Source organism: Alnus glutinosa, chromosome 3 (assembly GCF_958979055.1).
Source record: "Alnus glutinosa chromosome 3, dhAlnGlut1.1, whole genome shotgun sequence".
Lineage (NCBI taxonomy): Eukaryota > Viridiplantae > Streptophyta > Magnoliopsida > Fagales > Betulaceae > Alnus > Alnus glutinosa.
In genome coordinates, this window is record NC_084888.1 from 1,809,255 (window position 1) to 1,915,567 (window position 106,313).

The window sequence follows — 106,313 nt, forward strand, 5'->3', positions numbered from 1 at the left end:
AGTAACAGATATTTCGCGTCCCTCGGCTGCATGGATGGGAAGGTTTTGCATTATGAAGGATATAGTGAAAATAGATACTCATAGGTGTTTCTGAAGGATGTTTTAGTAGTGGTTATTCTTTTTTATACCGTTAAGGTTTTGTTGTTTCCAAATAAAGGAGGGATTATGTTTTTCATAACTCACCTCCATTCTTTCACAGCTACAACACCGAGGAGTCCTGTCGCGTTCATGTGAGGGGCAGTACTTTTGCTTCCAGAAAGGATGTGCCCTATACTCAATTAAACCTTCTGAATTTGTTGGGATCTATATAAAAAGAACCAAAATTTAGTTAAAAAATTCAAGGTCACCCAATATTTAGTGTGATACCTACTATGAAGAATAACTTTACTTGACCCCTAAAAATTCCTCTTTTGTGGAGACTTTCTTTAAAAAAAAAAAAAAAAAAAAAAAACACCCTCAGACAATTTAACACATATCCAGAAAGTAGGTATGTTAATTTCGTATTTAAACAGACTTAACCACACTAGTAGGAACAACATCCCAATTTCTATCAGAATTTCATCCTAATAGCAATAAGGCACCATTCGGGTATTCATCTATTTAATTGTTTATGAAATGATTTTTACTTTTCGCATGAATCTGCTTGTCTTATAGATAAATGCATGTCAAGTATACACGTGTAAATATAAAAAAGATTGAGTCCCACATTGGAAAAGCGTTACAAGTGTGGGTGGTTACTATAGCATAATTGGACTTAAACCCCTAAGCTTAAGTTTTTGGATTGAGTATTATCCCAACATGCTATATTATGGTCTCATTGAAAGACTACCCAATGCGTCAATCTCCCAACATGCTATGTTTGTGATGTGACTTGATCAATCAAATCAATGGGCCCCAATATTTTTGAAAGAAAAGTCAATTGCATTTGGTTTACTTCTCCCACACGGCTTATAACTTTCAGCTAGCCTACTTTTAATTTATAAACATCACATTCGGCCTTTCAAAAAGTAAGAGAGAACATGAGAAACAACCTCTAGCTGCACTCAAAATTTTTTCCTCAATTTGCTTGAGCCGTGTGAAACAGTAGCAGTGAGAGAATTAGAGAAAGATTTCTCTTTTGTCTAGAATTCTCAAGTGATAGTGACTTGGCTGTATTGGGGCTTTGGATTTTTGAGTGGTTTTCTCTTCACTACTCTTTGTATTCCATCTTTTGATAAAAAAAAAAAAAAAAAAAAAAATTCTCCTAGTCGTCTCCGCCTATGTTCTTTTCTACTTCTTTACAATCCGAAAAATTAATGTCACAACACGACCATGTGGCTAACAATTATGCAAAGATAATTTATCAACCAAGAATCTATGATCCTTCTCAAACAATCCCTTCGAAGCTAGTTTCAGGTGTTAATTTGGTAAGATTATGAGTCTTACATTTGATTTAGAGCAGGCTCAAGTTTCTGTTTGTGAGGGAAGCATATAATGTTTGATTATTAGAGAGAGAGAGAGAGAGAGAGAACCAAAGATAGCTAACTTACAAAGTTCTTGCAAACATCACATCTTGGGTGGTGCAGCTCCTTATAGCAGGATTTGTGATAAGGACGATTGCCAGACACAGAATACTGTCATAGAGAGGACACATTCCACTCATTAATACTCACAGAAATCACCAAAATGAAAAGCAAATCAGCCTGGGATTCAAGAATTTTGTTATCCAATTCCAAAGAAAAAATTAAATTAACTCGAATTTGTTGCACCTCATGTTCATCAATAGGTAGATTGCAAGCATGACAAAGGAAACATTCTGGATGCCAAAAGCTATCCATGCAACTCAAATATCGTCCATGGCCAATCTCAGTGTTGCAGCGAGCACAGATCCTGTTCGTGATGTGATCCACCAAACAGGTCAGGTTTCATTTGACCACAGTAAAATGCAGCAAATTTACCTAGAATGGAGGGTCAATTAAGTTTCAAGAGGCATTGCTATGAGTACATTTCCCACATGAAAATTCAGGAAGGTAACAAGAATGTGTTCCAACCCCATTTTTTCAGGTGAGAGAAAAACAACCAAGTATTTTTTATATATGTCATCTCCTGTAACTTCAAAGATCTATACCAAAATGTTCCAAGATAAAATAATATCAAGGCAAGTTTCTCTCAGATAAATTTCCTTTCAAATATAACATATTTGTACATCTTAAGTTATGTGCTTATGAGTTTCTGTTAATCCGGCAGTTAGATGTTCATTCTTCTAACATCTCTTTGTCCATTTAATCTAAAACCAAAATCCTTTCAATCCACTGAGAAGTGAGATCATATAAACCCAGCTGATGAATAACCAAGTAATAAGTACCTAAGCATTACTTGTAGCATCTCTACAAACTTTCTTTTGTTATTCAAGCTTGGGCTACAATGGTTCAAACATAAGATCACCAAGTCTCAACTCTAAATAGTTCTCTTGCAGCTTAGATATTCTTGCCAGCTTTTATTTATGTAATTTGGCAGGTCAAACTCTAAATACAAATCAAGGAATTACTCCAGATTAAAATATACTTGCATTACTCCCATTAAAATTTGCCTCCTCTCCCACAACCATGAGAAAGAATAAAACACCCACAAACCAAAGAACAAATGTATCACATTGTCTCTCATTTCAGATTCCGTCATGTTCTGTTCTGCAATAAGTCACTGGAAATAAATGAAGTATCTAGAAACCTCCAAGCTGCCATTACAACCTCGAAGAGTTACAAAATCCAACATTATATATCTCTGTCTCTAATTCCTCAGAAATTATGCCAAGTATTAACAAACAACAGGTGGTTTTAAGCTTAGATTTAGCATTTTTTTTTTTTCAAGATATTTACTATCAAACTAGTTTGCAGAGCACCGAACATTCAGAAAACTAATAATCTTTTTTTTCTTTTCTTTTTTTTCTTTTTTTTGCATCAAGTAGGTTAAAGTCAGCAGGTATCTCCATCGAGTATTTCCAAAGAAAATTACTAAATACCCTGTGGGTAGGTAAGTACTAGTACTACCTGACCAAAGTGATAATTGAATAAGTTGGTTAATCCAAGAGATGAAGAAAGAAAAGTATTAAGAAAAATGTTTATATGGCTTGAATTGGTTTTTTCAGCTATGATTCAACAGATGAGCTAGCCAAGCTATAACCTGTAGGAAATGCAATCTCCAATTCTTTTTTGATAAGTTATAAAAAAGTCTATTAAAAACCAATTAATACACATGGTGATAATAATACATTGTTTCATCAAATTTCAAAGAAAATCCAAAAATTATTCATAATATAATACACACACACACACACACACACACACATATACACACTTCCCAAATCATGCAGTCAATCAAATAGAGAGCATAAAAAAGTGTTTTTAAGCAAGTTCCCAGTCAGTTCTACATCCTTTATGGTATGAAAATTTCTTTTCCAACAAATTGTCCACATAATGCAAAGAGAAGCTGCCCAACAAATCTCGCCTTTTTCATGATGACTAAGTTCTCGCTTAATGTAAACACTTCTATCACAGTCCAAGGCATCACCAAATGCACTCCAAATGAAGTTAAGGCCGATGACCCCAGTTCTCTAGCCACAACACAATGTAAAACAAGATGTTCACCATCTTAACAGAGTTCCTACACATGCAACATCTACCCACAATAATTTTTCCCCTTTTTCTCAATCTCAGTAGTCAATATTTTACCTAAAGCTGTTGTTCATCAAAAAATGCCACTTTTCTTGGTACCTTTTCATTCATTTCGCAAATATACTTTTCTTGTTGAAACTTAGGAGTAGAGCAATTAGCATATAGATAATAACATACTACAGATGTCGTAATGACCAAATATACCTGTATCCAGATGGAAAGAGGAATGGATAAGGTTGAAATATATTTCCACTATCATATCGAGGAGGAGACTCCACATTCAGACTTTCTTGAATAGCTTTGGCAAGCTGTTCATCTTCCTCCAATTGAGCTTTTGTGAGATGTTCATCTTCCTCCAATTGAGCTTTAGTGAGATGTTCCTCTTCCTCAGAATGAGCTCTAGTAAGATGTTCCTCTTCCTCGGAATGAGCTCTAGAATGAGCTCTAGTAAGATGTTCATCTTCCTCGGAATGAGCTCTAGTAAGATGTTCATCTTCATTCGATCGAGCTCTTGCAAGGTGTTCATCTTCATCTGATTGAGGTTCCTCACCTAAAAAAAGAAAAAAGAAAATGGAAGATGAGACTTCAGGCTGCCTTTGATTTCAATACAAGTAACTTCTGCATTAGAAGATAATACCTTAATTTTTTTTCTCTCATCTAAATGTACGCTCTCCACGTATGAATTATTTACTACAGTTTAAGGAGACTCTCATTGTTCATTAGGCATTCATTTATCTCAGCTTAATGACTTTGGTAGCATTTACACATTTAGAGTAATCTGACCGGTATCATATGTTAAGCAATTAAGCGTGCAACCTGATCTGAAGAGGAGAAGAAAGAGGTCCTCGCAAGAAAAAGAGCTCAACAGCTTCTTTTACTGGAAGAAAGATACTCCAAGATTTCATTCATGCAGGTTCATGACTAAACATTCTTATAACCACTTGTATCAGCAAAATAATTTATAGATATAACAAAAACTTTCCTAACATTATGGCCCTTAATCAGCAAACCGCATGATGATTTAAAAGAATGAACATAATCTTCTGATAGAAAATAAAGATCAAACATAAAAGCATATAGGAGCAGTTCATATATACAAAGCAAGTACTCAAGGTATACCTTTACGCTTCATGGTGAATATCTTTCAATGTGCTATTGTAAGGTAACTAAAATACTGAGTCATCAATCTTCTTTAATAAAATTCTTAAGAACCTTCCCAGATAACAATTGAGTGATGATGAGGTCAACACAGACAAACAGTGAAACTTACCAATCACTTTTTTCCCTTTCAGTTCTTCTTCTGAAAGGGACATTGCAATAACATAATCAAGTTCTTCTCTCTCAGTATCTGTCAATTCATCCTGCATCCAAGTTTTCCCATTAACAATGGACAATAATTGAAACAAGCTAGCATATAATTTGAGCAAAAATATCACTTCAGAATCTACTCTGAAATGAACTTGTACAATTCTATTCTACGAATCGGCTATTGCTAGTGAATAGGCTAGCTTAAACATATTATAGATGAGCAGGAGCCACATGGTGGTATCTATAAAAGGCAGAAATTACGATTACCACTGAATTACGAGGCTCGTTCCAAATTCTTTCCTCTCCATATCTCCCATGATATTGCCCTCTATGGCTAGAACCTTTAAGAATCTTGGTCAGCCAACCCATAACGTAAAATGTTATTCGCCTTTAGGCTGCAAGCTTTTCCCTGCACCCAAGTTTTTAATTTGACTTAAAGAATCATGTTTCAATTGGCAAAAGGAAATTCGATAGGTGCTCCAAAACATCTCAGGCAATTGCGGGTGGCTCTTATAATCCTATTTTTATGTATACCGCTGTTTGAGAAGTTCATACAAACATCAATACCGAGAGTGAACTAGAATTAATGTTTGTTGCTGTCTGGAAAAGTGTAATATGAGGAAAACACAGAAGAGGGTTCTAAGATTAATTCTAGGACGGTAAAGCATGTGTTTGAACAATTTATATAATATATAAGACGTAGAATGCAATGAAGTTGAAGGTAATGGCAATCTCAAAACAAGCAAAATCATTCGAAGTGAGATTGGGAAACATATACCAAAACCATGCCTCACAATTTGATTAGTGTCTTAATATGGTACAGGCGTTCCAGATTTTGAGGCAGTAGTTCTATAGAGAAATTGGGGAGGGATGTAAGAGCGAAATACCGAAATAACATACTGGTCATTCTCAGAGAGTGTTCACTAGCCTGGAAGAGAAGCCATAGCTACGCTCTTCAAAAGATTTAGATCATATCAAAGAGAAATAAACTTTCTGGATTTCAATTCTTTGCGTATACACGCAGTTACAATAAAAGAATATGGAAACCCAATCTAAACAAATCGCTTTATCCTTCATCAATTGAGCATGTAATGAAAGAACACTTTACTTACCCAAAAAAAGAGTAATAAAATCACTCGCCGAGATACAAACTTGCCCACAATGCTTCAAAATTCCTATCTGATGTGCAAACAGTGGCCTAAATAAATAGGCTGAAAAATCAGCCAAATACTATGGAACCCCTTATCTATATGGAAACACCCAGACCCATACAATTATGATTAAAAAAAACCAGAGCAACTGGAATCTCCCACCTTTACAATTTTCAGATGATAATAATATGACAGGTGATACTGACATGACGCCAAAAAGGTAACACCAACTTTCAGGAAACTCACCGGAAGCAGATTTAAGAATCTGTAGAGACAATATAATCTGATGAATCCCAGATCAGATAAAATTCCCAATACCCATGATTGCGCAGTCACCAAAGAAGAATTAGAGGACATCAAAGATGTTATCTTTCATATTCTGAATTGCCTTTTAGCCCTGCAAAGCACTGACCCTTTTCTAATAAAGCCATAATCACAAAAACATCTTAGTAGGAGGAATGAAAAAATATAAAAGAGAAGAGTACGTGACCCAAGAGTTAAGTGGGAGAGTACTTGGATCCTACGCTAAAAAACCAGGCTTAGAGGGTAAAAAACAAAAACGAAAACAATGGTTGGAATTGTTCGGAACTTGATCAACTACTCTTATCTTACCTTCCTTAAAAACCACCAAAGAGACCGGTTGAAGCTGTGGGCTTGTGTTGAAATTCTAAAGACTTTCTTCTTTTGCTTGTGGGGTCCTCTATCCTGAACCCATTTTCCTCCACACTTCCGCAAAGTGTCAAATCCCCCATTGAACCGTTCTCCTTCTGATTGACAAAGATGTCATGAGGTGAAAGTGGGTGATTTTTTTGATCTTCCGTTCAGTTTTATGGTTACCAGGAGTAACCAGTGACCGTTTACGTCTTTGTTCTTTGCACTCTGATGCCTCCAAGTCAGCCAGCCGGCCAGAGGGACCCATTTGTTTACCCCACAGTGAGATTGTGCCCACATACCCCAGATATTTACAATCATATTTATTTAGTTTAACAATTACAAAACGTCATTTTTAAAAATATAATTAAGCGTTTGGTAAAATTAAAATTTAGTCTCTAAAATTGTGCTTTTTTAAAACATGTATTTAAAAAAAAATAAATAAATAAATTATATTTAGTCATTTCCTTTCTTCCAAAATTTTATCCATTTTTTAATGGATGGTTTTCATAAGGTTGAAATAAATTTTTCTAATTCAATTTATATCAATGCTACATACAATAGCTAGGCACCGTACTATATAAGTTAGCACATACTTCATGTACAAAACAAATGTATAATATATGGTAATAGTTTATTAATTAATTGTGTATTTTATAGTTGGCTGGTGATACGATGCGGTAATAATCCTTTTTTTTTTTTTTTTTAATTCAAAGCAGTTAGGTGCTGATGTGCTCAAAACAGAGATTAAGACCTTCTTCACATGCATCACAACCACTGAGTTTCTTTCAGTGGACGTAATCTCATTTCTATGGTTATTATTATTATTGATTATAAAATATTATTCCTTTCCCTCCTTTGACATTAGCAGATGAGCAAGCACATGCTCAGTAGCTTCCATTGAGTGAGTAATGGTCCCCTAAAGCCTCAAGTGATGAATTAATGAATATTAACTTGTCCAGTGGCTTTTTCTCTTCTTCTTTTTCACATGCAATACAACCGGAAAGGGCTACAAGGGGATTTTTTGCCCTACAGATTCAGATCAAGAGGCCGGGAAGAAAAAAAAATCACTGAAAATGCTTTCGAATACATGGTGGAAAGCGACCCACTTAGTTAAATAGAAGCGGCTTGGATTTGCCATCTTTTTAGAAGGATTTAGAGGGATATTCATGGCCTAAATTAACCATCATTAAGTTTGTGAACCACTTTATTATCGGCCCGATTGAAAAGCATAATGGCAGCATCTTGCCCAATGCCACATGCACCCATATATGGGGTACCTAACTCGGTCACCTTGGAATTTGATTGGAGGAAACTACTAGAGAGGCAGATTTATAAGGAAAATGTGTGTTATAAGTTAATGATTTTGATTGGGTCGGGATATAAGTAGATACCCCACGAGCGATGGAATCACTTTCCATAAGAAAGCAAGCACTCTCAGCCGACCATTTGGTTTTTGCTTTGGCCTTTCCCCCTCGTGTCCTCATGCTAATGTGCTTTTTTTTTTTTCCCTTTCCATTAACCAAAGTCGTTATAAAGTCCAATTGAAATGCGATGGCGATTTTGATGTCTACTATTGTGGTTGGCGAGGTTGTTAGGTTCAAGTCTATAATTACTTTTAATTAATCTATCTTTCGTCCATCTCTATTGAATGAATGTGTAAATTTATCATTGAATTTGTGGGTCTCATAAATTCATTTATAAATTTACGAAAACGATGGTTAGGAAATCGAAGATCGGATGGAAAATGATGGTTAGGAGATCGATGATCAGATGGAAAATGAAGTGTAGATTGGCTCAACGGCAAAACGTCTTGATTTTCATAAATTTTTCCTCTTTTTCTTGAAATCTTATCTAAAAAGTAAAACAAAGAAAGAAATTGCGACCCACTAGTTCATGCATGACGGAGTCTTATAGCGGTGTAAATGAATAGATCTATTGATAAACAGTTCGAGTTTGACACGTATAAATTCGACTTTAGTTTGATTGGGTTATTAAAGAAATTATCTAAATTTGAACATAAATTTAGGTTTGTTTTACTAAACAAGTTGAATTCGTATAAATTTGGCTCAACTCGTATAAACTTGAATAAAAATTCGTATAATTTTATTTAGATTGTTCAAAATTCTATGTATGGTATAAGATATAATCAATTTCACGATTAAAAAAAATAGATATGATTTATTACAAATACAATGCCTATGAAGTTTAATTTTTATAAATTTTTAAATAAATATTAATTTACTTTATTAACTAGAATGATAAAACCTTAACAATAATTAAGTACCTAATAATTATTTATTTTATGCAATAAATGAATAAGTTTTTTTTTTGGATAACTTCAAAAAAAGTTATCGAACTATACCGCGTTTTGACAGAAGGATACTGAATTATCATTTCTCTCGAACCCGAGGTTTTAACTATCAAAATGAGTCCCAGAAAGGCATTCCGTCTGTTCTCGGCATTAAAACGTGACAGAAGTCGATTCACGTGACTTCCACGTGACTTTTTTAATGCGTTCTACCCGTTTTGCCCCCACTTAAACAAATAAATTACGACTCTTCCCACCTTTCCTGTTTACTCTCTCTCTCTCTCTCTCTCTCTCTCTCTCTCTCTCACAGTTACACGCACGTAAACCACAAATAACCTAGATGAAATGAACGAATGGTGAGCTCAAGGATCAAGAGCTCGCAGGCCTTGGCAAAGAGGATGGGCGCCTCGGCAGAGATCATGCGCACGTTTGTGTCCTGCATGACAAGCATACGTGACTGGCCTAGGCACTTTCGACAATTCGACTGTTACCGGCATCTTAGAATATCAGTCTTCAATATCCATTAAAAGCTTCCACTCTTCCAGCCGTTCTCCCCCCTCTCAACGACACTTCCTTCGTCACAAATTTCACAGCCTAACTCTATAGCTTAGCAAGTGCTCAATTCCCGGCAAATGTCCCCTAGAAGGTTGACCAGCGCTTTTTCTTCACAATAGGCCTTGGAACAAGCCCCTGCCACCAAAACCAAACCTGCCAGGGGCCTAACGGAACAAATTTTGTGACTTCTGTGAATAACATATCTTTTGCAATCCCGACCACTACCCTCCTCCAAGCCCATTTCTTTGGGCAATCCAAATGGAGTTTATCGGCTTGACTTCCCAACCAGTCTGATATTTCCTTTTAACTACACAGGCAACCTGCCGAGCAACACGATGGTCGGAAATGGGACAAAGCTAGTGGTTCTGCCTTTTGACGCTAGCTAGTGTGAAGCTTGTCATGCATGACACAAGCATTTTTACTTGACTTCTCGCTGTGGTTATGAAAATAGAAATATGGTGCAGTTTCATATACTCCAACCGGTGATAATCAATGATGAGAATTTGTTTATAGTAAACTACCTTTATCGGATCCAAACACAATAGACTTGTCAGTTATAGAATTCAGTAGTACTAGTACTACCGCTTTGTTGTCATATATATATATGAATTAATCTCTGCCGACTCTTAATTGCCATTTACATATAATGTTACTTTTCATATTTATTTACATCGGGCGAGAGATTAGAGGTGTCGAAGCTCATTGTTAAGCAGTGCAGTTTTCATCTTCTGGGGTGCGTTGATGATGCTTTATCATGTTACATCAATCTTTTTTTTCCTGTGGAGATGGTGCATCCAAAGACAAAACCTCAACAACCCACATGGCTCTGTTACACTCTGTTTTAGGAAGCTAAAACAGAGGAAATTCCATTACTTTTCGTGCTGGATGAATTGACGCTGGGAGGGAGGGGTGCGCCTGGCGATGGTGCGAGAGACGAAGATGATGAACTCCTTCACGCTCGACCTCTGGAAGTACTCGAAGTGGCTCACGTCCAACGCCTGTGCCAGTATCACCGGATCCAACCCCTCCGGACTGCACTTCAGCACCGCCAACGCCGTGATCTTCATCTCTCTCTCTCTCTCTCTCTCTCTCTCTCTCTTTGTTACGGGTTTGGATGTTGATTGCTGTTAAAGCATCATATCTTGACTGGCTGCCATGGTATGAGGTTAACTCAGTCGGCTACGAGGTGTCCTTGTTGCTGCTGCAGTTCTTGAACGTCATTTGTTCGGTTGAGATCAGGTTTTAATCTGGTTGGATTTGAGTTTTCGGGCCATTGAGTTTTCCAAACTCTCTTTCTTGAAAACGACGTAGTATGGTGAGTTGTTTGTTTGGACTGGATGGGCATTCTGGCTTAAATAAATCACGTGCATGCACATGACTAAACTTCCGTCATGTTTCAACGCGAAGAACATACGGAATGTCCTTCTGGAACTCATTTTGATAGTTGAAACCCCGAGTTCGAGAGAAATGATAATTTAGTATCCTTTTGTCAAAACGCGGTATAGTTCGATACTCTTTTGTGAAGTTGTCCTTTTTTTTTTGACATGTCCACACAATAAGGGAAATGAGTATTTGAATTAATGACCTTCGCTTCATAAGACATGGTCTCCAGCCAATTGAAAGTTATAATCCATTTGAAAAATAAATAAATCGAGTTAAAACATATTATATTTTAACTCGGTAATAAACTAAAATTCGGTTTATATTGGAAACAAAACTAAACCAACCAAACTTAAACATTAAACACACTATTTGACACAACTCGATTACAATCTTATATTTTAAGATAATTTATTATTATTATTTTTTTATATATATATATATATATATATATATATCTGTTGTCCATATTCTAATTAATCAACCCTGTGACTTAAAATATCTTTATGGATAGAACTGATCGACGTTGGATCTGACGCAGACATACGTTTCGAACTTGTTCTTATGCAGAAATTCAAAAGCATCAAGACAACGCTTTTGTCTTCAATCAATCAATGGCCTTGATAGTGCTGATGCTGCCTTTTTCTAATTATGAATATCTTTGAATCTTGCTATTTATAAATTATAATGACAAATTCCTTCTTTCTTTCTTTTTTTTTTTTTTTTTCTTTTTTTTTTTTTATTATTATATTCCCTGATGGAGTTGTTTTCGTTAATGAGAGGTTGCTTAATTAGAAAACAAATTATTGGTAATAACACATGAATAATGATTCATTGCCACATAAAGATACAACTTTTTACCACCTTGCCACATTGGCAAGGTGGTCCCCCACTACTTTTTGAATTTTTTTTATTTTTTAAAAATAAATTAAGGTGGGGGACCACCTTGCCATATAGGTAAGATGGTGAAAAGTTGTATATTTAGGTGGTAGTGAATCACTACCACCTAAATATACAACTTTTCACCACCTTGTCTATGTGGGAAGGTGGTCCCCCACTTTAATTTATTTTTAAAAAATAAAAAAACTCAAAAAGTAGTAGGGGACCACCTTGCCATATAGACAAGGTGGTGAAAAGTTGTATATTTAGGTGGCATTGAATCATTATTCTTACTCATAACACATATATTGCCGGGGGTAGGCCCAAGACATCAGTGCATATTCTTTAACACTTTTCCTAATGTGGATTATATTCTCTATTAACACATGATGTTCAACACGTAAAATATTTAATTAAAATAATAATAAATTATAGAATCATGACATTTGGTACTATGTTAAGTCACTAATTATATTGAAAGCTTAATCTAATATAAAATGGTAGCCTTAATCATTTAAATTATATAGGAATTTAAACATAAAGCAATGAATAGAAAAGAGAAATAAGGAGTTAATGGACATTTAAAGCTGTCCATGTGGGATTTTTTTTTTTTTTTTTTTGTCTATTTTAACGTCTGATGCTAATATAGATTTTTTCCGTATAAAATTGGTAGTTTACCGTATCTAAGTATTACACTTAGTAATTTGGAGGCGCAAATAAAAAATTGGTAGTAGTTATGGGGCTATAGTATATTTTTTGAAAAATACTATTTATATTCCTCAATTATATATATATTTTTTCAAAAACACTATTTAGATTCTTAGATTAAATATAGGGTCCCAATTCAATCCAATAATCTAGGATGGTAACTAATCATTTATTAGACGCCTATAACCTGCCCAAATTTGAGTTTGATTTGCTAGAACGAGATATCATTAGCAACTGTAGACTCTATTTGTTAATGTGTGTTGGAGAGTATTTTTTTTTTTTTTGGCTTTTTATTTGAAAAATTGTTATGATAAAGGTATATAAAAATTGTTTGTGTTTTTAATAGTGCTTTAAATTATAAGATTGCTCAAATATCATATTGCATAAGATGCATATGCTCCAGCCAACTTCAAGGGGATTTCTAGTGGAATTAACGTTTGGTCTTGATTTGGCTCGAGCCCACTTCGAGCCAACTTGTAGCAGATCATTTTGTCTTGACTTAGGTCGATCAAATTTCTTGCAGAGTGCTCTAAAGTCGACACGTCCCGTTCATCTTACATCACGCATGGGCTCAAAATTTGCCTTCAATAAAGATTCAAACTCATCAGGATAGTAGGACCAACCACTTACCTAATGCTCTGTCACCAGCTCCACTAATTTCACTAATTGTCTACCAGCTTACATCACCTTCCTTTAACTGTTCCAGTGATGCTAATCCTTAATACTAGCTTCTTGTGTAGAATTAGCCCGTCTAAGTTTGACTCCTAAAGGCTAAAACACAGCTTAAATCTACTTTCTTTCCTCTTATTTCTCAGCTTTGGTCAGATAGATCAACATTTCATTTTTGGCCCATTGGCACGCTAATTGGCTATTGGGTTTTTCGCCAACTGCCCAAAGAGGTCCAGGCTCTTGGGCCTTGATTCATTGAGAATTTCCTTTAAAATTTGAATTTCGAAAGCTCCAAGCCTCCAACGATGTTTCCAGCCCACACTACCCGCCCAAGCTTGTATGGTTTATTGGCATTTTCTCTTTATTGGATTTTTACTGCTATTTCATATACGAGCTTTTTTTTTTTTTTTTGGAAGAACAAATAGCATGTGCTATTATAAAATTTAAAAGTCTTAAGGTATACATTTTGAGAAATAGAGGGACAGGACCCCCCTACACTATAAACTAGAAGGATTTGACTTAAAAAACAGCTGCATGCGCAGAGATAACAAACCTTACCAGAATTACATTTGAGCATCTCTTACATTAACACACATTCTCAAATAAAAGATGGCCGATCTAACATCTAGCCAACTAAAATTCTAATAAAATTTGAGCAATACATAGGCATACTGTATAGGAGAAACAAGAGGAATATACAACACAAAAGCAGGAAAAAAAAAAAAAAGAGCTGCTAGCAGAAGAGACAGGGGCGGAATCCGCCGAAGACGGCGGCGTGTGGAGGACACGCGCCTTCACCGGCACCACCCAACCGTAGATCGACCACCGGTCCACCGTAGACCCCATCCCCACCGTGCACAGCCAAAAATGCGAAGTGTGGCCTTCACGCATGCCAAAGAGCAAAAGGCTCTCAGGCGCGTGTAGGCCACGCGCTAGACACTGACAACCGACATGACATGTGCTTTCGGCGGCTGGAGCAGACGACAATGGGGAACGCGGCTGAGGGGCGAGTGTCTTTAAAAAAATAACAGAGGTATGTAGATCTAACTCCAAAAGTCGAAGAAAAATGTATGAAAAACGGGCCAAAAACCACCGTTAAACGACATGATCCGCCACTCCCCCAAGCTAGACACCTAGATTTGAGCCTTCATGCATGAACAAAAGAAAGAAAAAGAAAAAACACACAAATACAAGCCACTATAGCCTAACAAGGCTAAGGAAAAGTCAGCTACCACTGGATCTATCGAGGGGAACAAAAGCTCTACAGCCCTAATGGCTGGGAGAAATCTAGCTCCCACTGAAAAAGACTCAAGGAGGAAACAAAACACCTTAGTCCAAGAAAACTAAGGGAAAGACAAGGGTCGGCAGGGAGAGAGGGAGGCTGGCCAACAAATTGCAAGCCTCCTTCATAGCCCTCATGCTTCACTCCATAGAAGCTGCTGCTAGGATGTAGGCAGCCTGTGCTCATGCTTGTTTGACATGTTCTTTGTTAGATTTATGTCTTTTTTAATATATATATATATATATATATATATATATATATATATATATATATATATATATATTTATTTATTTATTTATTTATTTATTTATTTATCGAGTATTTCAAATAATTTTGAAATATGTTTTATGTTTAAAAAATTTATGCATATTTAATTGAAAAAGTTATATTTTTCAAGTCAATCCAAAAGAAGTCGACTAGTTTATAATGAATCTCTTCACTTCATAATAAATTAAGTGATGGAGAAGAAAGTTTGCCACTCGGGTCATGTGTCACGTGTAAGAGCAACGGGCTTTGGAAAGCTATTAGACACATTTTGCACTTGCATTTGAGCGATAAGCTCTAATTTTTATTTGGGGAAATAAAAATTGACTAAGACTAGTCTTGGTTGACTTAGCTGATGCATCATGGCCTCCATAAAAAACCTGAGACGTTACATGTGTGGTGTTAAAGAAAATCTAAACATTTCCTAGCGGTAAAATGGTTTAATATGTGATTTATACTATCTATTAAAGTGGATTTGGTGGTTACAATTTGTGACTATTGGGTCAAATGATTTTAGTCCATTAGATTTGTCCAAAATCACTATAAATATAATGCTTTGGTAATATGCAAAGACACACACTCTCATAGCTTATTTATATTCTCCTACATATCTCGTGTGCTATTCTCTCCATAAAGGTGTTTCTTGTTATTTTAAAAAATGTTATTCAAGAGTAACAATATTTGGACTTCATTGTATCTTGAGAACTATTTAGTTAGATTCCTTAACACTTAGAAATGGAACACATGTACAATATGTTCTAAACATATCGTCCTTGCTGTTGGAATTTGTGTATAAATTTAAAATAAAATAATAGTAGAAGCAAGAGAGAGAAAAAAGACAAAATTTACGTGGTTCGATCTATGACCTACGTCTACAGCTAGTGTAAAGTCTTAAAGAGCTACATTATACTTAACAACTTGATTGTTTACAATACACAGTCCAAAGGGCTATTTATAGTTGAATACGCTGATCTATACAAGTAAACTTAAATCGACTTATAATAAGAAACACAAATCGACCTAGACTAAAAAACATAAATCAATAATATTATATTCTGATTATATATTCTAACAATTACAATGAGCCTTGAAGTCCCATATGTATTTTACTTTCATATTTTTTTCTATTATTTCTATAATATTTTTTCGACAGTCTTGCCCAGTCAGCGGGCTTTGCTACAGAGATATTTAGTCATGGACCGGATTTGAAATATGTTGAAAATTAAGCCCCAAGATTCAGTCAATTAATTACATTTTTCAAATGGCCAAAGCTGCCTACGTACTAGTCCAAATTAAAAGGAACCTCAAAGGAGAGAGGGACACAGGAAAAAAGGAAAAAGAAAAAGTGAAAGCTTGATGATAGAGAGTAGAGCCGTAGGCCAAACCAGACGGGCCCTTGGGCCATCACCCATCCGATTTTATTTTATTTTGAAAAAAAATTACTTAAAATAAAAATTCATCTTTCCACAACCTAAACTGCATATAAAAAAAATTGTAGTTTAAATTAATAAAATGAATGTTGTCAGTCGTCCTTAAACAACTTTGAACAATTGGTGGATGTAGAAGATTAGGGTTTTGAAGTTAAAGATTGGTAAGTTTGGTGCCTAACAAATCTTATTGATGGTTGTTTAATTATCTAATAATCTTGTATGTAAAGACAAATTAAAGCTAAGAACTATTTGATATACACTCCACACAAAGATAGAGGAAAGACCAAACCAAGAAAGAACAAAACAATTAGAGACCACAAGAACCAAAGATTCCCCTCCAACAAACAAAACATAAAACTTTAATTTATCAATCAAATTTTTGCTCAGAATATATGTCTGTCCCCATTCCAATATCTGTTTGGTTCAGTCACGTTTCTTTCTTTGGATTTCGGTTCAAATTACAACAAAAAAAACTTATTGTAAGCATTACTATAACATATCTCGCCCAAAAGTAGGGAACGACTGTCCAGAGCTACCTCTTGTCCCTACGTATTATATATATATGCTACACCCTCCACCGGTGGAAAGAAATAAAATAGATTGAGATTGGCTCTAATTTCTGTTTGGAGGTGATTGTGACAAAGGGTTTTATTTGCTTCAACAGGTTCGGAGCCCTCGGGCAAGTGAGTCTCTTCGGGGAGCGTCTTACAATTGCTTGCCCGATTACAAAGGGTATGTCGTAATTATAGAAGATCCCGGTCCAAAAATAATGACAAAGTGAAGGCAATAAAAGTGATTGAAATTGTACTGTTTTCAATTCACAACAAGACACAACTCTTGATTATATTGCCAATGTGACAAGGTGGTCATCTACCTAGCTTTACGTTTTTTTTTTTTTTTTTTCTAAAAAAATAAATAAATAAAAGTTGACACATGGACAAAGGTAATCAGGAGTTGTGTTTTAGAGTAGCAATATATCATATCTCTCCATATTATATTGATAAAGAAAATTGCATTCTCCTTCCATGCAATCACGATCCTCTTGTAACAATCATATATAAGAGTTTAGAGAGACAAGAAACTAGCTAACCTAAAATGGCCCGTGACCAAATCGCGTTAAAGATGGAAATTAAGTAAGTCTAAATGTCAAAAAAATGAACCAAGTCGAGAAAGAACTCACGCGAAAGGGATGGAATTAATTCGTTGCTAAAATTAGAAGATCGTCTAAATTATTTTGCATCAAATTAATAAATTCGCTCAAACGGCTTCTAGCAAAACATTTTGTTCGAACTTGGCTCTAGCGGACTTCTTTATTTGGTAGTACGTATCTAGTGTCACCCTAAATTGATAGAGATACTACCTAGGACCTAGCTAATGATTTCTTTTACATAGTATATATATATTTTTGGTAAAAAGTGTAGTGATTCTTTCTTTCTTTGGTACTATATATATATATATACCGACTATATACGTACGTAGTATATATTAATTAAGGGATAATCAAACTTAAATACACTTCTCTTTCTGAAAAGTTGAAAATAAAAAGTCAATTTCTTATACAAACATGACCTTGGAGTACTTCTAATCCGTGTAGAAGTTGCAAAAGATGCCCTTTGTGTTTTTACCTTTTTCTCTGCTTAAATAGATCTCCTATTCCTATATAATATAGGAAATTACGAATAATACTGTACGTCTCGGAAAAGGTTAGCCTCGTCCATTAAAGGGCGTACTACTATATATATATATATATATATATACCCTAATTAACAGGCACGCCCTACTATACGTACCATTCGTAGGTTTTCATAAAGATTAGTATTGATTGAAGATCAGAGAGAAGGTGGTGAAGAAGATAATTAAGGATGAACTCAAGCTGTATTGCAGGGTGTTTGGATGCTCAAACCCCAGGGAAAGTAAGCTTCCTGAAGCTCTGCCAATGGGCTGAAGCAGACGCAGCGTTCTTGAGAAGGGTAAGCATGAATGAGAAGAGAGAAACGGCGGGTACTCCTTCTCCTTTCAACGCTCAAAGTCGTACAGTCTGCCATGGGAGCTATGCTTCCAGCCCCAGGCAGAGGTACCTAAGAAGCTACACGTTCGTCAGGAAAGAGACGGTTGCGGAGAAAACAAAGAAGTGGTTGAAGGAGAAAACGAAGAAAAACACCAAATCTAAGAGCAGGTCTGGTAGTAGTACTGGGTCTTGTTCTTTTCTTGAAGGCGTTTTCAAGTTCCTGTTTCTCTGTGTGGCCGAAGTTGATGTTCATGAGCACTGACAAGGGTCGATCTCCTGGTTTTGCTACTAAAACCTCTGTATTTTTTTTTTTTTTTTTTTTTAATGAATGAAATTCTTACTAAAAGAAATCCAAGCAAGTAGATGAATCTTTTTTTTTCGATGAATGAATGAAGTAGATGTTCATATATGATCAGTAATTGCTTTGGTTTCTTTATTAAATTAAGACTTCTGCATGCATCATAGTTCCTTTGGCAGTTGGATTTCTCGACTTGTGGATTTGTTTCTTTATTAAATAAGGCCTATAAATCTGTAGCAATATTTTAGAAAAAAAAAAATAAAAAATAAAGAAAGTAGAAGAAGAAGAGGAGAAGATGAAGTATAAAGCGATTCATTAAACAAGCCTACATCGATGTTAATTAATCTGGATGTTATATTCAACTTTATTAAGGATATATATATCAGTTTGGTACAATATAAAAAATAGCAATTTGAAAGCATATAAGCAAACGCATGCATCACCTTAATTACCTGCCACGATTTTCTTTTATTTTTTAAAAATGCACTCTAGCTCCAACAAAATATTTTCTGGACTCTAAAAGGAGGACAAAGAAAACAATTGCAAATAATTAGCAATTTGCTAGGTGGGTAGGCCAAATTAATTAGGCAAAAACCGAAGTGAATCACCCCCGGATGTACGTGCTAGATTGCAATTACACATCACCAATATATTCATGCTGATCAATCAGTGGGATCATGTGCTAAAATATATCATCTTGATCAAATAATCTTGGTCAATACAATATATATATATATATATATATATATATATATATATATATATATATATATATATATATATATATATATATCCTAATTAAAATAGCAACAGCCTATTCTAATTGCCAGGCTTACTTAGGGTGCGTTTGGAATTGCGATTTCGTAGACAATAAGTGCGATTTTAAACCAAATCGCAGAACATAGATCGTTTGGGAAGCGTTTTTAAAAATTGCGATTTGAAAACGCAGAAAATCTGCTTTTTTAAATCGCAGATAAGATGGTTCTTTTTTGAAAACGCAGAATTTTAAAGGTAAATTCGCGATTTTAAAGGCCAAACTGCAATTTTGCCAAACGTTTAACTGCGTTTTTAAAAATCACTTTCTTCAAATCGCACATTTTAAAATCGTTATTTTAAATCGCACTTTTTAAAATCGCAAACCCAAACAGACCCTTACTCTTTGTTGAAGTTTTACCCCAATATAGCCCAATAAAATGAAGAATAAATGTTAAGGACTTGTGCAGTGTCAACGAGGGCTCTTTAACCTTTTTTTTTTTTTTTTTTTCTTCTTTTTTCTTTTTCCTTCTAATTGTGGGGGGCTCTTTAACCTAATGGCATATACATAGTCCTTAAATCCAAAAAATTTCCATTAATTAATTTGCAGATGGCGACTCATATTTTGAACGAGGAACCCAATAGAACCAAAAAAGATATATATAGAAAAATGTAAAATTGGTGAACGTGATTGCACCAATTTACAATAAACGACTTGTAAGGGTTTAAAAAGTACCTTAAAAGTTTAAACTCTTTATGGTAAGTATAAATAACAAATAACTTTCGATCTCAAATTTTTGTTTGAAATTTTAATTGAAATCGTTGTCGAACCATATTTGGGAGTTGTTTAACCACACCCTCAGACCAATTTGTGGTGGTCCAACCACCTACTTAGATTTTGCATTTATATTTTTTTCTTTTTCTTTTAATATTCTTTATTATATGTGACACATGTCGTCTTATTATTGTTGCTGATGTGACATTCTGGATCAAAATTTTAAACAAAATTTTGGGGCGGAGGCCGGAGAGTTATTTGTCATTTATGCTTATTACCTGTAATTTTAAGTCACATTTTAAACTTATTACAAATCGGTGAGGTCGCAATGAACATAGACCTTGTTCGTTTAATTCGCAGAATAAGTCATTGGAATAAAATATAATGACTATTTCATTGGAATAACTATTCCTTTATTTGGTAGGGAATTATTCCTTAGAATAGCTATTTAATGGGAATAACTATTCCCTTACGGTGAAGAATAGCTATTCCTGAGGGAATAGACAACATTTTCCAAAAAAAAAAAAAAAAATCATATTTTTCTTTAATTTTTTCCAAACTAAACTTAACAAAAAAAAAAATTTACAATTTAAAATTTTTTAATTTTTTTTAATTAAAAAAACAAAGAATTTAGATTAGATCTGTGGGTGGCCACCCACATATCTAAAGTCCAACATTTATTTATTTTATTTTAAGATTTGAGTTTTTTTTTTTTTGAAAAATTAGAAATTATGTAGGTTTTTAAGTAATTTTTGATCAATTCCAATTGTGGAATGTGTTGTCACGAAACTAAGGAATTAGAATAATTATTCCATTCCACTCTTCCTCATTCCCACCAATAACTATTCATTTTCCTAATGAAATACCTATTCCGCGAACTAAACAAGGTCATAGTGTATATTATCCTTCAATTAATGGTTATAATATAATTTAATGGTCTTTTTTTTCTTTTTTAATTAAAGATTGATTCAAGGTTGAGTTAAGCATGTCACGTTAGCTGAATATGTGTTACGTGAATATATGATTTCTCAAATACATAACGGGATAAATTGTTAGGTTTGAGAGAACCCAGACCTTTTCAAATACAATGCTTGAGATTAATTTTCTGCTTCTTTGTTCATTCAATGACATCAAAGAATACAAGACTTAGACTTAGAATAAAACTCCTTAATGACACTTACTAGCTTGGAGATAATTTACACTCGGTTAGGAGATAACTCCTACACGACTTAGAGTTTCACTCCTTACACACAAATAAATGTGCCGTAGTGCTATAACCCAACTGACTCTAACATTTAATTCTAATACACACCGACACTAATAATAAAGATAAAGTAAACTACAAGACTACAAAATGTAATCAACTGCATGACTATCATATGTAATCCGACTGCAACACTAACATTTAATAAAATTTAAGAATAAATACTAACTAATTAAGTACTCTTAATGCAACATTGACTTCACAACAAAAGTAAATACTATGACATGCAAATCTGTTACACTTTATTATCATAACAGTACGCTGAAAAAAATACTAGAAGAATGTAAAATAGCATTTCTCAAAATATTAAGAAGGTAATTATGGAAAGGAAATCTTGGATTTATAATGGTGCGTTTGGTTCGTAGTGATATTCAATATTCGAACCGGGTTTTTATTCAAAAACCCATACCCGGATCCAAGTTGAATAAAACCCATGGGTCACTTGAATAGTTTGAATAAACCCATTATATATTTTTTTTAATTATTTTTTATCATACCAATCATTATACACAACTTTTCATACAATCCAATCATTTCCAATCATTTTATACTATTATAAAACACTTTTTTAAAACCCATCATATATTTTTTATTATTATTTTTTATCATACCAATCATTATACACAACTTTTCATACAATCCAATCATTTCCAATCACTTTATACTATTATAAAACACTTTTTTCCAATCTTCCAAATTCAACACCCAAACACACATTCAAAAGAATCTAAATTATATTCAACATCCAAACACATTTTCATTGCTTTGAAATCCGTGATCAGATTCTGAATATTATTCATATTCGAAATATTCGATACCCAAACGCACCATAAATTGCTGAACTCCAAAAGGAAAATTAAGTAAATAAATAGAGTTCATTCTATTTTGAAGGAATTTCCCTTTTTCCCGATTGGGCTCAGAGCAAGAGGAAATCATATCTTATGTGCCTGTCTTCTAACATCCCAAACGGGCCTGGATTGGGTGGAAGGCAAGGCTTGCTAACACCCATGGCGGCTTGTTAGTTTGCAAGCCGCAACTCTGGGCCTGGCCTGGTCATGTAAGTACCTCGCAGGGCCATTTTTGTTCTCATGAATTATAATGGATCGGGCCCAGAAAAGCTTCATGGACATGCATTTTAGCCTTTAGGTGGGCCTATCTAAAGCCCGTCAAGTGGTGAGGATGATCTGAGCCCAAGCAATCAGGGCGTAGGAGAAAGAGAAGCATGAGAAGTAGTATTTATTTCTTCTTTATTTCCCTAAAATTAATTGATATATAAATTACCAAATCTTACTGGCTTCCGATAGAGGATTCTGTTTCGAGAGAGTAGTGTTAAGGGAGATTTATACTAGTTTTTTTAGTGAGACTATACTCAACAATTAAGAATTCAAACTTAATTTTCTAACACATGAATCACAATATATTGCATATCCGTTTAATGGGTCTGATCCGTTTAATTAAATGGGTTGAATTAGCTAGAATTGGTTTATATAGTTTAATATATATATATACATACCTCTCTCAACAAAACTTGAATATGAATTGCCTCCTACTACTGGCATCATTTCGGTCTTGTTGTTGCAACATATTCTCTTTCTCGCCCTGTCAAAACATGATTTTGTCGTCGAGTAATATCTGAACTGTAGGTTCTTGTCTAGTCAACGATGATGCTAGAGAAAGCTTCATATCAGGGTTTGAGATTGGAAATAGAAAAGCGTAATACTTTTGGCACACCACAAACTTTTTGGAGCAATTTGTGATTTTTTTTTTACTGAATATCATTATATATATATATATATATATATATATATATATATATATATATATCACATAACAAAGGGAGAGATCGAATTTTGAAGTGATTGAGAAATGCCCCAAGAATTGACTGTTGAAAAGAGCTTTGCTAGTGGAGGCTTTCAAGTTGGACAACGAAGCCAACCCCCCGAAGAGGTCCATCCAAAAGAGTTTTTGTAGTCTCTTAGGCCTCGACCCATATGAGCCCCACCTCGCAAGGCTGGAAGAAGGGGGGTGGGGGGGGCCTTTTAAACCCACCTTTACCTAATGGGTTAAAAGTGTTTTTATTATTTAAATTTAATAATTTTAAACAATATGAGAGAGATTTTATGAAATATTTAATTTGTCCAAGTTGGTTTTAGATAGTCTACTCATCTTTTTGGTTAGGTTTCGGACAGTCCACTTATAAGGTAAATGAATTCAAATTTCTAATAATTTGTTGTTCTAATTGCTAGCAAATAATTCGAATAATAAATATGAGTAGATTATTCAAGACTTACTCAAACAAATTGAAACTTTCTCCTATTTATTATCCGAATTGCTTGCTAGCAATTAGAGCAACAAATTGCTAGACATCGAAATCCCTTTGCCCTATGAAAAATCACTCTCTCACGATCAGGCCGAGTCTCATGCACCCATGCTCTTGCTCACCAGCCTGGCATGCACCTCTGTTTTCTAGACAAGTGTTGGAGTTTCCAACACCGCTCGATCAATGGGATCCCTTTGGACCACTTTCTCTCCTCGTGGCCGTGGCCACCCCTTGCCGGCAGTGCCACGTGGACCCCTTATACGAAGAGATCGAGGACCACCATATAGATATACCCTTCATATGACAGCACCCCCATTTTTGTTACAGAGAAGTGGTCTGCTTTCAATAATTTCAGGTCGTTTTCTGCATGGGGCCATGCCCAAAAGGCCGCCAAACCCGAGACTGTTGCACCCACAAGTTTTAATGCTTTGCCCTTCTTTTCTTTTGCTATTATTTGCTTCCTTCTTTTCTTTTCTTTTCTTTTCTTTTTCTTTTTTTTTCTCTTTTTATTTCCAAATTCGTTAACATAAGTAAAGGTGAAAATGCGAAAAAAGTAAAGTAAAAACATGAAAAAGAAAGTAAAATTATCTCGAAAAGGGTGGGAGCCATACCATGAGAATGTTGGTCCCTTAGTTAATTAATGTAATCATCTCAGAGGAAAGTGACCCACTTGAGAAGGACATGGCTGTTTCCTTCTCAATTCCCAAGAATAACAACCCCTTGTATTAAGATTCGGCCATGGTGGCTCTAATTGAGTAATTAATTTAGATAATCTTAGTCCCTAAGATCTTTTTGTCAACAGCCTAGAGGGGGTGCTTTTGGCGTTTTGCACTAGCTAGGGTTCTCTCAATATGTTCACATACGTACCTTTAAATCTTATGTTTTCGTTTTCTTCAATTATGATAAAGCTGCTTTTTTTTCTTTCTTCTTTTTATTCTTAATTATTTAAAAGTTGATTGAGATTCTAGAGCCATAGCGAGTAGGATCATGATTCATTTTATATATGGTTTAGATTGAATTTCACACATTAATCAACTGTGTATATTTGTTGTCATACAATGAATATGTTTATACATCATTTAAAAATAAGCAATGTTATTTAATTAGTAAATTGTTATAACACTGTCATACGACCGAAAGATAACGTGACAATAAAAATCATCTTTTAATCGTATAAGAGCTTACTAAGTAGTAAATGCCATTACTCTTTAAAATTACAAGGCAGTACCATGTATACTATTAAACACAAAAAAATAAAATTTAAACCCTAAAACGAATCCTCTCCATCCATTTCACTTGGTGACGTGAGGCATCGATCGAGCACATCGTACTTAATTAGTGACATCTATCCAAGTTAAATCATCCCCGAACTTCTTCGATTCAATTGGATTCTCCCACAATATTTGATTAAGAAAGAAATAAAGTAGGGTGATTCTCGAACGTTTCTTTCCCTTGTGACTAGGAAAGTGGAAAAGAGGCTAGGCTTCAAAAAACGTGTTGCCATCGCCATCCACAATATCTTAATCCATATTAAAGGCAATTGTTTTACTTCGTCAACAGTCACAATGATAAACTAATTATAATTATTATTATTATTATACATAATACAATAAAACATAACATAATAAATATTAAATCAAAAATCTAATATGACAGATTTTGATACATCAGAAAGCTTCTTGGACTTTAAAAGGTGACGAATATCTTTAACACTTGGCCCCACATAAGAGCATTTCTATATTGTTTTCTTCTTAATTTTCTCTAAATACTAATATATATAGCTTAGCTTGTTTTTTTCTCTAAAACAAACGCAATATGGCTCTTGTGTGACATGAATGGCACATTTGAATAGGATTTAATTTATCTCATTATATATACGTCTCAACCTCAATAGATTTCAACCTATTGGACCAATAGAAAAAGAAACCAGTTATCGAGTAAAATACTAGGGTTTGGTGGTGCGCGCGAGAGTCACAACTCACAAGGCTTGATTTTTAAGCAAAAAATAAATGCCAGCTTCTTCGTTCCTTAACATCATTCTTGAGTATCTAGAGATACCTCATTCAAGGGAAGCTGTTGGTTAGAGCTTAACATCATTAGGTATGGCTTACCTTTTTAAATATATATATATTGTTGATTTTATGTACGAACAAGCGATTTGGATATAATTGAATTATGATTTTACATTTTGTGGAAAGATTAGCTTCACCTGAATATTTAAATCTCAATTGTTTATGATGGATTGTTTAGTACGTTTATATAGTGACGAGTGGGGGCATGGAATTCCTAAGCCAATGGAGGGACGTAAGTGACACGTTAAAAACGAAAAATGTTTATAATATTTACATGTCTATATTATCTTCATATATAAGATCACTTTAGTCAAACGGCCATATATGCTTCCATATTCTATGCGCAATTTGACCTTGGTTGCATGAAACTTTCTTGCACTTGATCACTGCCTAATCGTCGTGTCAGCAATAACCTAATTTTTTGTAAGGTCAACATGCACAAAGATGTCCAGCCAAGATGAGATTTGAAAACCACCGATGATGATGATGATCAGCTGAATTTAATCACTTGAAAGCTAGACCAACAAAATTTCCTCTTTTTTCTTTTAATCCATTCTCAAAAGGTTGATTTTGGCTACATTATAGGTTACAAATAAGATGCTAGCTTGATTCGATCCATCAAACAAAAAGATGCTATGCTTGAACAAAATCATTCTCGTGACACTATATATATATATATATATATATATATATATATATATATATGAATCACAATCACTTTGAACACGAGAGCCTATGAGAGGTCCAAAAACCTCCGCAGCTACCTCTTGCTAAGCTGAAAAGGGCCTGACCAGTGTGTATCGTTGACCCAGTTCAGACACCAATTTGTCCTTTTTATCACAAGAATTTCAGGGATTAGAGAAACAGAAGCATTATAAACAAACTTGTTTAAAGTACATGTGTACGAATATGAGAGGTTAATTTCGTATTAATATATAATAATCATATGAATATAACATAATTTGTTCCGAATTAATTAACCTTGGACGTACCTCACGTACACCTTCCAAAGGAAATATATAAAATCCTCTCCATTTTCACGGTTAGATTTTGTTTTGTTGCGTTTAATTAGCAGTATATATAGTGTTCCGTCATTTTATTTTTTTTTATAATGCGACAACCTATTTACCATGAGTAATGCTATAAGGAGGCTAAGACTAAAGTCTTTGTGTCCTCTTTCAAACACCATATGACTTTTAAAATCACTATTGAATTCGAGATGATCATTAATATTAAATTTTGATCAAATAGTAATTTTAAAAGTCACGTGACATTTGACTGGTCCTAGTAAAGAAGACTCTCTTAAAGTAAAAGTTAGGAATATTTACTAAAAATCTTAAAGGGTAACTAATTAGGCATGAAGTGTTAGTGAATGTAATAAGTGTGCTGAGAAGCGATCGAGGACAAAAAGTAAATGGAGGCATCCGGAAAAGGAAAAGAATAATTAAAGGACAAAGCGGAGGTGGAGCTAGGGACCATCTATTTTCTTAAGTCTGTCGTTAGTCGTTACATATTACCGCGCAGTACTTTTGTCTGTCTTAATTAACCTTTCGCTTTGCATCATTTCCTTTTCCAACTCTCCGGCCAATTGGGCAAAAGAGACGGTACGTTACAAATTGGCATTGACGCCTCCTCGTACATCAATTTGCCTTCATATGAACTTTTTTTCTTCCTTTTTTCTTTTCTTTTCTTCTATGCTTTTCTTTTCCCATATATACACTACTAATTATTCCTTTTTTTCTTACTTCCTTTTTATAAATTTTAATTTTTTTTTTTTTTTAAATAAAAGCTTCTCAACTCTAGTCAAGTGGTCTAATCTTTAACTGTACGTACAACTATATATATATATATATATATATATATATATATATATATATATGAAATGGCATTTAGTGTGATGTGCTGCTTCATATATATATAGGTTTTATTTATTTTTGTCTCTTCTGATATATATATATATATATTGTGAACCGATAAGATTTTGAAGGTCGACTATGACTCATTCCCATATATTGAATCGGTCAAATTCGATAAAATTATAGAATCTTTCAAATCATATATAAATTATGGATAATGATTACTTTTTACCACCTTGCCTATGTGGCAAGGTGGTCCCCCACTACTTTTTGAATTTTTTTATTTTTTAAAAATAAATTAAAGTGGGGGACCACCTTGCCACATAGACAAGGTGGTGAAAAGTTGTATATTTAGGTGGTAGTGAATCACTACTCATAAATTATTAACCATAAAAGAGATAGTACGTACATAGTTGATGATAGTTAGAGTGTATTAGAATATTAGCTAGAGGATTAAATTTTATTTTATTTTTATTCAGTTAAGCTTTAATTTTGAGATAATTGGTAATTTAACATGCATGTATTAGAACAAAGGTCCTGAATTTAAATTTTTATTCTACACTTTTGCCCAATTTCAATTAAATATTTATGTGTTAAACTTCACTTATTGAGGAAGAGTATTACGATATTAATTAAATTTACTATTTCCTATCATCATTTTGAGCTTTTGGGATAAATTTAAAAAAGTTTATAAAAAAAAAAAAAAATTAACTATCTAATCAACGCTCCTACCATTTGTTTGAAGGTATAAATGAATATAATTTAAACCATCATATTTAAACTTGAATTATTAAATGGTACCTCGAATTGTTCAATCACTACTAGCCTATAAAGCGAGGGTTTTCATTATAATTTAATTTTAGAAACCTTTTTGCGAAAATGTCTTAAAAAGGAATAGCAAAAAATTTAAATAATAATAATGAAAATGGAAAAATAAAGAAAAAAAAGGTTATGGAGGAGTTCATTAAATTCCAAAAACTGTTGATTTATGTCATTTGTTGACGGTTGGATGGGTCGAATGAAACCAATATTAAACCAGAAAACAGTCACAAAATGTTACTTGTCAAAAATTTTGCTACCCTAAAACCATTTTATATATTTAATTTTGGTTATTTTTCAACCTACTTTTTATTAACCATTGTTAGTTAAATTTTTTCACAGCTATTAAAAATATATGCACCAAGGTATGAAACTGTTGGAATGATTTGGCATATTTAACAGTTTTAGCGTGGCTAAAACTGTTTAAAATGTTAAATTTTGGTTATTGATCGAGGGTGCAATATTATTTTTTTAGTTCACTATTTATCAATTTTTTCTTTAGTGTTAACACTTATTATTGTCATTGAAATATTTGGGTTTTAAAAAGTTCGTTTAGCTTCAATCTTAACCATTCATCTTCCAAGTTTTACAAAAAATATAAATAATAATGAAAATTATAAAAATATAAAGAAAATAAAGGTTATAGAGGAATTCATTAAATTCAAACAACTATTAATTTGTACTCTATGGTAACCGTTGGGTGGCTGGATTGAATTAAACTAACATTAAACAACAAAAAGTCATAGAATTCTACTTGTCACAGATTTAGCCACTTGGCATAACTTTAAATTGCCAATTGTCTCAATTCTAATGCTTTTATATGTGTGTGTGTGTGTGTGAGAGAGAGAGAGAGAGAGGGATAAATAATATATGATACATGATATACGTATGATACTAGCTATAAATAGCTATAAATATAAATGGTTGTTTAAAAATTTGAAATATGTCATAATTTTAAGCTTCCACTTGTCAAATTTTTAAACAATCTTAACTGGTTGGTGATTCTCCGATATATGATACCATAAATATTAATAATTGTTTAATAATTTGACACATGTCACAACTTTAAATTGCTATTTGTTCCAATTCTAAGCTATACTATGGAATTCTTCTACTTTTGTGTATAATATATGATTCTAGTATTCCCTCCCATATGTGAGTGAGCTCAAACAAATTGATCATTCTAATTCTATAGCTAATTCTTATATATATATATACTCACCTCATCATATTTGATGTGAATTATTGGAAAAGTATTTAGTATATATATGATCGATAGGCTTCAATCTTTTTATTGATCTTGATATCATATAGCTACTAGCTAGTAAGATTGTCTTATTACTATAGCGTGATAGTTCATTAAAGAGGAGTCAATATACAACGTAATGAATTAATTAAAAGCACATGGTCCAACTTTTGCCTTTCCTCTGCTGCCATTATCTCTGGCAGTTATATGTATATATATATGAATTTGAGATTGTACATGAAAAGTGGGTGAAAATTAATGAAATTTCAGGCTATTACGCACGATGGTCTGGAGACAAAGAAACACACACAAAGGCATAAAACATTGGATTTGCTGTATCTTTAATTACAAATGTCGTTTTTCCTGTACGTAGCGAATGAGATTCAATTGTACGTGCGCCGAGCTAAAGTACATATATTTTTTTATTGCGTATATTATAATTAGGTAGCTATATATGAAGATTGTGCAAAGCACTACGTCCTTGGAAAATTAAATGACTAAATTTTTTCTTGACAATTCCATATATAGAAAGCCTAATCTCATGTAGGAATGAATTAATGTAGAACTTAACAAACATGAGTGTCTTTATAAATGCACGTGGGATTAATTAGTAATCATTAGTGTTTTAATTTTAAGGATCATCTCCATTTCAAATGATAATAGTGTACATTATGTTAATGACGGCACGCTTTTAAAAAACTTATATAATGAACAGTACGTGCACAAGCTTTAAATTGACGCGCCAACATCGTTAAGCCTATATCATGTAATGCTCCAGTATTACACAACGTTAGTTACTAGGTTGCTCCGGTATTATTTGTAACGACCGAGATAAAACATTAGCCACATTTACGTTATCACTTTAAAAAGATTAGTCAACTTTGAGCTTAATTCCTTAATTAAAATCACTTATGAGTTCAATCTCACATAGTAATGAATCAATGTAGAACTTAGCGCTCATAAATATCCTTATAATCCACTCACTTCATATGGGTTATTCATTTTTTCAATGTGGACCAAGTGTTACACCATTACACATACACACCCCACCCAAAAAAAAAAAAAAAACACCAAACAAAGGAAACAAAAAATGGCATGATCGATCTGGAATAATATGGAGGTGCAGCCCTTAAAGTCTTCGCTAGGCGACGAATAGAGAATTTTGAAGTGTTATTATTAGTAGTCACAAATATAGACGTGAATCTTTTTTTGGTCTGCAGCTATATACTGTTGTTTAAGTATTTTATGCACCATATATCTGGGCTGCTCGATCAAGACAGAATGGTTGGCATATTTTTTATGAAGCAAATCAATATCGTGTATTTGATATTAAATGGAACTGGTCGAGGCGGCCAGAGAGTTGAGAGAAAAAAAGAAAATTACTATAAATGGTTGTTATGATCGACAGATATGATTGATCAGCAGCTCGCTCGATCTAGAAAATGCAGAAGCAATTGTAGTTGTTATTTCAGATCTGAGACGACGTATGAGACGACATACGTACAGCTCGTGGGCCGCAAAGTCGCCATCTACATCGACCTGCAAAGTCCCAATGATATAAAAATAGTGACAGACAATATTTATATCTTTTTCAAAAGTAGGACAAATGTTTTAGTTGTTGTAAATAAGCGATGAGAGGGATTTTTATTTTTTTTATTTTTTATTTACTTAAAGAATTTATTTAGTGCCAGAATTGTTGCTGTCTTTGATTGATGAGTTTTGCACTTGTGCAATTAAATGTGTACAGATATTAGCATACACAATTTCTAGCTAGCCCATATATATGGACATGATCATCAGGCCGGCACATGAATGTCGTTTGCCGATCTAGGGTTGTCCTCTAAAACTACTTTGGTGTTTGGAGGAACCACGTACAACAGGAAATAAAGATTTTTCTATATATATATATATATATATATATATATATATATATATGCTAATGAGTAATATTGTACGTACCTTAGCACGCAGCAAGCCAAAAAATAGGAGGAAAAAGTAAATTAATGAAGATAAAAACCTTTCCATGCATCAACATCGATACATAGTGAACACACGGCCACCTCTGAGCTACTAGTACTACCACCGACACCACTATATCATTGATATGAGCTTTTCCTTCATCTTTTTCTCACAACATATATATATCCTGATTAAGTTATAAGGTCACCGGCCGGCGTCCTCCACGTACAACCTATGCAGCCACCATTTTTGGGTGAGTGTACCTGAAGCTAGCTAGCTAGCTTGATCAATTCAAGATTAAATGGATTTAATTATCATTTTATGGAAGTGATACTACAATGTCTCGCTTGTATATATATATTTGTTGTTTATGGCATCAAAAAAGTATGAAATTGGAGCAAATTAAATGGGGTGGATCTGAGATATAAAAACTTGAAAAAAATCGTAACGTACCTTTATATATATATATGGGAAATGCTTGATGGGGGACACTCATCCGTCTCCCATCACCCATTTATAATAAAAAAATAATTTTTTATTAAAAAAGGCTCACAAGGGACGGATGAGTGTCCCATGTGTAGCAAGCCTCTATATATATATATATCCAAGTAAGCGATTGATTTATGACTGACTTCGACTACCACATGTTAAGCGTTGTAGTTGCAATCTGCCACCAATTATTGCTAATGAATTCAGCCCGGCCCCTTATTATAGGCAATCTTTTATCTTTTTTTCTTCTTCTTTTTTATTTATTTATTTATTTATTTATTTACTATAGGTACTTACCAACGTACGCGTACATATATATGCCACATGCAACCGATCCATGCCCTATGATAATTTTAATAAGAGTAATTATATTCTTCACATCCATTTTTATTATATAGATAGACGTGTCGTGTTTTAAATGGCTCACAGAAGAAGCTACTTAATAAACACTACGTCAATCAGTATAAAAAGTAGCATTAATCTTTTTATAAACATCATTGAACATGGAGCTAGCAGTAGTTCTAATTGTATGATATATATATATATATATATATATATATATATATATTAGTTGGTGTTAGAAAATAAGATTTTGAGTCCACACTTGAGGGAGGTGTTACAATATTAAGTAAATGGTTAAATAAATATTTTTCAACTAGTTTAAGCTTTTTATGACAAATAATGATGATTTAACATTGTATTAGAACAAAGATCTTAAGTTAAACATTGTCTTCATCATTTTCCTCTCATTTTATTTAAATATTTTACGTATTATGCCTCATTTATTAAGGATAAGTATTAAAATATTAATTAAATAATTAAATAAACAATTTTCTATTAGCTCAAACTTTTGGATAGAAATAGTGATTTAACATGTAGTTTTCATTAAAGCACGTGTGTATATATATATATATATATAAAAGGAGATCCACTGTTATAATTAATGAAAATACTGAAATTAGACTAACAAGAGCATTAAAAAATTTAGAGGGAACTTATTAGAAATAGTGACTCGTATTCATAATGTGTGTTAATGTGTTATATATGTACTATTCATAGGTCCAAAGGGAGGAATCCTATTTAAGTCTTAAATGTTGTTCTGTACGTACGTACGTTGAGAATTTTTATTTATTAGGTTAGTGCACGTTTCTACTGATCACAATATTTGTAAGTAGTAATCCTACTTGGTTTTATGAATATAATAATAAAAAAAAACCGCTCAATTAATATATATTGTTGTCTCTCTTTCTAATTTCTCTTCATTTTCATGAGATATCGTGTTTGCATATAGTTTCAACAAAATTCGAACACAGTACAGCAAGAGATAAGACAAGGTGAAACACTTCAAGCGATCATCACGGAAAATTAAAGAAAAATATTCCCTCTTTGAATTGTCACTTAACCAAACAATATAACATGTTTCATCTTCAGTTAGCCCTAATATTTTTTATTTATTCGTTAAGTACTATTAGCCCTAATATATATTTGCTAACCGCTTCTCTAAAATATCAAGATATATATTACCGAGATATATATAAATGCGGCAAAGTCAACTCCTTTGAGGTACGTAATAGCTCTCTAGTTGAGTCTTGGGATTTTTCTAATTTAATCTTTTAGTTTTGCTTCTTTGCAGGCGCTTGTTTGTGTAAGTTCAATCTGACTTTTCGGCCATAGAACAAATGCGGCGAAATCAGTCGCCACGTACGTAGAACAAAATTAGATCGATCAATGAAGAAAACCACGCTTTCTTGCGAGACAAACTAGTTAATGTGATGCATATTGTCCATCGCAATAAAGAAAATGTGTGCATATATGCATGAAAGAGTAGTGCTGTTGGTGACAATTGAGAGATGCGCATGATGCCATCAGTACCAGCCATGTGTATCACATTATAATAATATTGATGTGTGCATGATCAACTTGCATGATGATTCAGAGACAGATACGTACAGTACCCATCGGGCCATCGCTCCGAGAATAAACAAAATAATTCCCCCATGCATGAACTTGCATGTGGGATAATTCAGAGACCGACGAGGCCGGCCGCCATCAGAATGTGCTCCATCATTTGAAGCACACACATCAGTTTTTGGTCCGGCCGTTTAAGTAGATCGAAATTTTAATAAGAGAACGTGGTAGTGTCACGTCTGGTGGAGATTGTCATGTTGATGCTGCCTCTTTTACACCCAATGAACCTACTTAGGTTGTTGATGTTTGTGTCTGCGCCGAAGGAGAAAAAAATAAAAAATAAAAAATAAAAAATAAAAAATAAAAAATAAAAAATAAAAAATAAAAAAAAGGAAAAAGGAAAAGGTGGGGAGGTGATGTTTAGAGGTTGTTGCTTGAAATAAACTCGAAGCCATGGCAAAGCCAAACCACAACTACAACCACAACCACAACCACCTGTAATATAAAGGGTTGGCTCCTGTTTCTCCTAAGCTTTTTCTCGTACAGCTTGAACGTGAACTTTGAAAATACTTACAAAGGAGAGGACAAAAAGTGTAGACGCATATATGGGAAAATAAATTTGGGATGATGGGGGTAATAAATATGGAGGCAAACGTGCGTAGCCGACTTTCGCACGTGAGGGGAGGATGAGATAATTAGGTTTTCTCAATGATGAAGTGGGCCTGTCAAGCGTGTGGGAAGAGGGTGAGAATCACGTGACATCACCCGAAAGACGAAAGACGACAGATGGGAGAAAGAGAGGCGTTGGGCTGTCAATTGTCGATCCGGTTTTGCAGTTGGGACGAAAGTGTTTTAATCTCCCTCTCAATGAGTGTTGAGTAGCCACGGATATTTCACTCTTAAATTCTAGTACGTACGTAAACAAGACAATTCCCACTTTTTTTCCCCCATTTTCCCCCTTCTTGCATTTGAAGTAAACAAAAAGGTTATTGGTAAAGATTATTGCAATGCTTAAAGCTTTCTTTACTATTAAGACTTGAATAAAATAATAATGCTAACACGTACACGCACCTAGTTAATTTTACAACCTACATTTAACAATATGCGGCTATTTTGTCTACCCGAGACCTAAATTTAGGTGAAAATGTAATTGTATTTGGCTAGTTAGTTAGTTTCACCCAAAAATTGCTGAGCTGCTACACTAATGCTCACAAAATGTTATAAAAATAAAAATAAAAAATTTTAACATGCTCCTGATCTATAAGATATGCACGTGACTTTAAAATATATATAGATGCTTTGAAAAAAAATATATATATATATATTTAAATGAAATATGAAAGTGGATAGATAAAATAGAGAGTTGGCCGGGAGGTATGTGCTTTTAAAAAGCGGGTAGTTAAAATGAAAAAAAAAAAAATGTGATTTTTTTCAGCTAGCATGGATAAAAAAAATTGACAGCTATTTTATAAATTTACTAATTAACACAGGTCAACATATGATTAGACAGTATTAAATTTTTTTAGTGGTGGCGTGGTTAACTATATATAAAAAGAATACACGTACCACACGTGTATTAAAAACTATAGGTATGGTGATTAAACATGGATATAGTTAAAACCAAAAGGAAGAAACAAAAACTTGACTAATCCTATTTACAAGGATAGGCTTGCTACATATTCTTTGGGAAGTCAAACATATTTGCGTGTATTTTACGTTGATTGACTTCAATTTAATTTGCATACATCAAGGGATTACTGCATATAGCTAGATATACTATACTATTGGTTCATTAAAAATGAATCAAATTTCATCGTTGCTTTGGTTAAATTTTTTGTTAGCTTCAATATGTAGTCTAAAGTCTAGCCGATACATATAGGATATAAATTTCTTATAATTAAATTGGATTGTAGGAATTTTTCTAATCCATACTCTAAAAGTGTCTTGTATGTACGTTTCGAGCATGTGAGAAGAAACGTTTTATTTTTTATTTTCAAAATAAAATAAAATAAAATTTATTAATACCATTGAAAAAGTATTTGAGAAGCATATATATAGCATGCCATTAAACAAACATATGCTAAAAGACACATGGCATTTTGAGAAACTGAATTGAAAGAATTTTTTTGCATCCCAATTTTTATTGTCTAATTAGCGTAGACTATTTGACATTGTCACGTTAACATTACTCATACATAAAATAATGTCTCCGTCTCCCCTGTTAATTAGAATCTGAGAATTATATAGGGTTATGGTTTAAGGTTGTTTAATTGGGACTTTTAACAAGATCAGGGGTGATTAAGAACTGAAGCTCATTTAGGATTTGGTTAGAGAAAAATCGGCGCAATTACGAACGTCTTGGATGGGGAACGTCAATGAAGCATATATATATATATATCAACTCTCACGTGACAAAACAATGTGCAAATATATATATCAACATCCATTTGCAACTTATAAGGCAAATTGTTATGAAAAAATTCAGCACAAAAATAAGATTTTATGTTATCATTCAATAATTATTTATTTTATGGTTTTAAATCATCATTAATTTATTCCCAAGTTTAAACTGACCGTAAATAATAAATTTAATAATTTAATTAACATTTTAAGGACATAAATTTCATTCAAATCGAGTTAGAATATTTTAACACATTCTATAAAATTGGCACGGATTCCTTATATATTTTAATTAGCTCATGAGAAACACATTGTTTTTTAATATAATATATAACTAGTAAAAGAGCATATGCTTCTTACATGTTCAAGGAATACATGGCAATTTAATAGACTGGGTTGAATGAAATTTTTCCAACCTAAAACATAGAATATTTGACCCATGAAATCACGGTTTGAACTCAAGACTTTTGTTCGATCTAATAACATATTAAATCATTAACTTTACTCTTTCCTCTCCAAAAATTCTTAGTTAAGTGCTCGATCATGATAAAATAACTAAGAAAAAAGCTATATACTACATTCTCATCCTATTCCTATTTCGCTCGACCGATGAGTAATGCCGTGAAATTGCAATGAATATAGTATAAAGTGATAAAGTCTTATTGAGCCTTACTCTTCCACAAAAGACACCTTAATGGAAGTTGTTTACTCAAGACTTATAAAGTCCACAACTCAGGTATACCTTGGCAATGTGAGACTCTTAACACGCCCCCTCATGTGTGGCACTATAGTCCAAACACGTGTACAACAGACGGAATGGAAGGCTCAACATCGTCCAAAAACCCAGTACTCTGATACCATGTAAAATTCCATGGGCTTATTAACATGTGGACATGTTAAGAGTCCCACATTGCCAATGTATACTAATTAGGTTGTGGGCTTTATTAACCTTAAGCAAACGTCTTCCCTTAAAGTGCCTTTTATAGAAGGGTAAGACTCAATAAACTTTATCATGGTATCAGAGCTTTAGGATCTTGGACAATGTTAGCCTTCCCTTTCGTTGTACATATGTTTGGACAATAGTGCCACACATAAGAGAGGCGTGTTAAGAGTCTTACATTGTTAAGGTATACTTGAGTTGTAGATTTTATAAGTTTTAAGCAAACCTCTTCTATTAAGGTGTTTTTTTATAAAAATAAAATAAAATTCGATGAACTTTATCCTATAGCATTTACTCAATCCATCAGTAACGAAAATCACCACGAATGAGAAGAACAATAAATCAACAAAGCTAAAAGGGCAAAAAGCACAAAAAAGCACCTGTAAAAATCAAATCAAAGGTAGTAGCAAGTAGCAAGTAGCTAGCCCCAAAAGGGTGAAGGACATGCCTATCTCGACATTTCCAAACCGTAAAGCGGTTAAGTGTGGCTTTCAGGCCATGTACCATCATCATCATCATCATCCACACAAAAACCTAACTTGGTCTCAACCCAACCCTAGCCTTTCCCTTTGAGTTACTTCAGTTTCCTTCATATTTAATAAATCTCTCCCTTCGCCTCCAAATTGCCTCTCTACCTGTCCCTCTCTCCGCCCTCTATAACTATGTTAGGTTTGCGATGAAGGGCATCTTAAAATGACCAAAATCTCATAACCAACAAACACTGTCGCCATTTCGTGACAATCATTACCCCGGGGCATCCTGGTCATTCCATGGATGGTGCTAGTTTGGATCATTGAGATGACTTTGTACAGACCTTATCTTTTTTTATTTATTATTCCGTAGTTTGCGTTCGTTTCCACAGGACGTTTGGAAAATGACAATAATAGCCGACATTCCAAATGGCATCTTCGTCTTTTCATGCCAATCTAAAAGCCTTATTAAATGTATTAGAAATGTTTAAGAATTGGTTAGTGTTGATTGAGTTGAGTGTGGCTTAATTACCTACATTTTTTTTTTCTGGTACTGTTGACATGAACTGTGAAAATTATAAGATTGAGAGATAATTTTATGGAAAAAGTATATTTATTTTCCCTAACTAACAAGTAATTTGCAATATTATCCCCAATTTTTAATTTATGTAATGTTCCCCCCAAAAAAAAAATATTGTTTTGGGTTACAATGTCCAATTTATTTTTTTCAAAAACGACAAAATTACCCTTGATAAAAAATTTGAAAAAGAACAAAAAAAAAAAGGAACAAAAAAAGGTAGTAATAAAAATGAAAAAAATTCAGGAAAACATGATTTTTTTTTTTTTCTAAATCTTTTATCAGGGGTATTAATTTATTATTATTATTTTTGCATAAAATGAGGAGAACATTACAACCCCAATGGTAATTTGTGGGGGACATTACAAAAATTACAAATTCAAGAGAATATTACAAATTATTTAATTGGTAGACTTTAGAGCAGGTAACTATATATATACTTTTCCCAAACTCTATTTATTTTTTCAGTGAAAGCAATTTTTACTATTTATTTTCCCACTAGAATTATTTTTCGTCAGGCGTAGTGATAATTTTGGTGAAAGGGCCAGACGACTCACAGTACTGTGGTCTAGATAAAGGCCATTTTGGTAATTGGATCAAACGCTAAACAAAATCGAAGTCCCTTCGTTTGTGTGTTGTGTTTGTGTTTTCGTCTACATGTTATAAGATTCCATTTTCAATTTTCTTTGACAAAACGAGAAATAAATAAAATAAAATAAATATAAGCTATTGTTGGTGAGTAAAAAGGAGGTAAGAAGGAAGAAAAGCGACTGCTTCTCTCTCTCTCGCTCTCTGGCCTGAGTTTGTTTGAGAGAGATATCAGTCCCCAAAGCCTCCATTTTTATTTTATATAGTATGAGGTTCCATCTCTCTCTTTCCAGAGGGTGATTGCAAAAACACTTACTGCGAGGAGCAACCAAAGAGAAATAAAAGGAGAGAAAGAGAAAGAAAGAGACGAGAGAAGGAGCGACAACACAAAGTGAGAGAGAGAGAGAGAGACAGACAGAGAAAAGAGGAGGAATTCGAGAAGCTTTCAATACCACAGAAGGGAAAACGATGTCTGAGAGCTTTACATCCTTTCACACTCTGCAACTCTAAGAGGTACATATACTCAGTGTTCATATATATGTGTGTGTGTGTATATATATATATATATATATATATATATATATGATGAACAAACCTGAAAATGATAAAAGGGAAATAAAAAAATCACAAAGCACCAACAACAAAGACCCATCTTATTCTCTCCCTCGTTTCTCTTTTCTTTCTTTAACATACTACTCTTTTTTCTTTCTTTCTTTCTTTCTTTTTTCAATTTGTTTTGGTTGTACATGAATGACTCGAAAATAGATGATTGGTATTCTTCCATTTCTTTGTCTCTGACTGATCCGTAATTCACGAATTGAACAGCAAGGGAAGAGTGTGCTGTGCCTAAAGAAGCAAAGAAAAAGATGATGAAGAAGAAGATTCTGATATGGGACTAGCAACACCGCCGCTTCCACCAATTTTCTCCCACTCAAAAACCCACCACTCAATTTCAATCCCAGAAAAGTCCAATTCTTCCAATTCTATGTCCCAAGACTACCACCACGGCATCTTCAGCTTCTCCAATGGGTTTGATAGATCGGCCGTGTCACACCAAGACCAACAACACCACCACCATCATCACCCACAGGCCCAGCAACACCACATAGCCCAGCAGATCCGCAGGGACAAGCTGAGAGTGCAAGGCTTCGAAGCGCCACCGCCACAACTGGTGGGGATAGATGAGGAAGAATCCAGCGGCCTTCCGGTGTATGAGACTGCCGGGATGTTATCAGAGATGTTCAATTTCCCTCACGGGGGTGCCACCGCCGCAGACTTGCTAGAGCAGCCGATGGCACCGAACTATCGTTCCCCGCGGCCACAGCCGGCGGTGACCAATGAGTGGTACGGAAACAGACAAGGGATGGTGGTGGGGTTGGGGCCTTTGGGAGATGCAAAGAATCAGAATAGTGTGAATAGCCGTGACAGTCTTGCTCATCAGCCTCAGCCTCAACATCATCATCATCATCATCACGGTCAGATTTCAAGCATTAATGCTGCGGACTCAGCCGCTGCCATGCAGCTTTTTCTAATGAATCCACAGCCAAGATCTCCATCCCCTCCGCCTCCTCCAACTTCGTCTACTCTACACATGCTCCTTCCAAACCCATCCACTTCTCTTCAAGGCTTCGCACCCTCCGGAGCCGCAGGAGGGGCGTTTGGTCAATTCACTTGGGTTAATTCTGACAGCGGCCATGATCAAGGAGGAGGAGCCGCCGCTGAAATTGGAGGGGTTGTGGAGGGCCAAGGCCTTTCATTGTCTTTATCGTCTTCCTTGCAACATCTGGAAGCGGCTAAAGCCGAGGAATTGAGGATGGGGGATGGCGGGATATTGTATTACAATCAAGGAGCCGGAGGCTCGTCGTCCAGTCAGTATTACAAGCCATTGCATTTGCAAGGAGTGGGTCATCAGAACAACCAGGTTCCTGTTGGGTTTGGTTCGTCATTAGGCGTGGTGAACGTGTTGAGGAATTCAAAGTATGTAAAAGCCGCCCAAGAATTGTTGGAAGAGTTCTGCAGCGTTGGTAGAGGCCAATTCAAAAAGAACAAATTTGGAAGGCACAACGCCAACAACCCTAGCTCCAATCAAGGTAATAGTGGCGCTGGTTCTTCATCGACATCAAAGGATCTCCCTCCATTGTCAGCAGCTGACAGGATTGAGCACCAGAGAAGGAAGGTCAAACTTCTTTCCATGCTTGATGAGGCATGTAATCTTACTCTCTCTCACCTTCTCTCTCCCCTCAAGAGTCGCAGGAGTCAATCATTTGGCCTATTTATTTACTCCATTATTTTTATTTTTATTTTTTTAAAAAGAAACCACCGGGACAAGCACAAAAGGTCCGGCAAGTTTTCATAATATATGTATAAATACGTATTATTTTATAAACCTACATATCCATAGAGAAAAGCCGGCTGGCTGGTGAAATAGGGTTCAACAGGATCGATCAAGTCGGTAGTGTGTGATTATATATTTTATATTACTGATTGGGATTGGTGGGGGTGTGTTACAAGGTATATATATATACATATACACTCTTGGTTTTGGTTAGGTGAAAACGTAAGAGACTACTAAGGCGAGACGCGCGTTTTCCGTGTGATTGATTGGAGAGATGCCCCCATTTACGTAGGAAGTTGTCATGAGTGCCATTGCCTCTGAAATATTCATACCCATCATACTAATATTGCAGGGAAAGCCATTGATGATCGTATTTTATACCATAGTTGACTGTGGGAATGTGGGAAGGGGATGTTTTTTTCTTTTTCCTTTTCTTCTTTGCTACTGTGTTTCTTTAAGCACCCCAGTCTGTCAATGATCGGCAAGCTGTATTTGGGGAAGAGAGAAGACAAAGAAACACGTTACACAAGGATATTCTATCTTCCCATAAACCATCATTACACTGTACCAGCCACCAGGCTTTGATTCAAGCATTTATTTTTCTGCTTTGGTTTTCCTTTAGGAGCCACAAAGTAGCCTTCGTTTATTTTGAGGCTTAAAAAAACCCTGCAAATAGCCTCCTTTCATTTTCTACTCCCGTACAGTAGTCCTCCCATACCAACTCTTTTTCCTCAACTCAATTTCTACTATGATATGCATGTTTCTAAATGGACTTTCTTAATTCCAAGTTGCTTTCTTAAGTTAATAATATACTTCTCTTAATTAGTGGTGAAATTAATAAATTGTGTATATATATCCATAATGAGTCTTGACGGGATCAGAGGCAATCATGATTTGTTATTTAATTTTTTTGACGAGCAGGTGGATCGAAGATACAACCACTACTGTGAACAGATGCAAATGGTAGTGAACTCATTCGACCTGGTTATGGGATTTGGATCCGCGGTCCCTTACACTGCCCTCGCTCAGAAGGCAATGTCTCGGCATTTCCGGTGTTTAAAGGATGCGATATCAGCGCAATTGAAGCACAGCTGTGAGCTTCTAGGAGAAAAAGATGGCGCGGGGAGTTCAGGAATAACCAAGGGAGAGACTCCGAGGCTTAAAATGCTAGAGCAAAGCCTAAGACAGCAAAGAGCCTTTCATCAAATGGGGATGATTGAGCAAGAAGCTTGGAGACCCCAACGAGGATTGCCTGAACGTTCGGTCAACATCCTGAGAGCCTGGCTTTTCGAGCATTTTCTTCATCCGTACGTAGAGCCTTTACCCTTGTCGACATTGTTAATGAAGATGAAGAAAGTTGAAACATGATAGCAATTATAAGAAAATCATACTTTTTTGGTAGTTAAAACAATGACACTTTATTATGGTCAGTTAACTAGAAATGCATATATAGACTTTTTGATTAGTGCATGTTTAGATCGAGCAACAGTGGTGCAGTGTCCTTGGATATTGTCTCGTCAGCAAAAAGCTGTAAAAAGAGTCCCATTAATTAAACTCTATAGATCTTTCTCTTTCTTGGTCTCTCTGATCTTACAAAACTCATTGAGAGCAGTGGTCTACTTTACTTGAGCTGCTCATCTCTCTTTCTTTCTCTTAGATTCTCACGCCCATGCAGGCAAAGATGGAGCAGAAAGCTCGGTTTCTCTTTATACGGTTTAGGGGCAAGGACTGATGTCATTTTCTGGTCTCTTTCTCAGGTACCCAAGCGACGCAGATAAACACCTGTTGGCACGACAGACTGGTTTATCGAGAAATCAGGTTGGTTCTCTCTCTCCCTCTCCTTTCTCTAAATAAAACAGTAAAATCAAAGTACAAACACACACAGTGATATAGAATCTTTTCTGGGTGTTTTTTCTTTAATGCAATTTTTTTCTGGATATGTGGCTGTGCATATAGCAGTCCACACGCCCACACTAAGAATAAAGAGTCTATAAGACTATAACAAAGAAGAAAGAATGGGAAAACCATGGAAAGGAAGGGACCAGCAGTAAGTTCAGTCGGACTTGCATGGATTTGGGTTTCTTTTTCTCTGGTTTCTTCTGTTTTTGTTAGAGAGAGACAACTATTTTCTTCGTTTTATTTTTCTTTTACTTTGGATGCTTTCCATCATGACATAAATTCTGAAAATAAAAGAGCAGACTAAAGTACAGTAGAGATGAGACATGAGAGTTTGCAGCTTTGGTTCTCTCTCTCTCTCTCTCTCTGTCTCTCTCTCTCTCTCTCTCATATCCAATGACAGCATCCAACCACACGATAAAGCTATAAAGACAGTCAATAAATGCGGGTACTTGATAAATAGTAAAACCTTTTGTCCTCCAATATGATGTTATTTGTATATTTTTTTCAATTACCATTTCATTTGCATTATTGTAGTAGTCCATTATTATGTCATTTTAATTTAAAACGAACGGTACTGTAAATTAAAAAGGGTGTACAAAAAATGAATAAATTGTCTTTATATCATGAATATATAATTGTTTATTTGCATCTAAATTGTCTTTTTTATTATTATGTTGCATCTAAGTAGTTTGTCTTAGCCGTCCCTATTAATGTTTTGTTTCATCTTAAATTGGTTTAAGTGTTATAAAAAAAAACTATGACACATATATTATAGGGGATTTGATATTTTCCTGTCAATTTTTTACAAAATTATTTTATGTGGTAGAGAATTATAGGATAGTTGTATTTTTTTTTTTTTTTTTAAAAGAGCCTATGATTCCTTGTCACATAAAATAGTCGTGTTTTTAATTGTGTGAAAAATTGGCAAAAAATTATATCTTATATTATAGTTTTACCAACCTTTCATATTTAATCCTCAATTTTGCATAAAAAATGGAGGGGTAAAATTAAATATAGACCATTAAAAAAATTACAATCCTAAGCCAAAACCATTTTAAAGAGGGATTAAATATTTTATTTGTATAAAAAGCCAAAACACGACAATAATATGCCCTATTATTGACAAAGAAAGAAATACTTATCCATATATATATATATATATATAGGTCTTATGTAATACGACTCATTCATAGAAGTTGGTGATTTGGGGTCATTAATAAGCAATGTTGATTGCCATGTTTTACCAACTTAGGGTTGTCATTTCAAGGCCTATACATCTTTGAGCAACAGGTCATTTGGGTACTAATTCACTGTTCACGCAATTTAATATTGCTGGCAATTAAGATTTTGGAAACAAGTCATTTACGTAATTGATATGGGAATGCATGCATACTCATTTTAGGTATACGGAACACGCAGGCATAATTCTTCTTAATTGCAATGATTAATTACTTATCACACAAGAAAATGCTTAATTAATTAGGCTCTTTCTTGTGGGTGACACAGGCTACTTAATTTTGCATGAATAAAGTTTTCTTTTCTTAAAATGGGTCGGAGAAATATAGTCTATTAAATGGACACAAATAATTAATGTCACTTTATTAATTAAGTGTTCAATGATCTAATTAAAAAATAGTTTTAAAGGACACAAACAAGCAGGGCATGCATGTTTAAGATTGACTGGTGAGATGGTGAGGGTTTTAAATGTGTGTTTTCTTTCAGGTCTCAAACTGGTTCATTAATGCCAGGGTTCGATTGTGGAAACCCATGGTGGAAGAGATGTACCAACAAGAAACGAAAGAAGAGGATACAACAGAGGAGAGAGAAGGAGAAAGGAGTGGCCTCGCACAAACTCCAACGCCCACAGCGTCAGCTGCCACACCAGCATCAACGACAGGACCAGCAGCAACAACAATAGCAACTACTACGCCAACAGGCAAAAGATCCGATGTCAATGCGTCCGAAAGCGACCCTTCACTTATCGCAATCAATAGACAGTGCTTCCCGGAAAACCAAGCGAAGCAGGCCAACTCCACCACCACCACCTCTGAGGTGGCACCGCCTGCGTCCCAGTGCTTCCCGGCGGCCCATGACAGCTCGGACATGCACCAACACAGATCAATGGCTGCCGAAGACACGTGTCGCCGTGGCAGCGTCGTTGCAGCTGACTTTGGGACCATCTCTGGTAATGCTGACATTGGGTCCACGCTCATTAGGTTTGGGACCACGGCTGGCGATGTGTCACTCACTCTAGGGCTACGCCATGCCGGAAACATGCCCGAGAAAAGTTCTTCTTTCTCAGTTAGAGACTTCGGGGGATGTTAAAGTTCTATAGTAGCTTAAAGAGAACAAAAAAAAAAAAAAAAAACAAAACACCATTTTAGTTTCTTCATCCTTTTCTTTTCCTTTTCGGTTCCCGACCATATTAAGAAAACACATTATCAGAAACGTAGCATTTAAGCTAGTTAGCTGTATGGGGGTCTATTATAATTGTATAGTAGATTGTTTTTACGTACTTCCTTTATGTACTTAAGGTTTGTACCTTAATAGGAGTATTTACTAGAATAACATGGAACCATATTTTGAGAGAGAGCAAGAGATCGAGAGGGCTATATATAAGCACTAGATTTCAATGGGTAAGATATGATGATATATTTATGATCTGTCTATCATATTTTGAATAATATATGACACAGAACTCTACAGATGGGCTATATATTTATCTCCTACCTTGTGACCATGATTCTGTATTGAAAGCTAGCTAAGAGTTCAATATTGAGTGATAATAATGGTCACAAAATCACATGCTCTCATTAGGGACGGAGCTAGAAGTTCTTATGGGCAGGGCCAGTGGCAAAAAAAAATTATTGATAGGTGTCAATATGCTAAATTTTTAATTTTTTAGCTTATATTTTTAATTTTTTGAGATTTTATTTTTTTAACCTTAGAATTTTTTTTTTTTAAGGAAATTGGGGGAGGCCATGCCCCTGCCACCCCCCCCCCCCTCAGTCTCTGCTCTCGATTTTTTTTATTTTTTTTATTTTTTATATATATAAAAATTCTAGACAGATAGTGCATTCAAATTTAAGGCGTACGAGTCTATCTTGTCTCTTTCAGTACGTATGGACGTACATGAAGGTGTTTTCGTGGTTTCAAATGTTATAAGGCGTAGAGATTTTTGTTATCTTTCCCTTTCAAAAGGACTGTACAAAATTGTTATTCAGATATGCCTGCTTTGCTGTCTATAATGCCTTGATTGTTGGTGAAGTCATTTTCTACTTTTATCAACTACATACATGTAAAAATTATACAGAAATAACAAGAAAAATATAAGCCATTTCTTGTAAATTTATGTATTAATTGGACTATACGTACATGTTTTTTGTGCTTTTTTTTTCTCAATCAAACTCTAAAATTATGATGATAAAGAGATTTTTATCCTCCCTAAACCTTAGCCCTCTTACGTCTGCTTGATTGCATCAGTGGGCATGGTTATAAGGGAAAAATATCTTACACAAATTAAAAAACAAAACTCATCAGTTTTTTTTTTTTTTTTTTGTTAATTGCTATAATAATTAAGTATTATTGTTACCACACTTAATAGACATTATGTATATATATAGCTAGCGCTCAAAACATGCCGATAAAATGTGTTCCATTTTTTTTTAAAGATTATTTGTTACTATTATGGAATATTTGATCAATAAGAAATAATGCAAGTATGCATGGTTGTTGTTCAGGTTAAGTTGAGAATAAAAGGCTTAGCTGAGTTGAGCTGTTAATTGGCAGAATCAAATGATTGGGTGACGCAATTATTCGAGTAAGGTTTATGTTTTGATATAATTAACTAATATATATAAATTATTTTTCAAAAGGCATATATAGATATATTTAACAAAATTAATTAGTACGTAGTTAATTTTGAGTCAAGCTCAAGAGGAGAGAATGAAACTCGGCGCCTTAATTTGTTCTTTATCAACATTTTAGACACTTTGTAGAACTCTAAACTAAGCAAGAATAACACAAGAACCAAATGCTAATGCAATTGTGCCATGCATGCCTAGCAGTACTTCTTACGTCTTAGTTCTTATAATAATTTAATGGAGTGTAATTTAACTCAAATCTTCATTAGGATTAAGAGTAATGATATATACTGCATTTTTATCACACAAGGCTAACCTAACAATCTCATCCAACCTTTGTTAAAATAAAAAAGATTAATTAAATTGTCACATCAACATTAATTATGAGATATAAATGTTATTTCAAGCTAGCATTACTCTAGAATGAAAAGTACAAAATCGAATTTGTAAATTGAAGGAAAAAGTGATTAATGTTTATGTGACAATTTAATCCCAAAATACTATGCCAGAAACTAATCGCCGTTCAGCAAATTATCATCCTAGCATTTGGGGTGACCATTTTCTCACATATGCTTCTGATCATGAGTTTTTGGTAAACTTCAATATTATTGTCTCCTTGATTGTACGTGTGCGTCCGATCATGCATGCCTACATTTTTAAACTTGAGATTTATTTTGTAGTACTTTTTAGTAACTTTCATATAATAATTTTTATTCATCAATTTGCTCACACGTGCAGGAAACTGATCATGAGGAAATAAATGAACGAGTTTAGGAATTGAAGGAAAAAGTGAGGAAAATGCTAATGGCTCCAAGTGAAAAGTCATCACAAAAGCTGAACTTCATTGACGCAATTCGTCTTACCATTTTGAAAAAGAAATTCAAGAAATTTTGTAACAATTGCACAAGACTCTTCAGGACTGTAATCATGACCATGAAGATTTACTTAGACATCATGGTAATTATATTTCGTGTGGTACGTTGTTTTTTTCTTTTTTTCTTTTTAATCTATTTTAAACAATTAATTCTTCTGTCATTTCTATTTGAGAAAATTAACTAATTAATATGCACAAACAATTGGTAGTTTTGAGTCAAGCTCAAGAGGAGAGAATGAAACTCGGCGCCTTAATTTGTTCTTTAGCAACGTTTTAGACACTTTGTAGAACTCTAAATTAAGCAAGAATGACACAAGAACCAAGTGCTAGTAATTCAATTGTGCCATGCATGCCAAGCACTTCTTAGTTCTTATAATAATATATCGGTGTGTACGTAATTTAAGTCAAATTTTCATTAGGATTAAGAGTAATGATATATACTACATTTTTATCTCACAATGTTAACGTGACAATCTCATCCGACCCTTATTAAAAAAAATAATTAATTAAATTGTCACATCAACATTAATTACGAGCGAGATATAAATAAGATTTCTAGCTAGCATTACTTTAGGATGAAAACTGAAAAGTACAAAATCCAATTTGTAAATTGAAATGCCTTCTACAGTTGAAGGACAGTTTTTTCTTAAAGTTGGTGGAATTTTTTCCCAGTCCATGCCATTAATTAAGTTGACATGTATTCATAATGTGAAGTCGAATTAAATCGAGCGAGCAATGATGCTTTAGGTTGATTGTGGAGAAGAAAAGTGCATTCGCATGAATGTTATGTTACCTAACATAAATGGCCTGTTGAGGGCAGTAGTGGATATATATTAATTGTTGTAAACACCAATAGCTAGCTTGCCAATTTTGTGTCTTTATTATGTCACGACATTGGTAGCTAGACCAGTAGGTTTTTGTTGTGTGTTACGTGCTAACCAATGCCACGAAGGTTCCTTAGAATCCCAAACAACAATCTGCAAAGCAACAAGTACTCTTTACCTAATACGTTGCTTTTCCTTTGAGAAACTCCATAACTAACAGAAAACAATATATGCGTCCTTTAGGATTTACCAAGTTGGTCCCCTGCAACGATCAAGAAAACGTTATACCCTATATATATATATTTATATATGTATATATTTATATTATCAAAAGATGTAGCAGCTAGCTAGCCCTCAAATAGTTATCTGGCTGACAAAACAATGCATATATCTAGGTATCAAGCAATGTCACTTTCAGTCTCGTGTTCTATTCTTTGAAGAGGGGATCCTAAAAAGTAAATTAAAAACACTACAGATCCCCTAACTACTAGGATTAAGATAGATGTTCAAATCGACCGTTCTTCTCCTATATATAGATATAGGACCTCGTGTACGATGTTATAGTTCGTCCCAATATATAGTATGTAGACATCGACATTGACCCTCTACGGGTGCTGAAAACCACATGCAATATAAATATATGTAATCACTGACTGCAGGATCGATCTCTAGCTAGCTTTTTATTTTAAAAGGAGCATGGCTAGGGCTAGCTAGGCACATCATGCAAAAGAGGAAGGCAAGGCAAATCCCATTTCAATCCAATGAATTTGGGTTACGTACGATCTTCACCAATTTTGTGTCTCAATTGCGGCGGATAGTAAATGTGAAAAAAAAATATTAGAAGATTTATTTGTCTAAACAAGTAATGGACAATCCGAACAGTAAAATTGTTGATATCTATCATATGAATGTTAAATGTCCTTTTTTTTAACCTTTTCATTGAATGCGTGGGGGCCTTAGACTGTGATACTGTTCAATGTCATCCGGGGCTGAGTGATAGGCTCAAAGACCTACTTACTACTACTCAATCAATGGTGGTTTCCCACTCAGAATGGTTTCTTTGTCTTGTTTGGTGCCATAAATTACAAATTAAATGTGAACAAACAGACGAAAATCATATATGAGATTCTTAAATTTCTCAATTAATGAAAGGCCCCCCCACCTTCCTCTCTGCCCCCAGTTCACATTGCAGGAGAAGACCCAACTTGGCGTGCTGCCCACCTAAATTGCTATATATATAGAAAGGTACCTGTCGGATACAATCCGCCTGTCTAGCTTCTTCTTTCTTGGGTCAGGCGACCCAAGGGCTGTCCACCAACCAGATACCTTTACGTTGGCCCTAAAAATGTGGAAATATAAAGGTTGGACACGTGGTGAAATTGTTGGGCTTGGGCCCATCTTTGGCCTGTTATCAATTTTTTTCTATGTAACAAAAGCAATGGAGCTGATTGGGTGTAGAGGCAGGACAGGGTCACCTGTCGATAGCCTGTGCTACGCCAGCCCACGTGGGTTGGCATATGATATTAATGAACCGATCCAGGACAACATATATATAAGCTTGAATACAGGTAGATATAGCCACTTTATAACCCTTCCCTTTTCCTTCTATTTCTCAGGAAAAGAAGAAAAAGAAAAAGAAAGGTAGATATATATGCCACTCCACTGATTCATAGCTGTTGCTGATTGTTTTGGTAAATGAAATCTAAGAAATACTACTGATTCCTGATAAAGATAAGAGAAGGCCCATCACTGCGGTCGCTAGGTGCTGGCAAGGGAGGATGTGAATTAATGTACCAAACACATGCAGAAATTGATTAGCTAGAATATCCATTTTCCCCATATAAGAGAAGGCCCATCACTGCCATAGGTGATTGCATGACTGTCAATAATTGGTAAAATGATTAAGTAAAAAATTTTACTTGTCAACTATACACTTTTAATCATTCCATCAATTATAAATTGTTACGTCAATTTGTAAAAAAATTGTTTTACCCAAAGCATTTTTCTACTTGTGAATTAGAGGACTTGGTAAATGTTCAGAAAACAAACCATATCAAAACTGGACACAAATAGACTTGAAAGTGTTTGTACAGTTGACTGGACACCGATAATCCAAACAATAAGGACTGCAAGAACAAGCTAGAAGCAGACACCAATGACTCACCAGAGGGACCAGAGGACACTCAGATGCCTAAGATAATAGGGTGTTTGAAAGAGAAACTAGGAGGCAAGAGGGTAAGAAGAGAAAATTGTTCGTACCTCAAAAATAAGGGTTGTCACCTTTTCTTATAGTACTGATGTTGTTTATGTTAAGTGGGTTTGATATGACACCAAGAACCGGAGGTCAAGTGTATAACATACAAGGTACGCAGTATATTCTCATGACTAGCTTTCCATATGAGGTGCTCGATCTCTCAGATCCTTACTTATTGAGCCATCTACATAGGAAAACTCGTTAATAGATGATACATTTCATTCTATGATTCCTTTGCTATGTGTCCATCCGGTAGGTGATCAGCAATCAGGGTACCGTCGGCCAATGATTTCCTCAGGTGGAGCTAACTTGCCGGGCGCAGGTTCATTTTGAGGGTGGATTGACCTTCCTGAACCCACGGGAAAACGAGCTTGAGTGGGTTAATTTGAGTAGGCCCTGGTGGACCTCCATCAAACAGTATCACCATAAAGTAAGAATAAAAAGTGGACACCCAAGGCAAAAAGAAAAATATTATTTTTACATCTTTTGCACATCTTCGTACATTTTTTTTTAAAAAAAATCAATCATTAAATGTATAGAACCTATATGTGGATCATACAAATTCAATGATTGATTTGAAAAAAAAATATATAAAAAATGTACCCAAAATGTACATATAATAGGTTTCAGGCAGAAATCTTGATCAATTGTAAAAATTACCACCTTCAGCATCAATCGATCATAGTATTAATTAAGTAAGCTTTAATGCCATAAATATAGCCTGAAGCCCCTGGCCACATTTTTGTTCAAAGTATTCTTTACCATTTTCGGATCTGAACAGTTGATCAACAATACCAAGTAGTTGTACTAATTACAAGAAAAGAATAAATGTTTGTGGATTCATACTATTTAGTCCATAAATGCTTAAAACATTGATGCGTGGTTAGTGCAACTGTTTTCGAAAATTGCTGCATTAATTTGAAGAGTCAATTCTTTATGTATGAACACTACCGGCCGACACAATAAATATGCATGTACCTGATGCTATGGATAAGATCGATCGAGGGACTGCATGCGGGAAGGAGTGAGGCACAAGGAACATTCAATATTATGCAAGCAGCTGGTACCTCTTAAAGATTGCATGATTCTGATCATGTGCGCCCGTTCATGAATTACAAAGACAAGATACGATGGAACACTACTCAGAATCACGTGTTGATGTATAAATTTTTGTGCTGATTTCTTGGACATGATGGGAACTTACCATGTCTGATCAATGAACATATATATAATATGCATAAAACGTACGTAGGACTCAAGAAGATTTTACATGATTCTCAGAGCGATCAATCGGCTTGGCTGATTTCTTAGCCACAAATTAGAAAAAACTGGTGTACTTACTTACCGTGAAGTTAGAAAGGGTCAGTTGGACGGGAACAAATTTCTGCATATTAGTTTTTTAGTAAGTGAGATTGAACTTTATAAGTGATTCTCGAAAGTTTTAATTACAAGTTAACTAGTTATTTTAGGGTAATAATACAAACATAACTAGTGTTTTTTTTTTCTGCATCTCGCTACAAGGCATGCCATAAGCAAAATTGTAGTAGCTAGATGAGCATAAGAAACAAGCAATTCTGTATGTATGAAATCCTGCAGACAATAAATAAGTAGCTGAAGACGCTTTTATATACGTTTCATTTCCATCGTCTATATATTTACGTACGGCCCAGCCAGAGAAGTTGCATCTGTGTTAACGTAGGACATGATCAATGAGAGGTATGGATGTTTTCAGTTCGGTTACCACCAAAGTCGGTTAATTTACGGACTTTATTTCGACGACTTTTAATTTCGATATCTTTGCTTAAAATGGATAAGTCGATGGAATCGGTTAAAATGTGATCGGTTAGGTCGATTAGCACAAAAATACTTAAAAATAGAGTTTATCTCTCAAAAGTACTGGAAAAATATCATACTCCTTTGTATGAATTGAACAGCACAAAAATGCAATAATCAAGCATAACAATGGTGAATTAGTTTGAAGACGTTGGGAGGAAATATGCGGCAGAGCCTGTGATTTGTGAATGGTTAGGATGAAGGAAGATGAAGGCTATACGTGACAGGTTTAGGAGGAAGAAAGACGGAGGAGCAGGTTTTGGGAGTTAAGAAGATGAATGACATGCGTGATTACTGGTGTGCGTGATAATTGGCAGTAATGCAGAGTAAAAGTTGGTTAAACGGTGAGAATTGAAGATGTGAATCTAACGGCTAAAAAGTTGTATGGGAATGGGCATCAGACTTGAAAATCGGCCAAAATCCCATTGAAATCCTGCTGCCCATTATGCTAATGACACATAGCCTTATCTTATTCTCACCTTATTACCAACTATAGCACAACCAGCTATCTTCCACTCAATCCTTCCCTTTTCATCTTCAATTCTAACTCTTAGACAGCCAATTACAGCCTTATCTATATCTTCTCAAAAAAATATGTAAACCGATAGACTCGTAAACAGCCAATCACAATCTTATCTACATTTAGTTTGGTTCGGTTCGATCAACTAGGTAGCGGTTCGGTTCGGTTAACCGACAAAAAAACAAATATTCCGATTAACCGAACCAACTTTGGTATAAATTTTTTTATACCGATTAACTGACCACTAGAACTCGGTAGAGGCGACAGGCAGTTCAATGGCGAGTAGGTAGACAATAATCAAATATTTTGCCAACTCGTACATGCATATATGAATTACATTGGCACAACAAAGCAGCACATGTTGGTGTCCAACTTACCCATCTTGGACGTGCATTTTTCCTGTTTCCTAGATTGTGGCATCTCCATTATTTTATAGCAATACCTTAAGATAAACATTCTTCTTTTTCTTTTTTCTTTTTTAACGCATGACGGCATACATTGTTTAATTGGTTAAAGTCACACGATACACATTCAAAAAGATGGGCAGTCACTAGTTCACTTCACTTTTTATTCTTTTTTTTTTTTCAATATTTTTTTTATCTCATACTCGATGTACTAACCGGCTCTAATATCAAATAATACAAATTTCAAGTAGAACTTTTTCTAATATCAAACACAATATTCAAGACATTTATGTTTCTCTCCTAGCTAGAACAATCTTACATTTTTTGAGCACACCAGATACCATACACCATTACCGCCAGCACAAACTTGACCACCATACCATGAAGAAAAAAAATGGATTTCCCTTTAAACCAGGTAGCCATCCACCAAATAAAATTCTCTTGGAACGGTCACTCGGCCATTTTTTGGCATAATAGATCACAAACATGGAAAAAAAAAAAAAAAAATGTGTGAAGACCAAGATCATTCTCGGGACGGTGACTGGCTAGCTAATTTGTTGGAGACGATGAAAATATTAAAATATTAATTAAATAATTAAATTAATTATTTTTTATTAATTTAAACTTTTAAAATAAATGATAATTTAACAGAAATACCAGGCTTAGAAATTCAAAATATAATCAAACCGGGCTTCACATGTCAACTTTCAATCCTTTCCCCATACAAGGCTTTCGTAAGCCATGAGCCTTTTGCAAACGATGATGTGAAGGGGTATCGAAGCCTAGACCATCAATCCCACCTCAACCTTTTTGTCCCCATCAATCAAAACTGAGGTAAATAATTTTCTCTTATTCAGAGTCTAGACTATATTAGAACTCCTCTATGTGAAGTTAAACAATATTTTCACGTGACAAGGAATTTAACTAACGGGAATAAGAAAAATGATATTTGTACAACACAGGTGTGTAGGCCCATCCCCATGTGAGAGGGTGTTGTGAAGTTGTTGTACCTATGTAGTGTAGGAATCAATCCTCTGAGAATAATGATTATATAGGGGGCACTGACAAAGAGAGGCAGAATCAAACATAAACAGAACCACTTGAACCAAAAATATATAAATATCTGGTATAGCAAACCATATGTAAGGATGACTTCAACAGTTACCAAACAAATTAAGGAGACACATGGCTTTGTCTAAGTAAGTGTTATATGAATTATCACGTCAATTTTCAAAGAATTTGTAACAAAAATTGTAATATCTTTGATAACACTCTTTACACTAGAGTTAAAGAGTTTCCTATACCAAGGGAGGATTTGTTGGTTACAAGAGTGTTCCCACAATATATGTGGCGGTCTTGTCATCCTTGATGATTTGGATAATTTAATATCTAAACTAAAACGTAGTAAATAATCTAAATATCTACTCTGAGGGACACATGCATTTGGGGGTGGTGGTGGGGGGGGGGGGGGAGATGGGGTGGGTGGAAGGCAAAGGGCATTACACAAATCTTTTCCATTCAGATAAATAAACTCACAAGAAGCAACGCTTATCAATTACATTCCTTTTCAGGATTCCTACATCAAGCGATCAACCCACATCCACCAAACCAAAAGGAACTTCTTCCAATCCCTATAAGCATTATTAATCAAAAGATTATGCATGAAGCTCAGTACACAAGTCACTTCGCCAGTTTGACTCCTAAGGGATCTGTCACATTTGCCCTTGCTAAAGAGAGACAATCATCTTCTTTTGTTCTTAAAACCCTAAGTTCAGCAGATTGTGAAAGATTCCCTGTATAGTCGACTGCGCCTTCACTCGTGTGGATATTTCCTCAGCTCTACTACAGGTGATGTCATTGAGCTATCTGACTGCAAAAGATTACCTTGTACTTCCATGTGAGGCCTAATGAATGTCCTCCGCCACCAGACCTCAAAGGCTCTCTGAAGATTTGGGCAGTTATCACCAGCCTTCAAAAAACTGCCCAACCAAGAAAGCAAAATACTCTGTTGCTCCTCTAGAGGCAGGGTGAGGATTGTCCTACCAATTCCTTCCTCCACAACCTTTCTATCAAAGGACCTACAACCATGTTGTAACCAGCTGTAGTCATTAATCAATGGCTCCAACCAGGTTTGTAATAGCAACTGGCGGGTGTCCTTTGTCGGCAGGAGCTCGCCTCTTCCAATGCCAACAAATAACCTTGCTGTGATGCAGCTAACATGATAACGAGACACAATAGTCAGCTTTGAATGTAGGGTAGCCAACTCTTGCTGGCCAGCCCACAATAGAGCAAATTCATCTGCTGCCTGCCTGTCAGCTAAAATCTCAACCAACCAGGAGAGGTTGTCAGCCTCTAGAGCTATATGCTTCACCACAGGTTCTTTGCTGTCCATAGGTTTATCAGCAAACCCTGGTTCAGCAGCCTGTCTAAACCAAGACACAAGCGAATTCAAGCAGCTTTTGCATGAGCTGTAAAGAGTTTCATTGCAGATGTCAGCTGAACCTGCATAACTTGGGAGACTGTTATTCTCCCTAAGGAGCTTCAGCACTACTGATTTCATTTCCCGTCGGCCTCGCTCCTCATTGCTTTTGAGAACAAGGTCAATTATTTGTGAAAGTGTGTCTTTGGGGGGTCTAGAGATGTCAGAAGAAACTCGTTTTAATACGGGGGTGACTCCAATACCCTCACCCTGGAGTCGTAGAACTGACGAAACCACCTTTTCTTCTTCTTCACCAACCCAAGGAACTGCTTCCAAGTATTCTAAACATGACTGCATGCAAGAGTTGAAGCCAAGTAGTTCTGCGACCTGCATAATAGCTCCATCAGGTAAGGTTCTCATGTAAGCAGAGATATTTTATAGACTTTTGCACATATCTTAATCCCAAAATCTAATGTGAAATCCAATGACTGGACATGTATACAACAAAAGAAATAATTAACCAGAACAAGGAAGCAACACTTACTACACATGAAATTTCAATCAGCTTACAATAAATCCACTCGGGAAAAACAGTCCAAATTGGTAATTGGTTAAAACAGAACAATGGCCAGAGATAATAATCAGGATTAGTTATGTTAGAGAAAGAGAGAGAGGAAGTAATAATTTGTCAATAAATCCACTCGGGAAAAACAGTCCAAATTGGTAATTGATTAAAACAGAACAATGGCCAGAGATAACAATCAGGACTAGTTATGTTAGAGAGAGAGAGAGAGAGAGTAATAATTTATAACAAGTTTCCCGGCATTCTTATTCTTCACAATGCTTTTCTTAGCCTATAAAAACATTCTTAATGTACAAAACAAACATAATGCCGCAAATTTGGAATTTTTTTTTCTATGATGAGATACCTCGTACATCTATGCGTTGTAGTTCAGTATATATGGACATACAAAACAAGTATATTCATAAAAAGATCATAAAATGACATGTCTAAATGTTTGAAAGGCAACAACACATGAAAGTGCACCTTCATAAATTTAGAAGGTTGAAGCATTAATGAGAGGAAAGGTTAATTACTGCAATTTAGCAATGTGCGACATAGTTGTTAGTACACATAACATGCTACACATATCATGCAATGTGACAATATCACATGGAAAAGGAGTATAGCAATGGTATACTGATTAGGTTACTTTATCTCAGAATGTAAGCACAGTGTGTTCCAGTACACAATGGATGAAGCAATATCAATGCCACAGCCACCAGAACTACTGGAGCCAACCCAAATCCTGAGGGGCTTGAACATAAGTCATCCATAGCCCTACTAACTCATTTTAGGGGAAAAAATAAATTATGCTATCCAAGACCTTGCTTTTAATGTCCTGGAACCTTTCAAGATTTCTTTATAGTAATTTTAGAAAATATAGTGAAAAGAAAAGGATTATGAGGATAATTTTAGCAATGAATGTTTTGAACAAGAAGACTATCATGAAAATGTTTATGATTATAGAGCAATTTATGTATCATATTGCAATATACAGGGGTTGTTACATTATTATCTAACTTTCTATATGATTTGCAATGCGCAATACTGCAAATAAATAATATAGAATTGGAAAAATTATCACAATTTGACAACTGCTTGCAACAAAAACTAATAAATATACTTTTGCATGATATATATTCACGTTGAACATCCTGAAATTAGAAAAAGTTCCAAATAGAACAAAATTAAGGTCGCAAAATAAAAACATTTTGAACCAGTGGATATATGGCCTAGACGATCCCAATTGTGAAAGACATAAACATTAAATAAGCAGTGAAGCCATGTCTTGTGCAACTTATGCTGAACATCTTGCAATTTGTCAGAGATCCCAACGGGTAAAGATATTTAAATGGAAACACGAGCCAAAATGAACCCAGCTGCAAAAGAGGTTTTTGCACACTGAAACAAACAGTTTAAGTCATTTTTCCTAAAAATAGTTTATAGTCTGTGATTTCTCCAATAAGCACACATACACCATGCATAAATTACAATTTCAACACAATGGGCAATATTAATAGTACTTTAGAAACACTAAAAAACATAAAATTGGATCAATGCCATTTTCTGTACATATTATGCCAGAATAATCAAAATTATGAGATTGCTAATAACCCTGTCATCCATATCTAGAGCCTGGATGTTCAGCTCATCCACCTGGACCATGAGTACCGTGTTTCAGGCAAAGATACCACCAAAAATGTAGCTGCTCCAAACAATCTCAATATTCATGATAGTTATAAGATCACTCAGAAAAAATTGACTGAGCACCAAATTGTTTTTTATATACTCAAGTTTCCACACTAGATAAACTTTGCAGTTTAAAGTAGCTATCATGGCTTATTGCTCCTAAGACACCATAAACAGCCGTCAAACATTTAATATGTGCTAGTAGGAAGATCATAGCTTGAGGTCCTACAGAAACATCTGCATACATGAGTACTACATGGGGATAATTTTCTATATCAATGAGTTAAAATATTTGTTCCAAACAGGAGGGATTTGCTTTTCCATTACAAGGCTAACCATCCTTACATCCAGAAAGGCGGGAACGACAAAATACATATACAAACAACATTAGAACAATCAAGACAGTAAACCCTTAATGGTTTATTTGGATGGAACTATTTGAACAGAAGGATTCAGATTTCAGTTTTTAGTTTGAATGGCTTGCTAAAGTATGAAAAGTACAAGTTTTTTATTTATTTATTTATGAACTTCATGGATGAATTTAGGCTTTATTAATATATTGAGTTGAAATGATTAGGTATAAGATGTTATTTCAAATTCATAACACAACGTGTTTTTAATGGAGCAGAACCCTCAGAGCTCAAATTTATCATGTGCTGTTAAAATTCATATCAAGCAATTGTTCTTCAACTTGCAGAGACAGATAGAGAGGGAACTCTATCATACCTGCTAACTCCTAGGATGAGAAGTAGGTCCCTTGTTTTTGGCAGGAATACAAATTCCTTGATTATAAATCCTAAAATCCAAATGCAACCTAAGACACTTCTTTTACACTGGCACAAACTCTTCTCAACAAGATAACTTATACACTAAATCAATCAATGCAGGTGAAAAGGAGAAATCCATTGCAATTACCTTGAGAATGCGGAGTACGCGTGAAACACTTTGCTTGATCAGCCGTTGCTTAATTTCTTTGCAATACATTAGTCCCACAGTTTCAACATATATCTCAACATCCTCACAGTCATCGATTTCCAGAGAGGACAAACCAGACTGCTCAAAAAGCTTTTCAGCAATATAGCGGCTATTCTCCACAAGAATATTCTTGTGAACGCTCAACTTCACACAAAATCCCTGCTTTCCAAGCAAAATCACCTTCATATCACTGGTTCCAGGCTCACCAAACTCAATTGCCACTTTCCTCGGCAAATTTTCAATTTTGGGTCTCGGTGCTCTCTCAGCAGCCACAGGCGCACTGAGGCCGGGTGTATCAGAGCCAAAAGTCCGTTGATCATCAGAAACAATTCCTGGTCTTGATGGAGTCAGCGTTGGCTTTCTTTCAGTCATTGGGGTCTGTTTCTTATGGACAGTGATCTTGGGTGGCGATGAGGAGGGTTTTGGTTTGTTTAGAGGGTTTTGAGCTTTGAGGGTCTTTTGAAACACAACAGGAGAAGGACAACACCAAAAACCTTCCGGGGTCACGGCAATTGGTACATTTCTGATCTTGGTTTGGCCTTGTTCTACCCTTGTAAGTCTAATTTCAGCCATATTCAACAAGAATTTACAGCAATATTCACTCAAGATGTGGCATTTACAAAGAAAACATCACTGTGGACCCCTAAAGGATTACTAGAATTACTCAACCTTTCCAGAAGGAAATAAAATTCCAACAAAACTCTTCTTCTTCTCAAACACAGCCTTGGCTTGGTACCCTATAACACAAAAATAGGAAAACCGGAAAGCTGGGCTTTAAAGTTGATCCCAGGAACCCCAAACTCATATATTACTTCCTCCACCAAGGAACTCCTTTCCTACAAAACAGTATGAAAGAATGAGTAAAGTTTTGTACGAAAACCACCGCTGAAAAAAAATTCAAAATAAACTAAATCGTAGCTTCTCTGAAACAGAAAGAAAAAATTGCAATCTAAAGGTAGCAAAATAGCAGAACGGTAAGGACATGCAGTACCAAAGAGAGCGCAAAAATGACTTTAAAAAAAAAAAAAAAAAAACTTGTCTTTGCAGAGATGCAATTTACTATCAAAGCAAACCACAAAAAGCATTCACAAAGCAGTATCAAGAGGCAACTACAGATCCACTCCCAGGAACAGAAACAGAAACAAGCACAAAATGGGTCTTTTCTATACTCAACAGAAGGAATCTTAAAACCCAAAAACAGCAAAAGAAAAATAAAATAAAATCAGAAACTCACCAAGAATCGATAATCTGTGAGCTCACTGAAAACCCACCTCTTATCTCATATACTTTTTAAGCCCACAAGTGCCTAAAATGATTGAAAGGTAGCTCCTTGTGTCAAGCATCAAGGGAACCACTGAACAGAGACTTTCAGTGTGGAATAATAATTAGTCCAGTAGTGGCTCTTTAATTTGTAAGGTTAAAGAGTTACCCAAATCATCCCAGAAAAACTAGAAAGTGAAAAACGAATTTAAAGAGGTGATGGCTCATGGGTTGTGTTTCCTCCTTTATGCAGTTGCTGTCTACCTTTGCTTTTGATGATTGCAGTGTGTGTGGGTCTCAGAATGTGCATGCCTATGCATCTTCAAATTACACTTTATCTTTTTTCCTTGGGGTGTTTTTATAATTTTGAGCTTTAGTGGGCTTTGCTGGATTTCCTATAGGCCTAAGAGACCATCGCTGTCATGTAGAATGATGTTCAAATATGAAGTCATTCAATCACTGAAATGCCCTCATGGTATTTCAAATTGGGCGTACAGATTATGGAGGGTGGGCTGTTGGGCATTATAGGAAAAGTGATGAATGAGCTTAACTTGAGAGTCTGGATAAAGATATGGCAGGTGAGAATAATAGATGGTACAAACCACCAGCATAGGCTCCTTTTATTTATTTATTTTTTTTTAGTTTAAAAAAAGTGCTTCAACATGACGTACAAATAAAATAATTACTTTCGTATTTTTGAAAGAAAAAAAATTAGCAAACGAAATTTATAATCCTCCAACCATGAACGATTTAAGAGGGGGTCGGCCATGGCCCTACCTCAATTGCAAAAAATAAAAATATAAATAAAAGCTAAAAATTTAGTTTGCTAGCCTTTACCAACAATTTTTTTTAATTCTTGATCCATCTTTGTAAGAGTTTTTTGGGTTCGTCCATGCCTCCGACCCCTTTTTCTTTGGGCACTCTATACTCTGCAACTAGACCTAAGACTTAAGAGCATAGTCCAATCTGATTTATTGGAGCATTTATTTTGGAGTAGTATAATTTGACTACTAATTGTCAATTACTGCTGCTTAGAGTTTAGATCCAAACCCCTACACATAGGGACACCAACGGTGGTGCCAAATGAAGTGTTATCCTCATTTACCTCAAGATGTCCATAGTGTGCAGGGTATCAGCTGGACAGAAAAAAGAGAAAAGTTGAGTCTCACAACATGGCCAAATTGATGAATTGTTGAGTCACACAAGTGGGATATTAGAACAGCTAGCTTTATTGCACGAAATCGGGATCCCGTCTATACAAAAGATTCAAAACCTGTCCCAAAGGGCCAAAGTGGGTTAACCAACTATGAACCAGAGTGCAGCACTAGCACTAGAAGAATCCGATACATGATTTACAAATTGTAGAGGGAGGACCATTCAAATTTTGCTCCACAGGAACACCAGACACGTTTCTTCTTTGCTGTTCGAGAAGTTGCTGTTTGCTTTAGAAAAAGAATGGACAACATCACCATCCAATGGCACAATTTCACATGAGAGTGTGAGTGAGTATACCAAATAGTATCTACCATCTAATCTTGAGAAGTTGTAACAACCTTTTGACTTGCTCCTTTTTATTTCTTTGAGGTTGTTTTGTGCATTATTAAAGGCCATGGACCATGTCAACCATGAGCTCTAGACTGTAGTGCAATAATAGAGCTCGCAAATGATGGGAGGAGTGGTTAAAAGCAAGATCATGTTTTCATCATGAATGATACCAAAAAGAAAACCCACCACATCTCTCTCTCTCTCTCTCTCTCTCTGTGAATCAAATTTCTGATGCTCCTCATGTGGTAGGTCGTGGACTCATTGCCTGCTCAGTCAAACATGTGCTGGTTTAACGTAATAATCAAGTAATGTTTTATACGATCGGATTAAGATTTTTTTAAAAATTCTATGATAGTTTACTAAGCAGATTGATTTCTTCGATCTTAACCATTATTTTCAAATTAAATGATAAACTGAGATTTTACCACATCAGCATTTGTCACTTCATTATTTTATTTGAAAACAATAGTGAGATTTGAAAAAAAAATCTACTTAATGGAATAATCTATAAATTCTAAAAAAATCTTAACCCATAAGCCATAACCCTAACAAAATCAATGAAGAAGATCTTGCAGGCGCTTTATTTTAACATGATTAATTCACTCACTTTGGGTCTTATTAGAGAAATAGTTTCCTACTTTCCTATTGCAGTCATCATTAATATTTTTCACATCTCTTGTTCAGCTCCGTACAAGAGATGTGCATGGTTCCACAGATTTAATAGTGAATTTGCAAAAGAGATGTGCAAGAGAAAATGAAACCAAACACATCTTTTTTGACATTTATACAAATTTTTTCATTGAGAGAGAGGTGGAAAACCACATTTTTATCTCCCAATTATTTCACAATGGTGATGTGACAATCCCAACAAATTCTTACGTTACTAAAAAAAAGAACGAAAATTTAAAACTGAAAAGAAAGAAGTTTCCGGTTTTAAGGTTTACGTGGGCCTACAAGTCCTGGGCCAGTCCACTTATCTGCAGGGCCCATCCATGGCCCAATTTGGGCCAATGCATTAAATGTTGATACCCAGAGCAGGCATGGCACGAGCCCAATCTTGCCCAAACCAAGAAAAACCTTAATCCTCATATCACCTTCACCGTAATAGAAATTATTGTGATGTGATTAATTGAAAATTAATCACAGGGTACATTATTAAAAATAAAAAATAAAAATAAATAAATAAAAGAGGAAAAAGAAGAAGAAGAAGAAGAAGAAAAAGAAAAAAGAACAAAGAACAAAGTATCTTGTATATCATTTCTATGCAAATCATCAAAAATATCATAATGCATATTTTATCCAAGAAGAATTTCACAACAATTAATTCTTTTTCTTTGGATTTGGATACATTTTTCTTTGGACGAACAGGAAAATGTTTGGGAGACTTCAATTTTTATTACAATTTCTTTATAAAACGACGTGACAACTCATGGATACCTATCTTCCCATACATGAAAACGACAGAAAACTAATTACCTGTTTTTCTGCTACCAACCAAATGCATGTGGCATAATGTATAGGGCGAAGCCGCCAAAGTAGTTTTCCATGCCCGTGCTTGATGAGTTGATGTGATTTTTTGTAAGTAGACACCCAAAGTCCACTGCCCACGCCACGTGAGAATGGTCCCTGCTCTGCTCCTTAATCAAAACTTATGTGGGTTCCTTTCCTCCATACCCCAACATGTAACAGCAAACAAGGATCGAACTGGCTTCAGTTGATGTCGTTTTCTCTTACGTAATTAAGGATTATTAAACTGTTTATGTCGTGAGAAGCACTTATCCATACTTTTTTAAGAGAAAACTGCAGAGAATAATAATATTGAATGATCAAAAAGGGACAAAATGAACTTCTTGAAAACGTTGACTATAAGATGCCATCTTGTTCCTTGAATCATATCACCAAATTATATATAACAGCCTGATTACGCCTAGATGCAGCCCCGAACCAGAACAAAATGGCAGCGCCCACAAAGCTATACAGCTTATGTTCTGTGCTATTGGCTTTCCTCTTCGCTTTCTCGGCTTCTGTTCAGTTGAATGACCCCGGTACTTCAATGTCATGTTTTCTTTTTCCTTTTTTGTCAATAACTAGTTCTCAATGTCTTTGCTCTTATTCACCTTGTTGGTTGGTACATGTAGATTGGTATTTTTGGTTTCCTCTGTATGCATGCGCGTGCATGGTTAATATGGTGAACTGGGGCATTTCCTGCAGAACCCAAATCAGGCTTATCGCGAGGATGTCATTATTGCTTGGAATATTTTTGTTCATCAAGGTTGTAATAGAAGATTTTGTGAATGGAACAGCTGGGTTCTGGTCGCTGGATTTGAGTATTAGAGTGGTTAGAGAGAAAACTGGAAGTGGGTTGGTTGTCATTTCCATGATTTTGCAGTTGGAAGCATTATTACTCCCAGATGATCCCATGCTTAAAAAGAGAAAGGAATTTGCAAAATTTGTTGGATATGGTGAGACTAATTTCTTACTTCTTCCTAATCTCATTCTCTCTCTCTCTCTCATTGTTTTTTTTTTTTTTTTTGGGATATTTACCTGAATTTCAGAATTTGAACAAGATGATTTCAATTGTTTTGTTTTGTTAACGTGTTGTGATTGGTAAAATCTGATCACAGGGATGGCAATCTTGGTGGGCTTCGGCTATGGACTCCCCTTTGTCTTCTTTGTTGTCCAAAAAGGAGAACTTAAGTTCTGATCAATTTTGCTTCGTGAATAAAACTGTACACTACAGTTGCCATTAGCCATATGTAGGAGGAGGGGATGGATATACTGGTTTTTTTTTTTTTTTTTTTTTTTTTTAATTTTTTTATAACTTTCTGCTAATTAATTGATTAGAAGGTTGCATTGAGCATATTCAATTCCTTGTTTTTATAGGGGATGGATGGCTAGCCTGTTTATCCGTTAAAAGAAAAGAAAAGAAAAAAAATCCTAATCCAAAAATGGCCAACCTTTGTATCAGAGCCTAACAGCATCAGTCTGTAGATGATCATGATATTCACTATTCAGCACGATGCCGTCATTTAACATAGCCGTTAGATCTGTTTTAAGCATTTGTTTCGTGTTTTCTTTTGTTTTCCATTTTCTTCCTTTTAATCTTTGTTACAAGTTAAATTTAAAACAACACCCATTTACGCATTTCCTATCAAAGAGAACTTTAAACATTGAGAACACCATTTACAATTTGCTAAGCAAGAACAGCTTCAGCTCTGGAAAATAAAAACAATTTGCCAAATGATAAAAAAAAAAAAAAAAAAAAAAAAAAAAAAATGACGAAAAATGGGGCTTCGTCCTCGGTTTCTTCAAAGAAACATGTATAGAACCTGGGGCAGACGTATAAACAAAAAGGCGTAGGTTATAATCTATAATAGGGAAAAGTTCTACGCTATATAATATAGCAAATGCAGGATGAGAAGTTTAGATAAAACCTCAATAAAGATTGTTGTCAACTGATTTGATGTTTCCCCATCTCAGCTTCTCCCATTCTCCTCAAACAAAATTTTAAGCACCCGATTGGCCAGAAAGGGGAGGCACAGAGTGCTGGGGTTGATCAAATATTTAATAAAGGCGGCCCTGGCAATTGGAAGCTCCACAGTGGCACGGATATCCTTCTCCAGGCAGCAGCTCATACCGATAGTTGAATGTCAGTTCTTCGCCCAAAGCTATCTGCTCATAAAATATTAAAAGGAAATATGAAAAAGGGCAGTCTCCACTGCAAGCACACTATTTGGGTAATACAAGTTGTATATAAATTCTCATTTAGTGCCATCATCCAAGGGGGAAGCATAGAACAGACTTATGTCCACCCGAATCAGGAAGGACGAATTTGCAATGCATCTTGGCCAATGGGCAGGCCAAGAGTCAGGACAGAACCAACTAAAGGCCGACAGAAAATAGCTTCTTCCATAAGACAGGCGCAATCAATCATCTTGAAAACCATATTAGAAAACATATTTGCCCAGGTCATCCCAAGTTTCAGCATATGGACAAACATTGTATGAAAAACAGGGAGAAAAGTGCTTACATCTCGACTTGCATAAAGACCAATGTGTGCACACTGACTATCCATGCTTTCCACAAGAACTTGGTAATTCACAAGATTTGGCGAGCAGCTACGACCAACAGCAATAGATTTCATAAGTACATCGAAAGGTCGACATGCATAGAGTAGCTGAATGCAAAATATGAACCGGAAAAAAGAAAAAAGAAAAAAAAAAAAGCCTTTCTTTTTGTAATTGATAACTATCAAGTCACTAAAGCCTCAACTCCCTAGTTAGCACACAAAAACCTTTCCACTGATTACCCTTCTTAGGCCATAACTTCCTCAAGGGTTTGATTGGCGTGTGGAATTGGAAGTGAAGCTTCAAATTGCAATTTCTACTCCAGTTCTTTTGTAATTGGAATCGAGTTGAAATTGCAACTCTACAAGCGGCATGGTGATGGTGGTGGTGCAGGTAAGCGACAGTGTCAAAGGTGCAATGCTGACAAGGGTGATGGTGTAGGTGCAATGCTGACAATGCTGACAGTGACTGGGTTCAAATGCCATCAATTAAAAGAAAAAGTGTGACCAGCATTACTCTGTAGGATTTGGACTCCTTTTATGTGTACATAATACTAGAGAAACAACTGCGAGTCTGTTCAAAATTTATTGTTCTACATAGAAGTATCAATGGAAAAATAGCTCAAGATTATAGACTTTGATTAAGACCTTAGCTTGCCAACTTCCAGGAAAACAATTTTGAGTTTAAAGCAACATGGTAGCCCACCAATTGCACGATTAGAGGGAAGCATATGTGGCCAAACTAAATCCAAAGCCTTATGAAATTGGTATAAAATTGCAAACCAAAAAAAAAAAAATCATTCAAGAACTCTTCTCACCTGTGATTGATGAACCGTGAAACATTGCCATAATTTGTCGCATCAATCACATATGGGACCTGTCCTTCCATCAATCTGCTCATATCATTCATATGAGCATCAATGTCATACAGATAGCTGCAACCTTCTTTCCTATACCTGACAATACAAGGTCCGTTTAATATATGTAACATAAAGTAAACAAAAGCAGCACCTATCAGAAGAAATGTGAAACCTGTGGCGCCTCTTGTTTGCTTCCTGCTCATCTAAGACCTCCCCAACGTACTCACATACAAACATGCCACGCAGGATTGTTTCAGCTGCCCTGAGTGCCCATCCCTGAGAATCAACAAGGAGAGAAGTTAATATAGACTCTTGAAAACAATACAACAATGAAAATGCTACCTTTTTCTCTGTTTTGAAGACTTCCAACTTCACTCTTACTCCATTCTGCAAAATCCTATTTGGACAGGTTCTACTGCAACTGCACATATGATTGCACTCATAAACAAGGTAACCTTCCTGCAGGATTTCATGAGAAAAATGAAATTTAGCAATCTTACCAAGGGGGGGGAAAGGTGTAAAGAAGTATAAGCAAGAAAAAGCCAGAGTAACAGCCCTGGGCTGCTTGTCACATAAATGAGAACTCATAAAGCAAGATACTGATGTTGGTAACCTAGTGATCATTACCTTTGGCCTGGTCTAGGTTATATATTGATAAGCGTCGAACATTACACATTCAAGCCCCTTAACTTGCATATTTTAATTACTTAGCATTGTTGTTTGTTTGATTTTGTGTAGTTTTATTGTTTTCAGGTTTTAAATAAACATGCAATTAATTTCATTGATTTTGGGCTTAAAGCACACTTTAAGAAGACTTATAAGATATGGTTAAGTTTAACAAATCATAATAGAAGACCTATATGATGTGGTTAAGTTTAATCAAATCAAGGGAATGATTATATCGGAATTTTTCCAATAAGAGTCAAAATCGGATTAAATTCAAATTTGAATTCTACATATGTCTCAGTGTTTCGATCATAACTTTCTACTCAGATCTCGGATTGTAATGAAATTGGTGGAGTTGGAAAGCTAATAAAAAATGCAACAAATATGTCAAAAATAACTTTTTCCTAATTCGAACGTTTACTATGCCAAAATCGCCCCGCAATAAAAGACCGCAAATCTGGAAGAATTTGGAATCCTTTTCCTACTTGGATTTAATTTTCAATCTCCTACTTGGACTAAGAGACTAAGTTCCGATTTTTCTTAGATTCCTATGGATTTTAGGCCTCTCATAGTCTCTATAAATAGACCCCTAAGCTTCAAGAGATGGTGTGCTTAACTTTAAATAAAAAATTCTTTTTGTAGGCTTAACAAATTGAAGAGGAGAAAAACATGGCAGGAAACCATCCCAACACCACGATGAGCGGCTAAATTCCTAATAAGGTGTTGATGTAGCCCTTTCCAAGTAACAATGGTTTAATTGTATTTTAATTTGAAATTTTCTTTATGCATGATGGTTGTATAAATGTGAGAATTGATCTTAATGTTTATATTCAATCATTATAAGTCTTAAAAAGTCTTTTATATTGATTGAACTCAATCACTCATATCTTCTGTGATTATGTGAATAATTGTTATACAACGGTTTTAATTGATATATAATCAAGAGGGTTAAATAGGTCATGCCTAGGAAAGACGGATTATATTACACCCTAGTTTAGTGTAATTTAGGTAGACAGTTCGTACCAACCGAGGATGGGTTATACTATTCCATTGATTGTGTATATCCTATTAAAGACGTAGTTAATCCATACCTAGAAAAGACGGGTCATACCGCATCTTAGTGATTAGGTGGACGGTCTGTGCCAACCGAAGATAGATTATACTTATTCTTTAAAGGTAATTTCTTGACTACTCGAGTGAGACGAGCCCTATATCATGCATAGTATGAACTTTCCTTGTTAATTTATGATTGACCATTGTTATGCGGTGAGTGGTAAAATCAATCTCCTATTCTTTCTCTCATCACTAATCTCTTTACATTTATGTCTTTTACTTCTATGTATTTATTTTTAGAAAACAAAAATCAAATCAAACATCTTTTAAATTAAGTTATATTTAATCTCGAAAAGCTTAATAACAATACCCCTGCAGTCCTTGAGGTTCAACACCCTCAATATAGCTCTGTCCTACAAGGATTCGTCCTATTGCGAGTGATTATTTTTATTATTGATATTTTGGTACACAAAACGACCACATCATATACCATTCTAGCAATAGTTTTGGATAGTAAAACTTTCTTAGCCAACCCAAGATTTACTGATTACAAGCATCAAATCAAGTTAATGCTTTCTATGTCATTTCCCTTGACACAATCAAAAGAATGACAAGATTTATTGCATGCCAAGCAATAGTCAAGGCAGAAATAACAGCAGTCACCATCTAAAACAAGAACAGCCAATAACCAGCTACAACGACGGAAGAAAATACTAGGACTATGTTTGACAAGGTATTCTCCAAGTATTTTCTGTTTTCAGTTTGAAAAACACACTTCTTCAAATACATTAACAAACAACTCAAAACACAAAACACTTTTTATAATAATTTTCACACCTTGCAGAAATATTTTGACAGATAAGTTGCTTAACTTTTGCAAGGGTAGGAACCAACTTATTATTTGAAAAATTAGAGTGGCCTTGTGGCCACCCTCAAGGGATGAGAGGGGTGGTCGCGCGACCACCTTTGTCATAGTTAGAGGTGGCTGCGCAACCGCCCCTCTTCTCCAAAAAAAATAAAAATAAAAATAAATAAATAAATACTTCTTTATAAGGAGTCAGCTCTACATTTGTGTTTTTTCAAAATAAGCCGGTGTACTAGGGAACATGTTAATACCATGTCTGATCAATGAAAAAAGTACAACCTAAAAGGAGGGGGAGGGGGAGGGGAAGGGGTTAGATTATAAGGGAGGTTGAAGGTCGATAAAATTACATTACCTCCAAGACAATCCGGCCTTTGTCATCATATGGGAACCTACCGCGCATGGGTTTCCCATAGATATCTTTTGCCTCATCATAGTCATTATCGAAAAGATACACATGATCACATGTTTCAGGATAGCATGTTGAATATGGGCAGGCACATCCCAATTGTAAGCTCTGCGCAGAGAAGGAAACAAACAAAAAACTCACATACCAAACAAGGCTATAGAAATATGCATACAGCCATACACCCTGCATTTTGAACACTATTTAGTGTGTGCATTTGTGTCAGATAGGAAGAAGGATAGTGGAAGGGGAAGAGGAAAACGATTATAGGGAAATTGCATGTGAATGCATAAGGCGCTATGACAATCAGATCATTCAACATGTATCTCCAAGGTAGGAGAATAGAATAAGCATCTTCAGTCTAATTCACACGTCAACTAACAATAACATGCATATAAAACGATGAAACCACAATTCATATTAACATAATCTAGCATCCAAATTACATAGCATTAAACAAAGGATATTAAGTTCCAGATAAAGCTACCTCTGTATCACGACCAACAGATTGATCGAGCAATGGCTTCTTAACATAAGTAAAGCTCTCCCAAGGCATAACATTTTGGCCATCAGAGTTATCTGCAAGGATGTGAATAGAATCCAAGAGACCCTCATCTGCAATGCAGGCCACAGGAACTAGTTCCTGCCCGAAGCTAATATCATCACACAAGACAACTGCCTTTTGTATGGAATTCTGTCCCCAATGGCGTGAATCAATGATATAGTGGCATTCATCCACTTCCCACGCATTGTTTTCTGGATCTGATGGATGTGCCAATCTGTTCCCCACAGACCCATGTGGAAAAGGCAACAGCGGGGACAGCAAGTATGGGTCCTTGAATGCCTTACAACCTTTAGGACATATAAACCCCTCTTGGTGCCAGTCAACTCGAATGTTATGCTCACTGCAGAGCTTGGCTGCCTTCAGATACAAATGTTCAGGCAAGACACCATACTTCCCCTCCAGGGACGCTACAAGACTGACCTTGCAGCAAGCAGAATGAGCGGTAGATAAAATGTCAAGGTTGTTGGGCCGAGGTTTTGTCTTCTGAATCTCAGAAAACAAAATCTTCGCAACTGCAGAGCAGAGAGATTCTGTCAATCTACCCAGACTAGCTTCCTCAGTTACATGAGGCTGTATACTTACTGCGACAGTGCTAAGTGACTTTGATGCCTGGATGCGTCTCTTCATACTAGCAGTGGCCCTGTTCCTGATCCTATATGATGCTGCTGCCAGACCTTTTTTATTTCTAGGACGGCTGAGTCTTCCAGATTTTAATCTGTAAGCATAATAACGTATTCCCCTCTTTGAAGGGCGAGAGCTCACTAAACTTGGCCCCATATGAGCAGCTTGATGGTGGCGGCCAAGATCAGGTAGTAAATCAAACTTCAACCCACAAAACCTGCAAATAAGCTTTCTGAAACCACCTAAATTAGCAGAGTTGTTTTCCACAGGAGCTGTATTGCAGAGCTCAAGTTTCTGAGGAGAATCCTCACCAGCAGATAGATTGTGCTGTTGACCAGCTTTTGACAGCCTGAAATCAACAGGATGAACTGAAAGCACGTGTAACCATAACTCATCAGTATTCCCAAAATGGCTGCCACAAGGAATACACTGAAGAAGCATGCATTGTTCTACAAATTGCACATGGTGTCTCTCTTGCACATGGGTTTCCAGGACTTTCTTATTAGTAAAAGAATCAAGGCAGATGGCACAAGCATATCCTCTGAACAGCCATTGTGCTTCCTTTTTATGAATGTCCATCCAGTGGCCACCAAGTGCCTCATCATCAAGAAACTCCTCTGAACAGTATTTGCACCTAATAGTATTTTCATCGTCATGACTACCATCAACTGCCATTGGTAACAACGCTGGTTCTTCCATGACAGAGGAGGAAAGTTGGGCAACTTCATCAGCATTGAAGCCCCAAATCCTTCTGAGCCTCTCTTTCTCAGTGCATACCAACTTTGTAAAGAATTCGCCAACACCAAAATCTTTAGAGGCTTCAGATATGGCCCACTGAAATTGAACCTCCTTAGGCACTGGGTTCCTCAGGGATAAAATACTTTTAAATAGCTTGTAGAAAAGCTCACATGCTTGATGTAATCGCAACCTTTGCTCCTGTGAGCAACAATTCCTCAAAAGATCTATGAATACTTCTTTTGAAATAATTCTATTCTTACCATTCCTTGCACGTTTAAGCCAGCTTGGAAGGTGTTTTTCACAGTATAATGAATGGCGCTTTGGACTTTCCAGACACGGGTTGAGATTACCGTGTAGGTAGTAGCATACACAGTGCAGCTCCTCTATGCAGTTACAATCCTTGCCAGGATGCTCAGGCTTTTCAGTTAAGCTGGTCCTTCCATGGAAGGCATCAACCGCAACTGAGACTGGATCCACATGGAGGGGACTTTCAACTTCTCCCATATATACTATTTCTTTGCATTCTGTGGTTTCTGAACTGGGAAGGTTCTCCTCATGCTTTCTCTTAAGTGTCTCAGGAAAATTTGACGTCCCTTTTGTTTCATTTTGAGGTCTGTGTTTCTTACAGAATGAGGAGCCATATAAAGACCGATGCTTACATCTAGTACCAAGAACAGTGGTACCTTCACACATCGGTGTACCAACAGAGAGAGTTCGTTCTGGTTTAGCAGAGCTACCTATGAAACGAGAAGACAAATGCACACAACAGTAAACATCACCATCGTTTGCCCACCTCACACATTGCCTTCCCTTAGCTTCAATAAAAGCTATACATTGTCGATTCTTACTCCCAGGTTCTAAGGATATTGTAGCACCGACTTCATTCGCAGGTGTCAATTCGACATCTTCGGCTTCAATTAACTCTGAATTTCCTGGTTCAACTACAATGTCGTCCCATTTATCAGGCACACGAGTAGGTGTATCTGTAGGAGTAGCTACCTCCTTTATATCATCCTCTTTACAGGGTTCCAATGCTGATGTAGCAGCAGTTACAGTGTCTCGACCATTAAAATATGCAGAGTCAATCTCAAGCGTTATTGCCTGACCAGATCCAATTGTTTCCACCTGGGAAGCATGCGCCTCTGCACGACGAACTTCAAGCTTTGGCCTCTTCCTACTAAGTTGAAGACTTGTGGTCAAGAGATCATCACTGGTCTGCTGCTGCAAGTCTCCACCACTGGATATTGGATGAGATGTCGAAAACCATTTCATGACTTCATGCTTCCAGGTTTTCCACTCAGAACCCAATGTGGGCTGTACCGGCGAATCCCAGAGAGAGTTGACTGCATTCCACAAAATAGAATCAAACAATTCCTGAAGCAAAGAAAGGAAGAAAGCATCAGCCAAAATTCTGAGGAAATGGTCCAATTTTAAATTATCTCAAGACCATATGGGTCCATTTATGGTCACATGTGTGAGAAGTAAGCTGGTTATGGTATCTTCATTCAATGTCTACTAGGTAGGGGGAGAAGAGGAGCAATAATTGATTGGACCCATATAAATAGTGGCCTTCATCAACTAGCTCCAATCTTCAAAGAACAAATTCTTTGATATTGTCCACTCTGAAGAAAGGTGAACCAGCTCTCTCAATTCAAAAGGAAAACAAATACCAAGCAAAGATTTCAATTTTTTGTCTTCCTCTGAAACACATGATATAGTACAAGACTGAAACTTCAAGGTGAAGTTGAACAGGTAAGGATGATGAGTACCTTGAACAATCTAAAATTGTATAACATGATCACAAAAGCAAAGTATATTACACACCTCCTTCAGCATTTCAATGGATTCAGCACTCTGCGCATTCTGACATCTTTGTGTCCAAGAGTGAAAAGAATGATGTAGCCAGTCTGAGTTTATATAACGCTGAAGTATCATCTGTTCAGGAAATAAGCAGCATTCTTCATTGTCAACCAAAAGAAGTAAAGGGAAAGACCTCTATGTATCAAGAACAAGATCAAAAAGGTTGCATTTTATAATAAGCGAACAACATGACTTGAGCACATGATAGGCCCTATACATGGAAATCCTTCACTCCAAGCAAAAAACATAATAGAGTATCACTCAACATCCAATTGTGTCAGAGATGCTAACATCAACAATGAACCTAATCAGATCATGATTCATGACTTCTCTAGGAAGAAAAGCATAGTTGAAGAAAATGCTCAGGGAAGTGGTTGTTGCAAAATAGGGTGAAAAAAAAAAAAAAAAAAAGTTGGGGGGGGAAGAAGAAGATGTAAAACAGATACCATAGCTCTAAAGATGAATAAGGAATTATTAAAATAACTACATTAGGGTGAAAAGTACAGATTTCACTCCAAATACTGGCTTACAACATATTATCCGCTACGTAAATCAGGAGAGAGAAAAAAAAAGGCGTAATAAGCTGTAAGACAAAGATTTCAAAAATGCGACTTTGAAATAGCCACTAAAGGCAATGCCATGCTTTGCTCCAAAATCTCCAACAGCAGCACACAGGTCATAACTGGAACACCATCCATAACATCAATAAAAACCATGACAGATTCATTTCAGTGGCAGCTCCAGGGACATGGCCAGAACTCAGCAACAACATCAAGGCAAGCATGACAACATCGCACAATGAGTAGATCTCGCTGCATCCTTAAAATTTGTCTCCACCACTCACCAAAACCAGCATTTGAACTTGCACAAGTACTCAAGTTCCAGATAGATAATTTTTCTAGATGCATATGAGAATCTAGAGCAGTGAAAGATAGAGGCACGTGAAAATGTTAACAGATATGAATTTCTAAGAAGTGCAATATGAGATGTGGGTTGCAAATAATAGAACTATAGATCATAATTTGAAACAAAACATACACGGCAAACCGATGAATCACAAAACTCTCTGAGATTTCACATACTCACTAAATGAAATAAATACCAAGTATGCTTCAGATAGTCACACATTATGCCTCGTCATTCTACTTACCGAATGAGATGGAATTTAAGACAAGAAAAAGAAGTGGAGAACAAACATTCCAGATACATTCTAAATCAATAGGAAGAAGATGATACAAGTTCTTAAAATATATTTGAGGTTTTGGAGCTGCGTCGAAACATGCTTAATACTTTATTTGTATGGGTCTCGGCTCATCATAGCCCGAGTCGTGTTACTTTTGCAGATTTTTTAATTTCATGCTCTTATGTATCCTCTTTTTAGGGGCACTTTTATATACTTCATGTGTACTAAGGTTGCGCCCATCTACTCTTTTTAATGATATAACATTATTTATCAAAAAAAAAATATTTGAGGTTTTAAAAAAGAGCTCATGTAGATTTCAACTTGATATTAGCTTCTTTTGGTGAGGAAATTCTTTGGCAGGTCACATTTATCTATTCGCCTATTTGGTTTCATATTGGAGGGGTCCCTTTATTTTATTAATACTCATGTTATACCAAAATACATGTCTTCATAGTAAATGGTATGATTATTAGAGGTGGGCACAACTTCAAATGAGAATCTTGTTTGTTTTTTCAAATTGATAAGGGTAATCTATAGAGAGGGGGGCGAGGGGGGAATTAAGCACTTCCACTCTGGAATTTGGACACTTATTTTGGAACATCCATAAAAAATAACTTAACAACGCTTACTTTGGGACGAAGGGAGTGTCGGATTTTGATTTCAAGAAAAATTATACTCACTATTTATCTATATGTGCAAAATTAATCTGGATGACAAGGCATTGGATGGTGGATCCCAGCTTAACTCATATTAGAGTTATAGAAATTGACAGACTTTAATCCTACTTCCTAGACTATCAACAAGTACGGAGTTTACCTTCTGCAGCTTCAGAAGCATTCTTCCAAGTTCAGAATAACCATTACAACGTGAAGCCTCCATAGCAAACTCCTTCCAAACCATCACATCACGAGCAGTCTCCATCAAAGCCTACACAAGTTTGAGCAGATCTCCAATAAGAATGACCATGCAAGAAAATGAAGTCTATGAGCAGAAGAAAAGCAAAAGTTTCTATCAAATAAAATAAAAACTATGATAAAATATGAGCACCAAATCACATACCTCAGCATGAAATTGGTCAACAATATTCAGCATGCCAACTGCTAGCTTTTGCATTATAAACCGGCGTGCAACACTTAAATCTTTAACCATTTTTAATCCTACTTTATGTGTCTTATATGCAATAGGCTGTGGAAATTCATTGATTGAACGGACAAGAAGCATATCTGCCCAAGAATAATTCCTTGTGCGCGGAAAAAACACCACAATATATTTCTTCCTATCATGTGTCGGTTTTGCTTTCAAAGTAGACAATGGCCAGTCAGCCCTCGAACATCTGATTCCTGCCTGCCATGTCCCTCTCCACTACACTTGGAAAAATATTGAAGTGTAGAAATGAGACAATATTAGCAAGTTTTATCATCTTATTATGGCACATAAGAAAACTAGAAAATAGAGAACAGAGAACAAAATTTTAGATAATAACGAGGACCTGGAACCTCAATGAGCCAAAATTTCAGGCATATCCCCAAATAGATGATTGGTGGGGAGAAAAGATACATTAAGAGCACAGAGGGCTCACATAGGAGTGGACTGGCAGTATCTAGCCATGAGACTACATGTTCAATTTGTTTTAGAAAAATCGAATGAAACCACCAAGAGAGCAGAACACTGAACACTGAAAATTCCAACAGGCTGAGTTGGCTTAGTCTATTTATTTTTTAGGTTGAGAAAGGATGGGAATGGGGGCCACAAAGGAGGGGTTAATTTATCAGTTTTAACTCTTCCAATTCCCCATAATTTCTCAACACACACAGTTGTATAAAGTGAGCCTCAAGAAAGAAAAGACAGCATACAGTAAGCAAACCTCCTAGAAAAAGTAAGTTCATGTCTGCAAAATATAACTTGGAACAAATACCATAAGATGCACAAAAGATAAATTTTTTATGTAAAATTTTGAAAGCAAAAGAAATTAGCAGTTACCTTGACCCACAGTGCCACTGATTCATCCCCTTCGAGCCACGTGGGCTCTGAAAGAGAAGACTCCTCCTCCCTGTTGTTTGGCAATTCACCTTCAATGGTATCCACAATTATATGAGAATTCTCTGAGACCATGCAAGGCTCTGTGCAATAACTCTGTGTATTTACGTCATCGTCTTCAAAATCATGGGAACCACAATATGAAGCCCCACTGCAGTGGCCTTCTGAAGTAGGTAATTCATCAACTGTCTCTTGAACTTCACCTTGTTTTTCTATTTGAGGCCCATCCACGGTTAGTAATAAGTCATCAAGTCTACCATCTGCCAATTGATCTTGTTTTCCATGTTCAAGGTTATTAGATTCACCATCGTAAGTAAAAGCCGTTCCTGAACTCGGTTGAGGGCAATCAGCTTCTCCAACATATTTAACACCAGAACAAGGAAGCACTTCCATGATTTTAGACTGAAATTTATAATGCCATATGATGCTTATGATGTCACTGGCTATTCCCCAACTCACCTCTCTGGTCAAACAAAGCTCAACCCCATGAAAGAGTCAGACAAATGAGATCTAAAGTATACCAACGAATATATAAGTGAAGGACAAAGCTAAACCTAAATTCGGAGCATACCTCCTAACTGAAAGGGGGAAAAAGAAGAAGAAGAAGAATGAGGATCACTGTGAGAGGTCTGTATATGTGTAAAGTGATATCAACAAATCTGTCAAGAAGAGAAAAGTTCTTAGACATCAGTACTGGAAAACCAATGTGGCCTTACTTGGACTGACAATATATGCAATAATCCATGGTGCAGTTGGAGATCACTTCTGTCAAAGTAGCAGAGACATAATGTGTATGTTATCAACCAAGCATGCCAACCGTGCCGAAACATATGTTTCCACAGATTAAGGGATGAGAAATTTCAGGGGGTAAAGAGGAAAGCAAATGGAGGATACCAACTAGATGTGCACCATCTTTCAAGCCCAAAGCACATATTAGAGATCTCCTCCCCATTCCCCCTAGCTTGTTTGAGCAACCTTTCATCTAATTCTTGACTCGTGACATATTTTCGAAAGTCTATTTGAAAATCACAGCACAAAGTCAAAGTGTCCTTTATTCAACAAAGGACACTGTGATTTTCTTTAATTATCAAAAAACAATTAACGATTATTGATAAGACACATAATTGAATTCGACAAAACTTATTGCAAAATGGCCGTTGTATAAAAATAGATCTGAATTAACTTTGAGAATTTGGAGAGCTTTTGGTTAGAGAGAGAAAGAAAGAAAGAGGGAGAGGGCAGGGGTTGGGGAGGCGCCGTGCCCCCACATTCTCTCTGCCCTCCAACACTGCTGAAGACCTGATAAAGTTGAATTGAAAAAACATGATAATGTATTTTTGAAATTCCAATCTAAAGTTGAGCTCAAATGCCGTTCCCATGACAGAAAATTAGCAGCACGGAAGCAAAGAAACCATGCAACTAACTAACTATTTCAAGAAATACACCAGTTGCTTCCCAGTATTTGGGTACTTGTACCAAGATTTTCATAACCTTTGAAACTATGAAGCATCATGCCTAAAGTGACAATGGTCCTTGATTATGCTCTATGCAACAAGTTTAAATGAACATTTGGATAAAGTGCTTTCAAGTAAGACGCCATGATCAATTTCTTTTGCCCGAATGATACATAACTTATACAACGGTTGTCAAGCACAACTCACATGGTCAATTCATAAACTGTTATACAGACACTTCTGCCTAAAGAAAATTTATGAGGCTGGATTAATTTTTTTTTATATAAGTAAAAACGAAACAAGGGAAGAAATTTGGCTTCAAACTGGATTAAATCAAGAGGTCAAGTCGTAAAATCATGATTTGACATCGGACAATTAAGATGCCTCACCATATTACCACATACAAAGCCAAAATTAGTTCAAACTGCCACATGCACCATAAAAATTAAAACAATTTTTACAGCAATAAAATTAAGAATATTTATCAATACCATTCTTGAAAGAACAATCTTGCTAAGTCCATTCTTAATTTTATTCTTCCCCTGTCGTTCTCAAATTTCTTACCAGACCTTGTTATTTCAAGCTACAGCCACAATATTTATAAATTAATTACCAAATTCCAAATTATTCCTGGTTTAGAGTAGTGATTCTAATTCCCAAGTCAGTAAACCCGCTTGGACATTCCAGGGTCTAAGTAAAAGTAAGTCGACATGTGAACCCAAAAACTTAAGATTGCAAGCTAAAGGTTATTTTTCTTAACATATAACCTCCACCTCCACCTCCATTGAAACAAACCAAACCAACTATGTTTCTGGTTCATTATCTCTGTACCACTGTTACCATGGCAACACCATATAAAGAGAAGAATTACATGTATATAATTATTCATTAAACGAAAACCCATAAAAATTAAATGCTTAGTAATTGTGCCTAAATTATTATGGTTGTTAATCCAAAGGTTAACAATAACCTGATCAAAAATTTATAGTAACCACAAAAATAGTATCTTTCGATCACATTTTCATTGGCTTCTCTGCATCATCCAATGGTCCTAATTTGAAGGGGGAAAGGGGGGGAAGTGACAAAAAAAAAAAAAAAAAAAAAAGAATAAATTAGGAAAATATTATACTGTCATTTTACTCGAGGAACATAAAGGTGTACTCATACAGTCTCACTGAATCACCCAAACAAGGAAGAAAATATCCATTAGCTCTATATATGAAATTTATTAATTGTATATTTTAAACATAATCTAACACATGCAATTAGAATTATGCATCCTGAAAAATACTTGCCCTTATATTTTTATACCACGAAGCTCGAAGCTAGTTTATACATTCATAATTAGTTTCTCGAAAACCTTACCCCTTCTAGGGCCTCTACTAGAATTCATTTTCTCTCTCTCTCTCTCTCTCTGTGTCTAAAAAATACTTAAAACAGAGAATTGGTTTAGCCAAAAGCAATCAATTTAATTATTGATAAATGACAACCCAATTGATTAAACATTATGGAGGTCCTCCTCATGGCAGAAACCCAAATAGCCAACATGTGCATCAAAAACCCATCTGACAAATCAACAGTAAAAAAAAATAAAAATAAAAAATAAAAAAAAGACGTTTGTATATACGACTAACAGTGCGAATTCTTCAAAAAAGATCACAACCCCACCTAAGTGCACAAACTGTGACCAACAAATTCTTTTACACTAGCACGCGTCGCCCACAAGAATTACAAACCCACCAGGAACAACATCAGCCGGTGAATTTCAGTGACTCGTTTCAGCTAAAATCCCTAATTTGCCATTACCCATCAACAAAAAACGCTTCAAAACCCTACAATTACCATCCTTTATCTAGATCGTCAACATGCACACATGAAAAGGTCCGTCCAAATCAACAAGAATAACCCATAATCACAATAAGTCATGTAGCAAATATAACGCAATCAATGTCCCAAAAATCCCTAATTGGAATGTGGGATCGAAGAGGGGTTGGTGCCCCTTTCCCATAAAGTTTGTCTTTTGTTTGCTATTGCTGAATAATTTTCGGGCCCTGACCTATCTAGGTCACAAAAAAACATTGACTGTGAGATGTAACATATGCAATACTCACACACACATACATACAAACATGACATGCCCTAAGCGAAACTATAACAGATACTGAGAAAAATTGGAGAGGTGGGAAGTGGGTAATGTTACCTTTAATAGTGTGTAAGGTTGGGTTGTGGGTTGGTTTTGCACGGAAGCCACAGGCAATGTGGGGGGGTGGTGAAATTTTTGTGTGCCTTTTTATTTTCTGCTATATGCCCCGTCTGTCAATCTCTCTCACACACGATATCCCTAGTCATAGATGTGCCTTTTGTCACCAAAATGAAAAACCCCAAATTAAATTTGGTGCGGGATATTTAGAGAACAAAGACGACGTGTGAGGGTACAAAGCAGTGGTCTGGGTCTAATGACTCTAATCTGGTACAGAGAGATGACCTAATTATAACGAGGAGAGAGTCTGGCTGGGTTAATGAGGAAGAGGAACCCCCCACGCTCGGGGATTGCGAAGCGCGCTTCTATAGGCTGTTTCGGTAACGTGGCGTGATGGGTCTAAAAATGTGGGGTTTTTTTTTTTTTTTTTTTGTTTGAGCTACGAGTATGGTTTTTAGGGCCACTGGTTTAGACTTTAGAGTAGGCATCGAGATGCGAATTGGGGGATTTGGGATTTGGGGGTACATGTGGAAGTCCACCGAAAGAAGTGGCCTTTGATAAAGTTCAACATCACACGGTACGGTACTGCTGTTTGTTGACACAGACACAGTCGATTCAGTGACCCATTCTGCCGTTGGAGTTTTCTCTTTAATCAGAGTAGACAATTTTTTTTAATTCCGTCTATTTAATTGATATTTGTTCTTAAATTAGATTAAGGATTATATGATTTGGAGGACGAATGTTAATTTAATAAGCGGAGTTAAAAGAACAATTTAAAGAAGAACTTATCTTTTGAGGAATGATGTTTAACTAATTAATGTACAATTATATTCATAAATTGCTTGGATTATGCTCACCATAGAAGATGTTACTAAAAATTGCACGAAGCAGTTTTTTCATTGACTCAACGCTTTGTATATACATCATTAGATGCATCAATTTTAAATTAAAAATAAAATGAATAATTTTCATTTTATTTGAAATAAAAAATCCTATTCTGAGCATGTTTGGGTTACCCTCGGCCCAATTTCACTTCATAAATGTCGTAATAATGTACAAATCCAACAACCAACCAACTCCTCTTTTGGAAGAAATCATATTATATTTTGAAATGAACAAAATTTTAAATCACTTCCTTTTATTCAGTCCATTAAAACAAATATTTGTTCCATGTGATTTAAAAAAAAAAAAATTATATATATATATAAACAGTATATTAAACAAGCACATAATTCTAACATGTTAATCAAAAAGACATATGAGAATTACATGTTTTAAAAATATATGTCAATTTTAATATACTGAAATAAAATAATTGTCTTCAACTCAATTTTGATAAAAACTTTTGTCTGAAATGGAATTGGAGGGGCGGCCGCGAAAAAATAAAAAGAGATGAAACTGAATACTTATTTGGATGCAAAACGAAAAGAAGAACCAGGTTTACATAGGAAAAGTTGTCTGTGTTTCTTATGGATCTTGGTGAAGGAGAATGTGTACGATAATAAATTAAGGAAAATGTTCTGCTTCCTAACTTTTTTTTTTTGTTTCAAAAATTAATTTTCAAATAATGTATCATCTTTCTACGAGATGGTGACATATTTTTTAAAATAGTAGATTTCATTCATGATTAACACATCAATTAGGAATGAACTTGTGGATAAAAAATTTGATAAGTGTAGCACTTTTAATAAATTAATAACTTTAAATTAGAAAAAAAAAATGATAACTTTACCTTATTAAGTCGCCCATTGAGAGGAAAATGCACCGGAAGTGGAAGGAAAGTGGTTTCAACTTTCAATCCATGATCCACTATATGATCTTTAGCCATGTTAATACGAGCAATTCTATTAGTACATTAAATGTCCATCAAGTGTCCATAAAAAAAATGAAGTGGCTTTTAAAATTACCATTTGATCAAAATCATCATTTGATCAATCACACGCTCAATAGTGATTTTAAAAGCCACCATATTTTTTTATAGACACTTAGTGTACTAATAGAATTACTTCTATTAATACAATAACCACACCCGGCTCACCAAGGAAGGCTCTGCAAAAGAAAAGGGAAGTTAGACGGTTCGTTAGGGTGAATTTGGTGAAACCACTCCGACATTCAAGTTAGTTAGGCAAAAATGAGAGGGAAATTTGACAAAGTAATGATAAGGCTAACTAAGCATACCTGAACTACTCTTTATTTTTATATAAGTTGTCGTTTCCACCATTTTTTCTAAGGTTTTAGAAACCCCCGCCGATAATCTTCTTATTTACATGGAGATTCCTTCATCGAGTTTGTTAGGAGGGTATGCATGACGTGGGCAGACAGTTGGCTAAGCTAAAAGCGTAGGAAATAATTTGTCTTCTTGTTTTTTAGATCTCTCTTTGTTTTGGGATGATGTGGTGGATTGGGGCAACTCTATGTTGCAGGGGAAAAAACTTGAAGGCTTGTTTGGGTAGATTATGCTTTGGGGCAGTGATTTACCATATTTGGAGGCATCGAAATGACCTTCAACATGGGAATACTCATAAGTCAGAAGAGGCTATTGTGGCTACTATCTAATGGGAGGTTCGGTCGAGATTGCTGGCTAAAGAAAGGTCTAAGGATCTGTCTAGCCACCTAAATCTTGTATATAGGTGGCACTTACATCTTTTATTGTAGCTTGCATTGTTGGTTTTGTTTTGAACTCAGATAGTCTGATCTGTAGTTTGTTAGTTAGTGATACTACATTGTAGTTTGCTTCCTGCATGCTTGTTTAGTTGTTGTGGTCTACTGTTGTAGCATGCCTTTGCTCATTTTTTTGATGTGTTCCAATTTTTACTAGAGGGTTGTATTCTCTTTTTGGATAAAGCTTTAATTCATCCAAAACTTAAAAATAAAAAATTTGTCTTCTCGTTTAATCTTCATTCCTTGTTGTAACTTTGTTGCTTTCTTTAGTTATATGCTATTGTATTGGTAGGTACTAGTTACTGCAGGTTGTCTTGGTGTTGCTGTTTTGTTGCAGCTTCTGCTTAGTTGCAGTTATTGTGTCCTTTTTTCTTTTTTCTTTTTGGACATGATTCAGTTTTTACTAGCGGGTTGTATTGGTGTTGTTTCTTGTTCTATAAAAGTTTTGATTCATCTATAAAATAAAAAAATAAAAAAAAATAAAAAAAAAAGGCACAGAGAAATAGAGAATCAATTGTTGGGCATTTCATCTAAGCAATAATGCACCCGGATCCTTGCAGGCTACTGGGTCATAGGACATCGGGCCTCCAATACTCTTCCATTTCTCTTGAAACAATTAAAATGATAGCCCGTCGGTAGGCAGGCGTCCAAGCCCAGATTACTTTAATTCGCTTTCGGTGAAGTTTGGTGAGTTGTCTTTTTCTTTTTCTTTTTCTTTTTTCACTTTTTCTTATCTTTGCTTTTTTCACTTTTTTTCTTATCTTGGCTCCTCACAAAAGATCTAATTGCCCAGGAAAGGTAAGAGTGAGAGCTGGTACTCTATTAGTCTCTATCTGTTTAATTTTAATTTTATTCATAAAATCATTGATTACTTCAATTTAGTTCTTGAAGTTTTAAAAATACATCTCAATGTTATTTTTACTCTGTTTAACCATCATTAAAACAATTGATAATTTAGGGTATTATAAAATGAAGGTAATATTGAAGAGTTTTTAATACTTCATAAAGGTTTGATTAAAACAATTGATAATTTAAGGATAAAATTAAAAACCAATGTCTAGGTTAGAGACCAAAATCATATTTTACCTAATTATTTTTGTTGGTCTTACCAGGATTCTCACAACCTAAACTGCTCAAGGGATTCTTACCAAAAAGGATTTGGCTCGCCTCAATTGAAAAAATATTTGGAGATTTCCTATTGTATAATAAACGGCTTTAGTAAAAGAATAATTGGAATTATCCACCAATCTTGCAAGGACAAAGCTTTTCTCAAACCCAATTGGAAAAAAAATTTGTCATCTATCAGGAAGTTCTTCTAATCGGGTTTATAAAATTATCATGTTAAAGGCATATATATATTTTTTTTAATAGCACTTCAGAAGCACACGCTTTTTTAATAGAATTTTATTCAATTATTTTAATATTATTATTTATATATATTATATATGTTTTTCACATGCATAAAAAATACATAACAATTTTATAAGTTGGTTTCCTCCGACCCAATTTTTTTTTTTTAAAAAAAAAACAAAAATTATGTCCATCTAGCAATTTTTGCCATTTATTTGAACCATGTGAAAATTTTTAATTAATTTGTTTACTTGAGGCAAACCAAATCCCACTAAAAAAACAGAGCAAAGGTGCATTAGTGCAAGTTGTCATGGTTAATTAAAGTTTTCTTATAACGAGAAATGTTATTTTGCATTCTCACATCATACTAAGATGACGTGGCATGTTCAATCTACAATTGAGTTATTTTTTTTATTTTTATTTTTTTAAAAAAATTAAGACTAATTTAATGATGGATTGAGCATGTTACATCAACTGAGTATACTGAAAAAATGTTAAAAGAATGCAAAATAATATTTATCTTCTTATAATATATAAACCTGGAAAATTGGATAAAAAGTTTTGCAGGCCAAATCCAAAAAGAAAAAAAAAGAACAGAGCAAGCAAAGGTGCATTAGTGCAAGTTGTCATTGTTAAAAAAAAGCTTTCTTATAATATATCAACCTGGAAAATGGGATAAAATGCTTTATTCCTGAGTGAGGGTTGGTACTTTGGTTGCAGCTACTAAAGATAAAGCAAAGTGTATCAGGTTGTCAGCCCCTCCTTTCCCTTTATACAGGAAAAGCCAGCAGCATTTCTTAACAATTCAATTTACAAAAGGACATACTCTTCTGATTCCTTCCCTCCAATGTGCTTTTGTAGCCAAACCCAACTGCCTCACTGCATGGTAATTGTTCTGATTTGTCAATTTTAATTAATTAGTAGTTAACATGGTAATTGCTATGTGAGTTTGTAAATGACTTGTACTAAAAATTGTACTACTTCTAGCAACACTCTTCGTTCATGCTTTGGCCTATTCCGATAAATTTTTTTGATTCCTTCCCTAATTGTAATGCCAATACTGCAGATCTGAGATGTGGTGCTTGAGGTGGAGTGGGGTGGCCTTGAGTTCGTTCCAATAATATGCGGAGAAGTATTGCTTGAGCTTATACTTGAATGAGAATTTGAAGCATCATTACATGTAAAAATTGCAAGTTTATATTGTTGTTAGTCTTGGGAGTTATGAGCTTAAGTATGTGGTTATGACTCTCCCAAGGGCCAAGACTCAGGAGGGATGCAGATGCACACCCATTTCCCTTTCCCTTTGGGGTTCGGGAGAGGTGTGGGGACAAAAGTGAAAGGGAGAGATGCCTTTTGCTTGTTATGATTGGCATTGACTCGCTTGTCCAAATGTCTTTGGAAAGTTCGCTTTTTCTGCCCCAATTCTGGGATTCCACACCTTTCCAACGCAATCTAAAATATAGCCCCCCATAGCCCATAAGCCTCTTCCCAATTTCCCACCACTATTATACGCTCTACATGCGCACCCAAACACACGGTCTACCTCAACTAACGGCCATATCTTGTGGATTTAGCCTTTTCCCAACTCGAGGCACCCCCTTAGAAATGATATGTGGATTTAGCCTTTTCCCAACTCGAGGCACCCCCTTAGAAATGATATGCATCATGTTTTGCCGTTTTGGAACACCTTTGGTGATTTGGGCACTCACTATTTTATATGACTAATGGAAGACATAGCTTTTCCTGCTTTTTTTTTTTTTTTTTTTTTACAAATTGATGTGGTAATTGGTTACTACAGTTAACATGTTTACAAACGGGGAACAATACACATAACACTTTTCACGTTAACTACTATAACATATATTATTACGTGAATTTGTAAAAAAATTAGGAAAAAAATACAAAACTGGTCTATGTAGTTGACATAATTTACAAATCACTCAATACACTAAAATTAAGGCACAAACATTCACACAGAGAGCCGGCCCTAGAGATAAAAAAAGAAAAAAAAAAAAGAAAAAAAAAAGAGAGGAGTTTGAGGAGGAGGGAGGACGCCTCTCTCCCCCAATGTTGCTTCCCTTCTATTTTTATAGGGTTATGGAGGTTTTTTGTTTTTTCCCTAACTTAGATTCGGTGGAGCTTTTGTTCTCCTAGTCCTTATAGGGCTATGGAGCTTTTGTTCACCTAGTCCTTTTAGAGCTATGGAGTTTTGGGTCTCCTAGTCATTCTAAGGTTATGGAGCTTTATGTTTTTTCTTGTTTTTTGTTTCTTTAGGCAGGAAGGCTAACACAAGACTTCTTATAGGGGAGCAGCCTTTCCGTCCATGTTGCCTGCAAAAGTTTGGCTGGATTTTCTTCTTCTACATTTACTTTTGAGGCTAGATTTATGTTTTTCCGTCGGTTCTTGTAAGACACGCCTAGTTTATCTTTCGACATTGGTTTGTGTTGGGTGATTTCTATAGTTTTTTTTTTTTGTTTTTTTTTTTTTTTTTTTTTTTTTTTTTTTAGAATAGTTTTTGAAAGTTTGTCTGTTAAATTTGTAGATTTTACTGGACTTTTTATGGCTTGTTAGTTAGATCAACCGTCTTTTCTTTGTTAGGGGTGCTTTATTGTTAAAGACTGGTTCAAACATCTGTCATTGTAATATTTGTTTATTTGTAGGCAGCACCCAAGTCAAATTTTTCTGGCTTAGTGTGTAGGGTGTCGATGTGCATCTATTCATTGTATTTGCCTTCGGGCCTCTTCAGATTAATGCATGGTAGCTCCGGTTATTTTGTTAAAAAAATAATAATTTACAAATCACTATTTGTGGAATAAAAATATATTTAAGATCCCTGTGGTAGGCAAAAATTACAAATTATTCCCTAAAGTCATTTTCTGTCCACAAACTCTTTAAAAGAATCTGTTAGGTTGCTACGTTAGTCCCAATAAAAATGTGACAGTGTCACTCTTAATAAAAAAATATATTAAAAATTCAAAACTTTAAATATTATTTTTTAAACAAAAAATTAAATAAAAAGAAAAACAAGGGGTTTGGGACAGGGTTGGCCTGCGAGCCACCCTAGCCCCATCTGAGCTCTTAATAAAAAATATATTAAAAATTCAAAACTTAAAATATTATTTAAAAAAAAAAAAGAAAAAAAAAAGAAAAACAATGGGGTTTGGGACAGGGTTGGCTTGCGAGCCACCCTAGCCCCATATGGGGTGGCTCGTGGCCTCTCCGCAAAGTGGGTGGTTGCCTCCGAAACCCCTTTTTATTGTCTTATATATATATATATATTTTAGTTTTTAATTTTTAGTATATTAACATATCTTTAATTAAAAGTGACACATGTTATGTTTTTATTGAAACTGACATGGCAACTTAATGGGCTCTGTTAAGTTTGTGGACACCCCAGCGGCCACCCCTCTCCCCAAAGTGGGTGGTTGCCTCCTAAACCCCTTTTTATTGTTTTTTTATATATATATATTTTAGTTTTTAATTTTTAGTATATTAATATATCTTTTCATTAAAAGTGACATATGTCATGTTTTTATTGAAACTGACATGGCAACTTAATGGATTCTGTTAAGTTTGTGAACAGAAAACGAATTTAAGAAATAATTTGTAATTTTTGCCTACCACAATGACTTTAAAATTATTTTTTATACCAAAGAGGATTATTTATAAATTAGACCGACCACAATGATCAATTTTATATATTTTTTTCAAAAAAATATATAATAAAAGTTGTAGTCCTATTTCAAATATTTCCCAATAGAAGATGATATAGCAGGGTTATAATTTGAAATAACTTATGCAGTTGATGAACTAAATGACGATATTATTGAAACATTTTCAATATTTCAAAACAAAAATAGTTTTTGTCTTTTTTCTTATCATTCAATTGAAATTTTGAATACAGCGTACGATTTCTTGAAAAATGGAGATTCGAACTGCAAGAACCTTCATTCAAGTTGTCAATTAGCCTAAAGTTCAACTCTCCCCTGGCCTTGGCTATCCTGCAAATCCAAGCCAAAACTTCAATGGAGATTATAAACATGTCAGAGCCTTGTCGAATCTTGGCATTTGTTTAATCATATATTTTCAGCAATTTTACCTAATCTTGTGTTTATCAAACTGACAATCTTTTGAGAAAAATCTCAGTAGCATGGAAATCTGTGTGTATTGGGTGTTATTTTTTGTTATCCACAAATAAAGAATATCATTAATGCAAGTCGATAATTTCATAGATCTATGAGGTATGTCTGTCAAGTTCATTTGAAAATTATTTTAATAAAATAATTTTTTTATGATGTGATCTTCTCGTTATTCTTGAAATTTTGGCATGGAATGCTAACCACCTTACTCCTATAAAATTTTGATAATAAGATAAAATAGAAGTTTCATTTGTTTATTTATTGGGACTAGAAATTTAAAATAAGAGATGCATGGGTCCAAAACAAAGAAGTGAAAGAAGAACCCCATGGCTGTCTTTTCTGAACCCCAAAGAAAGTAAAAAACCATATATAATGTGAAAAACTAACATGAGTGGGGCTTTGTTTAACAAATGCCCATAATTTTTCAGGCTTTATTTTTCTATATTGGACTCAATCTATATTTTTATTTTAAAATATCATTCATTCCTAGACTTGTTGGTTGATGTGTTTTAGAAGGGTTTTTTTTTTTTTTTTTTTGGTATTTTGATATGTTTGTTAATATATTTGAGTTCGCAATAAAAACAAGGGTTAAATACGTTTTTAGTACCTGAATTTTAAAAACTTTATTTTTTGGTACTTGAGTTTTAATTTGCATCACAGATGATACTTCTGTTTTAGAAATACCAAATTAATATCTCAGTCAAGTTTTTCGTTAAAAAACTAACGGCTCGTCACTTAACACCACTAGGAACATGATACTTGTTCCTTATGGCATGTCAGCACTCACGAAATTAGCAATTTTTGATACAATTTGTGAACCTTACACGAAATTAACAAATTAAGACTAAAGGATCTAACCTATTTAACTAAATTAATTAAATTACAATTAACATGTATAATCTTGTAACCATATATTAACACTAAAACAAATTTTTACCCCTACTCTAAAAGCCTATGGATTTTCCTGTAATCTCAGTATAAAAGGTAATCCATTAAACAATTGCTAAAGAAAAAGTTTTCAACAATCTCTCTCTCTCCCCCTCTCTGTCTCTCTCTCAATCTCTGTCTCTCTCTCTGATTGCAGTGAAAAAGAAGCTTTTTTTGGATGAGTAGGTGAGTGTGACGACAAAAAGAGACTGGCCACCTTACCAGGCCATCATCTTTTTCTTTTGTATTGGTCTTGGAAAAGGTCAAGCCTGAGAAGTATATTTTATATGGTGGATTCTTTGACAAACGTTAGTCTCTCGGATGCTGAAGGACAATCTGGGCATCTCGTAGTCTCTCAAAAGAGATTTAGACAAAGGAGAAGAAAAAAGAGGTAGACAAAGAGAAACCCCACGAGCCCCTCGTTTCCTTTCAGGCATCCAATGTCTCCTTTATCCCTCATTTTAGTCACCTTTCATCCCTTTTGAGGTGACCCTGCTTTTCTTCTAAACCTAAATATTTGTGTGTTTTTCAGAATCTGTTTGATTTGCATGGACTCACACTCACTCGACTGCTCTTCGAGTCATGCTCCATGATCGATTACAGTATAATGAGTGGGCTGACTCTCTAATCAACCCAAAATGATTATGATATATCTCTTCTAGCCACACACACACACTTGCATTCTTCATGATATGAAAGGGTTGACGGAAAAAACACATTGACAAGCAATGCAATATGCCAGATTTATGATATGGGTCAAAAGAAGTCGTTGACATGGATTAGTTTTGAAGGTACAGTTTAGGTGGCTTTGGCATTTTGGTGAGACATAGCTAATACTAAATCCAAGTTTTGGTTACATGGTTTTATCACTTTAAACTACTAATTGGTGATACAAATTTCAGTTTCTTAAACTGAAATTGGTATGGATATGAAAATCATATACTGAATTGATTTTTAAATTTTTTTTTTTTTTATCGGAATCAGAGACTATATATATAAGTATATAACTGTTAGTTACAAGTTTGATGTCACAAGGGACAAGTGATACTAAAAGAGAAAAATAATTAATTTGTGTTAATTTAATGTATGAACTAGGGGTATCATAGGGATGGAGAGCCTCGTACATACTACATACGATACTATAGCAGTATAGGCATATGGCATGCTATGTATAGCAGTAAGGGACAAAGGTGGACGGGCGGTCACCAACTCCCACTTGCTTCCCAACAAGATTAGAGAATGTGGAAATTGGGTTGTTACTTCTTGTTATGTTCGTCCAATAGGAACACGTATGTGTATATATATATATACATTCACTCCAAACAGTCATTACCCACAAATTTTCTTCCTTCCATTTGTCCCTTTTTGATCTCTCGTTGAGTGAAAATTGTCCACTTTTGGACGTTTTGACATTCAGGGGTCTACCGTTGTAGCACAAGTATCTGCAGACTTTCTTCTTCAATTAAAAAGCACACGAACTGGTTTACTACTTTTGATGCAAAAAGCCCCTCCTCCATTACAAAAGCTTAAAGATTTATACTTTATAGCGAGAGACCCTTCAGAGAGAAGGCTCGCTGGTCAAAAGCTTGTATCTTTTTTTTTGTTTTCTTAGCCGTATTTTTATGAGTTTAAGCCAACACTTGAGAGCCCTGCCATGTTCAGACTCTATTAGCAGCAAAAACGGTAACTTTGTGGGTACTTCCTAGCAGCTCTGCCTTGCTGAAATGCAAGAAGACAAGTGGAAGTTTTGGAGTCTAATTAGTGGTGTCTGAGAACTCCATTTGGCCTGTTGGATTGGTGGGTCTGGTTCGTCTGGGCATTTACTGAGTTTTGTCGTAGAGTGTAATGGTAAACTGTTCTTTGTTCTTGTTTTGCTGTTTTTGCTTTTCTTGCTTCCATGAAATGATTATGACTTACTGAAATTACTGTTTGGGATGGCTTTTAGAGATGGGGTTTGAGGGGAGTGGAGTTAAGGAACTGCTGGGACTGAAAGTAACACCAAAGCACAAGCGTTCAAAGAGGTAGCTATCTAATTCAGGGTTATTGAATTCCTTTGTTAGTTAGCGATCATTCTGCTTATACGCTTTTCAGATTTTAGCATGGTATTTGCTGGGTGGGTATTAACTCGAATGACTTCTGAGATGCGTTGTAGGGAAAAAGGGTACTTGAGCTTTCATAGCTATAGATATTACCGTGTGTGTTCTACAGTAATAAGCCTGACAGCACATACCTGATCAGCGATCACTCTTTTATTTTGGTTACTAACCATAGTTTCCGGGAGTCATTCCTTCCAAAGGGGTAGATCCCTAAAGAGTATCTGATTGATATGGAAACCGAAGGTCCAGAGCTTCAAGAAATGGTGAATGTGGATTGTTTTATGAATAACAAAATTCTTGAATCTGGGCTTTTAGGCATGAAAAGATATGTTCCCTGCTTGTGATTTTTAGATGTATGTCCCGCTTATGTTCCATGTGCTTTACGGTATTAGTGTGCATTGAATGTAATTCGGAACTCCTTTGAGCTGAGCTTAGGAAAATGATAACTAAGTGGACCCCAGTGGAAGCGGGGTGGAGATGTAACTGGCCTCCTTCTTTCTTTTTCTTCTGTGTAGTAGACCATGGGAATATTTTGTAGCTTCACATGGGTGGCAAACTGTATATGAAGTTGCCCAAAATTGGAATAGCAGACTTCAAATCGTGCATTCTCCAATCTCTTTCTATTGATTCGTTTCATATCTCGTGCTCTGGCAGCTTTCCTGATAAGAAAAAAGTTGAGGAAGATAAACTGGATAGTTCCTTTGAAGCCTCTGACCATATAAAGCTGGTAAGATTGGTTACTCCGTTTATCCTTCTAGGATTTATCCACTTCATCTTACGTTTGATTGTATATCTTTCTGCATTTTAACAACCTAGTGCAATGCCATCCAGAACGTGTGATTCCCAGTAGTTTCAAATATAAGGCCTTGCCTTGTTGGACTGAGTTGATACCTTTTACTAAACAAATGACCATTTCATACTGCTCTCATGCAGTGCTTTCTCATAGATTTTTATTCTAGGAATAATTACACACGCCACTCAGATTTCTAATTAATGCTTTGATCTGGTTTCAGGATATGGGGCACTTAAAGGATATTAAAACCAAGGAGAAACATTCCCCTAAGGCTGAAGTCCAAGATTCTTTAAAGCAAGAGGTACGGAACTAAACTTTTACTTCTTAATAACCATGCTTAGAAGATGCTGAAAGCTTAATCTAACCGTTTTTCTGGGTCACTGGCTTCATTCTGCAGTATATTGCAACTAGGCTCCAGCTTTATGATTATTATTTCTACTAATTACTTATTTATATGTTACATATCTTACTTGCAGATTCTACAACTTGAGAAGAGATTACAAGTCCAATTTGAGGTCCGCCACGCTTTAGAAAATGCAATGGGTTATAGGTCCTCCTCTCATGATAATACAACTGAAGCCTTAGTGCCCAAGGTAATCAACATCTTACAAACACAGATGTAGGTTTTTGTTTATGTGTAGAGAGAGAGGAACAGTGTGTCCGCGAACCATTGACATAGTTACTCCCATGTATCTTTTTAGATGAATTTTATCCATAGTGTTTTTGTTGTAAATTTTGTTCTAATATCTTGAGGTGTTACATGATCTCATTATATTGCTCCATCATTTTAACCAAATTTCTTTTACCAAAGAAAAGAAAACCAATATTTTGGACTGTTTTCAACTGTCAATACCTTTGGAGAATTCTCACTGCATTTTTTTTTTGGTAATTACTATCATAGACACCATGTGTTATCTGACTCCATAAATGTACATGTAACTTATGAATCCTGGAATCTGATATTCACTTGTTTCATGGTTTAATCCTACTAGTCATTATTTTTTTACCATGCCTTATATTACCCCAGTTGACCAAGGAGTCATGCATGTTTTCTGGGTTATTTACAGACTCTGCTTTGGTTTGTCTTTTGCTTAAAAATATCTGCATTTTCTTTGTCATGCTGCATTATAACAATATCTTTGGATGACTCCAGCCAGCCACGGAGTTAATCAAGGAAGTTGCAGTGTTAGAGTTGGAAGTTGCGTATTTGGAGCAATATCTTCTGTCCTTGTACCGGACAGCATTTGATCAACAAATATCCTCTGTATCTCCATCTGCCAAGGATGAAAGATCTAAATCACCTATAAATACTCCAAAAGGGAGGATCCTCCAAGCTTCCAGGCCTAATTTTACATCAATGAGGGAAAGTTCAGCAGTACAATCTGGTTGTGAGGCACTTGACAATCCATGCAAGGAACCCAATACAATTGATGGAGAAGAGAAGCTATTAGATTCTGCTGTTCATCGCTGTCACTCATCATTATCCCAACGTTCGGCATTTTTTACTAGAATTCCACCTCCGGCAGATTCTTTGGATAAGGCTTTACGAGCATGTCACTCCCAACCTTTGTCTATGATGGAGGTAATTAAGTCCAATCACACAATTCACCTGTTCCTAGTTGGAGCTTGGCTCCCTTAGTATTGCCAATTGCATTGAGCCACATCATAATAAGATGTCTTACCACATTAGTTTCTAGAAGGAGAAGGAAATACTGATAGCTTCAGTTTTCTTTTGCCTTTCTTTTAGGGAATGGAATGATGAGCAAAAATGGCATTATACCTTTGATGTGGAGATGTTATTGGCAACTGCAATAATATTATGATGCACAATGTAGAGGAAACTATATATGAATTGCGTTCAAGTTACATCTGGTGTAATTCTTTGTGATGTTATATTACTCTATAACTTCTCATTGGAATTAATATGTTATCAAGGCCACTAATGGATTAAATATCTTCAACACACTTATCATGCATGTTGAATTTGACGTCAATTGGATGTTATTTACATTTTAATTCTAGATGGGATGGTTTTAATTTCTGGTCATCTTGATAATGTAGAGGGCATGTAATCCAATACTGAGTTTGGCAAAATGTTGATCCAATGAAAAATGTTGAGTGGTGTAATATAGTCAAAGAGTTACACCAAGTATAACTTGAATTTTACCCTATATGTGTGTGTTTGTGCTATAAAGTTTTAATTCATCCAAAAAAAGGATTATGATTTTCATTTGCTTCTCTACAGTATGCTCAGCATGCTTCATCAAATATAATCAGTCTGGCGGAGCATCTCGGTACCCGCATCTCTGATCATGTTCCAGAGACACCTAACAAGCTTTCTGAAGACATGATCAAGTGCATGTCAGCGTTATATTGCAAGCTAGCTGACCCGCCTTTGGCAAACAATGGCCTGTCATCTCCCAATTCAACTATGTCGTCGATGAGTGCATTTTCTCCACGAGATCAGTGTGAAATGTGGAGTCCAGGGTTCAGGAATAATTCATCTTTTGATGTACGCTTAGATAATCCTTTCCATGTGGAAGGACTCAAAGAGTTCAGTGGACCATACAGCACAATGGTTGAAGTACCTTGGATTTACAGAGATGGTCAGAAACTGGGTGATGCTGAACCTCTGCTACAAAATTTCAGGTGACTGTATATGATATGTTTACCCAAGAGAATCTCTTCTGCCAATGATGTTGAATTTAATTTGGAGGGGTGAAAAACATATATCCTGTTTGAATTCTATGCTCTTGCAATTTTCATTATCGTTATAGGTTGTTCTGTTACAGGTCACTTATCTGTCGATTAGAAGAAGTTGATCCTAGGGAGTTGAAACATGAAGAGAAGCTGGCCTTCTGGATTAACATACACAATGCATTGGTGATGCATGTAATGATTCTCATTAGTAGATATGTTAAGTTTACGGTGTTAACTCTTTGCATAGGTTTATTTCTGATGCCAGTGAAATTTAATCAGTTTGTTGTTTTGGAATAGGCATTTTTGGCTTATGGGATTCCACAAAACAATGTAAAGAGAGTTTTTCTACTCTTAAAGGTAGGATGAGCATTATTGGTCCTGTAGGAGAATAGTCGGTGCGATTATTTGTCTTCTTAAACTTTTCCACTATCCAGGCTGCATACAACATCGGTGGTCACATCATCAGCGCGGACACTATACAGAGTTCTATCCTGGGTTGCCGGATGTCTCGTCCTGGACAGGTGGGTCCTGAGCCTGGGGTTTCATTTTTTTAAATAATCGTTATTTGACATTTGTTTTGATATCTTCTGTGAATTTTCTGCATTTGAATTCTGTGAAATGATTCTGAATGTAAATTGGATTGGTGGCCTTGAAATTTTCTCTTTAATAGACACAAGGACATCTCTTTAATGCTCTTTTTTCTTTTTCCTCCTCTCAGTAGGAGGTCAAACATATGATTCTGTCCAAAGATAAATTATCTAAAATAATGCTCACAAGACACAACGAAGCTATTTTTTTTGCTTTCCGTTTGTAATTGACCTAGGGAGCTTCTTCCAAATTCATGTTTGTAGTGGGACTGATAAAGCTTGCTTCTGCTTGTAGTGGCTTCGCTTGTTACTTTCTCCAAGAACAAAATTCAAATCTGGAGATGAACGGCAAGCATATGCAATTGAGCATCCAGAACCCCTTTTACAATTTGCACTCTGTTCGGGAAGCCATTCTGATCCTGCGGTACTTTATTCTTTATCTGTTTTTTGGCTTTATGAATCATTTCACTTGCATGTCTGGTTACATGTGCAGTGTAGAGAGCTTCATCAATGTATATATTTTTATTGCTTGAGAATAGTTTTCTGAATTGGTGAAACAATCTTACCAAAAAAAAAAAGGAAAAAAAATTGATGAAACTAATGAAAGGACAAGACTCATTTCCCTTTGACCAGGAAAATTAATTCAGACTTATTTTCACATTTACCTGCTCAATATCATTTCTAGGCATTCTGGTTGACTGTATTATAGGAGATTCATCTTCAGAAACAGAGGCTAAATTTAGGGCTTACTTCTTCACAATCCCAGGAACTATTATTTACATGCTTTTTATCTTGAGATACAGTTCCTTCTCACTTTGTGATGGACATTCACTGCACGAATTGGCACCAAAGTTGTTTGACTTCTCATTAGAATCAAAAGAGCTGGTTGTGTTTCATGAAGTTAATCCCCAGCAGCCAATGTGCTAATCCATAAAGTTAATTCCTAGCATCCAAGTTATATATTGCGGCTTAGTGAGTGAGAAAATAAATATAAACTTGCATTTTGTCTTTGAACTGGTCATCTAGACCGTAGGAGTCGCAGGAAGCTGCCATTTTTGGAGATATCAGCAAATTCTTGTGGGGAGGTCTTTCACCGATTATTTTTCTGTAATAGGTGCTATAATAGAGCAAGAAGACAATTTTGCTAATGCAGCTAGCTGGCATCAAGTAACAAAAGAAGAAAAAAGTAAACTAAAAAATATATTAAGAACGAGGATGGATCCATTAGCTTGTGGTAAAACTAGTTAAAACTGGTTTTTATACAATTTATACTTTGAAGTATCCTTTGCTTGAGTTCATGGCATCATATCTATCATGTTCACCAAATATCAAGTTGGTTGGAGATCAATAGACACCCCATCAAGATATTACTGAAAAATCAATTGTATTTAGAGAAATGTGTATGAGTTTATAGATCAAATAGAAATCAACTATAGATTTATCTGATTTGAAGTGCATGATTGGTATTTCACGTATGTAGGAAGAATTTGATTGAACAGCTGGTTTGAACAAATACGGATCCTATAAGAAATTACTGTGGTGTCAAAGTAGTTAAGTTCTAAATGCAAAACAGGATGAAAGATTAATCTTTTAATCTTTGGTCTTGTTCAGGTTCGTGTGTACACACCCAAGAGAGTATTCCAAGAGCTGGAAGCTGCAAAAGAAGAGTACATTCGGGCTACCTTTGGTGTAAGCAAGAATCATAAAATCCTCTTACCAAAGATCGTCGAGTCATTTGTGAAGGACTCCGGTTTGTGTCCGGCTGGAGTGATAGAGATGATCCAACTGTCTTTGCCTGAATCTTTGAAGAAGAGTGTTAAGAAATGTCAGCTAGGAAAATCCCGCAAGACCATTGAGTGGGTTCCTCACAATTTCACGTTTCGGTATTTGATATCTAAAGAGCTGGTTAAGTGACTGCTTCCACAGGCCGCTGCTCAATACTTGAGGTAGATTGCATTGCTCGTAAGAATTTATACTAGGAGAATTTATATTTTTCTTTTTGTACAAAGTAGAATATGTAGCCAGAAAAGGGAGGATAGAAGTGTGAAATCTATGGCTTTTTGTACTCGTGTTATGTGATCTCCATCTCTATGTTACCCATTGAAGTTGAACATATCTATTATTGCTCTAGTGTTGTTGTGAAAGAGTGGAGATTCTGCATTGAACAATGTAAATACATATCCTGCCAGGTTCATTCATGATCTAAACTGTACTGTGATTACTCTCTAACCATGAACTATTAATTTCCTCCCCGTGTTTTATTTGATTTCATGCATTTGAAATGTAGTTGCCTGTGACCATTAACAGTCTCGATAGATTGGTGCATAAAGATAGGAGTTAGAATGTACATGCCTGCTACCATCAACAAGTATCCACAGATTGGTGGATACAAAAGGTGAAATCCATCATGGATCATTGGATGGTGAAACTTGCATGCACATCACACTAAAAAGTGGCCAAAGTTAAATTTCCAGCTCTCAAGGTTGGTCGTCCTCCCATTTCAGGGCTAAACATGTGTAATCACTGGTCTGTATCCGGTGTCTCTCACTCACATGCTAAGTAACAGGCTAACAGCCTAATGAGGATGCCCGAATTCTTAGTTTTCATTTTTGGCGTAGGTTTTCTAAGGTCAAATCTAGTTGCACAAGTTTGGTACAAAGATGACGAAAGAAATATCTTTGTATTGAGTTTGAGCTCTAATTTCACAATTTTTTATATTTTAGTTAAATATCTCATATGTTAGGCTTTATGGATTGAGACGAGTGTTAATTTATTAATTAAATGACTAAATTTTTAATTTTTTATCGGTTTAAAGTTTTGAAATAATCGGTGATTTAACAATAACACTAAAAAATAAAAAAGATCTCTGGTCAATTTGTTCCTCAGTTTTATTTTAGGAAAAAATACACATATCTCTCTTAAATTACTACCTCATTGTCAATGTCCCCCCAAACAACCAATTGTGTCAATTTCTCTCCCTAAACTACCAAAAAATGTCATTGTCCCCCTAATGACAAAAATACCATTTATAAAATTATAAAAAATCTTATAATTATATATATAAAAAAAAAAAATCAAAAAGCAAAAAAAAGGTTTTTCTTTTTATATATTTTTTCTTTTTAAAATTATTATTATTTTTTTTATATAATTTTCAGTTTTTTGTTATATATATATATATATTTTTTTTTTAAATAGTTTTTTTTTCAATTTTTTTTTTTTCGTTTTTTCTTTTTTCAATTTTTTGTCTTATTGAAAAAAAAATTAGAGTCATTTTTATCTTTTTATTGGTCTTGGGAGGGTACATTGACACAATTGATAGTTTAAGGGGAACAATGATAATTATGTGGTAGTTTGAGGAAGTTATGTGTACTTTTTTCTTTATTTTACATTAAGTTGTAATAAAAGCTTCCATAACAATATAATAAGCTTTAATATCACAAAAAATTATACTTAAGGTCGACAATGTCACAAAAAAATCAAGTGAATTAGCCATTTATATATCAATTGAAAATGAGATGTTGAATATAAAAACTTAATTAATATAAAAATTATTTAATTACTATTTAAATATAATAAAAAGATAAATGCTTGGTGTTTCACTTCCATCCCACTCTTATCTATCTTTATCTACGTGGACCAATAATGTTGTTAAAAAATCGAGTAATGTTTCTTATACAATTTTTTCACAACTTTTACACAACTCTAACAACTTTCTTTTAAAATCAGCCATTGAATATTTAGGACCCACATGTTGAAAAACAAATCCAATGGTTAATCATAACAAAAAGTAGTTAGAGTTGTGCAAAAGTTGTGAGAGAGTTGTGTAAGAAACATTACTCTAAAAAATCAAGGTCCTGCTACACTCTCTCTAATATCTCTCACATTATTGGTCCATGTAGACAAGGATAGGATATGAGTAGGATGAAAGTGGGTCACTCTCTCTAAGCCTCAATCATACAGTCATACTCTAAGTAACAGCCTAAGGAGGACACCCGAATTGTTCCTTCACATTTTAGGCACAAGTTTATACCAAACTGTAGCTCATGGATTAAGTTGTTTGCAACAGAGTGATGAAGAAAGATGTTTGTACCATTGTTGTCCATAACGTACCCTTGTCACGTTCAAGCCCCAAATGCACAAATGGGCTAGAAGTTAGAACCAACAAATGAACAAACGGATTTCTCAACTCTGGATTGTTCATTCAAAATATCTCTTATTTGGGCTGCTCCTTTAAAATAAAGAGTCTAGATTGCAATAACACATAGGAAAGAGAAGCGTTGCACAAAGCCACTGGAGTGGCCATTGCTAGCTAGCTGTTGGGCGAACCACTCATGTGGAAAAAAGTGATGGTTTAGCCCCTTCTCATGGCTGATTTGGGGTAATAGAACCGTCCATTTGGCTATAAAAAAAGGTTTAGCCACCAATTTGGGCGATCGGACCTCCAAATCGGCCACTCGTGGGTGACCGAACCCCTGCAGTCAAATAAGATGGTTTGCCATCCCTAATAGTAATAGCCGCCTTTGTAGCTTCAAAGTCACCCCTTCTTTCTTTTTTTTGATCCATGTATTGTCATGATTTGTACGGCCCAGATAAGAGTTATTGCACCCTGGGCCATCTCAGTCTTCAAGCTATCAATTATCAAATAGAGTACGACCCATTAAAAGAAAAAAAAAAAAAACAAGAAAAAAAAGGGGTAATTGTACCGTTGGTCCCTGTGGTATGTCATAATTATTTTTTACTTCCTATAGTTTAAAAAGTTCATGAGAGGTCCCTGTGGTATGCAATAATTACGTTTTACTCTCTGGGTCAATTTTCCGTCCACAATTTTAATGGAATCTGTTAGTCCTACACGTCAGCGACACGTGTCGCCATCTTATTGGCGACACGTGTCCATCTTAATAAAAAAATACAAAAAAAAAAGAAGAAAAAAGGGCAGGCTTGGGGTGGCTGGGCCACCCCCAGAGGTGGCCGCGTGCCACCCCCGGAGGCCACTAGGGGTGGCACGCGGCCATCCCCATTGGCTAGGGGTGGCCTGGCCACCCCAAGCCTGCCCTTTTTTTTTTTTCTTCTTCTTCTTCTTCTTTTTTTTTTTTTTTTTTTTAAATAAGTTTATTTATTTATTTTTTAATAAATTTATATATTTTTTTATTCAGATGGACACGTGTCGCCATCTTATTGGCGACACGTGGCACTGACGTGTAAGGTTAACATATTCCGTCAAAATGGTGGAAAGAAAATCGATCCAGGGAGTAAAACGTAATTATTGCATACCATAGGGACCTCTCATAAACTTTTTAAACCATAGAAAATGAAAAATAATTATAGCATATCACATGGACCAACGGTGCAATTATAAAAAAAGAAAAAAGAAAAAAGAATACATGTCTCTAATTGACAGGAATTTTGTGGCTTCAAGGGGTTAAAATGGTGAATGCAGGGTCACGTGAACACAATTGTTCTTAATTCTTGAAAGCTGTGATTCTGCCTGTGAAAGGGGAAATGGGGAAGGTTTCTCATCCCCTGTGCCCGATATTTTTGGGTTCAATTATTATCATCTGTCCAACTCCGGTGGCCCACCGACACGGGAGTTGTTCATATGTGTCGTCGGTGATTTTTTATTAGTTTAAATTTTTAAGATAATGGTAATTTGAATATAGAGCAAATTAATGTCGTGAGTTTGGACTCTAATTTTTACAATTTAATCCCATTTGAGTTAAATATTGCGCTGTAAATAAAGATCTCGATTATTTGTACCTCAAAATTTTATTTTACATTCCTATAACTGATCACCGCAAGTTTCAATTCTTTGCACCCGTGTAATATGATTTTATATATGTGGCACTAACGTAATAAAGTCTTTCATAATGCTCCCTCCTTTGATGCTATTTAAGTCTCTCAGCGTATTAACAAGATTTCTATGGAATACTTCACAGTCTTCACTGCTTGGCATCAAGTCCCATCTCCAGTGGAACGCTGGCTATCTCTCACAAGTTTTGGCTACAAAATCAATTTCGACACAACTGGAAATACTTTTTCAGCACAAGCAGCGGTTTGTTGCAATCATTAGGATCATATCATCAATATGATCTCCCAAATTAGTTCTCATTATTTACCAAATTATGGCAAAGCCTTAACTGCACGTTTAGCTATTTCTCTTGTCACTTCTCTTAAATTTGAAAAATTTATTCATCGAGAGTAACTCTCAAGTGGTTATTCTATATTTGCAACATTTCCAAAATTTCTTAATTGGCGTACCTCATATGTTATTTTTTATATCATTGATTCTATTCTAATCTTCATCTCCTGGAGTATTAGAAAAACCAATAGAAATTGCAAATTTCTGTAACCATTCAATTGCACATTGGGCTACGACCAAATTTTTTTTCAGGCCGCATTTTCACTGCTACCTCTCTCCTTCCATCAAGCCTTATTGTAAGCGGGAAAGACCCATCCCCCTGTTAGATTGTTAAGTTGTTAGTTGTTTTATGTTTTATTTCTGCTGTTAAGCTTGTTAATTAATTGCTAGTTTCTTGTTTCAATGTACCTCAAAAAAATAAAAAATAAAAAATAAAAAATTACATTAAGCCGTCATCAAAGCTTCCACAACCAGCTCCTATTATTATTACAAAGAAGAGAAAGCTGTCTGAAGCTAGTACGGACTCTCCCCTACAACATTCCCAGGAGGATCATAGAAACATATGGTTAGACTGGCGCTCTCCTTCGCACATGTAGCTTGAGCACACCCCAAATCCAGAGACTTCCTCCACACGACCTGAGTATAGACGCCGCACGTGCGGTTCGGCAGGCACGAGTTGTCGGTGTGGTTATAGTATTCCTTCTCTTTCACCCATGCATCGACGGCCACGCGTGGTGTCACGCCCTGCCCGCCGCTCGCCCACAACTGGTTTCCACCGTACTTGCTGTTGCTCAAGTTGGCGAACTGGCATCCCATATTGTTTCTCTGGTACCGGACTAGTCGGCTTGTGGCGTTGGCTAGCCCCTCGCTCCACTTGAGCGGACCAACCCCAACTGCTTCCCTTGCCTGGTTGTGTCCTTCGAGGAACTCCTTGGCTGCGGTAGGCAGTGACGGTGCAGCCCCTTGCGCTGAGATGTGAGGTATGGCTACATTGGCTAGAGCCACGATGACTATGAGCCAGGCGTAGGCCATTTTTCTATCTATTGTGAGTGGTGGGGAGATCGAGCTGTAATTATTTATAGACGGGCTAATCCAATTGGGTAGGTGGATAGGTCACGAAAATCTTCCTAGTTTGTCCATATGTTTAAGGGAATTCATTGTTGGGAAGGAAGGGCTATGCTGTCATTTGATGTTTCTGAATGGGATTTGGTAAAGGGTATTTATGGGTTCTGGTGTATTTTAATGCTGTGTGTAATTGAAATCGGCATCTCTCTAATTTGTTTTTATGGATCATTGCACGTGGCCCTGTTGACCTCGATCTGAAGGCAGTCAGCCACTGAGCCCCATGTGACTTGCATTTATAATCTTGCAAGTACAATGCCATGAAATCTTTAGTACTATTTATTAAAGGCCCATTCGTGCCTAGTAAAGCCCATTTGCCTTTGGGTTGGGTTTTGTCCGTCGGTAAACCCCTAAAGGTCTGTTTGATTTGCAGAATAAATTTTTAAAATGAAAAAAATAATTTTATAAATAATTATTATTTTATTTAATAAGAGCTATTTTTATGAATAGCTATTCGCTTGAAAATAGAGTCAAATTTGTTCCAAAAAAAAAAAAAAAAGGCAAGAAAAAATAGTCAAACAAGTTGGCAGTGGGCGGACATTAAATACTTTAATAAAAGTATGACCTTTCAATCCATGGTTCGGGTATGTAGTTGACAGCTGTTGTGCTCGATAAAGACATTTGCACCGCTATTCGCTCTATAAAGACATTTGCGGCTTCTTAAAAATAACTAAATAAAGACATTGGCGGCTCAGGAAATAATCAATTTTTTTTTTTTTTAGGGAAAATGTGACTCATATCCTTCGTTTGTTTTGATATTTTCAATAAAATCATTTTTTAACAAAAAATAATTTTTGGCGTTTGCTTGCCTTGTTAAAAAAAATCACAAACGGCCTAAAATGGAATCCGGTGACATTCAACCGCAGTTTCCAGATTTCAGCCAATCTTATTCGGGAGCTCAAAGGATTAAAAAACAAAAAATGATAAAAACTTTAAAAAAAAAATTAAAAATTAAAAACTTTTTTTAAAAAAATATATATAAAAAAGTGGGGTTGGCCACCCTTATTTTGTTATTTAGGGTGGCCGAACCACCCTCAAGGGCCTTGGGCCACCTTAACTGGCTATGAGGGTGGCTCGAACAACACCTCCTCTTTTTTTTTTTTTTTTCTTTTTTTTCTTTTTTATATCTTTTTCTAGGCACAGTGAGACATGTATGTTTTTTTAAGGGTATTGACGTGGACCTCTATTAATTTTTGGACTGAAGTTTGACGGAAGTACCATCTCCGATTTTAGTTATAAGCGATGTATCATTACGACACAAAGTGAAACCTTGGTGAAAAAAATAAAGTTGTTAAACTACAAGGGATCAATGGTATTTAACCCTAATAACTTCAAATGAATTTCCTTAAATAAAGCATTGGTTTCCTTTAATTAATATCTTAACACTTTTTTTCAGGTGTGAGTTCAAATTTTTTATTAATAAGTTAGATCGACCCAACACGTAAAATATTTAACCGAAATAAGAGTAAAATATAGAGTCAAGATTCAAATTTAAACTCATACTTCATTATCATGTTAAATTACAAATTAGCCAAAAAGTTTAAGTTCAAAAAAAAAAAAAAAAAATGGTAGATTAAAATATTTAATTAATTATTGACTACTATAATACTATTGAATGAAATGTGAGAATCTTTCATTTGACTTGGTTATATACAAATATATAATATTGCAATCGTGCAATGACTTCCATTGTCTCAATTGGCATCAAAAGGTTGTCTGATCAGGAACTCCGCCATGAGGTTGAACATTGTTTGCTTAAATTTGCACACACATTATACAAAAGCCAAATATAGAAGAAGCAGTAACTAATGCACCGAAATATGGAGATCGACCAGTCACCGATGACCACGAAGACCTGCCTCTTCTTCTTCGATCCTTTTATTGTTTTCTAAAGCATCCGATAGGCCTGGTCATCACCGAGAAATGAACTTCTAATCGGTTGCGGCGAAGTCAACGCCATTGGTTCCAAGCGCCGAGGTGGCCGTAATGGCCAGGACGCACAAGTCAGGGAGTGAGAGGGGCTGGCGGGCCCTAGAGAATGGCATGAGGAAGTAGATATGGCCTGCTTGTAGCTCCTCCTCGCCGGGCACGTGGGGCGCGCACGTGCCGATGGACAGGGACTCGTAGCTGCAGAGGAAGCAGCTGGGGTTCTGGGAGGTGACAGCCTTGGCTTGGATTGGCTGCTTCAACTCTTGGACCCAACCGTCCACATGAATTACCTTTGTTGTCTTGGGCAGCTTTTCGTTGCAATCTCGTCTTTGTCCTCTTTTTCCTCCGACTCCACCTCTGGCTTTACTACTTGTTTTTTCCGATGAGACACAGCCACCCATGTCTGTCGAACTCCACCTAGTGCGCCTGAGAGATTTGAGACAGGGCGGTGTCTTATGTTTGTGCTTTGGAACGGTACTGTAGTCTATATATGGCAATGATCTTTTCTGAGGGAGTGCGTATTTGGGTTCACCACAGTTTAGCAGTTTCTATTTTCTTTCCAATTGGCGTGTGTTTTTAGGTGGGAAAAACGTGATATATATATTGCTGTTACTGTTAGGGCGCTGGAATTTGCTGACTTCACGTATAAGAATGGAGCATCGTTTAAGATATTACGATATTTTATAATTATTTGTCTGAATTCGAGAGGATATGAATAAGTGATCGTGAGATCATATATGAAATCTATGTGACCAAATAAAAATTTAGCTGTTTAACTACTTATTCGGTCAAAAATGTCTTATAAGTAGTCTCTTAAAATTACCTATTTGAATTTGGACAAATAATTATAAAAGATTATTATCCAAATAACAGTCATCAATGGGTCCATTACGTAGCCATATTTATTCACAATGCAAAATTTCGTAATTCAACCTAATCCAAGCAAAGATCGAGTTGAGCTAAAAACCCAATAATATATTGGATAGACCCGGATCCCTACAATTGGAATTGCAATAAATTTTCTACAATTGTGAAAGGCTTCCGATGAATTAACTTGTTCAAG

The 106,313-nt window shown here is 35.5% G+C and overlaps 8 protein-coding genes across 19 annotated transcripts in view; 4 read left to right on the top strand and 4 right to left on the bottom strand.

The window, feature by feature from the left end:
• LOC133862998 (protein DA1-related 1-like) overlaps nucleotides 1–6,907 on the bottom strand; it is an 8,294-nt gene extending 1,387 nt beyond the window's left edge. The window contains exons 1-9 of one of the 6 annotated variants that reach the window (XM_062298960.1): nucleotides 6,356–6,690; nucleotides 6,071–6,156; nucleotides 5,226–5,367; nucleotides 4,921–5,011; nucleotides 3,855–4,200; nucleotides 1,749–1,869; nucleotides 1,530–1,613; nucleotides 184–303; nucleotides 1–26 (exon numbers count right to left, since the gene is read on the bottom strand). The exon at nucleotides 1–26 is cut by the window's left edge and continues 187 nt beyond it. In XM_062298960.1, coding sequence (XP_062154944.1) covers nucleotides 1–26; nucleotides 184–303; nucleotides 1,530–1,613; nucleotides 1,749–1,869; nucleotides 3,855–4,200; nucleotides 4,921–5,011; nucleotides 5,226–5,327 — 890 coding nt within the window. In that variant the 5' untranslated portion in view covers nucleotides 5,328–5,367; nucleotides 6,071–6,156; nucleotides 6,356–6,690. Of the gene's footprint in view, nucleotides 27–183; nucleotides 304–1,529; nucleotides 1,614–1,748; nucleotides 1,870–3,854; nucleotides 4,201–4,920; nucleotides 5,012–5,225; nucleotides 5,368–6,070; nucleotides 6,157–6,355; nucleotides 6,692–6,721 lie in introns of those variants that run through there. The other 5 variants (XM_062298957.1, XM_062298958.1, XM_062298956.1 and 2 more) reach the window with 5 other exon arrangements.
• An 11,193-nt stretch (nucleotides 6,908–18,100) lies between these two features.
• On the top strand, nucleotides 18,101–18,508 carry LOC133862585 (uncharacterized). The gene has a single exon (XM_062298427.1). It carries the CDS (start codon nucleotides 18,101–18,103, stop codon nucleotides 18,506–18,508), a length of 408 nt encoding a protein of 135 aa, XP_062154411.1.
• A 20,632-nt stretch (nucleotides 18,509–39,140) lies between these two features.
• LOC133862229 (BEL1-like homeodomain protein 4) lies at nucleotides 39,141–45,872 on the top strand. Its single transcript, XM_062298000.1, has 5 exons — nucleotides 39,141–39,493; nucleotides 39,806–41,183; nucleotides 42,237–42,622; nucleotides 43,073–43,133; nucleotides 44,937–45,872. Exons 2-5 carry the CDS (start codon nucleotides 39,870–39,872, stop codon nucleotides 45,537–45,539), a joined length of 2,364 nt encoding a protein of 787 aa, XP_062153984.1. The 5' UTR covers nucleotides 39,141–39,493; nucleotides 39,806–39,869; the 3' UTR covers nucleotides 45,540–45,872.
• Nucleotides 45,873–55,285: 9,413 nt separating this feature from the next.
• Nucleotides 55,286–61,049, bottom strand: LOC133863463 (BTB/POZ domain-containing protein At3g50780). Its single transcript, XM_062299393.1, has 3 exons — nucleotides 60,669–61,049; nucleotides 59,375–60,270; nucleotides 55,286–56,592 (listed from the first exon to the last, which is right to left on the bottom strand). The coding sequence occupies exons 2-3, from the start codon at nucleotides 60,005–60,007 to the stop codon at nucleotides 55,600–55,602; spliced, it is 1,626 nt and encodes a 541-aa protein (XP_062155377.1). The 5' UTR covers nucleotides 60,008–60,270; nucleotides 60,669–61,049; the 3' UTR covers nucleotides 55,286–55,599.
• Nucleotides 61,050–64,160: 3,111 nt separating this feature from the next.
• On the top strand, nucleotides 64,161–65,015 carry LOC133862428 (uncharacterized). Its single transcript, XM_062298248.1, has 3 exons — nucleotides 64,161–64,284; nucleotides 64,378–64,701; nucleotides 64,864–65,015. Exons 1-3 carry the CDS (start codon nucleotides 64,194–64,196, stop codon nucleotides 64,941–64,943), a joined length of 495 nt encoding a protein of 164 aa, XP_062154232.1. The 5' UTR covers nucleotides 64,161–64,193; the 3' UTR covers nucleotides 64,944–65,015.
• Nucleotides 65,016–65,359: 344 nt separating this feature from the next.
• LOC133862427 (histone-lysine N-methyltransferase SUVR5) lies at nucleotides 65,360–81,184 on the bottom strand. 6 transcript variants are annotated; one of them, XM_062298244.1, is made up of 15 exons: nucleotides 80,811–81,184; nucleotides 79,581–79,661; nucleotides 77,728–77,815; nucleotides 77,100–77,619; nucleotides 76,179–76,481; nucleotides 75,936–76,046; nucleotides 73,901–74,011; nucleotides 70,640–73,450; nucleotides 70,102–70,263; nucleotides 67,508–67,624; nucleotides 67,338–67,441; nucleotides 67,124–67,261; nucleotides 66,270–66,357; nucleotides 65,674–65,911; nucleotides 65,360–65,568 (listed from the first exon to the last, which is right to left on the bottom strand). In XM_062298244.1, exons 4-14 carry the CDS (start codon nucleotides 77,547–77,549, stop codon nucleotides 65,804–65,806), a joined length of 4,503 nt encoding a protein of 1,500 aa, XP_062154228.1. In that variant the 5' UTR covers nucleotides 77,550–77,619; nucleotides 77,728–77,815; nucleotides 79,581–79,661; nucleotides 80,811–81,184; the 3' UTR covers nucleotides 65,360–65,568; nucleotides 65,674–65,803. The 6 variants fall into 6 exon arrangements, with proteins under 6 accessions (XP_062154228.1, XP_062154225.1, XP_062154226.1 ...); XM_062298241.1 differs by lacking the exon at nucleotides 79,581–79,661; XM_062298242.1 differs by lacking the exon at nucleotides 79,581–79,661 and having other exon boundaries at nucleotides 77,100–77,633.
• A 10,033-nt stretch (nucleotides 81,185–91,217) lies between these two features.
• Nucleotides 91,218–98,292, top strand: LOC133864448 (uncharacterized). 2 transcript variants are annotated; one of them, XM_062300785.1, is made up of 12 exons: nucleotides 91,218–91,735; nucleotides 91,833–91,908; nucleotides 92,638–92,710; nucleotides 92,997–93,077; nucleotides 93,253–93,369; nucleotides 93,930–94,358; nucleotides 95,022–95,425; nucleotides 95,569–95,668; nucleotides 95,774–95,833; nucleotides 95,911–95,997; nucleotides 96,359–96,487; nucleotides 97,675–98,292. In XM_062300785.1, exons 2-12 carry the CDS (start codon nucleotides 91,835–91,837, stop codon nucleotides 97,975–97,977), a joined length of 1,857 nt encoding a protein of 618 aa, XP_062156769.1. In that variant the 5' UTR covers nucleotides 91,218–91,735; nucleotides 91,833–91,834; the 3' UTR covers nucleotides 97,978–98,292. The 2 variants fall into 2 exon arrangements, with proteins under 2 accessions (XP_062156769.1, XP_062156770.1); XM_062300786.1 differs by lacking the exon at nucleotides 92,638–92,710.
• A 4,332-nt stretch (nucleotides 98,293–102,624) lies between these two features.
• Nucleotides 102,625–103,404, bottom strand: LOC133862334 (STS14 protein). The gene has a single exon (XM_062298120.1). It carries the CDS (start codon nucleotides 103,229–103,231, stop codon nucleotides 102,713–102,715), a length of 519 nt encoding a protein of 172 aa, XP_062154104.1. The 5' UTR covers nucleotides 103,232–103,404; the 3' UTR covers nucleotides 102,625–102,712.
• Between the last annotated feature and the right edge of the window lie 2,909 nt (nucleotides 103,405–106,313).

What these genes read in the sequence shown, in the direction of transcription:
- LOC133862585 (XM_062298427.1), top strand. Translation starts at nt 18,101, where the DNA reads ATGAACTCAAGCTGTATTGCAGGGTGTTTGGATGCTCAAACCCCAGGG.
- LOC133862229 (XM_062298000.1), top strand. Translation starts at nt 39,870, where the DNA reads ATGGGACTAGCAACACCGCCGCTTCCACCAATTTTCTCCCACTCAAAA. An exon ending in TTCGAGCATTTTCTTCATCC is followed by an intron (nt 42,623 to 43,072) that starts GTACGTAGAGCC and finishes TCTCTTTCTCAG; the next exon opens with GTACCCAAGCGACGCAGATA. An exon ending in CTGGTTTATCGAGAAATCAG is followed by an intron (nt 43,134 to 44,936) that starts GTTGGTTCTCTC and finishes GTTTTCTTTCAG; the next exon opens with GTCTCAAACTGGTTCATTAA.
- LOC133862428 (XM_062298248.1), top strand. Translation starts at nt 64,194, where the DNA reads ATGGCAGCGCCCACAAAGCTATACAGCTTATGTTCTGTGCTATTGGCT. An exon ending in TGTTCAGTTGAATGACCCCG is followed by an intron (nt 64,285 to 64,377) that starts GTACTTCAATGT and finishes TGGTACATGTAG; the next exon opens with ATTGGTATTTTTGGTTTCCT. An exon ending in TGCAAAATTTGTTGGATATG is followed by an intron (nt 64,702 to 64,863) that starts GTGAGACTAATT and finishes ATCTGATCACAG; the next exon opens with GGATGGCAATCTTGGTGGGC.
- LOC133862427 (XM_062298241.1), bottom strand. Translation starts at nt 77,549, where the DNA reads ATGGAAGTGCTTCCTTGTTCTGGTGTTAAATATGTTGGAGAAGCTGAT. An exon ending in CAGTGGCACTGTGGGTCAAG is followed by an intron (nt 76,482 to 77,099) that starts GTAACTGCTAAT and finishes TTCCAAGTGTAG; the next exon opens with TGGAGAGGGACATGGCAGGC. An exon ending in AAGGCCGGATTGTCTTGGAG is followed by an intron (nt 67,625 to 70,101) that starts GTAATGTAATTT and finishes GAAATCCTGCAG; the next exon opens with GAAGGTTACCTTGTTTATGA.
- LOC133862334 (XM_062298120.1), bottom strand. Translation starts at nt 103,231, where the DNA reads ATGGCCTACGCCTGGCTCATAGTCATCGTGGCTCTAGCCAATGTAGCC.
- LOC133864448 (XM_062300785.1), top strand. Translation starts at nt 91,835, where the DNA reads ATGGGGTTTGAGGGGAGTGGAGTTAAGGAACTGCTGGGACTGAAAGTA. An exon ending in AAGATTCTTTAAAGCAAGAG is followed by an intron (nt 93,078 to 93,252) that starts GTACGGAACTAA and finishes TCTTACTTGCAG; the next exon opens with ATTCTACAACTTGAGAAGAG. An exon ending in GAAGCCATTCTGATCCTGCG is followed by an intron (nt 96,488 to 97,674) that starts GTACTTTATTCT and finishes GGTCTTGTTCAG; the next exon opens with GTTCGTGTGTACACACCCAA.
- LOC133863463 (XM_062299393.1), bottom strand. Translation starts at nt 60,007, where the DNA reads ATGGCTGAAATTAGACTTACAAGGGTAGAACAAGGCCAAACCAAGATC. An exon ending in GCGTACTCCGCATTCTCAAG is followed by an intron (nt 56,593 to 59,374) that starts GTAATTGCAATG and finishes GCTATTATGCAG; the next exon opens with GTCGCAGAACTACTTGGCTT.